At 38.5% G+C, this 144,179-nt stretch overlaps 2 protein-coding genes across 4 annotated transcripts; one reads left to right on the top strand and one right to left on the bottom strand.

Moving 5' to 3' along the window:
- The first annotated feature begins 33,165 nt into the window (after positions 1-33,165).
- On the top strand, positions 33,166-76,121 carry PFKP (phosphofructokinase, platelet). Of its 3 annotated transcripts, XM_064703944.1 has the most exons (23): positions 33,252-33,487; positions 41,180-41,253; positions 48,108-48,185; positions 50,397-50,586; positions 53,063-53,228; positions 53,860-53,904; positions 53,999-54,107; positions 54,586-54,681; positions 55,430-55,522; positions 55,847-55,972; positions 56,559-56,623; positions 57,320-57,389; positions 59,681-59,827; positions 60,752-60,822; positions 61,273-61,360; positions 62,303-62,455; positions 67,514-67,666; positions 71,234-71,398; positions 72,850-72,911; positions 73,403-73,514; positions 74,282-74,381; positions 75,005-75,110; positions 75,588-76,121. In XM_064703944.1, the coding sequence occupies exons 1-23, from the start codon at positions 33,403-33,405 to the stop codon at positions 75,736-75,738; spliced, it is 2,505 nt and encodes an 834-aa protein (XP_064560014.1). In that variant the 5' UTR covers positions 33,252-33,402; the 3' UTR covers positions 75,739-76,121. The 3 variants fall into 3 exon arrangements, with proteins under 3 accessions (XP_064560013.1, XP_064560014.1, XP_064560012.1); XM_064703943.1 differs by lacking the exon at positions 67,514-67,666 and having other exon boundaries at positions 33,166-33,487; XM_064703942.1 differs by lacking the exon at positions 62,303-62,455.
- A 622-nt stretch (positions 76,122-76,743) lies between these two features.
- PITRM1 (pitrilysin metallopeptidase 1) lies at positions 76,744-104,301 on the bottom strand. The gene is made up of 27 exons (XM_064703941.1): positions 104,151-104,301; positions 103,857-103,959; positions 102,922-103,028; positions 102,235-102,386; positions 101,683-101,797; positions 101,466-101,562; positions 100,938-101,098; positions 99,505-99,631; positions 98,728-98,816; positions 98,078-98,206; positions 96,035-96,148; positions 95,532-95,628; positions 91,538-91,672; positions 89,458-89,596; positions 87,930-88,046; positions 86,709-86,841; positions 85,894-86,014; positions 85,072-85,148; positions 84,613-84,778; positions 84,389-84,489; positions 83,308-83,428; positions 82,469-82,540; positions 81,339-81,451; positions 80,767-80,892; positions 79,385-79,530; positions 77,719-77,821; positions 76,744-77,213 (listed from the first exon to the last, which is right to left on the bottom strand). The coding sequence occupies exons 1-27, from the start codon at positions 104,186-104,188 to the stop codon at positions 77,120-77,122; spliced, it is 3,093 nt and encodes a 1,030-aa protein (XP_064560011.1). The 5' UTR covers positions 104,189-104,301; the 3' UTR covers positions 76,744-77,119.
- Between the last annotated feature and the right edge of the window lie 39,878 nt (positions 104,302-144,179).

A 144,179-nucleotide genomic window follows, 5' to 3' on the forward strand; every position in this document is an offset into this window, starting at 1 on the left:
ACACTGATCCAAGGATTATGGAATCATTTAATTTGGAAAAGACACACACAACCAGTCACTGATCCAGCACATTACCTGCTTCCTGACCCCCTGCCTGGTGGCTGCGTAGCAGCAGCCTTTGCTGGAGTCAGTGCTTCCAGTGCTATTTTTAATGACCCAAACAATGCAAGTGAATATACTCACAGCAGGTTTGTAGAGAATATCAAAGTGGAGGGAAGGGCCAGTACACTGGAAGGTGACAGAATTCCATTCAGATGAATTCCAAAGGTTTAGACTGATATCAAGCTTAACAAAAGGAAATGGAAAGTCTGTTTCAGACATCTTTTATGGAAAATCCTTTCCTTAAGATTTTTCCTCCTGAGAAGCTGAGAGACCTCAAGAACAAAATGTAAACATTGATTATATGCTGCTGTGGAATGCAACAGGTAGACCTTTGATTGGTCTATGTTAGTTGTTTCTAAATAACGGCCAATCACAGCCCAGCTGGCTCAGACAGAGAGTCCAAGACAAAGCCTTTTTTATCATTCTTTCCTATTCTATTCTAAGCTAACCTTCTGATGAAATCCTTTCTTCTATTCTTTTAGTATAGTTTTAATGTAATATATATCATAAAATAATAAATCAAGCCTTCTGAAACATGGAGTCAGATCCACCTCTCTTCTCTCAACCCCTGTGAACACTGTCACAGAAACTCCTTGTACTTGGGGTGGAATAACCACACTCAACTGCCCATGCTGAGTGCTAGCAGCTAGAAAGGAGTTGTGCAAAACACACCTGTGGTCCTGTGGGGCATGAAAATGAGTCAAAACTTTCTCCTTCCAGTGGAAAACATCCTGGCCTCTATTAGTAAGGGCTGGCAAGCAGGGCCAATGAAATAATTATTCCCTTCCATTCGGCACTTGTGAGAAGTCACCTGGAGTTCTGTGTCCAGCACAATAAAGGATACTGCAATACCAAAGCAAGTTCAGCACAAGGTTCACCCAGAGGATTAGGGGGCTGGAGCACAAGATGAGTAGAGGCTGAGAGAGCTGGCTTGTAAACCTGAAAAAATGAAAATCTAAAGAGAGGTCTAGAGCTGCTTAAAGAGAAAGTACAGAGAAGAGAGACTCAGACTCATCCAAGAGGTGCAAGAGATAAAACTGCCAAAGGACACATATGGCAATAAAGGAAACTCTGACTAGTAAGGAAAAAGCATTCACAATGACAATAAGCAAAATAATGTCCAGAGAGAATCTATCTCTTCACACTGGACATACTAAAATCTCAGCTGGACTCACCCCTGTGAAACCTGCCCTAAGTCTGGCCCCACTTTGAGCAGGGAGTTGGGCCAGAAAACCTGCAGAGGTCTTTTCTCATCTATTTTATTAAGAAGACAGATTCCTCAATATGCAAATTTATTCCATCATTCTACAATGAGGTGACTTATTCTAAGTCCCTCTTTCTTCATGGCCGACCATTATATGGTAGGCTACCTATCATTACAAATATGTAATTATATAACTGCTATCTTGTAGATGGCTAGTATTACATGAAATAAATCCAACCTTTACTATTTTTTATCCAGGAAATTTCTCATTAAAAAAAATACCCTACACAATTAGTACTTGGTTATTTAACACAGAGAACAATCATTAATTTAAACCAGAAATTTTTGAGAAAAACAAACTAAACTTTATATGAGAAAACTGAGGATTAAGAAAATGAAATAGAAATAATTCCATAGAAATCTATTTTCTTGTATAATAATTCCATTTCAGATATTCAAATACATAGGCCAGTAAAAATCACAAAGCTACACTCCTTAGTTTATATATCAGAAATTACAAGTATACTACAGAACCACTCAATGATTTCTTTAAACACCTAAGCTTTTGAATAGATCCATTATGAGTTGGCTTTGCCAAAAAGCCTCAAAGATTTGTCAGCTGAGATAGATCAAAGAAAATGATGCAGATCTATTTGAGAATAATAGATTTATTTCAAGTGTTCAGGTGATTATTTTTTAGCGACTACATAAGATACTTTAAGCAGACTGATATAATTAATATATTAGTGAGGTTGGATCCTAGCCCAAAGCTACAGTTTTAGTTGTTAGACATCTAAGCCTGAGCTAATCATTGCAGATTCCGTTTATATTGATAAACAACTCGAAATTTCTAGACAATTACTCTGAGAGAGTGTCTAAGTGCCAATAAATCACATTCTGGAGTTGCCTATTTATTTCCATTGATTGTTAAAAAACCCAGATGACTAACTCAGAGTAAAGGCATATTGATGTTTTGGGTCAGGAGTGTTTCCAAGGCAAATATCAGATCATGAATGGGGGCACTGCTTTCATCTGCAACCAGAAGATGCATTCCAGGATCCCAACTGAGTACTTCTACTGAGACTAGAGTTAATCACAAATAACCACTACAAAACTCAGGTAGTTTATCAGAACTCCACTCCTCAGAATCAACTGTTTGGTTTCTACAGATTCATTCCTATTCCTTGCATAATTTTCTAATGATTACAGAGTGCATAACCAAAATTTAGACCTGTATGTTTAACAAAGACTAATTTCATTTTAGGTACCCAGTCACTAAAAACTCATTCATGTTAAAGACTACTCATTTATGCCACCATGAGGTTACAGCTCATGAGGTTACTTACCATGAGGTTACAGTTTTAGAACAAGGTGTCACTGAAGCTCTCAATTGGTATTGTGATTTAGAAGTCTTCACTTATTGACTTTTTTGTTTATTTAAAAGAAGAACAATGACATAAAAAGTTTGATTGGTAAATATTTAAATCTTCACATGGCCTTCTACTGACATTTGGAAGGTGCCCATGAATGTCATGTTAATGTGAGGTTTAGGAGACAGTTTCTTCCCTGAGGGCCCTTGGGATAGGAGCACTTTTTGGATTTTTTCCTCTCAATAATTCTTAGTTGTCTCATCACCTGTTTTACAATGAATTTGAAAATATAACCCTCCTATGATAGACAGTGCAGAAATCTATGATCTTCTCTAGCTCCCTATGTTCTTCTGTGAGATTGTGTCTTGTAGGCATGGTAATAAACTCAATGAACTATCTGCCGTGTGATTAAGCCTCACTTTGGGAAGAACAAGTCAATCAGATCTACCAGACTTGAAACAGTTTCAAAAGTCACAGACTACTGCTGTACAAGATGAATTTGAATGGTGAGTAAAATGATCAAATTAAAAAAAATAGATTTCTATTGGAAATCTCACTGACAAATCACTAGGAAAAGATGGGGCATAACTCACTGGTAATAGACTTAATAATTTCTTTCCAGATTATTTTGTTGTATGTTTATATTTAATTATTTCCTATATTTTTTGCTGTTGTTTCACTCATTATTTCCAAGGTTTGTTTGTAGTGTTCCTTTTACCCTTACTGTATCAAATTTGTACAATAAAACAAAATAACTCCTCTTAACAAAGATGTATCAAGTTTTGCCAGGCAACATTATCATTTTAGCATGGCATGACAGAATTAAAACATGTAACTTTTCTTACTTTTAGAATCTAGTGGCAAGTATAGGCAGCAATGGTACTAGACACTGCAAGAGCTTTTCTGTCAAACTACACAGGCCAGTGAGATGGCTGTGCAAAATTCTGTGCCTTCCACTGAAGTAAACCCCAAATGACTTACATTTTCAACTCAGTTATATACCAGGAATATGAAGAGTAGCCATCAATTCCGACTTGCCAGATCTCCCAATCCACAAGTGACAGACACATCAGTCCTACATGAAAGGTGGCTTTTTGGAAGGCAGCCTTGAAATCAGGTTTGAGATGATCAGTAGAAGTTATGAGTACTTTGTAAAGTCACTCCTTGACACTATTCAAAATATATTCCCTGGGGTCTTGAATCCCTCACAAACAAAATGAGGCAGCTGGCCTAAGGCTTACAAGGCTTTTCCCAGGATACGAAGCCCAGTGCTACTTACTGAACTTAGCATATAGCAAGGAAATGGAAAATTAGTAGGAATTTTAGACATTAGAAGGAATTTCTTCATAGAAAAGGTAACTACACATTGGAATAAACTGCCCAGGGAAGTGGTGAAGTCACCATCACTGGAAGGATTTAAGGAAAGACTGGACATGGCAATCAGTGCCATGGTCTGGTTGACATGGTGGTGTTGGGTCATGGGTTGGACTTGATGAGCTCAGAGATCTTCTCCAGCCTGGTTGATTCTGTGAAATGGGCAGGAGCACACTAGAAGGAAAGGAAAGTAAATGTGTCAGACTTTTTCCAAATGTAGAGTCATGAAGTGTGGAGAAGCATGAAATTCCCCAAGTCTCACTGTTGCGCCATCATCAGAGATGCTCCATTTATTGCCAGGAAACCCATTAATGAAATTCTGTGAATCCAAAAACAAAAAAAACCCCACAACTCAACCTGGAACTGCAGGAATGTACTGTACAAACAAACAATAGTCCATTTCATCAAGTGGAACTATAAAACAAAACAAAAACTGAGTTGGCCAATAAAAAGATTCTGCAAATTATTGTAAAGAGAAATGTTTAACTTATGGGAAGGGTGGAGATTATTTTCCAGCTGCTGGTCAGAGTAAAGTGAAACAATTCAGTGCTACTCTGACCAAGAAAAGTGAAAGCTAGGAATTGAACATTCTGATTTTGCACAATAAAAAATTAGATTTGTTAGGCAACTGGAACAACCTAAACCATAAGAAATTTGATTTTTTTCTATACAAAATTTTTCAGCTACATACATATAGGAAGATTGCATACAAGTATTTGTGTCACACTACTGGCATTGCTTTCAAAGCCCATGGTAAAAAGAACCAAGTATTCATTACAGACATAAGTTTTTCCAATCAAAAATAAGTGTTTAAAAAAGAATAACCTTTCAAGTTCATTTACTGGTTTTCTTTTATCAACAATCAACTTAACAATCTTTAACGTCTCCTTTACCTCTGCAGTTAAAAAAAAGCCAGTCACTGTAAAAGTTAGGTTTAAAAAATTTCAACAACTGTTGTTTTCAGATCTTGTGGCAAATTACTTATTTTTTCTATATAGTATAGTAAATCAACATGGAAAATATTATTTTTATGTATGGATAAATATCCATATATATACATTGATTTAGAATATCTTGCAATTATATGTTCACCATTTAAAATATCTTCCTGAGTTCTGATAACAGCAAGAATGAAAATAAACATATCACATTTTATTTTGGATTATGAGATGGGTAAATCTGTAACTTTATGCTGTGAAATATTCTAGGGTTTTAGGAAAATTGCATCTTTTGGTAACTATGAATCGCAAAGCTGTAAAAACACTTAATAATTAAATGTTATTTCAAATAACTCTTCTAAAAAACATGAAAAAAAAGTGCTAGAAATTTAAATTCATTGAAAGCACTATTCAGAAATACGTTTCATATTTTTCTGGTTGCATGAAAATCCAGATACAACTTTAGAAGACCAAACTTTAAAAAATGCCTATGCCATGATGATGCATTTTCCTATAATATCCTGCTTTAAAAAAAAAAAAAGACTGTAATTGTTACTGCAAGTCAGGACAGAGCTTCTCATGACTGACAAATCTAGAAGATTGAGTGGCTTGTACAAATCTTATAAATGTCCATTTCTGGGAACTGAAAATGAACTGGCTTCATTCTCCCCACATATATTACCTGTTCTTCCCATTCATTTTGCACTGAAGTTAAGCTTTCCTAAAGCAAATTGCAGACTGCTTACCACATGTAGTAATTAAAAAAACTACCTTCTATAATTTTGCCGCTTAAAAATGATTAAAACCATTAATGTTTATGAAAATTCTCATTAATTTAATTTAGTCTTTTTATGTTATCAGTAGATGGAGTTAGTCCAAAACCATGTTATCAACAATTCCAAAACTACTGTGATCCTCTTAGCACAGTGTGACAAATCTGTTTTATTATAGAAATGTATCTGCCTTGTGTACATCACTCCTTAATTTAAGCATACCTGCACAAGTGCCATAAGCCCAAAATATTTTATTACAAATGAGGCTGAGGCTGGCAGCACCTGGTTTATGAGGTTGCCCTTTATTAAGCAGAGGAGAGTTTTGACATTAGGTCTCCTACATCAGGTTGCAAGTTTATTTGCCTGGCTTCACATAAATGTGGGTGACTTGCTATGAATTATTAAAGAAATGAGTAATCCAAAGTTTTCCCAAAAGCCAGAATGAAGGTGCTTAGTCTCTGGAGACTTCCTATTACACCGTACAGCAGCATCTGTTTTTTACCACCCACTCAGCTACTTTATCAAAGCTACAGATACGAATGGAAAATTGAAGCCAAAGTCACTGTAGCAGAAACCATCTCAGATGTTTCCATAGTCATCTGTTATGTTTTTATAGATTTAAAAATCCTCATTTCAGGAGTGGTACTTCATAAACAAGGACATTAAATTGTCACTGGAAAAAATCTTTTCATTTTGGATAGTATTATCCATTCTTCATTGTTTTCCCCCTTTCTTTTTTAATCCTGAAGCTTTTCCATGCAGTAATTAATAATAAAAAAATGCTATTGAAAGGCTGAAAGTTATATTCTATATATATTTATATATATATATATATATATATATATATATTTCTAATTTCATTGACTTTGTAAATGTCAGAAGTTTTTAATGACATTTTCTTCAGGTAGTTGGTGGAATCTGGTGAATAAAGGCATTTATTCAAGATGGAGGTTAATGCATACTGGCCAGCTATTACAGTGCACATTACATATATGGAGAGAAGGGAAAAGAGAAGTAGCTATAACATTAGGCAGTAATGTCTGCTCTATAAAAAGAATTACTTTGGAACAAGTCCAAAAGGGATTGAATTAATATTGGACTACATAATATGGTTTTGTTCAAGATGCTTGAATTTATCAGAACTTCAGCTCTTTAAATTCATTTATTCAAGCCATGCAACATTCTTCCCCTGCACACTACTGAGCCTGACCAACATCTATCTCACATTTAAGCACAGCACAGATCCTGTGTCTGAACCCTCAAGGGAGACAGTCTGGCAGTTTAACACAAAATGACTCAAATCTACTTTAGTGGGAAGGCAAAATGGATCAGCTCGAGAGAGAAGTCAATGAAGTTTAGTTTTAAGGCATATCTGGGGAAGAGCAGCAGTGCCTCTTCCTCTCTGTGTAACAAATGAAACACATATTGCACTGGAAGGCTGTGCAGCTCTCACACTGCCTGCACTGCCTCAGCAGGCAGTCTGGGCAGGCACAAGATTTAACTCAAATGTTAACACCAGTAGGATGACTATTATATTCAGCTCAAGTTGGTGCAGCCTTCCTTAAATCTCCAGGTTATAATTTATCCACCTATGTTTCTGACTGGTTTTATCCTACACTGTAAAGCAAAATATTTGGGGTTTTTTTGCAAAAAAGATTGACCTTGTATTCAATCACAGACTGATAGAACAGCTGACATTGGAAGGGAATCTCTGGACATCACCTGGTCTGCTGCCCATGGCCTGGAACACCACACATGGCAGCAGATACTACCCATGGCAAGGACAAGGAGCAAATTCCCTTTTTAGCTCAGTCTCTCACTGTATCTGGTGCTCCAGATCTCTTTTACAGCAGCTGACTTTTCCAAGTACACTTTCCAGAACCTTTGTGCCTAGCTCAGGAGCCCAGAGTCCACATTAGGAAATATGTAAAGATAAAGAATATGATGAGGCTTAAGAAGAATCTAGAGAGTTGAAAATTGGTAGAGTTTGGCCATAATTAGGTTTCCATTTTGTTGTGCTCTTTTTTCTGTTATTGGCTTTTCTACTTCTTCATTAATTCTTTCCCAAAACAGGAATTTAATCTGCCAATCAAAAATTATACATTTTTCTTGCAAGAATATAATGAGTTTCCATCCTTTTTATACTTATTACATCACCACAGGTTTTTGTGCATTGTTTCATAAATATACTTCTGTGTTAAAAGCATAAATGACTGCTTTTAATTTATGCTTTTAACACAGAAGTACATTTTTTTTTTTTAATTGCAATGACCTTTAAGTGAGTGAGAAATCCTATTGAATTTAATTAGAATTACACAGTGAATTTTGAGGTTTTCCATTTCAAATGTTGAATAAAAAACTGTCACACTTTAGGGAGCAGCTGGACTATGTAGCTAATTAACAGACTGTCCATAAACATTTTTGTATTATTTTCTGATAGAATTGAGCTAATTAATAAAAATTAAATGCTATCAAGGCCTATTTTTATTCCCCCAGAAACAAGGTAAATTCAGAGAAAGTTATCCAAACAAAGGATAACCTTTAAAAGGGTAATGCAAAGTTAAAAGATGTGTGGCAATGATTTTGAAAATAATTGATGATTGTTTATGTCATAATTATTTAAAGTATGATTTTCAGAGACTGGATGATCAGTACTTCCAGAAAGCCAGGCCTTTTGACAGTGCCTTGGTCTGGATGCCAAAAAAATGACATCTATAATGCTTCATATGACAATATTGGTGAAAGAGATTATATAAACCACAAAGCACTTCCAAACATGAGCTCAGGAATATCTGACACAGAGCTCAGTCATTGCATGAAAAATTGTACACAGAAAAAAATGAATGAGAATTTTAAAACAGATGCATAAACCTCAGGAATAGAAAGCAGGGATTATTAAATCCTATGGAAGGAAATGATAGCAAAAGTACTAAGGATTAATAGTTTTCAAATGAGTTCAGGCCTTACCACAATGTTTAAGCAATCTGATCATTTGCACAATTATTTTAATTAGGCGGTGAAGTGGTTGTGAGAACTGGAAATGAGGCAGCTCCTGAAATTTTCTAGCTTTCAAATTAGAATTCAATCTGGCTGAGTTAAAACTTTCTAAAGAATGTTTACACAAGCTCACAAAAGTGTGGAGAAAAATATGCAGGAACTTCTAAAATCACCAAATCCAGCTTCCAGCTCTGGCACACACTGGATTTCATTATATTTTCATCAATTTATAAAGGTCATATGTTAATGCAAAATACAATTTATCACTACTCCAATTAGAAAATTGTTCCAGAATCCAAGAGGTTTTAAAATTCCAATTAAATATTGGTTTGTTTGAAATGGTCCCTGTTGACTAGAGTGTCTCTCAAAACAGCAGTGAATGTACTCTGGAGGGCCTTGCCCTAGTGAAATCAAGAAGCCACCAAATACAAAGGCACAAGATCTCTCTAGGGATGTGTTGTCATGGCTGTCACTCTCTCCAGCCTACTCCTGCCACTCAGTTATGCCACACAGTCAGAGTTTCAGTATTCAAGCAATACTTTCCTTTCAAAGCAAATTAAACATTGGTATGCAATCACAATTTAATCACATTTGCCTTTTTTTCTAAAATGTAGCGAAATGTGGTGAAACAAGACAATACTGACAGTCACGTAAAATCTTCCTAAAACATCATAATCATAAATTCAGGTTATTAAATCACCATTGGTCTTCTACATTCACCCTTTGGACTCTTGTATGCCTCATGTCCTAATAGTCGTAATTGATAACTCCATAATAATCAATAATATAATACAATCAATAGTCATAACTGATAACTTCACTTTCACTGAAGTTAAAAAGTGACACAATTTAATAGAGTTTTTTTGTATTTTATTTTTTTAAGCAACCTGAATTTCTTATCCATGAAGCTCAGGTTCCTGAAGCAGCGACGAAATACTAGTATTCTCTCCCCTTCCTGGTAAATACTTTAGTTTTAGCATTTGTCATTCTAAGTTATGATGAATTTGAAAGAGCACTTCCTTGTGAAGACTAAAAATGGAAATGAATATTGTGAACATGGTTTAGCTCATGCTGCAGCCTTCTCCACTAGGAATGGTAGGAATGATTACAGGCTGATATGACAGGAGAGATGTGATTATGGTAGGAAAGATATGATTATCATAGGAAAGAGTCTGTCCATGCTCACGTTGTTGAGTCTCCAGAGACTTTGCTGTTCCTGGCTCTGCCACTGACACAGGCTCTCACTTAGGCTTTTCTGTTTTACTCTTTAATAATATTTAGGTTGCTTTCTGCAGACAGAAAGCCTTTTCTTAAATTTCCCAATGGACACTCTTCTAGAGATAAGAATTAAAGTAATAAAGTAAAAGTGATTGCACAAAGGTCACCAAAATACAAAGTCTGAATGTCCAGATCTACCAAGTTCCATTTTGGTGCCTTAAAGACAATTTATAACCTATATCTTTATGAGGCCTAACAGAAGTTAATAATTTCCTCACTATCAATCTTCTTGAACTAGTGAAAGCAAATTTTTTTCTTGAGAGCTATGATGCTATCATTTCAGTTCAAGCCTTTACTTTGAAATTCCAAGTGGTAAAGTCGGATGCTTAATTCCCAAACTTGGGTTCCTTTATCTGAAGAGCAGGAAATTGCCTTCTTTCAGATGTCACTTTCACTTTCTGCAGTCACGTTTCAAACAGCAAGGTGTGCCTTTTCAAAAAAGCTAAAAAAACCAAAAAGGGTGGGGCAGAGTAGGAACAGCCCTCCCACACACATTAATCCCAAACAGAATGGGATCTCCTGGCAGAAGGAATTTCTATAGTTCCGTAGTGAAACTGACACTACTCCATTATCTCGTTTTTAAATAATGAGCCATTGTTTCCTCTGTCAAACCAGCAGAAAAAGGCCAGAACACAATAAAGACTTTGGTTCTTATGATCAATAAATTTACTGTGAATTATTTTTCATAATTTAATTTTTTCAAAAGTCTTTTGTTTGTTTGCAAATGTTTTAAAGAGAAACATAGCAGAGCAAAATTTTACCACATCACTGCTGAGAACCTTATAAGAGGAAAACCACAATACAGGAACAAAATATTAAAGTAAAAAAGCTAAAGGTATTTCAGGTGCCAGTCTCTGTCACTAATGGTGTTGCAGTGCACAAAAGAAAATGATATTATCCTGAAATGTGAAGCCTAATGTTGAAAGCCAAGGTGGGTGGAAAAAATGAAGTGGCTAATTTTCACAGACATTTGTCAGTCATCTTTCAGGCCAAGAAAAGAAGTCTATCATTTTAACAACACACAAGAAGCATTTATGCTGTTAAGATATTCTAATTTTAAAGATAAATGCATTTTTTTAAAAATCTGTTACTGAAAGATTTGTAGGTTCAAATAAGGTTATTTACATCACTACAAATTTTATTGTTTCCTCTTTTCATTTTTTCTGATTTTTTCTTCAAGAGAATATATTTGCATCCTGACATTAACAGATGATTGCAGACCCTCACAAAGGTGAACTGGAAGCTCACAATATGGTCATTTCATCAGTCATCTGAGAAAGGGCCTCTACTAGCACACACAACATATAAAGATAAACCCTTTGAAAGCTGATGTGTTTTAGCTGCAGTCTCACCACACTCCCCTGAATACACTCACCAAAGCAATCAAACCCAATTTTACTGGAGGTACAATAAAATTATGAAAAGAACAGTTGTGATTTTGTCACAAGATACTACACAATAATCCAAGGCTACAAAAGAATCCCTAAGATTCAGGTCCACATCTGCAGCACCAGGGTAGTCAGGGGGCTCACACTGAAAGGTGTGATCACATTGAAGTGGCAAACAAGTCTGAAAATGTTCCAGGCTCCAGCACTGATGCCCACTTTGCCCTGGTCTCTATTCAATCCTGATGTGGCAGTATGCTAAGATAGGACAATCCTCAATTTTACCCTTCCCTAGTGGCTGCAGATATCTTATCGTAAATATTCAAGTCCCGTATCCAGAATCTACTGCTGAAAAGGTGTTCATGTGACAGCTCCAAGACAAAATAAAATGAGGCATGTTTTACCACACACATATAGTTATTCTCAGACAAGTGGCAGAAGTTGCCCTTAATTCCAGCTGTTAGGTTCATTACAGTTCCTGATGATTCATGAATGGCACATAGAGAATTGACATCCACTAGAATTATTAAAATAAAATTATTGAAGGTGGGCAGATATTCTGTAAAGGGGAAAACTGACAAAATACTACAGATGAAAGTTACAAATATAATCTTTATGTAATTTTCAGAAGCTGGATGTTAAATACCTAAGGACTTTTAAAATTACAAGCAAATCCACCCAGAGAGAGCTTCAAAAACCTGGTGCTTCAAAAACCCTTTCTGTGAGCAAGTGATGCAGTGCTTAATATTTGGCCAAACTATCACAGAGAAGCTTCAGGCAGTAAGATGAAGGAGCTCAGATAGGTATGAAATAACAAGAACAATACAGTTGGATGTACAGCAGGCCTGCTTTGAGTTTTATATGGGATTTAAAACTCCCAGGGAGAAAATGTAATGAAATTTTATTGTTCTTACTATTATTCTTGTTCATACTACTACCACTACCACTACATTTTCTGATTTTGTAAGTGTTAGTTCTCCTGGAAGTTAATTCCCTTCAATACCACAGACCTTCAATAAAATAAAAATTTCTGCAGATTACTTCATAGTACTTGGTGCATCTTCTGGAATTACATGTCTATATATACAGATATGTGATATGTAATATGTGTGTGCATATGAGTATTCTGAAATAAATATAATAGTTATAGAACTATAAACTAAGAAGTTCACACAGGAAGAGTGCAGTTAAGCTTTTTTAATGTTCAATTACTACAAGTAAGCACAAACCACATGGAGTAAGTTATATGAAATTCTACATTCATACTGTAAATAGAGAAGACAATACTGTTCATATAAAAGAACAGTATTTTAACACCTGCATGTGAATATTTACAAACTATTAGTAATAAAGTTATTTTAAAATCAAGTAAGATAAAAATGAACATTTTGTTCTACAGACTTCAGGGTTTTTTTCTGTTTAAATAAAACCTTCAAAACATGCCACCCACATACAGGCTTTCTGTTGCCTGGAAATCAACATACCTGAAAGGATGGAATACTGAAAGAAGATAGTTTCACTCTGCATCATCTACTGAGAGTAGGTGGTCAGAAATTAATAGAGGTGGAACACTATTTAAAAGGGACTCAGCTGGCACAATGGTACCCCAGGAGCCCTACAGAAGTGCACAACCAGGAGCTGAGTATTATCCACAAGGTAGGCTTCTTTAATTCTATTACAGCTTTTTCTAGATGAGATTTATTCACTCATTTAATTTCTTCTTTTTTACTTTACTATTGTAATGCAAAATGAGTTTATGAAAAAAGTCAAATTAAAATACAACCTAATATCTAGAAGAAACTGCTCTAAATCATGTTATGAATTAGAGGTAGAAGAGTTACAGGTTAATATGAATAACAGCAAACCACTGGAAAACTGGAAAAACTCATTTTAAATTCATTAAGTAGTACGAAATAGTTTATATTTAGTAAAATTTGCTACAGTAAATAATGCCAGTTTTCTAGATACAGTATGCATTTATGAAAATAAGTATTTCAAAAAAACAGAAATGAATTTTAAAAAACTCCACATATGCAACCCCTAACATATTGCATAAATATAATTATATGTAATATATATAATTATAAACAAATATATATAGTTTTATATATATATAATTTATATATGCATATATATATATATATATATAGTATATATTGTGTCTTTTAAAAAGGGTTTCTTCGTACATTTTTTTCTATTTATTCATTGGATAAATGTATTTACCTTTCAAATGTCCCACCATAAGAGCTGAACTTGTTAAGTCTATCACAGAACATCTGTAAATACAGAGCACAGTGAACAAGCAGGAACTAACAATCACCTACACTTTTGTTACTCAAAACTGCAAAACCTTCCTGATTTTATTAAGCCTCCTGTCTTCTTCTCCTAGTTCAAGAAGTAGACAATGTATTGCCCTGGGAGCTGCCTCTTCCTCTTAAGTGCCTGCCTTATTGCTACATCCCTTGGTAATCCCCAGCGTAGCAGCCACCAGTGCTTCCAAAGTGTGCCGTGGAATGAGGTTTTACAGAAGATTGAGCAACTGGTAAGTCAAAGAGAAAAACACTGGCACAATTGATAGATGTCATTTTCCATCTTTCTTCAGTTTAGGTGTAAGGAATTCTCAGATGTGGAACTGCCAGATTACGATTTTTTTCCCCACATAATTAAGAAGTTATAAGCCAGATGTTCCTTCTCTCCAAAACCAAAAATCTTAAATTTAGGTTTTAATTCACACTCATCCTGTTGAATATATGACATTTGTGTGCCTTCCCAAAAAGAGTGCAGAGTCATCTGGAAATCCTTCTAATTGGCCTCAGCTGAAACTGTAACTCCATAATGTACTTTACCACAACACAATCTCGCTGAAAGAAAAAGACATCCACAGTCACAAAGTTTTTGGTACAAATACTCTAGGTGGCTGGTTTTGAAATCATCTGTATGGAAAGTTTCCTTACCCACTTTGGCTTCTTTGGTGGCCTGCCCTTTCCTCAACTCTGTACATAAAGACATCCCTGAAAAATTTGAAAAAAGTTGAAACAAGCAGCTATTCTTCCCATTTCAGACAGCCTTGGGAAGCAAATGAATCTTCTTCGAACTCATGAGATATAATGTCAGTGTTGTCAGTTTTACACTTCATTGTAAAGAAACCAACTGAGAAGTGACTTCTATGAATTTTTTACATACTAAACCTGGTTTAGCACGTGCTTATAGTTTCTTCGTTATGTTTTCTTTAAGAACAAAAGAGGCTTTTCCCTGGAGTGTGAGGAAGTGAGCAATGAAGATTTGTGTTTCCCTGAGCAGATGCTGAAGGCAGTAAGTAGAAAAGCATGCGTACTTGACATCATCTTGCTGTAGTAGCTCTACCTCACAGAGCCTTTGCACCTTGTCAAGAGACTTCTACACTAGAATTGTGCCATGTTGCATTACAGGCTTAAATGATAACTCTGACTGTTGGCTTTTCAGCCTAAATTATTTCCTGAAGAGGCTATTTATGGAAATCATTGTTTTCCTCCTTCTCCTACTCTTTAAGTCACAATGCCACTTTTACAAGGAAAGGGTTAGGTTTTTCTTGTTAGTCCTGCTGTTTAAAGGGGGAAAATTAGTTGGAATCAGTCTGGTAGAATAGAAACCACCAGAACAGCATGCTGGCATCAGTTTCAGTCAGAAGCAGATCCCATAAAGGCAGTGCAGGGGTAATTCCATGTACTACTCAGCACAACATCACTTCATGTGCACAGCTCGCTTTGCATCCAGATCTTCAGTGCCACAAAATAAGATACTGGCTGAGAATGTGGCACTGCACCCCAGCAATTCATTCTGCATGTTTCCAGCTCATTTCTTCAATGGATACTCTAAAATGCACCCAGGGAACAGAAGGACAAAGGATGCAATATTGGCCTCTCCTGTATTTCATCTTCTTCAAGGTAGAGGGAGCTGCCCCTCATCAGACAGGGACTGTGCTTGGGAGGAAAGCCCTGCACACTCTTGGGCCTGAATTCAAAAGATCTGCTTCTTCCTTTTGGCCTTTTATTGACTATTGCTTATGCATTGTAAATATAAAGGTATATAAATGCAGCCCAAAAATGCAAGATGGATTAATTTTACAAAATAGGGCTCCTCCTTATTAAAGCAACTTGAATTGAAGCAACTCATGAATTGCAATTGCAAGTTGGACATACAATTCCCGATTTTCAAATAAATGCCATCTTTGCAATGCATGTTACTAGCTAGAATTTTTGTACTGAAAAATTTAGAAAAGCACAGGAAAGCGGTGAAAATTGTTTCACAACTTATGATAATTGGATTCAGGTAGTTGAAAAATTAACTGATGTTTTAGTGCAGATTTTAGAAACTGAATTTGTTTATATTTTTTTGTCATCACAGGTAAAATATGATAATGCAGCCATTGTTCATATATTGCATGAAATTGCTGAGTTTTTCAACAGTGCAGACACTCCTTTTCAACATAAGGACATTTTTCTAAGAGAAATGTATGAGACTCATGCTCAGCTCAAGACATGTGTAAGTACAATTTATTCATTTATATGGCATGATATTCAAGTCATATTCATGGTGAAGGAAACTGACAATATGTATGCTGAAAATGCAATAGAAAACTTAAAATACTATGTTTTTAAATATTGATACTTAAATCTTATGTCTGAAAGTAAAAAGATAGGCATCTTTCAACTCTTTTACTGCCCTGTATGATACAGGCAATTTTAAGTTCACACATTTTATTTATGGGCTTATCTAAAGATGTGATGCTAAAAACCAGTATTTCACTTTCTTCTCCTTAAAGACTGCACTAGTTCTAAACAGAATTACCTACTATTTTAAATAATATCAGTTTCATGTGTTTTTCTTCAAGTATGTATGACTTCTGACGAGCCAAGCTAGCATAAAAAATTTCATGCAAATTGTAGGCAAAAAATCTTAGGTCTGCATTCAGCCTATTTCAGCTGAGTGAACTACTTTAACATATGTGCAAATAGTTAACTCAGTTGGGGTCAGCTTAAGAACTATTTACAGAGGACAAAGCCTCAGATTTACTGTAGCTTCCCTTGAACTAATGCCTGTGCCAGGCACCAGATTTGCAGGAGAACAAAACTGGGCATGCAAAGAGTGGTGCAGGGGAGGGAACCCCTGCTCAGCTCTACAGGGCAGGGAGCTTCCCATGGCTGGACACTGGCCTGGGCAGGAGCACTGACCTCCAAACCCACTCTGCTGCTCCTGCCAGGCCAGACCCCAGGACTAAGTGTGCCCAGCCATGGACAATAACCACTGCTTAATACATATATATACACACATACACATCAATAGTTATTTTGTGCTACTGATCGAACATAATCACCTCTGTACATCTGTAACACTGAATGTCAGTGACCACTGGTTACTCTGTAATGTTTCCTTCAGACAGCACACACTGACAGGACCAGTATTGCTACAAAACAAAAAGATGCCTAGACCCTTGCCTTCCCTTGAACATTGGTATATTTATTTTCTGATCTCTCTGCAGACACAGTATGTGCTGCACTACCTCTAGTATTAACCCGTTCAGCAGGCTTGCATATGGCAGCAGAATTACAGCGCTCTCAGTTGATAACCATGTCCATCAGAGGGCACTGTTTGAACTTTTATGTACTAGTCATTGTTCAAAATAACATCTCTTCTCTTCTTCTCTTCTCTTCTCTTCTCTTCTCTTCTCTTCTCTTCTCTTCTCTTCTCTTCTCTTCTCTTCTCTTCTCTTCTCTTCTCTTCTCTTCTCTTCTCTTCTCTTCTCTTCTCTTCTCTTCTCTTCTCTTCTCTTCTCTTCTCTTCTCTTCTCTTCTCTTCTCTTCTCTTCTCTTCCCTTCCCTTCCCTTCCCTTCCCTTCCCTTCCCTTCCCTTCCCTTCCCTTCCCTTCCCTTCCCTTCCCTTCCCTTCCCTTCCCTTCCCTTCCCTCCCCTTCCCTTCCCTTCCCTTCCCTTCCCTTCCCCTCCCTTCCCTTCCCTTCCCTTCCCTTCCCTTCCCTTCCCTTCCCTTCCCTTCCCTTCCCTTCCCTTCCCTTCCCTTCCCTCAGCTGAAGCCCAGACGTAACATTAGCCATGAATCTCTGGTAAAAGACTGTTTCAAGAAAATGGAGGAATTTGTGGCCAGGGTAAGTTTCTTTGGCTGTTTCTTCCTGCCCTGTTTTAATTTAAGGAAGTCTAAAGATAAAAAGCAGCTTCTTGTGCAAGAAGTACCACGGCTGATCAAAGCTGCACTTACCTGTGAAACTGTGCCACTCTTCCATGAACTATGGATTTTCACTCACTGAAAATTTTCTGGTCCACACTCATGTCAAGGCCAATGCCATCATGGGCTTTTAAAAAACATTTCATTTTAATTCAGCACCAAAACCCTTGGCAATCTGTCCCTATTTAGAAAAACTTTGCCTCATATTGGTCAGGATTAGCCATGTTTCTGTTGGTGGAAAAGAAATGGTCACCATATATATTAAAGAACATTTATACTTTAGATAGACTTCCTAAAAACAATATTTTTTTAAAAATTTCTTTTAAATAATTATATGCTTCTTCTCAACTCACATTTTGCTTGCCATAATATTGGATGTAATTTTTTTACAAACCAGTTAATGGACACTTCTTAATAACCTTTTTTTTCACAGTCAAATGACCACTGTGTTTGGCAAGAGATCCATGCACATTCCAGAGAGATACTCCAAAGAATTGAAAACTACTCTTTCAGGAGAAGAGCAAAGCATTAGCAAAGTCAGCTCCCATCACATACTTCAAGGATCTTCTATCAAGTCAAGATGTAAAAATTAAAGGAAGAAGCAAATACACTGTATGCCTTTAAGACTATAAACAGATTAACTTATTTTTGTCAAGATATTTTTCTACAGTAATATAAAAACTTAAGACTTAATAAAAAGGATGCAAAAAACCCCTGTGTGAATATATTTGTATTTATTTGTTTTATAAAAACAAAGGTGATATTTTTCATAAAATAGGTATCATAGATAAGGCCCTCCAAAACTGTTTTCAGGCTAAAAAGTCAGCAGATCAGTTACCCTGTTTGATTTCACATCCATCAAGCTATGGAAATACAAGCCTCTGACAGCCTAATGCTTTTCCAATGCACATCTCACATTTGCACTCTTGCACTTTTACCACTGCAGTCACAAGGTTCCCTAACCATCCATGTGTGAAAAGATCAACCTCTTTCCACAACACTGTGCTGCCAGTGGTGTGGAACAGCCATTCAGAAATTCTGGGATTGCAATTTGGTCTTCCAGATGCAAATTTTATACATGTACAGATAGTTTAAGAAACAAACACAACAAAACAAACAAACAAACAAACAAATCTCCATGTTCTGTTGTAAAGACTAGGCAGCTCAACAGCAAAATACCTTTAAATGCTCACATGGTATCTAATAGGCACTGGCAGCACTGCACACTGGCACATTTTTCCAAACAGCTCACTGATTATTTCAGAGCCTGTAGAAGAAGATAACATCTATGAAACTGACAGTTTTGAAGGAGAGAAGGGAGGGGTACAGTGAATGAACAGTGTTTCATAATATCTTTTAGCAGTGTAATACACCTTATTCCTGTGGTTCCTGATTTCTAGGCACTAGTTTTCAAGCTGTCTCTTCAGAAAAACAAAGATGGTAAAACAAATCAGGAGACTGCAAAAGATTCTAATATTTACTCTTAACTTAGATTGCATGAAGATGAAAAGAGTAAAAATATTTGTAATATTCTATGTGAGTCATTTTCTTACCATTTCTAGACATTGGTTGGTTGGTTTTAATTCTGGTTCGAGTCTTTACAGGCAGCCTAGCACCTCACTTCAGAGTGACTTTCCCAAAGTCACAAGATCCCTTCATCTCTCCTTTCAAAAGTGGCTTCAGAAAAAAACCCCAAACTTTTATCTTTTACAAAGAAATATAAGAGTAATCAGTTAATCAGTATTAACCCTTTTGGACCATCACTTTGTCACCAAGTTTAACACAAAACTCAGTTGTGTTCTTTCAGGACATATTCATCATACTGCCCTGTTCATGCATCATCTGAATTGGAAAGTGTTCACTCAGCTGAGACTTGATCAGTGTGCAGACACTGTTTCAGCTGGAAAAAATAACCCCCTGAAGTCACACAGAAATCAGTACATAAATCCATATTCTTCAATGAATAAATTCCACTAAGCAAAATAATACATTAAAATAATGAAAAGACTTTCCACATCTTTGAACTGAGGGAGTGCTTTGTATTCATTACTTTCCAAGGCAGATATTATTACATATTAGTGTTATTTTTATTTAGATTTGGCCTTTCCATCATAAATGGTAAAGTGTGTAAGCATTTTATATATACTTATAGCATTGAATGTTTAAAAAGAAAAATATAGTAATAATAATAATAATAAAGCCTTACTGTCACTTTCTAATATGTTCCCTTGATTACAGTTCAATTTAAAACATACACATATTTATTCTAGAACATGTAGACATTTGCACACTGAGTTTGGGTACAATTATTATTCTAATACATATGTTTGAACATGTATTTTAATACTGGTCATAACCTGTTTTAATCAGATTGGAAAGTACAAAAAGCATTTAAATTATTTAATGCAGAAAGTATAAGGAGACAAAAACAACTTGGGCAAAATAAAGGAGTGAAGAGATGCACTGGGCTTTCAAGTTTCAGATAATGAAGCATTTGATGAATGCATCATTTTTACAATATATATCTCAATCTTCTACCATACAGGAAGACTGATTAGTATTAGGACATTTTAGGCATCTAGCAGTGACACTGGGCATTTCAAACAGTCAAGGACAGACACTTTAGTTTCTGATGGAAAAGTTAGCAATTTCTAACTTTGTTTGTCTTCAATGAATAAACCAACCTGTGCTCCCTTCATAGTAACACATTTTTCTGTTTATTCACGTATTTGCAGGCAATTTAGAGCAATATACGAAACTAAAACATCTGTTATATTCTGTCAGGGGACATCAATCACAAGTCATGGCCACAATCCACTCTGTGTGCCAGGCAGTGACAGAAAGTTTAGACCAGCAGGTATAAATATATAAAAAATTTTATATATATATATATACATATATATACATATATATATATTACATATATATATATACATATATATACATATATATATGTATATATTCTCAGGAAAACTCTCTACAGCACAGGGTAGTCCAAAAATACCTGAGCTAACTTTAAAACACTTGGCCATAGCATGATCAAAACACAGGCTAGAGATCAGTACCTCACTTAGGCTCTGAAGAGCAGAATAACAACAATCTTGGTTTTATACAACAAAAATTTAACATGACTCAAAAAATACCAACGCATAACTAACTATTCATGAGGGGTTTATTCAAATTTTTATTTTCCTTGGCAAACAGCATTAGAATTGCTAAAGGTTTTTATGCTTTGGGGAAAAAATAGAAAGAAGCTATTTAGCATCTTCTAAAACACTAATTTTGCAGTGAGAGAGAAAAGAAAAGGCTGGAGGAAAAAGATTTTTAAAAGGAAGAGAAATAAAAATATGAAAGAATTATCTTGTTTAACAGCCTACACTTTTTCTTGGAAAGCTGTAGATAGAGGATTAAATATATGTTATCTTATTAAGCATATGTTTATGAAGTATTTCAACATGAAAGTATTTCAGAATATAAATAAAGCAAGCAGACTGTACACATTATGAAACATCATCTTTGGAATAGACTAAATTTATTCTTTTTTCTTCCATTTGAAGTCATTAGCATGCAAAAATTTAAAACTACTCTTTTCTAGTACTTTTTTCTAGTACTTATGTCCAGAAAATATAATTTTATCTGCCTAGAGGAATTTGTAATATCAAAATTTAAGCATAGCTTACTTTACCTGTTGAGTATTCACACTCAAAATTTCATCTTAAAAGCATCTTTGTGAAACCTTATTCCTCAGTAGCAGCTTTGATAATTACAAGAAGTGTGTATATCCTCAGATGTAGCAAGCACAATCTTTTAAGTAAAGAACATATTAAAAGTATAATACTGGAAATTGACTAGCAATACTATATTATATAAAACATCATTTTTACTGAGACCAGATTAATGAGTCTTCAATTCCAACCTATGAAAGAGATGAGAGTGGTCACTCTTTCCAGCATACGTTCAGATCTGTGATAACTTTGAAAGTTTTCACCCTGTATTCTTATTTCCATAGGCTTTTCCCAATATCATGTGATGTAAGTTGATTTTAAACTCTTCCCTAGTCTGTGTTGGATAACCAGCATCATTAAAAGTCTAAAAGTACCCTTGTTATAGTCTGAACTGATGCATTTAATGAAGCACATGGCACAGTTTGGTTTGTCACTCAGATTCAGCGTGAACATTTTAGTGTAGCTGATATAGTAAGAGCTCCTAGCTGCCTTTGACCCAGCTATCTCTCAAGAAATGCACCTGGTGGCATACAGGAACGGCAAAAATAGCAGGAGCAAGTTTAAATGGACATATTTATGCTATTAGCATGTGACAACAAAAATATACACTAGTTATTTGATGTTTGGAGTTTTGATCCACTCCCTTTGCACAGAGGCATCTCAAGAGGGACAAGGAAGAGCAGCATGAGGCAAAAAGGCACAAATGGGAAAATTCTGCTTACTGCTGATTTTACTCAGCTATAGCAACTGAGCTCTTTAGGTGACAACAGTTGCTCAGTTTTTAACATCAACTCACAGCTGAAAACAAGAAGAAAAAAGTGCCACAAACCAGCTTCTAGACCTTAATGAGAATACATGGCTTTCAGTTTAATCTGAGCTAACCACAGCATTGGAAGAAAGCAGCCTCTCATTGCCTTTTTATGCGATCTTCACTCAGACATAGCAGAGGAAAAAACCTTGCTACAGCACAGCCTGTTACAGACTGGGGGAGTATTAGTAGCTAATAAGTGAAAAATAGCTGCTCTGAATTACACTCCAGAGAACTCTTCTTCGTTCCTGATCATAACAGAGAGCTTCCATTTAGCTTAAGTTTGTATGAGTCAGTCCACACTGCATATCAAAACACTAATAGCTTATGGTGCTTTGATGAAGGGATAATTTTATATTGTTTTGTTGGACTTTGTTAACAGCACACTCTTCACGTGAAAGTCTTATTGCTGTAATCATCCTAAGTCTAATTTGCTTTAGATAATTTTGAAATGCTTAGAGAAAAATGGTAAGGATTTTATAGCAACCATGTTGCTCTTTACAAGTTACTTTTAATACTTGATCCACTGTCATACTACAACATTATTAAATTCCACTTCTTGAAACCACTCAAGTCCAGTACAATTTAATAGTCCCATTTTCTCTAGCTAGCTTGGAATACCAAAATGTTTTTTCTAATGGGAACTGTTCACAGACAACGCTCTTTCTGACAAACAGAACAGCAGTTCTTCAATAAAGAAGCTTTATAGCTAAAGCTCTTTCCTTTCCATGTTTTTATATTCTCACTCCATCCTTTTTCCTTCTTCACTTGCATTTTCCCTGAATATACCACAACTGCACATCAGAAAAACCTAGCAAAGTCTAGCTGAGTTACCAAGTTGTTTTCCAAGTAAGACTTTTCTTGCAGCACGGAGTCCTGAAAATAATTCCATCATCAACAATCTGAGTTCATAAGACAGTCTCACCAGAAATACAGAATTTACCTGGAACCCCAGCTTCCCCTCTAGAAGGGCAGGTCTAGCACAGAGGAACATGTCTAGCCTTTGTCCAGCTCAGCAGATTCACAATTCTTTCTAACTCTTGAAACTTCAGTGGACACATGGCTCCAACGTCTCACCTGTAAACTTGCATAGGGGGCACTTCAAAAACCATCCAGATGTAAAATCCTGTGCAACATTTTCTAGGAGGACCCTGCTTGAGCAGACAGGTTGGACCAGATAACCTTCCAGCTTTAGCCATTCTGCAATATGTGAATTTCCTCTCTTTTGTCACAGAACTGTTTATGTTGCTAGCTAGAGTGAACTATTGCTCCTGTTAATGAGAATGAACATTCTGCTCCTGCTATTTAAACACTGTCCATCTTTTTGTTTTGTGGATAACTTCTGCCTCTTAAGAAATATAGATAATACAGGTAAAATTGCTAGTGAATATTAAACATTACAGATGAAAATACTATTGCCATATGGTACTCTCTTATATCTGAATTTTTTATTCCTGGTCAAAGAAATTTTCTTATTAAACTCTCATGTCCTGAAAGATATAACCAGATGCAATGTTCATTTTTAAGTACAATATCTACATGGTAAAATTATTTAAAGCTAATTTGGAAACTACGTCAAATTGTTACCCATGTTATCTCATAAGGTTTAACTTTGAAAGCCTAACCCAAAGCAGAGGGGAAACTGTTCTGCAAACCTGATGATGTGAACTAATTACAAGGCTGAAAAGGTTGTAAAACTGAATCAGCTCCCCGATAAAGGAACAGAGTACAAATCTCCCATTTGCCCTCCCCGTGTGATCCGTGTGCTGGATCCGTGCTCAGCAGCCTCTCCCTCCCACACTGCACCTTTCCTCCTGAGGATGGTTATTGCTGTTTTTCCATGTGTTTGCTGACTGACACTGCTTGAAGGTGCCATGGAAGTGATTGCTGCTCCAGACTTGGCTGCGTGCTGCCAGACCTACTCCATAAGTCATATTCACTTTCATTTTCAGTGCTGGCCTAAGACTGTAGCAAAATCCCCTCCTTTAATGACATCATCTACAGCAGCAGGCACTGTGGCCTCTTCTCAGGGTGTATGGCTGTTGGGAAATTGTGGCCCTAACACCTGCAAAGAAAATGCCTGTAATTTCAGTAATTTTGGTCTCTTCATGCTTCTAACAACTCTCTTACCTGCACAAGGAGGTACCCCTTGGGTCTGAATCTGTCAGCTATAAAATGTTTCCTCTTTTCTCATTAATCACAATCCTGCACTGACTCATGCTGTTCACCCACACAACTGCACAGTAAGAATTTCCTCACAGGAGCCCAAATTTCTAAAACTACACTGGTTCTTTCTTAAACAAAATTATTTTCAGGCCAGCTGCAACTTGCTTGGCAGTGGAAACACGTGTGTATGCCCCACCTGATGCTTTTAGCCTGTAACTGACATTCTTCCCTTCCATGGAAGATGCTATACCATATTCCAAAGTATATCCTACACTGGGACACAGGAGAGGAGATAATTCAAATACACCTTCTGATCCCCTGGATGAGAAAGGTTGAAGAGAGCTACACCAAAACACTTGTGAATGCAATGGGAGACCTGTGCCAACCTTCCTCCAGCTCTGAGATTCTAAAGGCAAGATGCTGTGTGAGGCATTTGGCCTCAGCAGCAAATGGGTCACTCAAGGTCAAAGAAACACTGCCTTCCTGGAAGGGAAATGAGCAGCCTAAGAAAATTGACTGTAAACATTAAACATTAAATGTGCTCCATCTATGCCTGATCCAAACAATCACCATTCAATTTACTCACAATATGCCGTCTATTTTCACATAATGATCCTAATGGTAGTACTCAAATGTATTTTGAAAGGACTTTGGTCACTTACAAAAACAATCAAATAAATCAATTTTTCTTCATTTAAATTCTAAGGGGATTCAAGGAACTATTATGAGAGTAAGGAAAAAAAAAACCAAAAAGGCAATAAACCAGATATTTAATATGTTTGCATTTGGATATTTAATATATTTGAGCACTGGCTCAAACTCTTAAATTCTTCAATTCTATGCTACACAGAAGTTTACAGCATTATTAATTATGTAAATAAAAGCAAACCCAATCTCCTTTGGACTTTTTACTCAGCTCTGTTCCATAGTTTAAATATGCCATTTAATTTCTCAGTTATACCTGTAAACTATTTCTAAACTGTGGGTTCTGGCATAAGCAATATGTTTGGGCTGGTTTTTGGGTTTTTTATTGTGCTTGACTTTTGTTCCAGAGGGGAGGGAGGGGGTTGTGCTACAGAATCTGAGATTAGACTTTTTCCGGTGTTGTTCTGTGCGAGGGATGCATACAAATGCATTTTCCAAGGAATTCAATATTAAATACATCTTTGCTAACTTATTAAATTTCAGAGACAAGGAGAAATGAGATGTTATTAATTCCCCTCACAGGAAGAAAACAGATCACATTGCATAAGGCATCCAGACTGGCTTCTTGCAAATGAAAATGGCTCTGCCAGTTATTACAGGCTATATTTTTAATTCTGGAAGGAAAACATTACACTTTTTTCATCCTCTGTTATGATATTGAATCAATGCCATAAAAATATTTAGAAGCAAGAGTATGATAATTGTAGCAGTTAACTACTATACTAAAACTAACAATGGGAGGGAAAAAACCTGTTATTCTTATCTTCAATTTAAGAAGAAAGGAGGAAAGAGGTGGGAAAAAAGTGGAAAGTAGTGAAAGCAAGGAGAAAAAGAAAATGGATTATAAGAAAATACCTTAAAGGAAGGAAAGGAAGGCAAAGACTGCTCTTGAAATGCTAATTATTTGGATGGAATACCTTACTTCATTGCAATCTCCAAGTACTTGTAATGTATCTCAGAACCTACTGGCTGCTAACACACGTGTAATGATGATCCCACTCTCAGCTCTGGTACCAAAATTGTTTTTCTAGTCTCTTCAGTCCTGCAAACACAACTCTGGCACGGTACTGCCCAGAGAGTTTTCGAAAGAGACAAAAATCTCCTGTACACTCTGGAACACATTCCATTTAGAGCAGTTATGCTCTCCCTCCACCTCACTGCCCCCCAGATCAATGTCTCCATTAGGCTTAGGCAATTCCTCTTTAATTTGAAGACACCATGCTGAACAAGAGCCTTTGGAGGACCAGGGTCACAGCACGTACAATAAAATCTGCAGTCATGTCTCTGTCCATCTGAGCAGTCTGTCACTAAAGGCTGCCTGAGGTCTCCACAGCCACCTAAGTTATTTTAAGCATTGCTGGAGCTGCCATTTTCAGGCAAGGCACAAAACTGCAAAGAAAACATGCACAATCTCTATTGCAAAGAGTGAAATCTATCCTCAAAGGGAAAGTAAACCAACAAGAAATATATCTCAAATCCATCATTTAACAGCACAAATAAAAGCAATATAAATTCTTACACTTCAGCAAAAGCATTTGGTAAGTAGGAAGTTGAGGATTTACACTGCAATGGACAACAAGGTCTTCTATTTAACTCTCATGTATTACAAAACATAAAGATTGCAAACTATAAGCCACAATCAGTTTATTTTTAAATAAACTAAAATTCTCCAGTATTACAAGAACTGTTGAATATTTGGGAGAACTGCTGCACAAACAAGTATTTGGGAGGACTGCATTCTTAATTCATCATATCAGTAACCATGTATATGTAACATTTATAATACTTCAACTCTATTGCCATGATAACTCTGTAAAATTCTATTCTTTGTGGAAGGGAACAACCATTGTGATGCTTGTAAAATATCAGAGATTACATTTAGGAATGAAGTTACACTAACCAATCAAATTAATGAGATCAGATCATTACTAATGGTAGCATTTTTTGAAATATAGTTATGAGTACGTAATTTTAAGTAGAAAAACATTCCTGTGATTTTTTGGTTGTTTTTGTCTTAGACATAAAAATGATTCCCAATGTCATAGAAAAGGGGAAGAGATTACTGTCTCCTTGAGCAGGCCTAAATTGCACAAATCATCTACATTCTTTATCTTTCCTAGTTCTTTCAGACTTTTCCCCTTGCAGGTATTTCCATCAATCCTGCTAAGGGAAGGAGCAGAGAAAGCTTCAAGCCAAATTATCCATTTGGCCCCAATCCACATAAGCACTTAGTTGATGTGTTCTGTATTCGTGTCTTTTCAGAAACAAGTGTCTAAACATTATTCTAACCAAACTCTGTCAAGGAATATGCTATAACAAATCTTCAGATAACTCCTTAATGTAATACTCCATAATGCACACATATATATATATATATATATAGTCTAACACTTCAGTACATGACTAGGAAGCCATGCTCAATGAGATAAGTCTTGTCCAGGTACATTGAAGCCTTCCTCCACAATCTGCCCACCAATCAGGAGGACAATTTCTGGATGGGGACACTCCAACCCTCCTGGTGAAGCTGTTTCAAGGATTCAGTAATTCAGAAGTACTGTACAAAAGGATAATACCACCTATAATAAATTAGGGCATTCATCTAAAAGAAAGTTCTGCATTTTAGACAATGTTCTAAGGTTACTGTTCACATTTTTACACTGACCATCAAACTAAACAAACATATTCTGAGATTTATCCCATGAATAGTAAGAATTCTCCTTGGTATCTCAAATCCTTTCACACTACTTAAGAGAAAGCTGCAGAACTATCACATTCTGAGGACACATGAGTAGTCCATATCCTTTTAATGCAGACTATGAACATGTATACACGGCCCTACCCATTTCCCAATATATACCTTTTGTGGCTCATACTACAGCAAGTTTGCAAATTAACCGGTCGTGCCAAATGATGGCTCACTGTGGAAATTTTCTAGGAAAGGCTTTCATTTTCTTCACTTCCAAACCTGGAGAAATAGCTTAGTCAATTGTATGATTGATTAATTGACTGATTAGCACAGTTTCCTTGCATTGAAGTGTTCAGCAGGTTTTTTTCCCGTTTCTGAGGATTTTTTAAACCTCTGAGTAATTATAGTACATGCATGACTAGCATGGCTCAATTTTTCCAAAAAGAGTGTATCTTACACCATGTATCTTTCACAGTAACACAGATTCTCTTTGGTCTGCAATAATTTTGGGTGGTATTTAGCTCAGTTGTGAATTTTCCTACCCAATAAAACACAAAGAATAATGCACTTTTCAATTAGGAAGTGGACTCCAGGTCACATCAAACCACAGAAAGATGAGGTTTTAGGGGTTTAGAACTTGGTTGGGTTTTTTTTCAATAATCAAAGTTTGAAAGTTAGATAACCTAGACATATATAGCATGTTGTTTGATGGTAGCATTAAGCAGTAAATTTAGGAGCCGGCAGCAGGAGGAAGGAAAAACAGTGACACATAATGAACCTGTTGGGCACAAATTAAAAATGTGTATGTGTCATTTTAGAAATCATACATGAATTTACCAGAGAACAAATAATATCAAGGCTAAAGACCATACTGACATATTTTCCATATAACTACTTATAGAACATTTTCCATAAAACCCTGGAGGCTTTAAAACTACTATAAGCTGAACAATAGCTTTTGGTTTTAAAGCTATGTAACAACATTCCCATTCAGAATGTTTTGGCTAGGAATTAATTTGCTACTGATTTATCATGTTCTACATTTAGATTCCAAGATAAAAACAGAGTGGAAGAAATTACTTCTACAAAGTACTGTTCAATCATTGTCTTTTATATTTTAATTAAGAACAGTTATAATTAAGTAAACATAGGAATTAAATTTGTGCTTTTCATTTACAGAAGGCCAGATTAAAGTACCATTAAAAACTCTTGTACTTTTATTTCAGTGGGAATTTATTCAATGCCTTAAATTTGTACCTAATCTTTCAACTGAAGAATCAGTTACAGCAAATTCAAAGCAACAGCCATTTGATATTCAAGAAAAGGTTGTAGCTCATGTTCAATACATGATTTTTCTTCATGATGAATATATGGTGATGTTTTGTCGTTCCTCACTGAGAACAATAAAAATCCTCTATAGTTGACATGTTAGACCAGGAAATATTGTTGTATGGGAAGTAGGGGAGTATTATGAAAAAAACCAGTCAGTTCTCTTAAAGAAATCACTGTCACCATCTGCTCGGAAATGATATCTAAATGACTTATTAGTTCCTTCTTTTCATGCTTATCTGTGCATTCCATGACTAGCCTGCATAATTTCAAAATGCCAGAATTTCTGTAAATTCTTCCATCTCATTTTCTGTTCTCTGCCTAGTTTTTAATAATACTAAAAGGTTGAATATGCAGAATTTATTTGTCTTTATGTTTCCAAAGTGTCATGAAAGAAAGACAGCTGAGCAGAAGAAACTCCTCCAAGAACCTCAGACAAACTTGGAAGTGTGGTCTCAGATGCCAGAAAATCCACACCCAAGAAAGGTCTAGCTGTAGAAAACTGTTTCAGCTGGCTGGAAATCCATTCATTCAGTTCTGGTATCCATGCTGTAATCTGATTCTCTTTGGGCATAACTTGCTCTTCCCAGGTGAACCTGATTTCAGTGGAAGATGCTGTGCTGGATGTGGTACTGGGTGCACCTGCGGTATCACACCCAGAAGATGATCTGCTGTACAGTTTAAAGCAGCACCTGTAATGATGCTGGTGTAGCAAGGGCAGGTGATGTAGCAAGCCAATGTTAAAGGGTCAATCAGGATTTTTTAGGTCAATGGTAAGATTCAAAGATGGGCGGATATGCCTGACCGACATGGCACAGGGAACAAACAGGAAATGTGAAAAGGATGCACCAGACCACCTGCAATGGTATCAGAGAACAGTCAGACTCACCTGCCCTCTCTGTTCCAGGTAAACTGGTCCCATTTAGTATTACAGTAACAGGACAATTATAGCAGCTAATGTAGTGTGCAAATGACCTGCTGAGGCTTTATTCAGATACACAGTTTATCTGAAAAGAGCCTATTCTCTCAGTGTCAGTATGATTTATACATGTGTACCTAGCTGCATTAACAATATCCCACAAGGCTAACACTCTTTCCTCCAACAATCTTCAACACTTAAGCCAGGCAGTCACTCACTCTTAAGATTATAGACAATTGTATTGCTGGAAGATATTTAAGTGTATCAAGACAGCCTCAGGAACAAACAGTTCCAAATCCATTCCTCTCCTCCCACCTCTAAAAACCCAACACAGCCAAAACACAATTCTTCCCCGACAGCTCTGTTGAAGAACAAGGAGTAGCTATAATAAATGATGAAAATATTGGCAGATTCCTTGTTACACAAGGGAGAAAAAAATAATCACTTACAAGTTTAAGTGTACAATAGAGCAATTGAAGAAAAAAATACTTTCAGAAAATAGGAGCTCCTTAGCATCGAGGTTGTATTGGGAAGCAACAGGGACACATCTACTTCCAGACAAAGTGAATGCTTTAGCTACAGTGAATAGCCATTTTTAATAGATCCGCCAAGCAAACACAAGCAACAAGAAGTTGTTGTCTTTGTCAAAGTGGTCCTGAGATGACAATGGTCCTTCGTCCATGGTGCTAAAATAGTCATAATAGTTTCTACAATAGAGCAATAGATCTTCTTGGGTTTACAGGTTTTGGATCAAGCCCTGAATCACTCTGTTGAAGATTGCAATGCAAGTTCTTTTCCATTACTATCTGTATGGCAGATGACCTTTGTCAAGTGGGCAGTTTGCTTTATCTCTCTCTTTGAGTGACCACATTCACACCTCCCTCGGGAGGGGACATTGCTGATAGCAGACTATTGAATGTCACTGCATGACTGATAAGAACTATAACATCCCATTGGGAGATGCTCTGCCCACAGGGAGGAGCCAAGCATTCCTACCCAGACACAATCCAGAGGTTTTTGAGACACCAGCACGGCTTTTTCTCCACTGGATTCTCCAGAGGAACAGCAGCTGCCTCTCCTTCCACTGGATCTTCAGAGGAAGAATACATCCTTCTCTACAGATCCCCATTGCTCCAACAGAAACACACCTGACACTTCAGGAGGGCTGAGCCACATTTCCAATTGGACTGACCCATGGGGTGTTCAGGTTGGGTTCTGACTCCGTCAGTGTTGTTCTAGTGTACTGCATTGTTTATTTTATCTTTTTTTTATTTTCCCTATTAAAGAATTGTTATTTCCTGCACCCATATTTTTGCCTGAGAGCCCCTTAATTTAAAATTTATAGCAATTCGGAGGGGTGGGGAGGGTTTACATTCTCCATTTCAGAGGAGGCTCCTGCCTTCCTTAGCAGACTCCTGTCTTTCCAAACCAAGACACACTCAAAGACTTTAATTCAGCTTTTGCAGAGCTATTCTCAAATAAAATAATGTGATTTCAAATCAAACCAAAATCTTTTGAACACAGCATGATTTAAGGATTCTATAACAGAAGTTCACTACCATTATAATCTGTGACTCAGGACTTCAGATTCAGGAAAGAATATAGCAAATTCCCTACAGAGATATTAATGTTCATGGTATGCAATCTATTTGTCAATGAATCCTTTCTGTTTGTCAGATCACACTCATTACAGTCTCAGCGTAGATTTGCAAACTATAAAAAGTGTGGGCTGCCCACACGCTAGGTATAAGTATCCATTTTCAGGTATGGCTTCAAACACTTATCTATGAGTAATTTTGACTGAGCTACTCAAATGACTGTACTTCCACATGTGCCTGTGTGAAAGCTGACAGGATGAGCATGTGTATTTTTTACGATGTGAGTTGTCTGTGATGTGATGAAGACATTGAATAAAACCAGTAATTAACACAGCAATTAAAATATAAAACTCGAGTCAGCATTTTGATGCTGCTCCTGACTCTCTCCCTGACTTGCTTTATTATTTCGTGCAAGTAAGCTGGCCGATTTCGCAAATACTTTTACTTATGCAAAGTACCACAAACAACTGTATAGAGGGTAATACAGCTTTATTTGCTTAAATTACCAAAACTCGGCGCTATTAATGTTTCTGTGACTACGAACGCTGCTATAATCAAGAGAATTACCCTGCCAGCGTGGGGTTACAATACAGGGAGTTTAAGAGCGCACTTAAGTAGTAGTACTTAGCACTAACCACTCCCCAGGCAAAAGCATCAGGGCATAAGAGGAGAACGAAAAGAAAGGCAGGAAGATTGCGATTCCCACCCAGAACAATTCCTCCCAGCTGCTTTGCCTCTGTTGCTCTCTGACTCAAACTCTGTCTCAGCCGCCAATACTCACAGAATTCCTGTTCCTACCGGCGCCTGAACGCCCACTGCGGGCTGAGGAGCCTCAGCGGGAGCACACACCTGAGGAGCATGAGAGGCCAGAGGAGCAGAGCTCGGGGCCTCAGGGTGTCCCTGCCCGCCCCCGGGACACGGACCCTGCCAGACGCGGCCAGGAGCCGTCTGTCTGTCCGTCTGTCCCGCATTCCCAGCGGGAATGAGCCGCGCTCTCCGCTCCCTGCCAGAGCCTTCCGAGCAGCAGCCGGGCAGGCCAGCGAGCCCGAGCCGCCCGGAGGCATCTGGCTGCGAGGAACCGACACGCTGGAAGCGGATTCCCCCCTCGAGCCTCCCGCAGAGCCGTGAGGGCGGCGGGAAGCCAGCGGAGAGCCTCCGCTGAAGGGGTTGCCCAGGGGAGCCGCAGGCGCGACGGAGACACGCGGCGTTCCTCAGCCGCTACTGCGGGGAGGATGAGCCAGCTCTAGCCAACACAACTCCCTCCCCCGCGCTGCCGCCGTGCCAAGGCGCCAGCCATGTTCCCGCATCACCCCCACCTCGGGCGCCGGGAAGGAGCGGGGGAAGGGGAAGGAGGGCGGGGAGGCGGTGCCGGGACTCCCGCCCCGCTGGGGCCGCCCCCGCCCACCTGCCCGCGCCCCCGCCCCGCCCGCCGCGCTCGCGGCGCCAGCTCTGCCGCTGATTGGCCGCGCCGCCCGTCCGTCAGCGCCGCTCCCGCAGGGCTGAGGGGGCGGGGCCGCGCCGCGCTGTCAGCGGCGCGCGGGGAGGGCGCGGCGGCGGGGCAGAGCGGGGGGCGGCGGGTGAGAGGAGCTTAAGAGCTGCTGCTCGGCTCGCTTTTTTTCCCGGGCTTTTGCACACAGTCTCGCCCCTTCCCTCAGGTTTTCTGCAGAGATTTACGTGCCGGTGACCACACACCCACACCGGGCTGCTTGGGCTCTTTTCCCGCAGAGGCCGAACGCTCGGTCCAGCGGAGCGGGGGCAGACCCCGGCGGCCAGGGGCTCCCTCAGCGACCGCGCTCCGCCTCGCCCGCCGGTGCCGCTCCCGCAGCGCCATGGATCACCAGCCCAAGTTCTTCGAGAACCTCTCGGGCGCCGGGAAGGCCATCGCGGTGCTGACCAGCGGCGGCGATGCCCAAGGTAACGGCTCGCACCGTTTGCTCCGGAAGCACGGGGAGGACGAGGGGAAGGAGAACGCGGGGGAGCTGCGGGCACGGTGGGGAGTGGGGCAGCAGGAGGAGAGGGCGAGGAGCCCCTGGAGGGCGGTGTGAGGGGCAGGAAGGAAGGGCCTCCCCGGCTGGCCGGGCGCCCATGCGGGAGGCCGGGGAAACAGCGTGGGCTGCTCCAGGGCTGGTGTCGGCGAGCCACGGTGCGGCACATGGAGGGAGTGGAGAGAGGGCTCTGGGAGCGGCTCACACGGGATTGCAGTGGTGCTCGGGTTCCTCTTTCCGTGCTGGCCTTCGACCCGGCTTTCCTACTAAGCGCATTTAAAAGATAAATCATTTTTGCACGGCTTGGGCTCTTAAGGTTCAAACATCCCTTCCTCCCTTCTCATCCCTTTTTCCTCTCTCCCTCCCTCTCCACGTTTCCTCTGCCCCAGGCTGGGCAAGGGAGAGGGTAGAAACGCTGCTGCAGTAACTTTTACTACCGAGCTGTCTGGTTCCCTGGGGAGATGGTGGGGTGAGGAGGGATGGCTGATGCGAGCGGGGGAGGAGGAGGTCGTGCTGCCCTGCACGGCGGGTGGGAGGCTTGGCTGCGCTGCTGGGGCTCTGCCAGCCCTCGCCTCATCTGCTTTTCGCTTCGTTTTGGCACCAGCAACACGTTTATGTTCCTACCCGTGGTTTAGAACGCTCAGATGGTGGTTTACTTTCCCACCCCGTAGGAGTATGTTAGAAACGTGTCTCGCCTTCTTAAATCTCTTCAGTGTAGAGGAAGTCGTAGCTACTACAGGACAGGGCGAACAAAAGACCTGCAGACATTAAGAGGGATGGCAAAGAAAAGAGGCTCGATCACAATATACCTAGTCAAGAATCCATTTTTTTTTACTCTTTAGTTTTCCCTTTCCTACCTATCCTTTCCAACTCAGCATATTCTGTGATTCTATGGTAATAGTTTGAAGTTTCAGTTAATTAAGATTTCAAACACGCAATGCTCCGTGCTGTTTGAGAGGACTCGTGCTCTGCTTATACGAGGAGAGTTGCTAAAAGCAATTATCATTGATTGAGCACCTTCTCTTAATTTACAGTTGCTTTACTTTTTTTTTTTCGCCGGGACTGTCTCGAGAGTACTTTCGCTTAAAGAAGCAGCGGCACTCGTTCGCGTTTGTGAAGAGGATGGGGGGTGGGAGCCTCTCCTTTCGTTCTGCCTGAGCTCGGTGGGTTAGGGACCGCTCTCTCCCCGCATTTTACACGGGGAGGTGCCGGGACGAGCCCGCAGCCTCCCCTCTCCCCTTCCCCGGGTTTCCCGGTGCATGCGGTGGTGGCTTGCATGGACCAGTGTCTCCCTCCCTCCTTCCCTCCCTCCCTCCGCCGGTGTGTACGTGATCCGCTGCGAGTCGCTGCAGATTCCGCCTCTTTGCGTCATCTGGGCTGGGAGAAGCATCCTCCCTCCCCCTGCCCGCAGGAATAACGGGGAGCCCCCGGGTTTACCTAGGATTAGCCGAAACTCTAATCGGGATGAAAGGGATTTGTTGCCATCGAGGAGGAAAATGTTGCAGTTCTGGATGGAAAAAACAAATCGATGCGGTCAAATGGCTTCTCTTACCCCTCGGTGGGGCTACACTTGTTCAAGTTTCATCCAGTTTGCCCTCAGTGCCATCAGTTCCACTGCTATATGATTCTAGGAGGAACCGAGAATCTGAGCATCCCTGTGTTAATGGTCTGGGGGCCAAATTGCCATTTTCATTTAAAAGTGTGGCAGGGCACTGCCTGAAGCAGCAGCAGCGTGCTCAGCAAGAGGCTGAGCCCTGCAACTTGCTTCCGCGTGGCTGGAGATTATATAATGCAGCAGCAGATGCATCTCCTTTTATAAAGTACTAATCTTCACTGGCCCCTGTGTGAATTAAGGCATTTGAAGGACTTGCAGAATCCACGGGTAACATCGAGACTTTACATCTGGCAGATTGCCACAGAAGCACGGAGAGTTCCAAAGTAACAGCCTATGAAAGTTACTGTCTAAGGACTGGGGTTGTCACAAAGACCAAAAAAAGTAAACTGGATGCCTTCCAAGCTGTTTCACTGGCTGCATTGTTGCCCTAACTTTGAAGAACAAGGAAATAACCTTCCCAGCAATTCAGAACTTGATCATTTCACCTGAATCACACAACACAGCGTGTGTGACCATAACCCTTTACTATCTTGGTAGCAGCAGAGATGTGTAAAATAAGCAGCCTCAAGTCAGTTTGAAGGTTAGGAGTTAACCAAGGGACAGAATGAGTCATGCCCTGTCAAGGTCATTTGCCCTTTGGAGGACAGAGTGTAAATGTGTGAGAGAAGTGAAGTCCCGAAGTACACGGAGAAGGAAGTTGCTGTTACTGCTGTTTGAAAATAATCTGTTCCAGCAAAGTGTAGGTGAGGCAAAGCTGCTGACTCAGAAGTAGGCGAAAAAGTTCCAGTATTAGGAATAAAGTTCCAGTCTTCTGTTTTGTTATAGATTCGTCAGACACTGAAAGTCTTCAAAATATCTGTAATCCAAACTAAACTCACAAACAATTGGGTAGAAAAAACACCTGTTAAACACAAAATCTTTATATGTGCTAGTATTTAGATTGGACTGTAAGTCTGAGCATAGACTAAAATACACGTAAAATTATTTTAAGGTGAAATTAATCCCTTTATTGTTATTTGTACTTCTAATAACTTAAAAGTAGAATTATGTAAATTTCACAAGGCTTTCTATGTAAGTTTTCAGTTAGTTCCCTGCATTGGTGCTACTTCCTTGAAAGTTTCATTTTTCTTTTTAGTTTTTCTACCTGTAGAATTTTAAAGACTATAGAATATGTATGTGTCATACTGGACTTTTTTTCTTTGTGGAGTTAAAGAATTTATCAGTGATTGGTTTCACAGGAAAAAAAAATCTCTCTTTAGTATGCTTATAATATGTATAAGTACTAAACTTGACAGTATCACTTCAGCTAACCAGCTGTTAAATTGTGAGCTAAAAATGGACTTCCCACTGTAATCACAAGTACCTTGAAAGGCAAAAGAAGTTCTGACAATCAATTCTCAATATTTATGGGTTGGTTCAGTTTTTGGAGTATTTCTAAATTGTACTGGTTGCAGCTCAGGAAGGTGGTTTAATAAATGGGGTTTAATAAGTCACACTTCTCACTTTGTTGGATTCTCTGGCCATTGTGCTCCAGGTCATGAAGTGCACTGGCTGACTTTTCTGTGGGTTGGATTTTCCGTGGGTTGCCAGTGGCTGCACAGGCAGCCCTGCCCACCGTAGGTGCCTGACGGTCACGCAGCCTCCCAGGAGCCATTCCGGGAGCGCGGTGGGTACAGGAAGCGTCGTGGGAAGCTGTGACAGAAGGTGATTGTGCACGCCGGGGGAAGGATGTGCTTGTGGCTCTGAGGCTGCTGCCCAGCCAACTGACTCAAGGTCATTGTCTGAACAGGGCCATGTTGTTTTTCAGACAAACTCAAAGATTCAGTGTTGAGGAGGACGGCGTAAGTAAGGGATGTGATGGCCTGGAGTATCATAGCCCATCCTGCTGAAATAAAGAGCTTCCTATCCCTACGTTCAAAGCATTCCAGGCTTCCAAAAACCAAACCAAAGCCAAACCCAAGTTCCAAGGCTTTGTTAGTAGTGTAGATATACAAGTTTTGTCCTGGTGACATAGATTGGAAGAAGAAATCTTGGCACTGAACAGATGAAAAAGCTCAGCTCCTTCAGCAAATACTGTTAAAAAGAACGCTGAAGAAGCCTTTTGGATTCCATTGCTTTGGAATACCACTGACCGTGACTGTGGAAGCAAAGATTTACATATTTCTACTCTTGAAGCATTACAGGCTGAGGATGTATTTAATATAGTAGTGTAAATGTATTGATCTTGTCTGGGTGACAAAATTTCTTTTTCCACCATAAGCTTCTCAGCTAATACAGTAAAATAAATATTTTTTTTTAAAAAAGTCACAAACTAAAACAACGCATGCTCTTCTTATTTCATCCAAATTAGAGTTTATTTGTTAACACTTATGTGATTTGAACATAGTCACAAGGAATTTTTGAATTCTATCCCCCCCAAAAGGCACCTTTTCCAGCTAAGAATAGTGCATGCAAATAGACATGTATATGTGTCCATGGATAAGTACTATCTGTATGTAAAATTAGGGAATGCAGTTATTAATGGATGAGTGTAACTATTTCAATGCATTTAGTGTTTTTGAGAAGCTGCTTCTGTAATTAGTGGATTCAATGGCTGAAACTGGTCTCTTAAGATTTTTATTTTAATTTTTGAGAAGGAGATACATTTGCCATCTGCAATTGTGTATATTTGTGCTATAGAATGTTCTGATCTAATACTCTTGGTGTTCAGGAAAATTGTGTAATGTTTTCTTCATGTATCCAGAATAATTACTGTGATTATATTCAGTAAAATCTGTAATGTAATTAAAAGTAAATCAAACAAATTCAAGTTGTGTTTTTATTGATTTGTTCAGTTCTTGTATTTGACTTCTCTTGATAATTATAGACTCTTACTGACATAACCATTTACATATCTGAATAAAATCTTCCTGTTTGGTAATGTTTAGACATTTTCCTTAGTGATTTTTGCTATATAGTCTTTTAAGTCTGAATCTTTATTCAGGGTAGCACTGAAACATATGTGCTAAGTCATTAAGCCTGCATTAAAGCCAATGTTTATCTTGAAAATTGGTGATACTTAAGTATTTCTTGATGCTTGTCCAAGATGCATAGTTTTGCTTTTGAATGGTTTATGTTACAGTTATTTATTTAGAGGCTTGTCTAGCTGACTAAAGCAAGGCAAACTTGGCTTAAACGCAAACTCATGTAGAACCTCCTCTCTTGTAATGGTGCAAATGCACATGGATCAGGACGTAGGCACAAGAGAGGGGTACTCTTTAAAAGCCTCTGAAATAATGTAAAGATTTCTGCAGTCTTGTTTGTAACCCTGTTATGAAAACCAAGTGCTCCTTTTAAGGACAAGCGAATAAAGATCAAGGACAATAAATTATCAACTTTTAAATTAATTCAAATGTTATGTGAAGCCCTGAAAGTAGCTGCAATTCACTTAATCTTTGCTGAGTCCAAAAGAGCAAAATAAATATTTCCCTTTTTCCTAGGCTTTAATGCAAAAGCCAGTAGTAATTCAGAAACATTTTAAATAATTCTTATATTATTAAAGGAAAATACTGGTTTTACTTGTGGCTTTCTTTTGAAGCTGCTATTTTAATCCTATATGTTTATCAAACTGCATTTATTATTCAGGACTAAATCCACAGTTAACCTGCTAAATCTCTTATAAAGTAATAAGCATGAGTAATAACATTTCATGGTTATTACGGTAATTCACAAATACTTTTGTAAGATTCCACGAATAATGAAATTTATTAAACAGTTCTATGGTGGCTTCATGATTTTTTTTCTTGAATTACTGCAGTTAAGACAGTCAAATTGTAGAAATCTAAAGCTGCAATGTGTTAACTGTGTTTTGTAGATATTGAATTCTAATATCCTTTAGTGCTCAGCCATTCTGAAATGTAAGCCAGGAGCTTGCCACCAGACAACCAAGTCCTTTTTCTCTATAAGGAGATAACATATACAGCATGAAATAACAATAAATGTAGATTGCCTAAACTTCTAAAACTGCAGTGGCAGTACTGGGAAGATGCTGTCTGTGATCTGTGGGGTTACACATTTTTTTCCCCTAGGGTTTTGCCTTTTCACAGAGCAGGCAAATTGTGAATTTTCCTATTTTTCATGCAAGAAACATGGAAAGTGAAAGATATTCACTAAGAAATTATATGGCTGTATTAAGGATTTATATACAAACTTTCCACAGCAAACTAAACGACAACAACCCCCCTCCGAAAAAACCCCAAAAGCCAAAACACAACTGCCAAAAACCTCAGTACCAAGCAGCAACAACAAAAAAGCCTCCCACACAAAATGTGCTTTAATAGAAGCAAGCTGTGGGCTTTGGTGAAAGGAGTACCTTGTGCTGAGTGTTCCTGTTTGTGGAAAATGGCAGTGCTGGGATGAGCTGTCAGTTTGTTAAAATTAAAGGTCTTTGTCTCTCAGGGGTGTTAATTTTGTTATGAAAACTGTTTCACTGAGGAGATAGCTTTGCTCTGTTTGATCTGAGATTTATCATGCTAACTTTCCTTTCATTACAGACTGTCAGATGAGAGTCTCTGTTTTTCTTTGGCATCATCCACTTCTTTGTCTAAAGCTGTGCTTTTAGCTGGCTTGGCATTTGAAAGCTTTTTCCAGCTATGCCACAAGGCCAACTCTGGCTGAAAGAATTCTTGCTACAATTTCCTAAAACAGGACTTAAATGAAAACATTGTTACTTCTGATTTTTATCTTAAGTGTAAGTGACGTCTACATAAACAGCAAAACCAACTTTTTGGTTGTGGCAAACTTAATTTTTTTGCTTCACTTTGAGCAACTTCAGGGACTTTCTGGTGTGCTCATAAGTAATGAATCTTTGAGAAAAAACTCAGCCTGATTAGACAGGTTGACTTTTACAGCTCAATATTTTTTGCAGTAAAGTAGATACTGTAAGATTAGATCTTTGTGACTTGCTGTGATGTTTATATATTCTAGTTACAGGCTTTTTATATCTGCAGAGAGATGAACACTTAACACCTGTGTTGAGCAGCAGAGCTTACCTGCCACTTTGATATTAAATGCAGGCTGTTTTGATATTAAATGCAGCAGATTTGGGGAATTGGTGCCTGGCACTTTGGGTTGTCATCCTTCTTGCATCCATTTTTTACTGATGTGCCAAGACACACAGCATAGCCTAACTATTTCTCTCTTTGTGCTTTGTGTGATCTCTTATGTCTGTTTTGGTGGTATGGAAGCAATTAGTTGATTAGTTCTGGAAAGTTCCTGAATAATGGGTAAGGTAATGCAGTATCTGAAGGAATGAATGATAAGAAAAATTCATTTGGCCTGTGTAGAGGGAGCAGTGGAATTCCACTGTTGCTCAGGAGGTTAAGTGTTGGGACTTAAATGGAAGATTTTCCATGATTATTGTTTGTCAGATGTCTTGTGAGCAGGGAATTCCAATCACAGCTTGCATTTTTGGGACCAAAGTGGTGTTCAGATACTTTTCAGTCAAATGAGTCAATATGGTATTATTTATGTTAATTACATTTGTCTTTTTAAATGAGCATCTGTCCAGGTCAACTTTGGCTCTGCTCCCCACAAAATGCTGTATATACACCTGTGTTATTTTGGAAATCCCAGAAAATCTGTTCAAATATAATTTCTTATCTGAAGAAGCTAATTGTAAATTTTAGCTTGCTGAATGTTTTGCATTTCAGACTGGAAACTAACCAATATTGCAAAATTAATTTACTTCGTTGTTCAGTAGCTGTTTTTGCAGTCAGCAGCAATTTAATCTCTGATTAACACACACACTGGCATTCACATAATTATTGTAACAAAGAATAATTCTGAACCCTTCATACTCATGGGCTGCTTGCACTGTCATTAAGCAAATTTCTGTTTTAATGGATGCTGGTCATTGTCTTTCTTTAGGAATGAATTAATGTTCCCTTTCTTTTCAAGACACAATACTTTTGCTCTGCAGAAAGTGCTGGATGACTTTAACAATGTGATTTTGCTTTTTCTTCCCAGGTATGAATGCTGCTGTGCGGGCAGTAGTGCGCATGGGAATCTATGTAAATGCCAAAGTCTATTTTATTTATGAGGTTAGTTTTGTTTCATTCATTCTGTATTTTGTCTTCTCACTAAACTTGAGTTTTTGTAAAAACACCATGGAGACTAAATAGTATAAATTAAAAAATGTTGTAGGTGTCATTCCTTTTCACTGTGTGTTTTATTTAGTACTTTTTATTTTTATGGAAATTTACCTCTCACAAGGTATATTCTTAAACTATATAATTTAAAAGTAATTTCTTAAATATATGGAATTTTTTGTGTGCTACCAAAGACTTGAAAGCATTGTCACCCTGCAGCGAGCTACATATCTGTGCACTGGTTGGATGTTTGGCCCCACTTATTGTACTCCATAAATATTTTCCTAAACCTGTTTAAACTACTAATTCTTAATCCTTTGACTCCATTTTCCTAGAATATGATAAGGATGTACCCTCACCCTCACTTCACAGTTTGGTTTTGATCAAGAGTACTGTGACACTGGTGCTATGTTGTCTGGCTTATAGGTTGCAACTGAAGAAACTCAACCAACAGACAAAAAAAAAGCCACATCAAAAACTTGACTCTCATTGGTCTGTCCTGACATCAGAATTTTGTGGTTGAAATTTGTAACTGTATATGGAGAAAGATTTTAAATTTCTGTAGCAATTATGCAATAAGAAAAAAAGATGGGACAAGTTTAATGTCAGTACCAAGGTGATGCTCCATGTGTTTATCTTCCTGGTAGACTTTTGCAGTTAGACTTCCTTGTTAAAGGACACTTTGAGTTTTTATGCAATTTTTGTAGATTAAGCACTACAGTAAATAGATACAATAGATAAGTACAATAAATACAGTACAGTCAATAGATTCTGTTCCCACTGGAATTCCTGTACAGCTCATTAGTAGTGTGAGGTTATTACAAATCATAAGAAAAAATTTATATGAGAGAAAGCTTGGTAAGTCCCCAGTAAAGTCTAACTTTAATATAAAATATAAAGTACTAGAATTCATAGAAGTGCTTAGAAAATGCTTGCATTTTAGTTTTGTGCATGGTAAATACGGACCTTATCTTTAAAAAGTAGCTGTTTATCCATTTTTTTCCCTTTTTGCTTATTCCTATAGCTCATTTACTAATGAGATGCAAAGTATATTGAAATGCAAATAAGCAGAGGACTGTGCTCCAAAATTCTTTCCTACTACTGTGCTAGGGCAAGTTGCTCTGAATACTTAGTGTGTGCTAATTACATGGCCAATCTCTGGAATTCCTTCAGTGTTCAGCTGTTGTGCAGGCTCACTGAAATGGGTCAGATACTTCTCTGGAGGGTAGTAAGGAGGGTGTTTTGGGCATCTTTAAGGCCAGAACTTGGATTTGAATTTATTTTTTGATCAAGCTTAAGAATTGCCATATTTTTTCACCTTTTAAACATATTTGGTAACACAGAGTGATAAATTTCAAGAGAACTTTAAATATTTGTTTTTTCTGAACTGGACTTATGAAAATAGCACTATTTAATTTAGGATGTTCCTGTGTTTGGTAGAGTTGGCCAGTGTGAAGTCACAGATAATTCAGAATGAAAAGTGATTGTAAAAGAAGTAGTCAATGTTGGGAATTTGCAGTTTCCCATATGTATTGTCCTTCTCTCTTCAATGTAACAGCAGGGTCTGTGAGGAAATGCACATTTCATTGCAAGTATGGGCTCTGAAAAAGGTCTTGCTTCTAGATTAGTCCATTCAGTTCTGTATTTTGTAAAGTACTGAGCACTAAGCTTTGTTCTTCTCTGACTGGTGATAATTGAAATATGAAGTCAGTTTTCCTTCACAAAGCCCACAAGTACTTCAGAGAAACAGAGTTGCAAGCACTGAAATGAAACAGCTGTTTAATTTTACCCCTTTGAAATGGGAAACAGATGAAGGTGACAAGTGTAATAGAAGGTAAAAGTCTTCTTCTGATACTTGTCATTAATGTTCCCTGTTCTAAGCCTTTGTGGGATGTATAAAGAGGGGTTGTATTTTTGGGTATAGTGTGAGTTATTTAATGCTTTTAATAAAGTATTCCCTCTGAGTTACAGTTTATTGAATGTGACTTGAGTGTGTAAGCAAAGAGGATAGTGTATCTTAAGCCTACCTTTTGAGCGTTTTAACACGTAGGTCAGGATAAAATGATACTTGTATTGAAGCTGCTCTGAAATAATGAAGGAAAAACCTGAAGTGACCATATCCAAAAGAAGAAAAAAAGTATTCTTATTTGGATCCAAAACCAGAGTTAAAGGTCTCAGCCTTTTCAAGCTTACTTTGCTGTAGTCATCATATGCTTTATTTCTCCTGTAGCTGTGTCTGTCAAATGGACTTTTTTTGCACTGCAAAACCATCTGTCTTCTACAGCTGTGGGCAGCACTAGTTCCATATTCTAAGTAAAAAAGTAATTCTGTTTTCCTAGCTCCATTTTTCTTCATCTTGTGATGAGGAATTACTAGGATAAATGAATTAAAATTGGCAATGAATAGGATCTAAGTAATTTTCTAGCCTTTTTAATATTGGTTTTACAAAGCCCTAAGAAAGAAATATTTACATACTGGACTTCATGGCCTATTTGGACTTCAAGTCCCAAAAGGAAAAAAAGAGTAAACTCATGTGAAAATGAAAACTAGAAGATAATTTATATAAAAACTATTATTTGTTGTATATATTTTTTATAGTTTATATAATACCTATGAATTTTTAGCCATAAAATTTAAAAACCCCTTGTGTTTCTTAATTCACTGAAGTTAGCACATTTCATATGTTTGCTATTAATTGCAAATCTATACAGTTCTGCTAGCTTCACAGTTTTGTAATTTTTAATATTTTATTTTAGTCTGTAGTTATCCTTCTTCACTATCACCTCATTATTCCTCAAATCTGCTCCAGTCTGAATTAAAATTTGAATACCCATGGATTAATTTCACTCATGGTATGGGAATCTAGGAGCTGGAAGTATGTGTAGAGTATCAGGCTGTTCTAGGGAGCTAGTTTAATTTTTTTTTTTTCACTAATCAGAAACTATTAAAGTCAGGTTAATTTTTATTTTGTCTTGTTTTTCCTTTTTAATTGAGAATGGGAAGAAAAAATGATGCCTCTCATTTATGGCAGCTCAGTTTTAGAAACCTGAGGTCTTAAATATTTATACAAATAACCTGCCCTTTTTCCAGGGTTGAAGCACATAGTTCCCAGTGGATGTGGGCTCTTGCTACTAAGCTATGGAGCTTTTAGATTCTGCATCTTGGTTAAGAGTCTTTTTCTCCAGAAGCCAGCATTGGGAGTGCAATGGTACGGCAGTCATGGATTCCTGTGAGGCAAACTTCATGTCTTTTCTCTGGGGGTTTGTGCTCTCAGTGGCAATATTATTTTATGTTGTTGAGCAATGGCTAAGAATCCTCAGTGAGTAAATTCACATAACTCTTAAAGCCCCAAATGTCTCACATGTAACACATCAGAAGATGATTGTTCTTTTTCAAAAGCTTTTGTCTTCAGAGTTCAGGCTGGAAGCCATGTTTGCTCCTGCCACACTCTCCTGGAATTGCAGTGTGTGAATGTACCCTGTGAGCATTGGACCCACAGAGATTTCTTCTTCTTCTTCTTTCAATATTTAGGTTTTGGGTACATGAAGGATTAAACATAAAATGGAGCTGATCTTCACACACTGTGTGCAGCATTTTTGACAGTTCATTTTTTCCATTCTTGCTACACAGTTTCTGTCTCAGTACACAAGCACCTGAATTTTTAGGATCTAAGTAAGAATTTACTTTTTTAATATAAATTGACAGATTGCCACCCTCATATTAAGACCTGTAGTCACATCTGCCAGTGATTTTTGGTAAACATACAATTGGAGCAGTGGTAAACCTTCAAACATACATTGTTCAGTCCTCGTCAGTGTTTATCTAACTAAAACAATAAATGGAAATCATCATCATTTATACTCAATTGTAATTAGTAATTCATTTTCTTCCCCAATAGCTTTTTCAGAAAGCTGTTCTAATTCTATAGTTTGTATCTTTTAATGGTGTGGAAAACAATGTGACAGTTCTATCTGCCTTACTCAGAGGCAGCATACACATACTTGGCAGACAACTGAATTAGGAAAAGTTCTTATAACAGTTCAAACAGATCGTGATTCCAAAGGTTCCCTGCCCTTACCTTGTATTGGGAGGAATTGTTAATACATCCCCAGTTCTCACTTGTCTGCACAGATATGAGCTCCTGACTGAAATGCACAAATTCCTTCTATTTCAAAGAAACATGGTGCAGGAATGGGTCATAACTCATCCTTAGCTTAGCTATAAAGTGTTTCATGTCTTACAGACAACTTAATCTACTATTTTATCTCTTTACTTTGTTCTGTGTTTTAGATTTGTTAATCTGAACACTGGGACTTTTATTCCATCAATCTTATTTATGTATAGATTTCTTATATGTAATACTTGTTTGGATGCACTTTTGTTTTTCCTCTTAAGTTAAAATGGAAGGTGAATGACTTGAGCACACAGGTACTGTACATATTTTTGTCAGCTCTCAGTGCAGGTTACTGTAGTCAGTGTTACAAACTGAATCAAGATGCAACATTACACTCTTTACTGCCAGCGGATCTCTTGAGTTATTGTAGCTGTCAATGGAAATAGTTAGAGGAAAAGCTTTCACTCCATTACTGAATGGTATAAGGAACATCCAATTCTATGTTTAAAAAAAATCAAACAAGCAAAGCTGGTGATGAATGAACTTAGTAACTTATTAGCCATCATCAAGCTTAGTTGTATCTACTGCAATGTTTCTTTCTGAGGATCTTTCCACTTTATCTGAGGGAGAATTTTTTAAAGTTGCTATGTAGATTAAGCATTATTCTTTTTCCACTTTGCTCTAATTTTAATAAATTGTGTAAATAATGGCTTAGCTCTTCAAGTCAGTGTGTGTGTGTAAACTAACATAGAAATAATGTGTCCTGTATGTAGGGGCCCACAGGGGAGCTGGGAAGAACGTTCACCAGGAGCTAATGATGGGACAAGGAGTAATGGGGGCAAAGTGAAAGAGTGGGAATGCAGGTTAGCTGTATGGAGGGAATTCTTTACTGTGAGAGTGCTGAGTCACTGAGCAGGTTTCCCAGAGGAGATGTGGATGCCCCAAGCCTGGCAGTGCTCCAGGCCAGGTGGGATGGGGATTGAGCAGCCTGCTCTAGTGGGAGATGTCCCTGCTGATGACTGGGAACTGGAACTTGATGATCTTTTAAGGTTCTGTTCAGCCCACACCATTCTGTGTGTAAACATTAGATACACCTCATACACATGAGAATGTACAAGATATTGAAAAGGTCTGTTGGATGGCAGAAATTAGAGATATAAGTTGTTTTCCATCTGGACATTTTCTGCTCTTGCTTGGTCATATTGTCTCTAAATTATTCAGTCAAGTCTCACTGAGCAGAAACTTTCATGCTTTCCCTTTGAAATCTGTGCTGGAATCCTGAAATGCCTAATTGAGTAACTGGTACTTCTGCTGTGTCCAGGTTATCTTTACATTCTAATTTTCTTGTGCTGGTGAGGACTCAAAGTTTGACATAAAAAATAATATATATTATATGAATACTAAGCCACTTTAGGTTTAGTATGTTTCCAAGTTACTGCTTATTGAGTAAATTCTGCACATAACCTGAATTGTGCCAAATTAAACTTTTTCAGTTTATAATGTCAGTTTTGCTGTTTTCTGAACTTCTTCTTTTTCTAGTTCCTGACTTATTAAAAAAAAAAAAAAACTGCACAGAGGAAAAACTGTTAACTGATTGTTCCTTGGTATGGGGAATATATACACATAATCTAAAAATGGAGACATAAACATTGCCATGGTTATTTTTCTTTAGTAGTTCTTTATTTATTTTCTTTAACATGTTATGATTTTCTCTGTGGACTTAAATAAATGTCAAAAAGTTGAATGATAATTCCAGTTTTATTCTGGTGTCTGTCAGTTAGAGTTTTCTAAACTTAGGACTTTGCTGCTTTTTCTTTTTCTGTTTCTTTTTCTTTTCCTTTTTTTCTTTTTGCTTTTCTTTGTTTTTATTTTAAATCAATGCTCACAATATCACCTAATGGAAAATAATCTGTAATTGCCATCCTGCTAGTATTTTTGTAGAGAGGAAATAGAACAAAGCAAGACAAAACCCTTCAGCTGCTTGCTGGATAGTTTTCCTTGTTCCAGATAAGTGAAGTTCTTCTCATATTACAGCATACAGTGGTTTCAGAAGACCATTTAAGTTAAGATATTAGGAATTTCTTAAATGCATCGCTAAAAATTGAATTTCTTTCCTAATAAATGTCTTTTATTTATTGTGTGACAGCCTTAAAAAAAAAAAAAAAAAAAGAAAAAAGGTTGTGTCATCTGATTTCTTGTTCTTTCATGGAAAATTTGGGTTATTGCTGTTTATCATGTTTTGGTTATTACCAGCACTGTGGGGAAAAATGTACAATGTGTTACAAAGATTTCCTAAGTTCATGGCCCCAGGCTGAGGTTATGTTTTTAAGGAACATATTTTATAATGCATTTCAAGGTTCTTTGTAAATTTTTGAAAATATAGTTGAATATTTATTCTTTAAGAAGAAGCACATTACCATTCTAGTTTTATAGCTGTGTAATCTCTGTAACGTATTACCTTATCTTGATGATGTTTTTGTAGCTGATCCTTTAGGAAGAGGGTTTGTTTTGCTTTTTCCCCCATAAAAGAAGCACTGATACCTTCTTGAATACAGTTTCATTTAAATTGAGTATTTTTTAATTCAATGTTTTTAATTAAAGTTTTATTAAAGTGCACAAAGTGAGTATTACTGTAGTGGAAATTTGATGTAGTTTTTAAAATCAGACTTATGAAATACTTTTCATTTTACAGGGTTACCAGGGAATGGTTGATGGAGGTGATAATATTGTAGAAGTTTCATGGGAAAGTGTTTCGAGTATCCTGCAAGTGGTAAGTGCTAAGGGGTGAGAGTGGGACCCAAAACCTCTTCATTCAAACAGAAGAGCCAAAATTCCAGATCCAGGCACCTGCTGGAGCTGTGTATTTGGACTGGGTGTGATGAGTGGCCAGCACGTGCCTCTTCCAGCAGAGCCTGGTTTCTGCAGTGACACTTGCTGGAGATCTTGGTGTGCTCTTGAATTTGGAGCCCAGAAATAATCTTGAAAACCTTTGTTCCAGATTTGCAATGTCACCTGTGATTACCCTCCTAAAGCCATACTGGCAAGTCTATATTTAGTAGAAAAGACATTATGGGGCCAAAACACGAAACAGCTGTTTTGTAAGGCAATTAATTTCTTACGAAACCCTGTTGTCTTTCTGTGTAAGTGGATTTAGAATTATAGTAAGGGATGTAATTACAGTGCAGTTCTGCAGAGCTCACATACTGCCAGTGACTTGGTACATTTTTGTTCCAACATTCAGCACTGTGGCCATTTGGATCTCCCCAGCTTGTGCTCAGCATGGTAATGTTGTTGCCTCTTCCAGAGCAGGTGCTATGTTTGGCGAAGAGGCCTTACTGCTTGCCAGGCTTTCTGAAAACTACCTCCAGGTGAAGCGTGGGTTTCTTTGGAGTTTTTTGTAAAGTTCATGCGCATAAAACAGTTAGCAGAAACAATTTTTTTTAAACCAATGCCCTGGAGTACTGTGAGGTATTTTGTCCCCTGTGTTTGGTTGTTTTTCTTTACTTCTTTTTTTCCCCCTTGTCTATCTTGCAGAATTTTTAAGTAGAATCATGGAATATATCAAGTTGACAGGGACACATAAGGACCATTGAGTCCTAAAACTAAACAATATGACTAAGAGCATCATCCAGATGAATCTTACAATGACAGGAAAATTGAGTTTTCTTGGCCAGGCCGCACAAGAGCATAGGCAGGAGCAGGATGTAGGCTCCTGTACATGTGTAGGGTAAAAGAAAAACATCTTTCTGAGCTTTATTGCTGGTAATGCAACATACCAACAATGAACCTCAGCATGTATCTTACAGAATAGAATGTGTTGTTTTGATGAGAAAAATTTTACAGCCCATTGTGTATTTGTTTATTCAGAACAAGTAGCACTTTGTTTCAAGTAGTTTCTTTTCCTCTTGCAGCTGTTTTGTTCTAAGTATGAAAATACCTAGTTTTAGAGACATTTTTTAGTTCTGATTTTTTTCAGCGTCTCCATGGGTGCACATCTACCTTTTTGTCTGGAGACAGCTGAATTCTGTTCCACTTTCTTTTTTCTTTCCACTAGCAGCTATGCAACACAGATGGCAAACTGGCCTGAGAGCTGAAACATCTATTGATAGGGTGAATTGTGTCAGTACAGCCACTGCAGATTTGAAGTTCAAATCTAGATGGATGTGACAGATTTACTACTAGTTAAAGTGAAGGGAATGTTTATGTGAAAGGGATGTGATCATCTCCAGATTTGCTTGCAGGAAAAAAAAAATACTACTTTTTACCGTGACAATAAATAAGGAAAAAATTAAACTTCTTAAATGACTGAACAACATAAACATACAAGATGTGTCAATGATATCTGTCCAGCAAGACACCCAGCAGTTTTCAGTGACAGGGCAGTTCAGTTACTTTTAAAAATACCACCATTTCCAAAAGAAGCTTTTAAATTCATATTAATAAATGCAACAGATAATCAGTAAAAAAGAAAATGTAGCTTTAGTCTGGTCTATAAGGAATTAAAGGCATTTATTTCCATAATTCTGTGGAACGACAATGGATGCTAATTTTGAATTTCAGGGATACATTTTTTCTCTTATTGTCTATGTATCTTGTGATATTGGGGCAAAAATACCACACTGAGGCAAATTAATGTAAATTCTTAACTAGTTAATATATCACTTTTAAATGTAAGTAGCAACCTATTTATTTTACTACTGCTAAAATTAATCCGATGTAATTTAACATTTTCCTTCCAGAGTAGCTCTTTATCAGTCATTTTTGAGTGTTTTTTTTGGTTTTTGTGTGTGTGTATATCTGTGTGTGTAGGTATCTGTTTTTGAACATAAATTCCCACAGGTTTGATAATTTGTATATCATTACCTTACCTCACTGTAAAGTTAAAAGATGGAGGTTATGCTACAAAACTCGTCACTAATCTTAGAAATGCACAGTAATATAGTGGATCATTCACTGAACGTGCTGTTCTTGCCCGTGCTAGGGGGGCACGGTGATCGGCAGCGCGCGCTGCAAGTCGTTCCGCACGCGCGAGGGCCGCCTGCAGGCTGCCTGCAACCTGGTGCAGAGGGGCATCACCAACCTGTGCGTGATCGGCGGCGACGGCAGCCTGACCGGCGCCAACCTCTTCCGCGAGGAGTGGAGCGGGCTGCTGGAGGAGCTGGCACAGAAAGGTCAGTGTGCCCGCAGGCCCCTAGGCTCCCCCTCCAGTCTGCAGGGGAGTTATGAACCCTAACTGAAGGTGTGCAGACTGTGTCCACAGGGTGCATCTGAAAAAACAATTATTTGAAAATCAAATACGTCATTCTAGGAAATCGCGTAGTTCTTCAAAAATAGTATCTTTTGGTTTCTGTAGATCCACTCATGTGTATCATAAAGACCCAAAACCAGCCAAATAAGTTACTGGGCAACAATCTGTGTGACTTTTGTCCTCTATTATGAGTAATTTTCAGGATCTGAGCTTCTTAACTTTTGCTTGAAAACCCCTATGCCCTCATATCCAATCTGAAGTGGTAATTCCTTTCCTACAAGTGACACATTTGTATGTTATTGAATTATGATGCTTTCCTTCCTGTGTGTCATTATTTAGGATCAGAACATTAAGAGGCTGTTGATAGAAGTGCAGCCAGCCCAGTAGTTGCCTTTGATAGCATCCAGAAAAATGCACAGGGAAGAGTAAAGACTAAAATAATGCTGTGTTGATGCTATGTGTTACTCATAATGCACAAAATCTCTGATGGGTTCCATCCATTTCTGTCTTCGGAGCTTCCTGAACCAGATGCTGTTAGCAGTCCTTAATGAATTTCTCTTTCTTGAATGTATACAGTCTACTTGAAAGCATACAGAATTTTGCTGAAAACACTGTGTAGCAAGGAGTTCTGCAGCTTCACTGAATAATGAAGATTGTGAAGAATCTTCTTCTGTTTATTTTGATCCTGCTGGCTTCTAGATCATTTGATATCCATAGTTTCTGTGTTAGAGTAAACCATGAATGATCAATCCTGCTTCCTCTCTGCATGCCACTTGAGATTTTACAGCTGTCTTATTTTCCCTTCATCATCTCTTTTTCTAGATGGAAGAATCCTAGTTTGCTTAGTTGTTCCTTATATGTAAGTTCTATATCTTTGATCATCTTTGTTGCCCTTCTCTGAACCTTTTCCAGTTCTACCCTGTTTTGAGGTGGGGAGGACCACAACTGCACCCAGTATTCAAGATGAGGGCAAACCATGGATCTACACAGTAGTATAATGATGTTTGTTTTGTTCTCTACTCTTTTCTTAATATTTTCTAATATTTTGATATTTTTTTTACTGCTATTGAGCATTGAAGCTGATTTATTAATGCAAACAGCATTTTTATATTATGCTGGAAATAGTGTTATTTGTTTGTGATGTTAGGGTACATTTTTTTCATGTGTCTTAGTTTACATTTATCTGCAATGAATTCCATCTGATACTTTACTGCTCACTGTGTCTTGCTAGTCTTCATTTCTTCTCAAACACTCCATATGTTTAGTTCCCAAATAATTCAGTTTGATCAGTAAACTTTGGCACTTTGCTGCTCATTCCCTTTTCCAGGTTATTGCTGAGTGAACAGCGCAGATCCCTGTAGAGCTCCATTGGTTACCTTCCTAAGATACAAGAATTTGTGTTTACCACTGCCTCGTATTTTTGACCCTCTGTTTCACATTATTTACTCTATGAAAAGCCTTCTGTCTTGTACAGTGACTGCTTAGTTTCCTCAAAATCCTTTGGCAAAAGACTTTGTCAATGGCTTTTTAGAAATCTAAGTAGAATATGTCAACCAGATATTAAGTCACATTTGGAACTCTAGAAGAGGTTTGTAATGCATGGTATACATCATAGAAAACATTTTGATTCTTCTTCACAATGTTATATATATCTTCATTGACTTTAGTTATATTTTTTCATTATGGTTTCTGCTGTTTTTCTGTAATGTAGACATAAAGCACACTGATACATAGTACTTGAATCTCATTTTAAAAATTTGGCATTATATTTACTACCATCCCATCCACAGATACTAAGGTAGTTTTAAGTGCTTAAGCATCTTAAGGTGTTTCATCCTTGAGATCCTTTAGAGCTCTTGGATGATGCCACATTTTCATTGCTGTCTTGGGAGACACTGCTAAGACATAGAATAGGAGCTTTTCTGTTCTGTTTGCTTATTAATCATGAAATCAGAGCCTTTCAGTGTTGCAAAAGTGAAGTCTTCAAAAGTTGGATGCTGGTTTCTAACTGTTTATGCCCCTAATCACATCCAGTTTGCATCCTTTTGCTTCTTCATTGCATGTTCTACACTGAAACTACAGTTTGAATGCTACTGTTTTAATTTGAAACCATCAATTTTAAGGTTGGTCACGAAACTTGATAATTATTTGACACTTTGAAATGGACTGAAAAGCTCTTATTTCCTTCCTTACTGTAAGGAGTTCTGTGCAGGATTCTTTTGTTTGGATGTTTGACTGGCTTTTGTTTGTAGTTTTGACTAACCTTGTTGCCTAAAATATCTAAACATAATTTAATGTTTGGATATGTTTAGTTTATAAAAGTAGAGCATCCAAGCAATACATCTAATGTTTTTTTTTTTAGTAGTCTTACAGTTCTTTCTCTGAATACTTCTTTACAGGAAAGATTGATGCAGAGGCTGTTAAGAAATATGCTTACCTTAACATTGTGGGAATGGTTGGATCCATAGACAATGACTTCTGTGGCACTGATATGACCATAGGTACTGACTCAGCTCTGCACAGAATAATTGAAGTTGTGGATGCCATCATGACCACTGCTCAGAGGTATATAGAGACTGATAGCAAATACACACATGCTTATGCTTTTGTTTAAGTTCATTTTAAATAGAGGTTAGGTAGGTGGGGAAATAAAATTTCTTTTTGGCTGCATGTTTCAAATGTCTTGGTTTCTTTTTCTCTTAGTAACTGCTTTTTCATCATTCCTGTCATGGCAGCACTTCAACTATGCAATCACAGAGACTGCATCAGCCTTAGGGGCAGACTTGGTTTCAATGTTTTTAGTCTTTTTCAGACATAGTCTGTTAGAGAAGATCCAGACACACCATGAACAACACAAAAATAGCATCTGTGTTATATAAGCTTTATTTCAGTAAGAATGAAGCAATTAATTTTTTTTTAAATACAGCTGTGCCATTAGAGTTCTTAACTATGGGTCGGCATCATTTACATTTCCAGTAAAGGTTCATATCTTCTCTCATAGTATGTTTTGCAAGAAAGTGAAAATGAATTATGCATTGGAAGATACTTAATTTTAAATATATTATTTAATATGATAATGATTTTGTTTTCTTAATGTTTTTCTGTTTTGCTAAAGAATTCTGAGTTCAGTAATCATAGTAAACACAAGCTATTTCATGATACTAGGTTCAGTTAATTTGTTTTCTTATTTTGACAGCCATCAGAGGACATTTGTTCTGGAGGTTATGGGGAGACACTGTGGGTATGTATTGTCTTCAGCATTTTGTGTCTTTTACAGGTGCAATTATGAAAGAAATCTGAACCATAAAAGTCTAATAATTTGTTCTGTTTTTTAGCTATCTAGCTCTGGTTAGTGCCTTAGCCTGTGGTGCAGATTGGGTGTTTATTCCTGAATACCCACCAGAAGAAGGCTGGGAAGATTCAATGTGTGTTAAGCTTTCAGAGGTAATTTGTCAATGTGTTTGAGATTCCCTCATGTCTTTGTGGATGTTTATTTAAGCAGTGATGAAAAAGTGTGATCAGGACTTTGAGCAAGTCTTTGGTTTTCGTGTCACATAAAGTTCTCTGTGATCTTCAACATTTCTTTTCTTGTACTCTGTGATTGTTTTGAGAAGTCATATGACCTGCCCTGGGAATTATAATAAGCATATTAATAATTATTAATAAGCATAAAATTATATATATATATAAGCAAAATGTGTACATTTCCTCAGCAACTTATGTTAGACATTTTACTTCATCAGTGAAAAGATGTGTATGAAAATAAAAGGCGTGAGAACACATCACGTATGAGTGATCAAATACAAGGAATGTTTCCTGAAATCCTAGAAGCATAATGTATAGCAAATGATTATAAAATTATGTTGTAAATTACTGGTGGGGTTTTTTTAACTACAGGAATATGCTTTTATTTTTATTACAGAACCGTGCACGAAAGAAAAGGCTGAATATTATTATTGTAGCTGAAGGAGCTATTGATTGCCACAACAAACCTATAACATCAGAGAAGGTTAAGGATGTAAGTGTCAACATCCCTATGATACAAGATTTCTGTTCATAAGATGGGGCTTATTGTTAACAATAACATTTCTGTAGAGTAAATCTGTTCCCATTAAGTAGCTTATCACACAATTGTATTTTATCCTTGTGCTTTACCATCTAAAATTCCATAGTCAAATTAAAGGGCAATGTTTTCAGTGGCAATTAATTGGAACCTTTTTTCTTTGTAATGCAACACAGCAGTTCAAAAGCATCTGCTTCATGTGTGCCTTAATTGATAGCTTGAAAGCAGCTCAAACCTATATTTATAATCCTATTTTACTTTGTATGTCTGGTAAAATTTTTAATATTGGTCTGTCTCACAGTGAACTAATACTGTGTGCTTTGGACAAAGTCTTGTCCAAATGGTTGCTTTGCTAAAAATTTCATTGGTGTTTAAGATTAAAAAAAACTTTTAAGCTGCATTTTTATGCCTTTTTTGTTTTTTTAAAGGGCTCATTAAGAAATAAATTGGGAAATAGTCACTGGTGGAAAGCAGCTGTGGTGGAAAGTAGTATGATACTCTGGCTTTACCTGGGATTTACCTGTCCTGTGACTATGAAGTTCTGTTTTCCATTAGCTGTCAGTTTTAGAGATATCTTTGACTTCATTCAGAATTGCAGTTTTGTGAAGTAACATTTAGCATTAAGTGGTGTTAAATGTACATGATGTACATCTATATAAATAATGGTAATGATAAACCCACTGTATTTTGAAATTCTTTGCAGCTCGTGGTTCAGCGGCTTGGTTTTGACACTCGGGTAACCATCCTGGGCCATGTGCAAAGAGGTGGAACCCCTTCAGCTTTTGACAGAATTCTTGTGAGTATTCCCAAATAACTGCTCATGGCACCACACAGGACAACTGCATTTATTTGGATGGGTCTCTATGTGACTAACTTCACAAATCCAACTGTTAACTGTCTGAATAGCTCAAATTTAGAGTAGTGAAGCACTTTGTGTTTAGGAATCTATGCTTAGGGTCAAAATGCAAAGCTTGATCGTCCATACTCATGGGTATAAACAGCCCACAACTTTTTCACCTTACCAAGGAGTGATTTGTGGAGAAATCAGGACCATTTCTGTGATTTGAGGCCTTGTGTATTTCAGTGCTTGCTTGAACACTCCAAGGTTCTGTCCTTGCAGGCGAGTCGTATGGGTGTGGAAGCCGTGCTTGCCCTTTTAGAAGCTACTCCCGATACCCCTGCCTGTGTTGTGTCCCTGTCTGGAAACCAGGCTGTCCGTCTGCCTCTGATGGAGTGTGTGCAGATGGTGAGGCTCTGGCAAAAAGCCAGTTTATGTTATTTATTTACTACAACAGACTACTATGTACAATAACTGCCTGTCCTCATTAGGACATTGATGGAATGTGTACAGCTCTTTCCCATGTTTGGGAATGAATAATGAAGTTCATATATGTTCTCTATGTGTTACTATTCACTATTCATTTGCGAACTATCAAGGAATAACAAATACATAACTTCTTAATGTTTTCTAAAATTTCATCTCAGATCTTCTGTTTTTATTGTTACAACAAATTCTTCAGATGCTTGCATCCATTTACGTGTTATACACAAATCAGGTTTCTTCACTAAAACTGCACAGTTTAAACTGAAAGAAAAAAGTTCACAATAGATACGTTGATTTCTTTGTCCCATTAAAGCTTTAGGTATTTGTTTCTACTTTCTTCTTCTCCTCCACCCTATAATTTATTCTGTGAGAGGTGGTAGCTCATAAATTGAGCAAATGTCAGTATTTCTTTTTTCACTGTGGAAATATATTTAACATATGGAATATATTAAATATTTGAAGTCCTGTATTTTTTAAACATACCGAGTAATCAACTTGTTTTTTCAAGACTCAAGAAGTCCAGAAAGCCATGGATGAGGGAAGATTCCTTGAGGCTGTGAGGCTTCGTGGAAGGTATGGCCAATAGCTTATATCAGTTTATTTGCTGTAGAAACGAATAATTGTTTTGCTGTTATGCTGACACATGACATTTTATTGTAAATATTTTACTAACTGTATAGTTTTATGGGTTTGAGAATGAGAAGAGACAGAAGAGTTGCCTACATAGAATAATTGAAATTCCTACTTGCACCAAAACAAAGCAAACTGTAATTCTCTGCTGTGTCAGACTGGGAGCTGTTCCTGGGCTAACTGGTCACAAAGCAAAAAGCTGCTGTGCTGTATGACCTGACTGGTAGCTGCCATAAGTTTGTTTATTCATGAATTTGAGGCCAGTCCTGTGAGCTTGCTTGTGAGTAGTTGGTAGTTTTCCAGCAGTAATGTTGGAGGAGGTGTTCTTCAGTCCTGTCCGGAGAGTGGTTTCTGTTTCAAGTCATCTGATAATAAAATGCTTTCTCCCCAGTCTAGAAAGCTAATTTATTAACTGCATAGTTGTTTTTTATTTTATGACTCTTATCTTAAAGAATTGAATATTTTTCATTATTATCTCATTTACAATTTTTGCCATGTTTTGCATGTGCATTAACAATGGTGTTAATATTTCATACCAGTTTTTTAATGTTTCTGAAAAATTCAAATATTCCTTTAAAATAACTATGAGTTTAAAATGTTACTATTTTATTTGCTTATCTTATTTGCTCCTTTGTTTAGGAGCTTTGAAAACAACCTTAACACGTACAAATTACTGTCGCACAAAAAGCCAGATGCTGAGCTTCCAAAGGTAAGGGGGTTTGTGAAATGTGCAATGCATGTCTGCTTTGGGATCCATTAATAACTCCCTTCAAACCTCTATTATAGCATAGGTTACAAATTAAATATTATGAAGATACTTGAAGCACAGTAGTTTAATAATAGGCAACATTTTTAAAGTGAAATACAATTGTAACTAGAAAATTGCAGTAAACAGTTTCCCTCTGTTTTGGATGTACAGCTGGTCCCAATTGTTAAAATGTCTGGCCCTAATAGTTACTGTTTTGCCCTCTGTTTCTTACCATGGAGAGAAGGAGGGATGATGTTTAAAATCAAGACTGAAAATATTTCGTTAAAGGAAGGTTCTATATTAAAAGAATTCTAAGCCTTCCCTTTGAAGGGTAAAACCACTCAAGGGTAAGGGTAAATACAGGAATTCATGGGAAGCAGTACTAAGGATAGATCAGCTTTATGTGAAATAAGTCACTCTGCATAATACAGTAATGGACATCTAGTTTCTTTATAGTCCCTAAGATTTCTATAAGAGGAAATTTGGATTTATTTAGGAAGCAGACACTAAATTTTGTGTGCAAACAAATCTTAGAAGGGATTTATTTTTGGTTTTATTAGAAGTTTACTGAATAATTCTGTTAGATCATAGTTGATGAGTATGTCATCTCATCTTGTTAATTCCTCTTTTAATTGTGGTTTGTGACCATTTGTTACCTTATTTGCATAATGATATTGCTGTTATACTTTCTAGAAATCTTTATCCCAAATAAATATTTGAGTAATGATGACTGGTGGTAGCTTCTCAATATTATTAAAGAGCAAAATTGCATTGATAATGCAGTAAGGTCCTAAGACTGATCTTAAAGAGATCAGGGAATTCAGGGTTTTCTAGGTGGATATTTAACATTTTCTTTGGCAGATCAGGTGTTTGGGTGGTGGGTTGTTTGTTTGTTTGTTTTAATACAGCAGTGCAAATCCAGGACTGTTAGCTCTGGGCTTTTGTATTTTTTTTTAGATACTTCTCTTATACCTTCTGTGATAAATGGCATTAGAAGGAAATGTAGGCCATGTGTAATTACTAACTACCCAGATTTGACCATACTAACAGAACCATGTGCCTTCAGTAAAAGAGGTTGAATAGGAATTAAAAAGTAGATGAAATGTGCATGTCACAGGAATTGAGGAAAGAGCTAAGCTGATCGGATCAGGAGAGCCAGCTGAATGCTCTGCTTCAGCAGTGCTTCTGCACACATTATATTTTGCTGTTTGTGTTTACGTTGCATTTTTATACACTCCTTCAACAGTACAAGAACAAAAAAAACCCACCAAAAAAAGCCCACTACATATACTCTGGTTTGTGTCTCTTTTATTGTGTTTTTTTGGAGGGGCTGTTGTTGGTTTGGGGTTTTTTTTTGGGTTTTTTTTTTGTTTGCTTGTTTTGGTTTTTAATCAGATGAGATTCTATGATAGTTACCTAACAACTGTTCTATTTTTTTGTTTTGTTTATTTTTGTTCTCTTCTTACAGAATAAAGCTAAATACCTTCTACTTCTTCTGCAGGACCAAATTGTTATAATTGTCATTCAAAAATATTTTAAAAACTTCCATAATCTGAAAATGTGTGGGGTTGGAAAAGATGCTGAGTGCTTGTGTTCACTAATGTATTGTCAGCTGCTTGAAAAACCTGGCCAATAGCTTTAATTTTAAAACTTGTCTGTTCCTCTCTGCATTGTACTGATGATACACACATAAGTGCTGTGGTGCTAGAGTCTTTTTTCTTTTGCTTTTTTGTTGTCGATGTGTTTGCAAAAAAAATTCCTGCTTTAGTAACATGAAGCTGGTTGAATAAATAACTGTAGCCAGGTTGGGTGGAGCTCTGAGCATCCTGGCCTAGTGAATGGTGTTCCTGGCCATGTCAGGGGATTGGAATGAGATGATCTTTATGATCCTTCCAACCCAAACTCTTTTGTGATTCTATTTTATGTTTCTTGAACCTGGGCTAGAATATAAAAACCTGAATAATTTAACTTGCAAACCAAATGGAATTATGATAAAGTCTTATTTAAGAACTTTTTTTTTTAATTGTTTGTCTCTTTGATATTCTGCAAGTGGGGAAATGTGTCTGCACCTTGCAGTTAACTTCAAATTTTCAACATGTTTAGGGGCTTTGAAATTTTGTTTCCTACATTTTAGTATTTAGCAACTACATATGATGTACCAATTATCTGTGGTGTAGAAATCAAAGTCAAAATCAAATTAACTATGGTGTAGAAATCAAAGTCCTTACTAAATACAATTTTCTATCTTGCAGAGTAATTTCAATGTGGCAGTTTTAAATGTGGGTGCCCCTGCAGCTGGAATGAACGCTGCCGTGAGGGCTGCAGTGAGAGTTGGCATGACTGAAGGGCACAAAATCTTTGCTGTCATTGATGGCTTTGAAGGCTTCGCTAGAGGGAAGGTCAGTGTCACGTGTGTGCGTTACCAAGTGCTAGGTACCCCATCCCACACCACCACCTTTGTTCATGTTCTTGGAAGGTGTGTTCTGTCGTAACTGCTCAGGGAACTGGCTCTCCAAGTGCTTTTATTTCATAAAGATCTCTAAAACCTAGACTGTAACTATTTCTCAACTATTCAAGACTGTAAATTCATTTATGCTGAGTGTTGTTAATCACATGCTGCAGAGCTACAAAATGAGCTCAGATGAATCCTGCCTTTGAGTTTTGGTCAATGTTGAGCATATTGAAGTTTTTTCAGAGTAGCAGAATAATCTCTGATTCTGAACAATGAGCTATTGCACATGTATTCCTTTGCTGTAAGAAACTTTGTAATGGTGCTCATTGAGGGAGGAAGCTTTTCCTTCCTTAGGTAAGTTAGATTCTTCTATTCACCTGTTTTTAAGTGTTATGTATTGGTTGGTGTACTGAAGAGAAACTGAATGTAAGATTACTGATTTCTGTTCTTGGCTGGATGCATAGATCCTAAAACCTACATCAAAGACCTAACTTAGATTTTTTTTGCTTCACATTCAGTAGGAGAGGATAGGTGAAAATAGGATTGAGATATGAAACACAGAGATAGGTTCATCTTGGTCTGGAAGAAGAAAGAACAAATGGAATGGAAAGGACTTGCAGCCTAATGCAAGGCAACAAAGCAGTTAGGGTATCAAGGGGTAACACCAAAAGGGATTGTAATAATTCAAGAGAAATAGAGTTAAGCTCTTGATGCTGTTTTCTTCCTTGGCCTCATTTAGTTTTAGTGATGTCAGTGCCCAGCAACTTTTTCCAACAGCTTTTCATGAAGTAGTACCTGTTGTTTGCTGCAGCTCAAGAGAATTTATTGGATAATCACTGAACAAAACCTCTGTTTTTACTTTTATTCAAAGATTAAGGAAATTTCCTGGGGAGATGTTGGAGGCTGGACTGGTCAAGGAGGATCAATTCTTGGTACAAAACGGTAACATCAATATTTTTGTCAATTGATATGATGAACTGTAGTGATTTATATAGCCACTGTATGATTCCATGCTCTTTTCTTCACACAGAGTGTTTTTAAGTCCTCAATTTTTGTACATTGGGGTTTTTTGAGTTTGTCTTTTGTTCAAATCCTTGTGTTCCAAGGGTATCTTTATAGTATACTGAACCACCTCTTAAGAGTGGGAGTTGGGACGTCAACTTAAAAATTTCCTGGGGTCCTTACACTTTAAAGGATTTCAGACCTGCAGTTTCCTTACACTTGACATGAGTCCTTGTTGTTTGTCTGGAAGAGCTACTTGTATGGATAAATATGTAAAACAAAAACCATTGTGTTGCCTGCTGACTTTATGGTTTCAGCTTAGTAATGAATTCTTAGTGCTTCAGAGTCTGTAAATTGTTTTTATTTTTCTTTTGGTTTAATGATTTTTAGTACTCTTCCTGCAAAATATTTGGAGAAGATTGCTGACCAGATGCGCACTAACAACATTAACGCCCTTATGGTTATTGGTGGATTTGAGGTACACTGAAATATCTAATTATGTCTAAGTAGACTAGAATTCCTAACAAAATTAATAGTTTGGTTTGATTTTTACCCAATCTTCATGTAAGATCCATTTGGTTCTATGTGTATTTGATACATGACATAGATAGTGTTTAGAATCGTGAGTGTTGTCTATCAAAAAAGCTGGCATTCAATACAGTGCCTAGAACTGCTAACAGTTGTGCTAAATGGATAAATGAGATGAGATAGTGTTATAGTTTTTTGTGTTAAAATAAATTAATGACTTCTGCTGTGCAAATTTCAGTCTGTACTGTATCAACACTTGGAACATCTTTGCAGATGTTCTTGACTCTTAGTAGAAATTCCACTATGGTTCCTTATTTAAGCCACTTCTCACACATAGTGCATGTCAAAATCTGTAACGGATCTAGAGAAGTATTTTTTTCCTGTATTTCATGTTTGCTTTTTTCTAAAAAAGCAATTAATTTTGGAAATTTTGATTCAGGAAAGTGTTTTGCCCACTCCTTGCAGAGAAGAATGTGCTCATTGCTTTTTGATAAAGAATGTATCTTCCTTTTTGGTCCAAGCTGTTAGCTATGACCCTAATTCAGGAATATCAAGATTTTTAAATCAGGAGTAACAGTACCTGAAGATTGGGGGACTAGTTTGTTTTGTTGAAAAAAACCAACTTTCTGTGCCTAAATTGTTCATTTTCAAGACAACATATTTATTTATATGTTTATTTATATACAATCTGTTTATTGTTTTCAAATATATGCCTGTTTCTAATACTTTCTTTTTTGTCTGTGTTAGATTTTAGTGATTCCTTAGTGCTCTGACTTGCTGAAGTGTGCTGTGGTAGAAATGGCTCCCCCTGTGGCCCTTCTCATTTTGTCACTCCCAACTCTGCCCTTCCTTTATTCATCCTAATTTTTCACCTGATGCCTGTGCCCAACAGGCTTACCTTGGACTTCTGGAATTGTCAGCAGCTCGGGAGAAATATGACGAATTCTGTGTTCCAATGGTTATGGTTCCTGCAACTGTATCCAACAATGTACCGGGTTCAGATTTCAGCATTGGTGCAGATACTGCTCTGAACACTATAACTGATGTAAGTCTGCTCTGGTGTGCATATACTAACAAAGCAGTTGTTTAAACTTACTTAATTGGCTACTACTGGATATTTTTGTAGACCAGAACTTCAGAAATGTGATCTGGGAAATAATAATTACTTGATATAAACACAGTCATGGCACCACTGTAGAAAAGAGAAAGTCTAGGATCCCAAATGCTTCCATTTAGTTTCTGCTGAAACTACCATGACCTCTGAATTTTTTAAGTGCAAGATGGCATCTCTTGTTGTATAAGAAAGAAAGAAACCTAAAGCTGAGACTTGGATGATCAATTTCAGTGTAGAGGGGAAAAAATCTGTGTTCATAATATAGAGTTGTAGTATACCCAGCTGCAGCACTGAGGAAAGCTGCTCTGTTGAGAAGGAGATTCTTAGTTATGTAACATTTTACTCCTCTAAGACAATACATAAAATCCGTATTTCTCAGTAATAGACATTACATTTATTCTCCTAATAGCAGATTTAATAAAAAGAGTTGAGACATGTGAAGTAATTTTTTAAAAAAATCAAATCCATTAATACAACATAAAGTAAAAATTGAATGTTTAATCTCTTATGAGGAAAAAGCTTCTTCACTTTGAGTGTGATAGAGCAGTGGAGAAAGCTGCCCAGGGAGGTGCTGCAGTCTCCTGTGGAGATAATCCAAACCCTCCTGGATTGTTCCTGTGTCACTTGCTCAGGTGTTCCTGCCTTGGCAGGGGGTTGGGCTGCATGGCCTCCAGAGGTCCCTTCCAACCCCAGCCATTCCTCAGTTAATTTCAGTTCAACAGAAAGCTTAGTCAGTTACACAAAAAGAGTTTCAAGTTGCATTTGAAAATTAAATGACAGTTCTCTTGTCACTTAAAGGTATTTGAAAATTTTAATCATGGTAGCTTTTTAATGTCAAGGATTCTTCAGGTGCCACCAACTTTGAATGCACTACCATTTTTTTCCCACCATTCTAGCATAAATAATTTTAACTTCATCAAAGGAAACCCTTCAGTTAGGAAATATCAGTTTCCTGAAGTATTGCCTTGAACAAGACTGTAAGCTAACTAAAATTCACTGAATTAATTGTTTATTGACAACTTGGGTTGTATATCAAACAACTTGATGTTGTTTCCAGTTCTGGTAAATAAAAATATCTGTCCAAAATGACTGATCATGAGCTAAGGTGAGTAAAATGATTGTGCATAACATCTGCTTTCCCTCTTTTCTTATCTTCATAAACTTTGTTAACCATACTGACTTCTTTTTATAGGTTATTTCATGCAAAGGAGATATGTAGTAGTCAGGCAGTCTGTTGTTGTTGTTTGCTTTTCTATTTAGGTTTCTAGGTGTCATTTGCCTTCATTAGATATAAAGGTGTTTGTATTTTCAATGTGAGAGCTGAAAACTTTTCAAAAGCTTTTATTTTTTTTTGCTAATGGCTTTCTTCTGGTTGTTTTGCATTTAATTTTGCCTAGATTTTTCTCTGCATTGAATATGAAAAGTAATGGCTTTGCAAGATTTATATTCAGTTGAGTAGAAAATTAAATTTGGGGGTTTTCTCTTTTTTTTTGTTTGGCTTGGTTTGCTTTTTTTTTTTTGGAGGGAGCAGACTTTTCAGACTTTTGCATTTGGAAGACATCATTTCAGTTTTTTGCTCTGATTGTTTGAATGTGATTCACAAAACCTCCCAGTGAAAAGTGCATCCTTTCACTCTTGTGCCATGCTCAGATGAGGTGCAGTAGCAACTGTGCCCCTGTTAAATGTGACCAGATAAGCCCAGTACCTGTCATACAATTGACTGTCATAAACCAAAGTAGGAGGTGGACATGAATATCCATTTTATCTGGTTTATAGGTAGGTTTTATTCCTGTTACCACAGTTAGGTCAATAAATGCATCATAGTTTACAGTGGTGTCAGAGCACCAAAAGTGCTCAGTTTTTCAGTGCTGTCTGAACACCAAAGTGGCATCACACTTAGTTTTTCTGTGGTATGGTTCTTACTTGTGTGCTCTTGCCTCCCTCTAGTCAGGTAAGTACAATTGTGCTGGTAATCAGGGATTGTTGCTCTTTGCCATCATTAGACACTTGGCAGTTGTTTTAACTTGTCAAGTGTAAATAGAGACATTGGATGATAAAATGTGTTAAAATTCTGCATTTAAAAAGAAAAACAAAAAACAGACTTAACAGATACATAACTTCTGAATGAGAGATTAGTAAAGAGTGTGCTCCTCACAAAGGCATAAACATTGCTCAATAACTACTTTAGATTCTATAACAGATCATGGGGACCCTTCTGAAATGTTCAATTTTTTCCATTTCTGTTTTAAAATCTTGGCTTCAAATTTGATTTATCTTTTGAAGAGTGTTTTAAATTTATGATAAACTGTATTTTTCACTTCACTTTTCAGAATATTAGAAAAACTGCTAATGAGAACATAAAGTACCTGGGAAAAGCTGGATGTTTCTACCTGAGGTGGATATGCTTAAGGCTGATCTTTATAGGCATAAAAATTTACCCTTGTAGGATTGCAGGATAAGAACATGAGCTTCAAATTTTCTATTACATGAAGCATCACTAAAATAACTACTATAATAAAAATATCTGTATTTTCAAGTATGTTGCTAATTCAATGAAATAAATAGGATATTATTTTAGATGTCAGACCTCAGGAATGTGACAGCCATGAAATGAAAGGTATCAGCTAGATGAGAATAATGGAACCTGAAAAAGGGAGAGACTAAAACTTTCCACTGTGTTTCTTTGACAATCATACCTTTCTTTTCACCAAGGGAAAAGGGGGTACAGATTGATGATTTGGTTTTGTGGGGAAAAAACCACAAAAACATTCCCTGAGGAACAAAGAAAGCTACAGTCAGATGCCTTAAGGCACACATTTCCCATGGAAAACAGACATTACTCTGAGTGAGAAAGCTGAAAATTAGCCAGGCCACTAGCTAACCTGTTCACTTTTCATCTCCTTCAGTCCTGGTAACAGCTGATGAGGAGTAAGGACAGTAGCTCCATTCCCTTCAGTGGGTATTTGTATTTAGATCATCTTAAAACAGTAGTCTTTGCTTGACTGCAGAATTTTTATAAAGCATCCTTGGTTATGTTGGTTATGGCAACAACCTTTTTAGTAACACAAATCCAATAAAAGGGTAGGAAATTATTAAACCATTTTATTAACATAGTGCAGTATCCCTCTATGGCCTTACTGTAGTAATTAAAAAAAATATTAGCATAGCAGTTGCTAAAACCATTGATCACTTATTTACCCTTTATAATTAAGTGACTATATATTAAAAGCATTTTAATGTTTTGCCACAGTGATGCAAAGATGTTGCATATAATCATCTAATGCTCGAGCTTGGTGAAGGTACAGTCATTGGATATGTTGGCTGAATCACTTGCATCAAATAAAATGGCAATATTTAATGCAAGTACAACATATCATAACTGCATCTTAACATATCATAAATGCAGACTAACCAGTTATGTTAGTTATTGCTCTACTTCTCCCTTTGACTTGTTTTTCCAGAAGTCTTAGTATAAAACCTTTTAGAGAAACTCATGTTCTGCAGATCTCCAGGAAGCTGTGTGGTTTTACCAAACTGCTGTTACTTTGTATGTCTTTATTCTTTTAATAGAAATAAAAGTTCAAAGCAGCCTGACTGAGCTGAGTTGGGCCAGGCAATTACTGGAATTTTCTAAGTGAAGTCTCAGCCACTCAAGAAAACCAAATCCCAAATAACCCCTCCTATTTGTTGCTCCTGACTCTAGTTCTTCTGAGCTCTTTGGGTCTGAAACTGCCACCTTTTAGACTGTGTTTCAACCTCAAACTGAAAATATAGCATTGAGCCATTTCATTTGCAAAACAGTGAGAAGAGAAATTTTTTAGAAAGTTGGCTTGTACTTATGCACCTACAGCCATAAATATCCTGTCTTCTCACTGAACAGGATCTGCTCTGTCTAGAACAAAAGCTCTGAAGGAGAACTCTCACAGGTAGGGGATTTACCCATAATTTTCTTCTAAGTTTTTCCTTAAACCAGTCACTGTGCAGATATGCCTGGAGATACCTCAGTAGGTAGCTAATTTTGATCTGCAGTAATTGGCTTCTCTGAACCCATTTGAGAAATCAAGAAAATGAGACTTCTGTGAACATCAGTTTCTGGGAGAAAGAGATGAAAACATCGTGTCCTACGTAATCAGGCTTTCTGGTGGAGAGCCAACATAGGCAGTTTGAAAAATTGCCACACTTCATGAGAGATGCTGATGAGTTTAGATTAGAAATAATTGGAATAATGTAATGTATGTTTACTTAAAACAGCTGCAAAATCTCAACATTTATTTTGACATCCACTAGGAGCACCTAATCCTTTTGACATGATAATATATTTAGTAGAGTTTGGAGTCATTCCAAGGACCTAAAACTGCTTTTCAAAGAATCCTTGAACTATACTTGCAAACTTTATTAACTCATCTATGTGCATATGTTCCTGGATTTTTCTAGGCCTACCTCCAGTCTGTGTTCACAGAGGCAGATGTGTGATGTTGATAGAAACTTTGAAGGCATGGGTGAACTTTTTTTCCTTTCTCTTGGTGGAAATAGATGCGTGTCTTGACTTTCTAGGATAACATAGTTTTTTAAAAAAGTGTCTTTCTTTAAGCATTTTCTTCAAGTTGCAAGGGTTTTACTAGTTAACTTTCTAAGCTCCTTAGCATGTATCAAACTCTGTTCTTTAAGTTCTTTCTTGTGGAATGATTTCCATTCTAGATTTGTGCTATGCTTTCCTGCCCAGCTGCTTCAAACCTCTCTGCACACTTCACCTTCAGTCTGTACTAACTGGTACTAATCCTCTGCTTTTCTTCAAAGAGCATTGTGCCAATGCAACCCCAGTGCACTGTTGTGGTATGTACAGGATATTTCCACCCCCCCCAAATAATCTCACCAATTGTATTTACTTGGGCCAATGGACAGCCACATTTACCATCACATGCCAGGAGTCATTAGCAGAGCAGCCCAAAGCCAAGGAATGTTTCACTCACACTTGTACCACTGCTTCAGGCCTTTGAAAGTTGTGTGCAGCTCTACGAGGCGCGTGACAGCTTTGAGGAGTTTGCAGTTCCTATGTGTGTTGTGCCTGCTACTATTAGCAACAATGTGCCAGGCACAGACTATAGCCTTGGTGCTGACACTGCCTTGAATGCTATTGTGGAGGTAAGAGTGCATATCTTGTAAAAGTTAAGATGATAAAATGCATAAGATGAGGTTACTTAAAGACTTTGAAATGTCTGGTTTTCTCAAATAACTCAGTTACTTGTGTTTTTTAATAGTTAGTACTTCAGTTTTCCAAGACTGATTAAAGATTAACCTTAGAAAAAATATGTTAAATGCTTAATTTTTTGGGTACTATCTTTAGTTCTTCAAGACCCCTGCATTAGCGCTTAAGGTATTTGCTTTTACTGGGAATCAAATATTTTGCTTTCTTCAATTTAATTTTTATCTTAACTTAGGTAAAAGATTACTTAGGTAAAAGAAGAAAGCACATATTTTATAAATAAATGCCTCATTTGTTGGATGAACTATTGACTGAGCTCAGTGCAGTAGAGCATTTTAAGTACATGATTAACACTAAACACATGAATAATCCCATAAACTCCATTAGGCTTAACATACATTAAGTGCATATAAATGCACAGATAGTATAAGCAGTTAAGTGTGTCACTGATGTTCAGCTAAACAATGCAGGGTCAGAACAATCAGTGTTCTAGTTTTAGTCTACCATAGTTTTTTCCTTGGATACAACTGCTTTATGAGCTCTTTCAGTCCTATTTACTCTGCTTAAGACACAGCAAAGGGAACTGAGCTGAGATGTAATGCAAACAAATGAGTAAATCTTACCAGCTCTGAGTTTTTATCAAACCCATCATTAGCAAGCCATATAACTAAGCATGAAGTAATTTGCCAAGGAAGTCAAATCAAGACTACAGGGGGTTGGGAAAAGCAGGTTTGTTTTCCTGCTTTATACAGTGTTCTTACACAATGAGTGAAAAAGCTCCGTAGATAACTGGAAGAGCAGTGGCAGAAAACAGGGTGCCCTGGCCTTTGGGAGCTGCAGTGCAGCGTCCCTGGGCTGAGATGTCCTAAGGTGTCGTGTGGGCTCATCGTGTAACAATGTTCATAGGCAGGACATGGGTACTTCACCACTCCTTCAGCTTTTCCCCCCCTTGTCCTGACATTTATTCAAGTAGCTAAATCTTGTAATTGTGAATTATGCACCTTCACAAGTGGTAACTTTGGAAACACAATGGGGCAACAAATGATTGCATATAGTGCTGCTTCCTCTTATGTAATTTTTTGGGTACTAAGTTAATTACAGTTTGTATACATATCAGTGATGCTTTCTGTAAAACAAAATATGGTTGCATCATTTGAATTTTATTGTCATTAGGATGTTTGGTTAATGCTAATAGCAGAACACTTGATTTGGTGTTTCAAACATTAGGATTTCTCATTAAGCTGGGTCAGTTCATATGAAAGCTCAACTAGCAACAGAATTCCAAAATGAGTCCTCAGACCTTGTTTGTGATGTCTGAAACCTGCATCAGGCATTTGAGGTTTGGCTTTTCCAGCCTGTAGTGTAGTGTATGAATTTATAATTCATTTAAGTCTACCTGTGCCAATTTCATATTTGGGTATTTCTGTCACAGTAATTCTGAGAAAGCAAGAGTAGTAGAAAGGTTGTACTCCATCTCTTGTATGGTCAAGGACAGAAACCCCTCTAAGTAGATTTTAACTGATTAGTCCCATTGGCAATGACTGATTTACCTCCTTGCTTGGTACTTGGAGATTCTCAAAAGGCAGAAAATTCCACTCTCCTGCCAGCAGATGGAAAATCTTTTTAGAAATCTTGGGATTTACAAATACTAGAAGTCTCTCAAAATGGTGGAAATCTCCACATGTATCTTTATTGTCTAAAGACAAGATTGTTTTACAACATAAGTGAAACACATAGTACCAATCCAGTTTCAGGCAGCTCTTTAAAAAATGAGTTAAATTTCTCCTGTGCTAGAGTATTCTGCAAAAATTTTCATGAAACAATGTTTGCACGGAGAAAGTCAAGTGCTTGGTGACACTGTAAAACCCAAGACACAAAAGTAAAAGTGTCATTTTGAAAGACTGACAGAAAGTCAACATAGAGTTTTGTGACAGAGTTTGTTATGGAGATCTTTCTCTGCTTGGGATAACAGAATATCCATATTCTGAATAAATTCATGTGAATGCTGCACTTTTGTGTGTGACCACATAATAGGCATATATGCAAATAAATAAATAAAATATGTATAAATTAAATTACATGTATCTTTTGCTAGCTTGACCTAAATACCTGCATATACTGGTCTTAATCTTTAAATGCATTAAACTCTCTTATATTAGAAGTTCTAGAGTTTTTATATTAAGTTTTCTCATATATCAGGTAATGATTTGTTCTGTGATGTGTTAGGTATGGTTTTAAGGGCCATATTGCTCACAATCAGAAGTAGTATTTTCAGTTAGCTGAATGAAGTTCTGGTGTTAAAAAACCATGAACTAACTACAGTTACTCATTCAAAAAATCAGAAAGTTGGGGGATTTTTTAATGTTACCATAATTCAGGTTGCAAGATGACAACTTTCCAGGTACTTTCATTTCAATTTTTGTTTAACAGAACTGGTATTGGGACACTACATCAGTTTCACAAAATTCTTCCTGTCACAAAGTGTGGTATATGCTATTTATTTATTTGTTTCTAAGACAAAGAAGAAAATAAGGCCTCTTTATTTCTCTGAATTGCTTTCTGAAAGGAAGATACATTTATCAACAACTTTAAAATAACTTCAAATAGTAGAAAAATTCATTCCAGGAGGTGAATTTGTCAAATAGAGTCTTGAGTATTACTAAAACCTAAAGGTGAATAGTAAACTATTTTCTGCATTTTCCTGAGTTACAATTTTTTCCTAAGATTCCTAGGTCTTGCCACACTGGAGATTGCATCTGTCTTTGTTACTTTCCTCTTCTCTTAGGCAGCTCTAAGAAATAACTGGTTTCATGTAAGTAACAGATCTCCAGGTAGAGAACATTCCTTATGCTGGTCCCAGTAAGGTGCAAATGGAGATTCCAGTCTTGTTACAGTAATATGTACCTGTTTGTATAAAACCAAAAAGATTTTAAAACATGCACCAGTAGTGCTTGAATGAACTATATTAATCTGGAAATCATTACTGGAAAGTAATTAGGCAGTACATGCTCAGGACTTAAGAAGTTCAGTATAGATGGGACTGCAGTGAATTTTAATATCAATACTAAGAAGAAGTAAGCTTAAGTAATGAATAGAGTTAAAGAAGAGAAGTTTATTCATCCCACAATTCCTTGAAAAGCTTCATTATATCTACTTGTATCTGTGTTAGAAAACGCAGATACACAACTGGTTAATGCCACTACAAACCAAAATGAACTCTTGTTTCAGTATTTGCAGGAAGCAAGTGTATGTTAAGAATTGCTAGTAGAAAAACATTTTATTTCTACCCTGGTGTTCAATATATGATTTATAAGAAATCCTTTATTGTATAATTATTATAGTTACATGCGCTATGCCATTTCAGAATTCTTTAAAGATTCATTCTTTACAAATGCTTTATTTTTAACTTTTTTGTTACCAGTAGGTGACACAAAGTTGCATGACATACAAAAACGTAAGCAGTGAGGGGTTGTAGTGCATACTCAGGCTGTGGTGTCTCTGAGCAGACGTGTGACCGCATCAAGCAGTCGGCCAGCGGCACCAAGCGCCGCGTGTTCATCATCGAGACCATGGGCGGCTACTGCGGCTACCTGGCCAACATGGGGGCCCTGGCAGCAGGAGCTGATGCTGCTTACATCTTCGAGGAGCAGTTTGATATCAGAGAGCTCCAGGTATTCAGCACCTTTTTTGCTCATTCTTAAGTAGATCTAAAGCTGTTGTACGTGTGCATCGTAATGTGTGTACTTGAAGTAGATGGCTCATGAAAGAAAGAAACAGCTGAGGTTGGGCCTTAAATCTGGCTTGTTACGCCAGTTCCTGTGCCATAACATCATAGAAAGGAGTGTGTGGAGGGATAGAATGTAAGAGAATAGTGCAGAAGGCAGTCTCACACCTGAGGAGTTGCAGCTGTACTAATCACCAGAGATTAGGAACAGGCCTGCCCTTAACAGGCCACAGCAGTGTCCAATAAGAAGATGAGTGCTACAAAAGACTGGGTTAGCTGGTTGAAAAGGGAGCTGCCGTTTGTTAGTTGTACTGTGAGGAGCTGACCATGAGAAATCACTGAGAAGGTTTGGAACTTTTGCAATAAGATGACAACAATTGGTGACCCCAAGTGATTCTGACATGATCCTGTGGTGATTCAGGTAGAGAGAACAGTATGGAGGTGATCCTGTGGTGGTTTGGGAAAAAGGTCTTAAATATTAAGCAATGTGATCCCAAGGTGATTCAGGAAGATGACTGCAGAACTACGAGAAATAAGATGAAAACAGGAGTATAGATACAATTGACAGTGTTGACACCCAAGTTCAGGAAAATGACAAAAATAATTGTATTGGCCATTAAGCACTACTAGATTATTTGTTTCATTTTTAGACTTGTAATTGAAATTCAAATTAAATTAACAGACCCTGGGTAGTTTTAAAATAAAGCCAAAAACAGTAGAGAGCAGTATCTTTTTGTTATGGCAGAGTTGTATTTAAAGGCTGTTCAGGACAAGAACTGACCAGTATGTCAGGTTTATTAGATACTGACTCTGTTACCACAGCTATTCAGAGCATGTCTGGAAGTGTTACTAAAATAAAGCCCTCAGGCTTTAAGGATTACGGATTATGGTGTAGTACATACACAAGCTGATATAGAATTTGTCTGCTGTGAGGACTTTTCACTTCTGAGATGGTTAGTGCTAGCTGCAGTCATGGGCAAACACAAAGCTAAAAGGATAGAAATTTCCTGAGAAGCACAGAGATGTGAAATGAATCAGAATTTATCCCCATGCTGTTGTTGGCAGGACCAGAAGTAAGGGCAGACTGTAAACTTCAGTGGCAATTTGTGTATTTTTATGTATATCAAGCTGGATGCTGTACCGGTATAGCATATAAAAACCTCCTTTGATTTAATAAACTCTGTTACTTCTGATATAGAGGAAGATGTTAGTTTTAACCCAAGATGAATTGCCATACACAGCATGTTATCCTGCATCTCCAAAAATCTTGATAATTTCAATTTGCACATAATGCTTTATGTGGAATATTCAACAGAAGTTCTCAGGAAATGTAGATTCATTAAAGTTGTTTCAGATACAGAGATGTGTATGGATCTTTAAAAATACTTTTGTTTCTAGGCTAATGTGGAACACTTGACTGAAAAAATGAAAACCAGTATCCAGCGTGGTCTAGTGCTGAGGTAAGTAATAGTTGTAATAGATACATCAGATACTGAGCATTCCCAGCCAGGTAGGCTTCTTGGCCACTTGGAATGACACTCCAAGTCTATATTCCTTGATTATTCCTTTAACTTGAGATTTTTAGAAAAGCTGTTGCTCCAAAAGGCAATTCTGGGGCCTGCCTGGAAGTGCAAGTCTAAAACTTCTTTCTATGTAAATATATTTGCTCTGTAATCTACTACTTCATCCTGTTTTCAGTCTGTTTTCTCATTGGGTCTTTTATTCCAGATTCCTTCTTACTAAAGGTAGTGTGTCACACTATGACCTTAACTGTAAAACCCCTAAAAATTATGAGCCTGTTACATAAAAGTGAGTGTATGTGATCAGATGAAAATGTCCCAGCCAGGATTACTGCTATCAAGAAAAGGGAAAAGACTTGTCATTCAGTAGCTGCAAAAACATCCAGTGCTTTAGAGTAAATTTGCTAACTGTTTGGCCTTAATTGTTACAGAAATGAGAATTGCAATGAGAACTACACAACTGATTTCATTTATCAGCTGTATTCTGAAGAAGGAAAAGGAGTGTTTGACTGTCGAAAAAATGTATTGGGCCATATGCAGCAGGTAAATACAAGCCTACAGTTACAGACAGCACTAACTTTGTATGCTCAAGGTATATACACTGCATTATTCAAGCATTGGAAACAAGTCTGACTCAAGATTAAGGAAAAAAAATGTGGATTTTTGTTTGTAGGCAACACAGAAGGATTTGTGTGGATTGGATTTAGCCTCAGGTTTTATTGCAAACCCTTTTTAAAAATCTAGGAAAACTGCATTAGATTCTTTGAGAATTTCATTTTTATTCCTCTTCTGTCTATATTAATAAATAATTCCACTTTTTGTCCTTTATTTAATTGTAAGACCTTCTTCATAAGACAGTTATCTGCCCATCCATAACATCTCTGCCTCTTGAAGAGCAGAGATTTCATTAAGAAAATCTATGCAGATGGGTGTTTTTGTGGAAGAGACAGAAGTGAGCTACTCCTTTGGCCTGTGTTGTCTGCATGGCTTTATCTCATTACACACAGCTGGTCGGTGGGCAAAGGGAGTTCCTGATTTGGCTACACTTATCACTGAACTGGAGAAAAATGCACAGTCCCCTCCATTCTTCTAAGTGAGAAATAGTATTGATTCTGTGGGAATTCCACAGGTGCTGAACACAAATTTTAAACACCTTAGACTGACTAATAGGGTGGGGCTTTTGGTTTGTTTTTCTAAGTGGGGGAAATGGAAATAAGAGGTAGAGCAGGCCGTAAGTAAGCAGAGATAACTGCTGAAACAAACACCAATCCTGCTTTGATAAGCTAACCCAGAATTCAATTTTTGCACAGGGTGGAGCACCATCACCATTTGATAGAAATTTCGGGACAAAAATTTCAGCAAAAGCTATGCAGTGGATCTCCAAAAAACTGAAGGAAACCTACCGGAAAGGTACAGAAACGTTTGCTGCAGTCTCTTGTTACTGTCTTTGATTGTCTGTCAGTGTGTAAGACTCCTCCACTTTGCAAACATATGACAATTTGTTAGTCAACATACTTCTTCCCATCTTGGTGTTTTTTATTATTCAGTAGTGCCTTTCTGTGCTTCTTGCTGTATGAGCATTTCCACTTGAGTGAGGTCAATAATTCAGATAGCTGCTTCATCATCCTCTTAAAATAGCCAGTGTAATGGAAGGTTTTCATGCATGCAGGAATTGATGTTTGTATAGTTACATTTGTTCTTTTTTGTTTCATGCTGCCTTCATGGGAGACAGAAGGAGGTAATATTTAGTCTTTGGGAATTTTTGTAAAGCACTACTTCCTAAAATCTGATCTAAACCTGGATGCTAAAATTCATTTTGTTGTTTAACTGCACTGTTGTTTCATTGCTAATCACTGAAGTTAAGCTAAAAAGATCTAATCCTATTAAAGCACTAATCTGATGTTATATCAATTTATTAAATAATCAGTAGCTTAAATTAGGCTACTGTAAGTTTTTGTTCAGTTTAATTACCGAGAAGTGGTATTTGCTCTTCTACTTGTAAGAAGGATGCTGAATTATTTCATTCTTTTTAGGAAAAGTATTTGCCAATACGGATGACTCAGTTTGTTTGCTGGGAATGCGGAGACGCAACCTTGTTTTCCAACCCGTGGCTGAGCTGAAGAGTGAAACAGACTTTGTGTACGTATGCCCTGCCTGGTGTAAACACCTCACCACAGCCTGCCTTGCCCCACTCCAAGCAAACACTTCCCAACGCCTTCCTGCTTTTGCCTGAGGCTGAATTCTCCCAGATCTACTTGGATTGTTTGCTTCTCTCTTGCTTTTGTGCTTTTCCTTCATCCTCCCTACACCTGAAAGTCTCATGGTGAAGTCCGGAACTGCTGGTGTTGTTAAGTAACCTCCATGTGATTGCCTTTGCCTTAATGCCTAGAATTACTTTACTTCTGTTTCAGTTCACTGGGGCAGCATTTTTGTGCCAAATTTGGTATTATGTTTAACACTGCCAGTAAGACCTGTTCATTTCTTTGAGATTCCGTCCCTGATTCTTCTCATTTGTGTCAGTGTTTTACATCCCCCCATGATGGTCAATGCCTGATTCCATTCCTAAGGAAGGTGTTTGCCTCACGCCATGTATTTCACCTCCTTGTTTCCTCCCAGACACAGGATTCCCAAGGAGCAGTGGTGGCTGAAGCTGCGACCGCTGATGAAGATCCTGGCCAAGTACAAGACCAGCTACGACGTGTCAGACTCAGGCCAGCTGGAACACGTGGCCATGCTCCCAAAGGAAGCTGAGACTGGAGCCATCTAAACACACCACATTTAGATTGTTGTCATAGATGCACATTGTGAGTAACAATGCTTTAGAATCGTTAAAGCTTTGTTTTGTAACATTTAAATTATTGTTCCAGCACTTTATGTGAAACAAGACGTTCAGCTGTCACACAGATTTTGTCCTGTTTGTGTGTTATATTTGAAACAAACCCTTGCATCTAATGGAAAACACCAGTACTGATACTGCCCTTTAACAAGCAAGTGCAACACCGTTCTATGCACTCCGTAAGTTACTCATCTACTGCACTTTGTTTCAGAGTACTTACACCCAAAAATAAGTGTAGATGGCTAGTTCTTGTGTTGAGTTACAGGATGTGCTTAATGTTTCTGAAATGAAATAAAATACTGTTGCAAACATCACATGTGTGTGCACTTGCTTTTAAACAGCTGGGAGAATAATACTTGAAGGATTCTCTATAGACTCCAGTGAAGGAAAAAGAAACTCCCCTTTTCATTCCTCAGCTCTGCAGGAAGTAGTCACACCCCAGAGCAAGTGTTTTTTCATTGCTGCTTCAGGATCAGGCTAGGAGTGGGAATAATTTCCCCTTGTACAGGAAAGATAAAACTAGTTCTTGGGGCTGGGAGTGGGGAAGAACAGCTTTAGCAAGGTGAGATTTATAAGGGTGTAACCTGGCCCTTGCTTCATGTTCCCCTTTTCTCAGAGCTTCTTTAAGATTAACACCCCCAATACTGATCAGAGAGGGTAATGAGGCTGAAAAACAGGCAAAAATGTTTTCTCATGCTAGTTTATGTTAACTGCACCTTGACAACAAAGCAAATACTAAATCATGGCATATCAAAATCTGACTGAATGTTGCCCAAACTGTCAAGCTAAACTGAACTTTATACAAAATAGACTCCCCTGATTGATTAGGGATTTTCCCACTGCACTGCACACTCAGCTTGGTGGAATGTACTGTCACAGACTGCTCACGGTGGAGGTGGCTTATGCAAAGGCAGCTGGAATTACCACACCACAGAATGAAATCTGTCAGTATGAGAGACAGCTCTTTATATACCCAACACAAACATAATTTCAAACAAAACACCATTTAAAACTAGAGTTTTACATATACAAAAATATTTCATTTATATAGTATTCATATGTGACTGGAAGAGTGAGGCTTCAGTAAAAGATTAAGGTCTGTCTTTGCCATGCAGAGCATGTAATTCTTGCTCTCAAATACTGTATGGTTAGAAAATTTTTCACATTGTTATTCTGAGAAGGGGAGCTTCTAACTGGTTTGGTGAACACTGTTAAAAATCAGCAATGAATATTTCAGTTGGACCATAGCACTGCTAAAAGTTACTAAAAACCCCTAATGTTGTAGTGCTGAACACCCAGAGAAAAGCCAAAGTCATCGTTTGACCCATGAGGGATCTTTGGTGATATCTGCATTTTCTGGGCCAAGTACAGCTTGACCACGAGTGCTCTTCCCAGCTGCAAGGTACCTGGAAATAAAAAAAACCAACATAAACAAGTGACAAACTGCTACATTTGGTTAACCACAGCTCTGCTGTGAAAGTTAAAAATACTCCCATCTCAGGAAGAGTGTCCTTTGCCGCATACAACTTGAGTTGTGCCCACTCATCACAACAGTCTCTCCTTAACCCTGTACTTGGCTGTAGTGGAATTCTTACACCTACAGTGGAATTCAGAAGGCACACACAAAATGCTACAAGTGAAGTAGAACCAGCTCATATAGTGCACTCATACTGACTCAGGCAGTCTACCCAGACAGTTCCTAGGCCTTTCAAAAGTAAATCAAACCCAATCTCCCACAAACTCAGAGTGTAGGAGGGAATTACATCTGCTAAACGTGCAATAAACAGGATATAATTAACATATCCTTTTCTAGGTTACAGAAGAAAATAGTGAAAGTATGAAAGAAAATAGTATGAAAGACCAAGGGAAGAAAATCAGTAACTTAAATATGACAACTGAGCAGAGGCTTACTTGTTTGCTACATCAACCAAGTTATCACTGTTGACAGCAAAAAGTTGTTCTCTGTGTGACTGCTTCATTTCATCGGAAATGCCATACAGGAAACGACCCATTCCTAGGGAAAAGAAAACAAAACCACTCACTGCTCTGGTGCACTGGAATCTGTCACAGCACGTGCAGGAACGAGAGCAAACTACAACAGGAATGTGTATTCAAAAGGAATAGGGACTTCCATTAAACCATCATGCTGAGAGAATATCCGACTGAATCAAGCACAGTGAGTTAAAACCAGGGTGAGGTAGTAAGTTTCCTATTTAGGAAAAAAGCAATTCTATTTTGGCAAATGATTTAGTTTGTCAAAAATCTGAATGTAACAGTGGTCCAGGAAACTTAAACATAATTCATTATGAAGAGAGTCAGTTCTAACAACTTTTAAAACAATCTACATTTCATACATTTCATGTTTTAGAACTATTTTATTTCCAATCAGTTGTGATGTATCTGCAATGTGAAGGTTTGCTCACAGTTTTGTACAACACAGAAATCTGCACACAAATGCTTTAATGTTTTGTTGGCGTATTTGCCCACAGCATTTTAATTGCTCCTTGAACAACCAGAGAACTCCAAAATAATCACAGAAAAGCTTTTTGCCAGGCAAATAACCATAGGGAAATAAAGGTAGCTGGAAGGATTTGAGTCAGCTTAGTCCAACCTCCTGCCCAAGGCAGGGCTGACTTCCCAGCCAGGTAAGGTTTTCACATCCATCTGCAGTGCCCAGTGACTCAAGAGCATGAAGGGACAGGCATTCCTTGCACCAGTTCCCAGGCCTCTGGAACAGAGCCCTCCTGTTCAGGGCTCTGTTAAGATCTGTGTTCAAATGCCAAAGAATGTTCATCATCCCTGGCTGACACCAACACCCAACGTGCAGGCACTGCACTCATGTGCACCTCACACCCATTGCTTTTTAACTGCCCAGACCAAAACCAGATCCTGACAGGTAAAAGCTTAATTTGAAGTGATCTTTTAAAAAGTTGGTGCTAATACAAGCACATTTTAAAATAATGCTGCTCTTAACCCTGTAATTCCTTTGTGTACGGGAAGGAAATGTGTTTTAACTGGGAAAGTTTTGGACTCAAATTCAGCTAGAGAACGAGGGAGAGAAGTGAGCACAGCAAAGCTACATGTCAGTAAAAGATACTACCAATGCATCATGAATGTGCAGATCTGCAGAGAAGCTGAAAACACCCTCCACCCCAGCAGACAGACTTCTGTGCTCTAAATTCAGAGAACATATGCACAAAGGGCTAGTGACATTCACAGTCAGTATGCCTGCTTGAGTCAGGAAGGTAATCCCTCAGCTCTTTTTGCATCAGAGGACCAGTATTTCTTTTCATTTGTCTGCATATAAAGCTCTCCAAACCTAAAATAATTTCCTCAATCTACCTCCTTGTGACACAGAGGAGCAGTAACACAAAACTTCAGCAGATCCTGAGTGGATGAGATGTTTCTGAAAAGGAGCAACAGGAACCAGCAGATTCATCTAAACTGCCATTATCTCTCATCTTCCAAACACGAATTTTAGCATCTAACACAGTTTAGCAAACTATTTTCTTCCCCTTAAACCAAAACTAAAAAGCAAATAAACACTGACAGGCCTGGGAGGATGATGAGAATGTACCTTTGTCTGAAGGAGCTATTGGTGCATCCACAGCAGCAAACACTGCTAGTTTAGCTTCATCAATATCTTGCTGGGTGAATTCTCCAGATTTGGCCCATTCGACTGCTTTTTCAAATGTTTTCAAGGTGGCTAATGAATTTGGGTCTCTTAGAAGAAAAAGAAAACACAAAAATCGATTACTTCAGTCTTAAAAAATGAAAAACCAAATTTCCTTTATTCTCACTTCATTCATAATTTACTATGCATCACACATGGGGAAAAACAAATTATAAACTTCATTATAAACTTCATAAACAAAAAGAGTTTCTGGGGTTTGGTTCTGCATTTCTTATCCAGAAGAAAAATATTGTTACAAACCAAGCAGATTTAGAATTTTAGATACAGAGGTACAGAAATTCACCTGCCTAAAAGTAGTTCCAAGGTGTTGCAGAGAGAAGTGGTGTAATAGAAGCAGGTCAGGTAAGCCAGTGCTGTTCACAGTGGGCTCACAAAGCACCACTGCCACTACTGCCCACACCAGGAATATTTATGATATGCCCTATCTTCTCTCAGCTGCTTTTCTTGCCACACCTGTTTTTACTCTCTGTAAAACAGGTGCCACAGGTTAGCTACTACTGGCAAGTTGAGGACTGCTGCCAGGACAAGTCCTACCATGCTGAGACTTCACAGAAAGGCCAGACTGCTCAAAGCTCAGTGAGGAACCCTGACCAAGCACTGTGCCAGCCTGCCTGTGGGCTAGGAAAACAACAGAAGCCAGGACTCCAGCCACACAACACTGCTGGGGGGGATTACAACTATAATATGTCCAGTTGAAATTTCATCAGAAAGTGCCTTGGTAAGCTAAATACAGGGTAACTGTTCTGGACTGGAAAAAGAGAAGAATAGAAAAGAAAGAGCAAGCAGTTCTAGCTTATCACCAGCAATGCCTTCTGCTGAATCTTTGATGATTTCAGCCACTTGTTTTAAGGAAGTTGCATATTTTCAACTCAGGACCTTATGGAAGTCCATTCTACTTCTACCACCATTCTACTTCATGGTCTCAAATTTAGAGTAATCTTAAATTCCTTTTTTTAGGGCCTCCTTAACCCAGAAATAAACAAGTGCAAGCCAGTTATACATAAATCTGAGATAGTAAACACCGAAGTGCAGAGGTGCAGCAGTGGTTGCTACTAGCAGAGATAAAGTAAGCTTTCCCAAGGATACAAACAAGATAAAGCAAGGATGGTTTTATTAGGCAATCTAACTTCATCAGCACTGAATCACTCAATTTCATCCTTTGTATTTCAGTTCTTGAAAGACTGCTACAAGGAAGTCACAAATAAGACAGCAAAATGCAGTCAGTGGTCCCCTCAGCCATCAAGAGGAAAGAAATGCACTGTTACCTGTAGGAGTAGAATGTGAATATTCCATTTTGACTAAGTTTAGCACCTCCACCATAAGCCCCTCCTTTCTCTCTGATTTCTGTATGTAGGAATTTAGCTGTCATCAGCCGTGCCAGAATTCGAAGGCTGAAATGAGAGAAACAGAAGCAGTGAAGATGTGAACTGAGCAACAGTGATGGTCTCAACTGCCTCTAAAGTTCACCCAGATCCCCACCTGCAATGCACTGCTGCTTCAGTTTCAACAGCAATACTCACTATTTAGTAATAGCTGAATAATGTCACATCACTGTAAGAGGGGCACTGAACTTTGTTACATGCAACAGGACCATCAGCTCAGGACATGTCCAAGTAGGTGGGGCTGTTTATTCCAAGGCAGGGAACAGCAGCCCCTCATTACTGAATCCCAGCATTTACAGGGCTGCTCTGGGCCCAGCTGCTTCATAAATATTTTGTGACAAATGCACTGCAAATGATTTTCTATCAACACTCCATTTTCTGCAGTCAGCCCAACGCTTTCATTTTGCTTTGTGCTGTGCAGTGCACTGAGAGCTCCCTGATGTTCTGCTCCCCACCTGGCATAGTCTGCAGCCGTGTACGGAACGGTTCGAATGCATTCCCCGATATAGTTCACTGGGAAGGGAAGTACAAAATGGGTCTTCATCTGGCATGGCTTGAAAGTAGGATCCTAGGAGGAGAACACATTATTGTCACAGCAGCAGAGACAATTTACCCATCTGAGAACTCTCACTTTTTTGAGAACTAGGAAATTCTGCCAAACATGCACACAAATAAATGCTAAAGCTGCCACTTATCCTACCCTGCAACCAGTGAATTTTCCTTGTGCCTGTATCAGCAATCCAGTACAAAGAACTGCCTTGGAAAGCTAAAGGAGAGGGATACCATACATCAGCTACCCATCCTTTGCACTCCTCCCTCAGTTGTGCAGATTCTGAATCACTACCTAGGAGCTTGGATTTAGCCACAGATTTACTTTGACTGAAATGTGTTTGTAACTCTCTACTTGTGTCACACATGTACATGTCACCACATCAAATCCCAACCCATCCATTCTAGACATTGGAAACAGTGCCAGGAACTGTGTACCCACAAAAAAAGTAAGCTATTTATGACAGCAGCTGTAGTATAAACTCCTGCTCAAATATCCCCTGCAACAGACTCGATTCTTCCTTACAACCTCACTTCCAAACTTCCCTTCATGTCCCTGGGCCTTGGCAGAGCTTGCTCCTTTGCCTCTCTGACACATTCATCTGCTTGTATGCACAAGCAGATCATTGCACACCTCCAGTGCCACTATTTCAGAACTCCCCATCCTTTCTTAAATTCAGAAACCCCATTCCCAGACCCTCATACACCTCTGGCTGGGCCAAGCAGAGCAGTGCATTTGCAGCACTGGGCTGAGCCCTCTCTGCCCCTCTCTTCTAAAAGGAGAGTTCAGGGTATGCTCTTCATCCCTGTACCCAAATACAGATCTTCATTTTCACCTAATTTTCCACTAATGCTCTTCTGTGGCAGCATTTAGGGAGGAGACCAAGGAAAAGAAGGGACAATTGGAAGTGATTGAGTTTGATGGTTAGTTATGGAACTGAAGGGCATGAATTATGTTTCAGTGCTTTTGCAACAGTTTAAGATGGACTATTACCATCAGTAACAGCCCAATATTCCTCACCAATAATGTACTTACATTAACTAATTTCCTTGTGATCTGCACACCAGTGCCCATTTCACTTCCCACAGGTTTCGCTTCTGAAGATTTCTACAAGAGAGCCAGTTCTCATATTAAAAGATGATTTAACAATTCAGACCAAGACTACTACAAATGCAACCCCTTCCACTCAAATCTCTCTAAGGCAATTATCAAACCATGTCTTCACAAACATAAGCAAGGTACTTGATTTTATACTCTTTATATTTCCTAAACAAATGCCAAATTATTTTCTTCCAAGGGTCATCTGGCACTGAGAGACACCAAGACCCACATTAAATGAGGCCCATAAAGTTACAAACTATCATTTCACTCATGGGTAAGGAACTGGGAGCTTATTCCAGTTTCATCAGAAATTAAGAGAGATCTGCATAGTGACAGAGCAGATCCTTTGTCAACTCCACTGAATCTAGCATATTTTGTGCCAAATGTCCTGAACACCCTGAAAACAAAACAAACTGACATACAACTGAGGAACTGCACATCATGCCCTATTTGCTTTTGGCCACCATTTCAAGTAAAGCTCAGCTAAAAGTTTTATGCAACAAGGAAAAGAAGAAATTCTTTTTCCACATCCCACACTGAAGCAGTAACCCCAGGGTAAGGCTTAGCAGCTGATCTCCTGCACCTCCATTGTCCACTGTGCTGCAGTGAAGAGACTCCATGGCAAAACAGAGCAGCTGATCACAGAGATGCCTGCCAGATTTCTTCAGACATGGACACAACATCTGACCTCAAACTTTTCTGACTGCATAATGGTACTGACATGATCAAGTCAAGTGTCTTTGATGCCCTAATGACAAATGACATTTTCTCACCTCAATCACATGTGGACGAACAGGTTTTCTCTCTTTTTTACTTCTGGCTATGCCCTTTAGAAATTTCTCTACTTCTTTAGATGCTTCTGGTATCTGCTGAGGTGCTGCATTCACAGAACATCTGTCAAAAATACATATCAAATTTTTAAGTATGGTTTTATGTTTTCAGAGAGTCTTTTATAATTTGTACCACTTTGACTTTCTAAACATTTTCTATTAAATCATCAGAATTTTACGTCAGTGATCTCAGGTAATCATTAACAGAGAGAGAGGCAAAATACTCAATCTAGCACCTGATGTGGAAAAAAAAATTACAATCCAATTGCTGTTCTTTTGCTCATCCTAGAACACTTTCAGACCAAAAGTTGAGCAGTAGCTGTCAAACCACTTCTGTTGCACAAGACAGGACTAGCTCAGTTTTGCAAACAAAAAGGTCTCTGAAGGAAAATAATGCTCTCTGTAGCCTCTCTTTACAGGCAGGCCTAACATGGTTTTGAACACTACAGATATTTACATAACTTCATTTATCATTTCATGCTTTAAAAAACAAAACTTTGCAACTTATGTCAATTCAAACAGATCCATTTTGGGAACTAATGCATCTGACATTAAACTCCTTAATGTGCTCTCTTTACTTTTTTCAATATATACATAAAGCAAGTTTCAGAATATCACTGCTTTCCTTCTAGGAGTGAAACAAAAATCCAAACCAAACTATATTTAACTATTACAAAACAATGCAACAGTACTTGTCCAATGGTCACCTTGAAAGGAAAAACAAAAGGCACATTTTTGACTGTTTCTGTAAAATCACACAGGTCACTTACAAGCTTTGGGTATAACTGTTACCTCCAAAATTTGCTGCAAGTTTCTCAAACCATTTAAAAACTGAACAAAATGAGCTACCATAGCACCATAGCTCCTGCTCTGTCAGCAAGGGGGATGTAAATTAACATTTCTGTAGTTTTTTCACAGACATCCCACTTTATAAAACCCCAGTACACCATGATGAGCACTGAGAAAAGCATATTCACAGGCCATGGCCTCTCTTTAACAAAATTCTCCTTTCTTTTTAGCTCACCTGATGTTGTCACTGTTTAATAAATACTTCTTAATGCGTGGCAGTTTGCGCAGTACTGGTTTAATATCAGGCATTTCTGCTATTCTCTTCATCAACTTCACCTGGGCAGCAAGGGAAGGCAGAAAGACCACAGATTAAATCCACAGGAAGAATTAACACAAACCAGCCTGTAACTCCACAGTCAAGGATTTGGGCCTTGCTGAAGGGCATCATTAACTTCTCACCTGATCCATCCCACTGAACATTTCCTGCAGCTCTCCAGAAGGTGTAAGGTTTTTGCTGGCTCTAATAGAGGCATACAAATGCCCAGAATCTGGAATGCCATTTGACAGCTCCTGGGCAGTCTTCTTAACCAGCACTCTGAAATGTTCTTCCTCCTCGAATCTTGGGCTGAAAAAGAATACAAGCAGGTCTCATGCAAAAGGACACCAATGAAATTTATTTTACTGAATCATTCATCATCCCAAATTCAACAAAGTGCATTTAAACTGTTGGTTGTCCATTTAATTCACTATATAGTCATGCTTTTGATGCAATATGTAAATTTAGAAAGACAGAGATAGAATTATGAAAATAAATCCCAAAGTAAGATCTCTAAGAGAAGAATGGTTGGGGGAAGAGTGAAAAAGAGAATCCCAAAACACATGCAAACCCACAAACAAACAAAACCCAATGTACTGTACTTGTTAAATATTTCACTCCATAAATTCATCATGTCTGGCAGATTTCTATCCAAGCACAGAGATGAAAAGAGCACACCCTGAAGGAAAAAAATAAAACACAAAAAACCCTTCACACAAGACAACCACAGCAATGGCCCAAGAAATGCACAGTAACACTTCATGGATGTGATACAATGATGCCAACCTAATGCTACACATTACAAAATCACTCTAATGCAGGCTGTGCTGCTGAAATGAGCGGAGACTGGAAATGTGATTGCTCTTCTCACAAAGCAAGCCGGGTAATTCCTCAATTTCTTCTTCTCAACACCAAGCAGCAGTTCAGACACAAAATTCTGTGCTTTTTCCCATAAAGTGCAAGTTCTGTTCTGGGGTGCATCCTTCTCCAAGGGAATTCCCTCAATTTAACTCCAGGATCCACACAGAGCAGACCCCCAGGAAATTTGCAAAAATCCCAAGAAATACTGCAGAACTGTTATGCCCAATAGACAGATCTAATAATGCTGCCAAGAGTGACATAACACATTAGCAGCAAACTCTGTGTGTAACACCACACCTTTCTGTTCCCTCCTCTGCTCCCAAAATATTTTGGAACACTCAAAAATATGGTGACAGATGCTAGTGAAGCGCTGCCCTAGACACAACACCCACATCAAGCACTCCCCTTGACACAGAACACTAAATTACTGTAATTATCTAATTTATATCTTACAGGACTTTCACTGCACATTATTCTGACCCTTTGCCTGGAAGCCCTGACTGACCCTTAACTACAGAACTGTCACTGCAAGTGTAACATCTGCAAAGTTGTGATTCATTTACCTGTTCATAGACATCCAGGTGTGAATCATCTGGAATGATATGTGGGCTGACAGACATACCACCTGTTTTCAGTTCTATTTTCTGGGCTTGTTCCCTGTAATCAAGGGCTCCACATCCCATCCTGTGAAAAACAAGAGATTTGTTTCCCTCTTCAGAGTATGCCAAAACCAAAATCCATGTAGCATTAGTAAATCAGTCTGCTTAGGACAATACTTATTTAGCTAAACAATTTGGGGCATTATCAAGAAAACATAATACTTCATATCTTATAAAAGCTTCCTACCAAGCTTTTCAATTAAAGCATCCTGCTAATTTAAAATGCTGTATTAAAAAGCATGCTTTATGTGGAGGCTTGCTACCAACATCCTTAAGAACTATATTTAATAACATAAGTTGTTCACATCAATAAAAACATATTTCTCCCAGCCCAGGTCATTTGTTCTGCTCTGTGCTCCTCTTTCCCCTGTGATGGGGTCATTCTTTCTGTCCCCACATGGCAAAATTGCACCAGTAGTCTATTCAAGCAAAAACTTTAAACTCTGCTAGGCTATTTCTCATTTATAGAAATTTTTCAATCTGTTAAGGGAACACTTGTGTTGACACTGGGCAAAAAGGGAATGCAGAGACTGGTGGAGAAGGGGAAACAATTTCACAACACTGGGGAATAGAGAAGACTTTTTTCTGCAGAAACCAACTTATCAGCCTTTCCCTTTTATAGTACAAACAGATGCTGGAGTTATTAAAGTCAGTATTAGTATTTTGACAAGCTGTATTACAGCCTTTTCCTTCAGCCTCTAGGAAAGCAAAGCTCTCACCTGGTAATGACATTGCAGAAGAGTGGCACGTATGGCTTGAGCTCCTCAGGAAGCGTGTTCAGGCTGGAAACAGCTCGGAAATAAACCACCCCATTGGTTGGCTGAGCACAGTACTGGACAGGGATGTCATCAGCTAGGGAGAATAAAACAAAAGCAAAAATAACCAGCAGCTTCCTACTACAAACACACAAAAGTAAAATGAGTTCCTACAAGAACATCCCATTAAGAATAATTTTCTGTTGGTGTTTCAGAGCCACTTCTTGTTTAAATTTTGCACATTATACTGAAAACTGGACCAAAGGGGTTTTTCTGTTTCTATCCATAGTAAGGTAATGGACACCTGGACAATTTGAAAAGAGAATTCTTCTAACAGAGGTCATATTTTAGAAATAACGATCAAGTAAATAGTAACTTATTCCTGAACAAGTCAAAAATTTTTTCTTTCTTATTTTTGCCATCATCCATTAAAAAAAAATTGAGGAAAGCAGCTTCTTGTACTGTACATTCTTCCTAAACCAGGTCATTAGAATTTTCCCAAAACCAGGTCAATTTTGCATCAAAATTAAACAGTCTTGACACTTGTCAATAATTTTTGAAGAAAAAAGTCTGTTAGAAATATACTAAAGAACAGTATTTACCTGCAAAATTTTGACAGAACTGTAACAAAATTCAGAACTACCAACTCCTAGCAGTCCCTGGGGAAACCACTAAAAGCAGAGAAAAACCTGCACTGAAGTTATGAGGAATTACAGTAACATTTTTTTTCTGTGGATCCTCTATGTTGTATTCTGTAAAAAACAGGCACAGGGAGGGACTGCAGTAAGGAAAGCTTGCTGCCCCAGCTGCCAAGATTCTGCAGCCTGGGTAAGCCTTTGGAAAGTGAGGAGATTGCTCAAGAGCACTGAATGTGCTGGCCAGAGACTGCCCTGAGTGCAGGGCAAGGTGGGAGCACGCCTGCAGCAGGCAGGTGCCAGCAGGAGCCCCTGCCAGCCCTGGGAAGGCCAGGAGGCTGCTCCATGTCCAGGCTGCCCCTCAGAGGGGATGGCTCTGCGGATCCACTGCCATGTCTGCCAGAGGTGCTGGGCTGGAGTGGAGGAAAAGAGCACAACTATGGGCCACAAAGCCAGTCCATGTGCTGGGCAAGGGGCCACAGCTGGCCAGCAGCCAGGGAACAACCCAGCAGTGCTGTTCTTTGGGACATGAGGCAGTGGGGACACCAACCTGTGAGTGCTGTCTCCAGCACAGTGAAGGGGATTTTGGGCTCGATGTCAGACACTTTTAAAGCTGGGAGACAAGAGGCATCCTGAGGTTTGCTTTGAAGAGCAATTAATTCCAAACCTAGTAAGAAGAGCATAGCAAATTGTTATTTTCAGCTTGTAGTGAAAATGCTGTCAAGACCTAAAACCTACTGAGATGATGCAGACCAGAAAAACTCAAGAGTCAAGTCTGGAGTCTTCTAACGGCAATTTTGCAAATATTTTCCTAAAGCAAAATCTGCAGATTATCATATAACAACAGCAAAGAAAACACTCTTGTTAGATTCTCTTTCCAACTCCCTCTTCACAACCTGTTCACAGTAACATGCAATTTAATCTTTAAGTGACACCTGCCAGTCTGTCCTGTCACTCAGCAAGCATCGACCCAGACCTGGCAGATAAGGAGCTTCTTTCTAACCCAATCTGTTCCAGTTCTTACTCAAGTGCTGTCAGAACACTGATGCAGCTAAATTGTTGTGATTACTTTCACATTTCAGACTTTCAGACACTAGCTGGTCACCTCTGAGTACTCTCCAATTTATCTCTGTAAGTAGAAAGCCTCCTCTGATTTCGTGCTTCCCTATCTCCTGTCACACACCAAAGCTTCAGAAGATTAATGCCACAGTTTTGGAGGATTTCTGTGACTAGACACTGCTTTAACAAAATTAAATGATTGCCCACAGTTTTTAAGCATAAGTTATTCTCCAGAATAAGTTAAACCCAGCATTACTTTTATAGTTGGCTTTTTTAACTAGAAAATATAAGAAATAGAATTACAAAATGTAAGTTTTACAGGAGCATGAAGCAGACCTGAGGCTCATAAATAAACAGCTTCAAGATACATGGTATGTAAGTATCTGAAGAGAGGGTGCCAAGAGGATGGAGCCAGGCTCTGCTTGGTGGTGCTGAGCAAAAGGACAGGAGGCAACAGGCACAAACTGATGCACAAAAAAGTTCTAACTGAACATTAGAAAGAACATCTTTATTGTGCAGTGTCCAAGCACAGAACAGATTGCCCACAGAGGGTGTGGAGTCTCCCTCACTGGAGATATTCCAGAACCCCTGGATGCAATGCTGTGCCATGTGCTCTAGGATGTCCCTGCCTGAGCAGGGAGGTTGGCCCAGATGACCAACTGTGGTCCCTTCCAACCTGACCCATTCTGGGATTCTGGGAATTCATCTTCCACTCAGTGCAGGTTAACATGGGAAAGAATATACAGATTGGTATTTTAAAACAATTTCCTTCCTTCTGCCCTAATGAAGACATTGATCATTCTATTTTTGACTGTTAAAACAAATGAAATGTACCAACCATACACTGTAATGTAAGCACTGCTCTGTACAGCCCTGTAACACATACACACAAATTTGCAACGTAAAAACCCCATCCCTTTCAGAGCAAATGCTGCAGAATGCCTGAAAATTTAAAATATTCTACAGAATAACAGCTAAAAAACTGCTATACAAATAAAAATGTGAAAAAGCAAGTTAACCTTTTTCAAAGATTTGTGTTTTTTCCTCTTCAGAAAGCGCATTGACTTTTTTTTCCAGCTTTTCTGCTTCCATTTTAGCTTGTTTATCATGGTAGTCTTCCTCTGGACTCATTGACAGAGTCAATTTGTGTGGATTATCCTGCAGAAATAAACCCCAAAACAAAGCATTAATTCTGAGGGCAACTTCCTTGCCTCAGCTTATTGCTCCATCAGCAGCAGATAAACAGCCTGTGCATCATTTGGCTTGCATGTTATCAAAAGCATCACAACCGCACAGACTGAGCCCTTGGTTTCACACAGAACAAGCTGCTGTGGGGAAGAGGCTGCTCACCACTAGAACAAGCACCAACAGCCTTCTGCTAAGTTTCACTCTGGAGTCAGAATCCCTCAACAGCACACAGTACTCATTAGTTTAATTAAATCCATGTTAAACAACTGTACATAACTCTACATGCTGTAAGTATTATCTGGAGGCTGTAAGATGGGGAAATTCTGTTAAATGCAGGAGGGTTTGAATAAACACCTCTTCCAACCTGCCCAAGCTTGAGTGCACAGAGATCCCAAATGATGTAGGATGTGCAAGCCTTATCCTGCTCAGAAATGCTTTACACATCACTCTCACTGCCACAGAACTGCAGGCATTACGCAAGGGCGATAACTGCTGCTGAATTCTTCTTTGTTTACACCAGACCACAGAATTTTAATATCAAAATTACTCAAGCAGCTTCCATTTTCCATAATAGGAAAGCAAGGCCAACCAAAAGACAGTGACCTCAAAAAATGTCCATTTCAATGTAGGAGTCAAATAGCAACATCTGGCACTGACAGACACCAATAATTTGGGACAATGTAATCAGATTCTGTTTTATGAGTTTATCTCCCCCATGCCTGTGTGCAAAGACTCCAGAAACCTGACTACAGAGTTAAGGAGAGAAATGTGAGATTAACCAGCCATAGTAAAATGGACAGGATTAATAGCATTCTCCCCCTTGCTCCCTGCCTGCCTGCTTTAGTAATTTCCCAGCACAAGGTACAACAATGCATAACTTTATTATGTAAGAACATCCAACTATTCTCATCATTTCCTACCGAAATGTGCCTTTGCCTCAGCCCCTTCAACAGAACTGTACAGTAAAGCACATTCACAAAAACACTGCACCTGTGCTTCTTCCCTATAGAAGCCAAAACTTTAACAGATTCCTACTACCTCCAGACACTAATTAATATTCTTAGAAAAACTGATTTCAACTGATGCTACTGACTCTTGGTTTTTTTTGGAGTATATTAGAATCTGGTTTTACTCCAATCAGGGTAACAGTTACTTTTAATAAATCTGCCTTTCAAAACAAACAAGTTGACTAGGGAAAAAAACCCAAACAAAAATGTACCAAGAAAAGCAAACAAACAAAACAAAGCCAACAAAACAAACAAACCTCACAAAAAAATCCACACCACTTCTGCATTGCTATCACTGTTTTTTTGGTGTTTTTATTTTTCTTCTGGAATTATCTAACTCAGGGCTCCAGAACTATTCAGCATTATAATGCCTTTACTGGATATTTTTTATTTCTGCAAAAACTCCAGAAGAACATATGGAGAGGAAAAGAAGAGAAAGAGCAGAAAGTAATTGGCACTGACAGATTCAGACAGCAGTTCAATGAACATGAGGAACACCAAGACAATCTTACTTGAAACCAAATCCTTTGCAAGGAAAATGAGATACACCTTGCTATGACAATACTAAGGAACACACTAGGTCCAAAATTCTCTGTTCACATCTGAACTTCTCATCAGAAAAAAGATGTGCCCTTCTACAGGAATCACAGTTTGGTAAAACTTTAGCATTTTATCAGTGTTCTATTAATTGTGGTTCCAAATGACAGCCAGATAATTTTTTCCCCTTTGAAATTGTGAAAACTTAAACCATTAAAATTAACATGTTTCATTTGAATATGTTGCTGCTCAAGTCACACCTAGAAACAGGCAACATGGTGATAAAAAATTAGCCTTCAGTTTAACTTTGAAGACAAAACTGTGTTTTAAAAATTAATACAAGATAACTTTCTGTAAGTTTGTCTACCTTGAAGTATGTTTTAACTTTTTCCTGAAGAAACCTGGGATTTTCTTTAAGACACTGCTTGAACTGAGACACTTTATCTGCAATCTTCAGAAGCTCCACTGGATCCCCATCTTGATTCCAGCATGAGGCTATGAACTGAATGGGAAAGAATAATTAGGTAAGCAGGACAATCCATCTGGATTTCTCTAACTGAAAGCATCAGTGTTCCAAAACCACCTTAACACTTATACTTGAATAGCAGACACAGAGTGAGTAATCCTAATGTAGCTGCAGGGGGAAAAACATTGTTCAGATAAAAGTTCTATTCCATCATCACCCATCCCCTGTTCTCTCCATTCTTGCCTCTAATTTCACCATAACAAACCACCATTTTTTAAATTATTACCCTTTTTTTTTTGCATAGCTGTGCACATTTGGAAATATACTGTAACATTATTTAGTCCTCCACATTAAAATTAGTTTTTCAGCTCAAGAAAGAAGGAAAAGAGAAACAGGTGGTAGAGACAAAGTAGTACATGCATACTACAGTTTTGTATCAGCTAGATGAAATGATTTATAGGAATGTGACCCAAACACAAAGTATGCAAATTCGATGAGACTTTGGAGAAAGAAAATACTAAACAATCAGAAATACCCCCAGGATATTTCCTTTATTTTCTAATTTGAGTTTGCTTAAGTTGCTATTGAAAGTTCTCCAAAACAACACAAGTGCAAGATACCAAAAGTTTCTCCATTTCTACTCTGTGTGAATGGGGAAAAACCAAAAACAAGACAAAGTATAAAATCCCTGTCAAATCTACCTTCTCATTTCTCACCTCTTACTTACATGCAGGTTCATAAGCCTTCACCATTTTAAAATAATAAGTATTTTTATCTATTCTGTGTAAATTCCCTAATATGATACAAAGCAGAGTATTATTTTAGAACATGCTTGAGCTAATTCTCCTGGAATAGAAGCAGTCACTCCTTATTTGAGGTCGCTGTGGAGTCATTACAACAGTTCAGTCCTGGTTCTCAGCAGGCAGCCTGAAAGTTTAACCATGTATCTGAGAGCACTGTCCAAGCAGTTTTTGAGCACTGACAGGCTTGGGGACATGACCACTTATTCAGTGTCACAGTTCATCTCTGGCAGCTCAGCTCCACACAGCCACTCACTCTGCCCCTCACAGCAGGACATGAGGGGAGGATCAGAAGGGTGAAAGTGAAGGAACTCATGTGCTGAAATAAATGCAGTTTAACAGTAAAGCAAAAGCTTCGTGTGAGCAGAGCAAGCCAAGAAATTCATTCCCTGCTTTCCAGGGGCAGGCAGATGTTCACCATGCCCAGCACAGCAGGGCTCCATCACATCTACTGCTGGCTTGGGAAGACAAACACCATCACTCCAAACATCCCCTCCTTTCTTCTTCCCTCAGCTCCTACTGCTGAGCAAGGTGTGGTACAACCCGTGGGTCATTTGGGGTTGGCTGTCCCCTGGTGTCCCCTCCCAGCTCCTTGCCCATCAGCAGTCTCCTGGCTGGTGGGGTGAGGGGGACAAGCAGAGCAGGCCCTGACACTGTGCCAACAGTGAGCAATAATGAAAACACCTCTGTGTTAGCAGCACAAACCCAGAACAGCCCCCTCCAGCCACTGGGAGGAGATTTAACTATCCCAGCCACCTGGGAGAGCTTGTTCCAATGTCTGACCACCCTCTTGTGAACAGCTTTTTCCTAATATCAAAACCAATGCCACTTATCTTGACTTTAACAGGGACTTTCAAAGTCCCACACAGCATCCTCCATTGTTAGATTGGAAAGATACGGATTTGATGGATGGACGAGGAATTGGCTGGATGGTGACATGCAAGCAGTTGCACTCCAATAGCCAGCATCCAAAGGGAGATCAGTGACAAGCACTGCTTGTCCCTCAGGACTCTGCAATATTGAACACCTTTATTTATTACACAGTCAGTGGCACTGAGGGCACTCACAGCAGGTTTGCAGATGACACCAAGCTGAGAGGTGTGGTGGACACTGGAGGGAAGGGATGCCATCCAGAGGAACTTGGGGAGTGCACCTACATGAACCTCATGAAGTTCAAACCAGGCCAAGTGCAAGGTCCTGGGGCAATGATCAATAATCAGTACAAGTTTAGTGATTTAAGGTTTGAAAGCAGACCTGTAGAAAAGGGCTTGGGAATACTGGTAGGTGAGAAATTGGAAATGAGCCCACAGTGAGTGCTCCCAGCCCAGTGAGCCAATTGTATCCTGGCATGCACCAGAAGAATCAGGGCCAGCAGGGTGAGGGAGATGATGCTGCCCCTCTACCCCACTGCCATTAGAGCCCACCTGAGGAACTACATCCAGCTCTGGGGCCTGCAGTGCAAGACAGGCATCCACCTGTCAGAGGAGGGCCACAAAAATGATCAAGGTGCTGGAACACCTTTCCTACAAAGACAGGCTGAGAGACTTGAGGGTGTTCAGCCTGGAGAGGGAAAGGGCTTTGAAGAGACCTTACTGTGCACTTTCAGTATATGAAGGGGGCTTATAGAAAGACTTTTTACACATCCTGTACAGACAGGACAAGCAGCAAAGGTTTTAAACTGAAAGGTGGCAGATTTAGATTGGACATAAAGAAGAAATTCTTTACTATGAGGGTTGTGAGACAGTGGAACAGGCTGCTGACAGAAGCTGTGGGCGCTCCATTCCCTGGAAGTGTTTGAGGACATGTCAAAAGTGCTCTGAGTAACTGGATTTGGTGAATGATGGCCCTGGTTATGGCAGGGAGGTTGGACCTGGATGATCTTCAAAGGTCCCTTCCAAAGCAAACCATTCTATGATATTTATGACCACTTTACTTATAACTAGGTCCCTGTAACTAGTCCCTCTTCAAAGCCAACTTCTAAAACATGACTTCAGGGAAACAAACTGAAACATAACTCTCCTCTATGGGAATATTAACACTAAATGCTGCAAGACTGGTCTTTCAAAGCAAGAAATATTCAAGAGCTTTCTTTTCTACAATGAAGGTGTAGCAGTTGAATTGATTTCAAGACTTAAAAATGTTGAGAGATTAAGTTATCTGCATAAATATTTCATCAGATAGAATTACTCACAACATCTGAAGACATGCCAGAAAGTACTGACTATTAAAGTCAGGCATATTTTGCCAGATTTACCATGAAACATGACAGGCACTTAAATATTCACAATTTGCCTATTTGGCTGTATGGCAATCTGATTTGAAACAGCTTTTGTTTGTGCTCACCCATTTACAAATCTCCTGTTAATCCAGGGTTCTGCTTTTTTGCCTAACTGTATATATCTAGGAATGAAACCCTGCTGATGCAAAGAATATACATCACCTGAGAGACACAAAGCAAAAGAGCCACTGAGGAGCTCAAGTTGCTGCAGAGCAGAAAGGAACAGAGGAGATTAAAGAATGAGTGGCTGCAGGAGACCCTGATTTCTACAGTGACTGCAAATGCTGCACCTCACTCATTCCAAATAAAAGATGACTTACAGACTCCTTTCAGACACAACATTCTGCTGAGGAATGGATTTCCTGTAACAGTTTGGTATTAAAATTTGAGGACAAGAATTGCATTACTGTACATTTTCCCTCGTGAATCTAGAAATGAACTTGCAGCAGTACAATCCTGCAGTCCATAGAAAAATACAGTCCTTCTATTTGGCTTTTAGAAAACACACAGGCATCTAGCCAAAACACACAGTTCCCAGAGCCAGTATGATATGGCCCTCACAGAATAACCAGTGCTACTGCAATCAAAGCTGCTATTCAGGCAAAGACAACAGGCTCCCTGCCTGATTAACTCATACACTGGGAAGTCCACAGACAGTCTGACAGCTACTGAAAAGAAAGATGTACACAATATGACAAAGGAAGAGCCCTTAAGTGGAAAGTTTTACATATCAGGAGCTGAAAAAAGGACCCTGTAATTTACAAAGACATAGGTGGTAGATTTTTTGTAACTATTCTTAAAATACACACAGACTTACAGATGTCAGGGCAAGTCCAAAACTCGTAGACTGATGCTTCAACTGTATTTCAATTTTGTGAAGTAGAGCTTCAATCCTATCTTCCTCAAATCCTTCCCTTTGGGAAGAAGTGATAAGAGAAGGAAATCATATCCATTAACACTGATCACTTTAAGTGAAGTTATGAAAATGAATTATTAGATCAATAAAGGAAGCACTACAACATAATATCTTTCACACTGAATTAAAATTGATATGAAATAATGCAATCATGTTGTATCATTTAGAGAAACTGAACTAACATCATTAAACTCCTGAAGGTTACACTGATGAGAACAAACTACAATAAAGGAAGTAGCAGACACAAGTGGTAAGAGTACTGATCAATATTACTTCTACTTTGGGGCCTTTATTGCAATATAACTCAATTTTTAAGGCATGTCATTATATACAATTCTGTATTATTACATGCTTACATATTACATATTAACTAAGAATATTCTGAAAAACATAGCATTACTCACGCAATAACTTCATCGACTGTTCTGTCAATAATCTGTTTCACAGTATCAATGTCTCTTTCAGCAATACCCTGTAGACCCACACTGAAATAAGCTTCCCTTGTTGAGCCATTAAACCTAGAGTAAAACATAACCAACTCAGTCGTAAGTACTAGACATTAAAGCATTAAAGCTGCCAACAGAGGCAAGAGAAGGAAAAAAACACCCATTGTTTCCACATATACAAACCGACAAGATTTAAAACCTAGACAGAAAGTAAAACAATTACCAAAGAGGCAAGAAATGGAACTTAAAAGCATTTATTGTTCAATTTCAGTAGTAGTAGCCACTGTCAAGAAAACCCACAGCATGTGGTTTTAGAAAGGAAAAACAGCTACAGAAGTAAAGCTGGTGTTTTCTGTTCATCTTCCCATTCATCTGCAATATCTTTCAGGTACAGAAGTGTTTTTAAGGTGGAAATTTTAGCTGTGTGTAACAACAAACACATAGATTTTACTTAAGCAGGTGAGTGGAACAGTACTTCTGAAGCAGTATTTGTAAAGTAAGTGGTTAAGGTGAAGCTTTCCATGTTTACTGCAATTGTTATCAACTGTATTAAAAAAACTTATAACAGTAAAGACAATTCTATCCAAGCTGTCAGGCAGGGTTAACCACAAAGCTCATCTTTACAGAGACAAAATGGCACTTGCAGAAATACAGAACACCTAGCAGTTAAAAGCCAACAAACAAAAAGCAACAGGTGCTCATGCACTAGTAAAAACCACTATTACATGTCTAAAAACCACAGAAGGAATTCAGTGACAGGCTCAGGCCCTGGATTCTGCAATAGTCATCTCTGGGCTCAAACTTATGCCTGTAGATTCATCACCACAGTCACTAAGACAAATTAAAGACAGCTCACTGAACAGTTAAACCCTACATCAATCCAGCCAACCTGGAAAAAGACCAGCTGACAAAAAAATACAACATAATCTCCACTTCAGTGTCTAAAGAAGGATTTCTACTGCCATACTCTGGAATATTAAGATGTCTACATGGCACTGGCATGCATGACACAGGACTTGCACAAAGCCAACTACTTCATGTAGAGGCAGGTCAAGCCAGGCAGAGTAAGACACTAAAATTATGGGCAAGCATAACAAGGTTTTCCACTCAAAACACCTGAGAGAGTTACTGGAGAAAAAGGCATGATTTTTGTTATCCTCAAGTCTAAAAATCAGGCAGATGACTCATGCCTGGGAAACACTTCCTTCTTTGTGCTGACAAAAAAGGCAAAATGTGATGAGCAGCTGAGCCCAAGCTCAGTGCAGATAATGCACCCACCCTCAGCCTGCAGCGTGCTCAGGAGATGGACTGGGAGCTGCAGCTGGAGCAAGTGTCAGCTGTAATGCCCTTTTGTAGTGACCCTGAGATTAGCTGAGTTGGTTAGAGCATGGTGCTAATAAGACTTGTGGGTTCAATCCCTGTTTGGGGCCATTTACTTAAGAGTTAGACTTAGTGATCCTTCCAACTAACAATATTCTGTGCAACATCCTTTACTGAGGTGATGGCAAGTTAACAGCACCTGATTGCACAAAGGCACATTTGTGACAAGCCTAACTACTACTAAACCACAGAATTAAAGCAATGTGGTTACAGAGAATAGCTCACAAACATTTGAGAGTAATACTGAAATGTCCAGGATGAAACACCGAGGTAAATTAAGGCACTGAAGGTATTCTGTATTTTATCCATATTTTATCCTATCTATCTAATTTTTTTGGTTCATAAGCTGTAAACAATACAACTTTGATTAAACCAACTTAGCTTCTATCTAAGTACTTTGATGAGACAAAAGTTACATCTGAGAATACTTCACAGTTCATTGTAAGAGGAGAAATTCTTACAATGTTTGATTATTAAAATAAGATTACTCTATTACTCTGGTGCAAATTGCTAGAATAAGAGATGAGTTCTTCCAACTTAGAAGTGCTTTTAGTATTTATATATAGTGCTTAGTATTTATAACACTGCTTATAGTGATGAAATGTGAATTGCAACACTTACCCAACATCAGGAGAAAAATCTGTGCCAACACCAGACTCAATTAAGGCTTTGTAAAAAGGAGAATTCGGCCCATCAACCAACAGTGAAGACAACAGGCTTAGGGTGAACGTTTCAAAAGTGTCTGTAATACTGAAGAAAAACAATTAGTTCTTAAAAACCATATGTGACATCCAGTATCACTGAGTCCATTTCAAAAGAATGAGAAAACAAAGGTAGAGGGAGCAAGGGAGAAATAATTGTCAGCTGTGAAGCCCACATCAGACCGTAGGGAAATAGCAGGGCTCCACATCTTTCACTTGTTATAACTACCAGGAGAGCAATTTAAATTGGGCTGCAAGGGGAGATAAGTTAGCATACAGAAGAGCTGGCACATGGCAGGAAACTGAAAGGAAGACAATGTTTTCAAATGTCTCATCCACTGAACAGTTCTGTAAAGTAACACCTGATTTTTCTTCTGTCTATCCGCTAAAGCAAATTATTCAGCAATTAAACTTTTATTTACTAAAGCAGGACTAAGCTATTTTCCCATGGCATTATTTTCTTTAGAGATGACATTTATCAACAGGGACTGGGGACAAGAAACACACATTCACCTGGCTTTAAGATCTAAAATGAACCTTTTATTCAGAATTTCATCTTGATATACTTACTCTGTCAACAAGTAGCTGACACTGACAGTGGTCTGCTTGGAAGGATCAGCAGCAAAGGAGTCTAAGCCACATGTTACCCTGTGCTCTCTCTATAAAGTACAATAAATGATACACAATAAACTCACAGCAGAAGTTACAAACAAAATGTAACTTGCCCCTTCATAGAATCATCTTTCCAATTATTTAAAATAATTTCACAGATGGTCATGAATAAATTCAAGATCCATGAGCAAACACACAAACACACAGTATGTTGAAAAATTAGTGTAATCTCAATGTTTAAAAGTGTACAATATAGGAGAGGTTGAAGAAAGTCTGGCCATAAATAATATTCTGAGCTACTTTTGAAAGGAATGTTTACACTTCTGGACAAGCCAGGGAGGAAAATGAGGAGGAGGGAGGAAGAGAACATGAAAGTTATTTTTGACACTCATGTTTGGAAGATTAGATACCATTAGAAAGCATATTTTCTGACACTAGGAACCACATTTCTTTCATTAGCCCTAAATGCTTTCCATTAATAAGTACTTCAGTGTTTCAAATGAAAAGGGACTTCAAAATTGGAAATAAGAAAAACAAACAACTGCAGGCAATCATTACATTACTGAAACTCAAAAGTAATTGTAGTTTGTCCCCCATGTAACCAAAAATAAAAATACTTCAGCTCATTTACACAATTCTAAACAAATTAGTAACTCCAGCATGTTAGGTTAATATTTTAACCTGAGGGGGTGAAGGAGTTGGGTTTAGTGTTTTTTGTTTGTTGGTTTTACTTACAGGCTTATCCCAGAGTTTCTGTTTTGGGATGTCAGTATTCGATTCAATTCTTTCAAATTTTGCCAATGCTTCCTCATGTATTTGCTTCAGATGTTGCTCCAGGGGAAAATTACCATAAGTGAAAAATCTGCATTTAAAATAAAATACTGAGATTAAGCACTTTATTTAACATGAAATTTACAGTAGCTACTTGTATTATACTCTGAATTTCATGTGCTTTCCAGTAATTCTGTTACATCTAGAGTGGAAAATAGTTTGGTGGGTCTTCAATCTATACAACATATATAAAATTAACAATCTCTTGATAAAAATCCACATTTCTCAGCTTGTGGGCCACAAAACAACTTATTATTTTCATTATGTTCAAATTTGTTCAGTAGCAGAAATATACAATGTTCCAGAAAAAAAATATTGGTAATTGAATCCAGAAACCCAGGGCTCCCAAGTTTCAGAAGACAAAATTCTTATGGTCGTCACACTTTAAGTATAAAATACAATGATCCATGTCCTAGGTTTTGTCTGTCTATAAAACATGGCTGTGTTCCATGGGTCACTCCACCAAACACATATCCACAGCTGAAAGACTTCCACTGGACCAAATATGAGCATAAGGTTTGCCCCAGGTAAATCTCATCCCCTGACTAAAATCTCAACACCAGTACAACAGAATACTTGGGATGATGAGAAAAATCAACAGATTGTAAAGTCACTGTCACGACACAAGCTGATGTTCCACAAGTGAATTAATCAGAATAACAGACTGGCCACAAAATTAGTACAGGAGAAGGAATTATTTCCCTACAAGCAACTTTCAAGTTGACTTCCAATTTAAATACCTTATTAATACCAAACAAATCGGTACCAGAATCAAACGACTATCCATTATTTAGAACTCACTACAATGATGCAGAAGGAAATGAAATCATTCTTTTTTAACTTCTAACTCAATCTGTTACTTCAAAGAGGACAGGAACCCTTAAATTAATCTCTGCTACTTGCATTTTAACCCCCCAATATATATATATGTGTGTATGTGTATATATATATACATATATATATATATGTATAAAAAATATTATTATACTAATATATATACTAAAATATAATAAGCTAAGTGCTTATTAGTATGCTCCCTTTCCCCCCAGCTCATATGAGTTCAGGCCAATTGATCCCCAAAACACATCTGCATGATCACGCAAAAAGACACACCTGAGAAAATCAGCCACCTTTCCTTCCTGCTTTCAATTCATTCTTCACTGCCCTTTCTAGAAAAAATTCCTTGCCTCCATGCTGTTGTAACTGCTCTAGGGCACAGGTTATCTTTGTTGCTGGCCATGTGGACAGGAACACTGTGCTTCTGGTTTTCTCCTCACAAAAGTACAAAGAAAGCACTAACCCAGTAACCTAGGAAATTAGTCAGCAGTCTCGCATACCTGGAATTGCTTGGATGATAATGTGTGGCATGGAACTGCTTAAGCTGCTCCCATGTAAGGTCAGGAATACACAATGGATCTCCACCAGAAATTACACCATAAGTGTGGTCAGGAAGGATTTTGTTCTGCAGGTGCTGTGCAAATATTCTCTCATTATCTGTCTTAATAGGAAAACACCACATTTCAGTGAAAGCCATCAAAACACATTTAAAAGAGAAAAAGTGCTCAATAATAAGACTTCAGAGCACTAATTACACAACCTCCTCACATGCAGTCCCATGTACTTTAATAAAATGAGCTATGGTTCCATACTAATGTAAGAGAGTATTTTACAATAATATCCATTAACAAACTTTTGACAGGCTAACTTCAAAAACTAAAATCAATGCAACAGTGTTGACTTTACTGAGGCCTTAAATTTTCAAAGGGAGGAATGGGAATCTCTGGTGCAATAATGCCATTGATAACCTACAGCTGAAACTACTTCACCATATGCAAGAACTCAAACCAAACATCCACAAAACTTACAAATGCCCCTTTCATTTCATTAAAAACAACTCCTTTGAAGACTAGAGGTGTCTGAGGATCAGCTGGGTTCTCGTGTTCTAACCTCCAACCTTCTTGCCTATAAAATGAATAACAGAAAATGTTGAGAGTTTGAAGGTTTTGCTGATTTGGGGGCAGAGGGAAGCTTTTTCTTCCTTTTTTTAAATTTAAAGTTTGCATACATCTCAAACTGTCTTACCAGAAATCTAGTTGACGTAGACATGGAAAGAAAGCTGCATCCAGGTACACCGACAGGAGGTTCTGAAAGTCCTTGGGATTTTGTGTTGAAAATGGATAGAGTGTGTAATCACTAGCTGCATAGAAATAAACATAAAAATCATCAGAACTTTAGAAAGTCTGAGACATGTTTTGTCCTTGTTGATTTTTAATTTCTCATCCATATAAATAACTGGAAGAGAAGAAATGTACTAAATGGACTGCATTTTTGCTGAGGAATACACATATTTAACACTGCAGCTATCTTACCACGAAAACTCTCCTTTAGCCATATATCCATATAAATAATTAAATGTATTTTTGGATACTATAAAGCTCCAGCTCTGCTGGGATTTTGTAATGGACAAATGAACGAGACTTATTTGCTGTCTTGCCTTGTAAGCTTTTAAATATCTCAGAACACTCACACCCAATAATAATGGTTCTCCAAAGCCAAATTAGAGAGAGCCAACAGACAGCTCTACTGCAATAAAACCTCATGCACTTTAAGTGGCATTATTTCCTTTGGACTTACCTGTGAATGCATTCATGAAAGTGGACAGTGACCTGTTTAACATTTTAAAGAAGGGGTCTCTGCAGGGATACTTTTGGGAGCCACAGAGCACCGTGTGCTCCAGAATATGAGGGACGCCGGTGCTGTCCATGGGAGTGGTTCGGAACTGGATACTGCAGGAGAGCAGAGAGAGGAATGCAGTCACTGGCAGGAGAAGTGCCCCCACTCCTGCCTGCACCTGTGATTTATGGCAGCACCATCACTGCCTAACAGCTAGCATGGCACACACCAGATGCAGAGTTTGACTTCTTCACACTCCTGAGTGCTCAGCCATCTTTTTCCGAGGGAGCACTGCCTCTGCACTTCTATTTCTGGAGTTAGTACAGAAATTTTCAGCACAAGAGTAAACACATTTATTTTTATCCAAAAGGCTCAAATAAAACAACTTCATGGAAGGTTATGGTTGCACAATCTCTGTCTCTGAAAGTTTTCAAGGCCGGAACTGGACCTGAATTTAACATTGATCGTGTTTTGAGCAGGATCTGAACAACAGACTTCATGATATCCGTTCCAACCTGAAGAATTCAAAGAAGCCTTACAAAGGAAGTACCGTCCTCCCTGTTATCACAGAATAATCCAGCCATTATGCCAGATTACAACTGAAAAAAACGCTAGATTGAATGCGTAGTACCTATAGTAGTGTCTTACCTGAACAGATTATTGGAGTCCTCCCGAGCCACATGTAAATACCTGGCTCCTGTCCCATCGTGACTAAGCTTCACTGCAGTCAGGAACAGCTCAGGAACAGCTGTCACCTGCATTGGAAGAAAACATCTGTATTGAAGTGTGACTTTACTAGGTCAAATAAATCGTGCATGATATAGGAATTACAGTTGGTTGGTCTTATATATAATACTGGCTTACACACCATGAAAAAAAATTTTGCTCCTGTGGTTTGCGGGGAAAAATAATTACGCAAATGGAAAATAAAACTTAAATGGAATTTTTAACCCAATGAAAGTATACTACCACCGAGGAGCCATACTCTTATGGGACAGACAAAAAGTCAATCCAAACTACAAAAAGCAAAGGCATATATTCAAATGTCAGTGGCTGGGAAAGATAGAGAAAAAGCAAGGACCCTGTTATATCACTAGCTGTCACTAGCAATCACTTCTCACAAACAACCTTTACTCTCCACTCCTGCTTTTTTCCTTTGAAAAAGCAGAAAGAAATTCAATGCATTTACATGGTAGCTTTCCAACACAGGTATTAAAAGCATCTTAGCAAATAATGTTATTACTTGAATACGTTTATCAAAACACATTCATACAGCGAAGTCCTGTTACCTGCCAGGACTTTCAGAGGGCCACACCGACTGGTCACATCTGCAGCAGACACATCTGCAGCTCGTAGAGTGCAGTATTTTCTCTAGAATTACCTCTCTATAAGAATATGAATTAATGGCACCTAAAGTATTTGTCGGCAGAGAAGTAACGACAGGGAATTCCTGAATCATTTTTACAACTGACCACCCAAAGCAAGTATTTAACGCGCAGACGCCGGGCCTCACCCAGTGCCTTGTAAGCCCGGGGAAGTTTACGTACACAACCAGAGCAAACGCCGGCGGCGGCGGCGCTCACCTGCTTCACGGTGAAGCCGTGGATCTGCTCGCCCACCCGGTACTGCAGCGCTCTCTCGTTCGCGGCAATGCTCTTCCACCTCCACGCCCTGCGGCTCAGCGACCTGAAATGACAAAAAATTCTCTGTGAACAAACGCGCTCCGGCCGGGGGTGCCGCAGCCGCGACTGACACCGGCCCCGGGGAGCAGGGCCCTGTGCCCGGGCAGGGGCTCGGAGCTCGGCAGCCCTTCGGCTGAGCGCCAGGAGCCGGGGCCGCGCAGGGCCAGGGTCCCTTCCCGCTCCGCGCTCGCTCACCGGCCGCGGCCCAGCAGCCCCCGGTAGCGGCTCCACATGGCTGTGCGGGTCCGGCGGGCCGGGCCAGGCCACACAGCGGAGCACGGCACAGCACAGCGCGAACCGGCGCAGGCGCCGCCGCCCCGCCCGCATTGGCGGCGGCCCCGCAGCTCCGCCCCGCGCCCTGCCCGAGCGGCGGGGCCTGCCCGCCCGGCCGTGGAGCCCTGTTTATCCATGCTCCGCTTGCCCTTCTGGGGAGGGAGGCCTGGGATGGCAGGGGAACCTCTGGGAAATGCCTTTGCGTTGTTCACGAAGTTCTCAGGAAAATCGAAAGCTCCGTTGGTTGTGAAAGGAGCGACCTTTGAGCAGAGTTTATTGCTTGCTTTTCCAAATTAAAGAAAACAGCAAAACAAAACAGCCGAGATCAGTGTGTTCCGAGGGCTGCTCGCTGCTCGCCCACGCCTTGCTGGTGTATCGATATGTTAATGCAGAGACCTGGTGAGGAAAACGGGTAAAGGCAGCAGCAGTGGTGGGCTTAAAGCCGCTTTAATGAAACATTACCGTGTACTGTCGGAACTCAGTACATCCCTCTGGGTGTCCAGAGTTGCCGGGGATCCTGTCAGGGGGCTCGGAGACCCTGGCACGCAGCCCAGAACACTTGTGGGTTTGATTATGACCCATGGAGCAAATTACCAGCTTTGTATGAGGACTTGAAAGTCACAGAAGTTTAAATAGTATAATAATAAAATTATCACAGGGTGAAAAGGTAGATTTTAAGATTTTGTGAATGGGGGTTTTGGGGACGAGATGGAAGGACTTGGGCGTGTTTAGCCTTTCTTCTTCTTGGCTTCATCTTCTGCTGTGATGCTGGCATTTTGGGATTGGTTTAGACTAGAATTTCACTGTCTAACATAGGTGATAGATATTGGAAAATAATTGTAAATATGTTATATGTAGTTTGTAGTGTAAAAAGACAACACCGCCCCGAGGGTGGTCAGAGTGCCGCTGGCTGCTCTGCTGAGCAGACCTCGGCCCGGCAGAAAGAAAATTTTATAGATAAGATTTAATAAACAACTTCAAGATCGAAAAAACTGAAGAGCTTTGACTCGTTCTTTGGATGCACGGGCCAAAACAGAGACTTTGCACATATCTCGGGGCTGCAGTTAACAACTAAACTCCGAGAAATGACCTGCGGCTGTGCCTGTGTGCGCAGAGCCCCTGCAGCCGCACGAAGCCTCTGCACGGCCCAGATAAGCTTGGAAACATCCGTGTCACTGTCGTGGTGGGACCTCACTGCGGCTGCACAGGCTGTCGTGTCCGCTAGGAAAGTCCTTGTACGTGCCTGGGCTTTTATTCCTCTGTTTTGAAAATGAATAGGATTTTGAGATAGTAACTTGAAATTTGATTTCATACTGCGCGTTCATGAGATTGCCCAGAAGGAAAGCACCTATGAAGTATGGCCACCAAATTGCCAATCCCTTGTTCCGGGATATACGAACCTCATTTAGACGTAAAATGCCTGCCTGGTGCCAAATGAGAGTACGTGGGATCTTATATATGTAGTAAAGGGCAGGTCTCACACTTCTTGTCCTCAATTCTTTGTCTATGATGTTAACAACAAAAAAAAAAAAATAATCAAAAAACCAAACAAACAAAACACCAAAAAACCACCAAACAAAACAAAAAACCCCCAACCAAGCAAACAAAGTAATTTAATGTATACTGGGAATTTTTGTGTCCACTGTCTCTTCTTCCTCCTCTTCTCTGGCCGGAATTGCCTGCCTCCAGCTACTGCTGTGATCAGTCACTGTTGAGATTTTATCACCCTCTCGTGACTCTGGATGAACATTAGATTAGCCCTCCTGCCCACACGTTGTCCTCCACACTGGCAACATGGCTCCTTGTTGCTTCAAGACCCTTCATTTTCTCTGGTTGCCTCATTTGTGTTTTCCATGTAATTTGCCCATTTCATCAATTTTTAAATTAAATTAAAAAGCCAATAGCTTGCCATGTTAAAGTCTGGGTGTTGTGCATTAACCTGTATAACCTGTCATCTATCTTAATTCTTACCTTCCTCATTCTTTCTTAAGGTTAGTGAAATGATCTAATACCTCTTGTAAAGCTTAGATCCTGGATACTAGCAAATGCGATTTGTTTGCTACCTGGTTTGATTATACTGGATTTCTTCATTACCTTCTGCCAATTCACTTCCTGTCTTTGTCCTATTTTTATGTATTTGTTTCCGATTAGGTTCAAATAACACCCCTTTTCATAGGACCTGCTTCCAGTATATATTTCTTTTCAGTATATGCTTATGCTTCCAGAAGTTATGTCTAACACTGTGAAGAACCAGTCATGATAGCAGCTTCAACATTTTTTCAAATTAAAATCAGACAATGATGTAAACATATAAAGAATGATGTTCTCAAAATAATGAACATATTTTTAAAGTATTTTTAAGCCTTATGTAGAACTATGAGATTACACTGCATGGTTCAGTTTTCAAATAGTTCTAAATGTTTTCATATGCTTATGGTTTATTATTGGTTGCAACAAGGTCAATTTGTAGCAATTTTTGTATTCAAGGATATACTGTTGTTTCTGTTGACTGTTCAGCTCCTTCATTTTACTAACAGTTTGCTAATCTGACCATAAGCTGCTGTCTCTCTTTACAAATTTCTTGTCATCAATATTTAGTTTTCTTCATGGCTTATAACATTCATCTTAATGGAACATCAGGCTGGCATTCTGCTGCAGACATTTATTTACTTTCAGTTGATGTGTATATTGGAAGGATGATTTTCTGGCTGTCTGTTTTCATATCACTGACATAGCGTTTGACAGGCAACCTTTCACAAACTTCACCAGGCTGAGCAAGCAGAGTTTCAAAATACATCAAACATCATTCCTAAACTTAATCACAAGATGGAAGTCTTTTATATGATCCTTTAGACAACTTTTAAAATATTTTTTCTTTCTTCTGCCATTGTCTCTGATATGCTTTGTACATCAAAGCTTCTGTGAAACAAAACAAACTGGTTACAGTACTATTTTTTTTTCCATTTTCTTGCTGTGTAAGATCTCTGGTGATAATGTAGGAGTAGTACATTATATTCTTTGTAAAATATAGTCATATCATATATATGCAACATGAGTTTTGCATCTTAAGAAAAGAGTAATTCAGAAAAACTGCTAGTATGGGAAAATATAACATATTTAACATTAGTTTTGTTGATTTGTCTTGATAAATGGCATAAAACCATTTTGATTACCATGACCAGATTTTGCTTTCAGTTATTTAGTGACAAATTCTATGTAACTGGAATTGCATCAAATGAGCTTTTCCAATGGTGAGAATGAGATGATAATTTAATTCTCAGTGTTTGAGTAGAGAGATACTTTTGCTTAGTATTGTTTTTCTTCAAAAGATTTTGTTTTCAATCACATGTTTATCTAAGTAGATATTTGATCTAGAAAGTCCCATGCCTACACAAGCTGTTTCTTTCAAAAAAATTCAACATAATCTATTCAGGAATGGAAATACTATTTTGTGTGTACCAAGAAGTTCCATTCTTTATCCTTTGCAGCAGAGGTTAGTCCCTCCCACTTGACAAATTCATCTTATATTCATAAACAATGAGGCCCAAAGTTTGCCAAGTTAAAATATCTGAAAAAGAGAGACACTCTCTGCCTATCAGCCTTTTTCTGAAGGCCATGAGTAAAGGCTTTCTTTGTGAGTGAAGGGGGTTCATGACAATGGTGTTAGCTGGTGGGTTGAGAATGACCTTTTGCATCCCAGATGCCAGCCCTGCTCTGCTCCAATTCCCTGCAATCACCACCCATCACCTTCCTGAGAGAGGTTCTGCTAATAATAAGTCTTTGAGAGGAGAGGAGCATGATCCCAGCTTCAGCTGTACCTTGGGCGTCACAGAACCCTGCTAGTACCCTTTGCTTTTGTACCAATTTTGTTTCTGGAATTTATCATTGAATCATACAACAGTTTGTGTTGGAAGGCACTTCAATGATCATTTAATTCCAACACCCCCTGCCAAGGGTGGACACCTTCCACTATTCCCAAAGCCCCGTCCAACCTAGCCTTGAACACTTCCAACCTGGCCTTGAACACTTCCAGGGATGAGGCTTCCACAGCTGCACTGGGCAACCCACATCAGTGCCTCACCACCCTCAGAGCAAGAAACTTTTTCCTAAAATCTAATCTAAACTTCCCTCTTTCAGTTTATGGCAATTACCCCTTGTCCTATCCCTACATGCCTTTACAAAAAGACCCGTTCTAGATTTCTTGTAGACTCCCTTTAGAAATGTTCATGTCTATCTTTAAGTGTATTTTCTTCGATAACAAAGCCTCAGCAAGCCAAGGATCTTGTGTAACAATTGTCAGGCAACATTCAGTGGGGCACTGAAATCAGTATTTTGCAAAGCCACATGGAGAGGAATCCCATGCCTCAGCACACCTTCTCATTTAACTTGTCTTTATTTTTTTCCGGATAGGTTTGCGAGAGGCAGAGACAGAAGCTGATGGTTGTACTGCTGATGCTTTTCTTCCTTCTTCCTAATTTCACAAGTGTCTCTTTAGCCTGAAATTTAGGATTTGGACTTCCCTAGGGATTGTCTGCCCACTAGCAGCCTCCTTTCTGTAGCATTTGGAAGATTATGAAACAAATATTTGTTAAAGAGAGGAGAACATTCCCCACAAAGATTTTGCAGTAGAAATCAAAATTTAAACAAAGCCCAATGTTTAGGGTGATGTTTTTTGTAGAGTTTATTTCAAGAGATCCCATAAGGTGGAAATAGGCTTTGCACTGGGCTTGGTGACCCCATGCAGGACTGCAGCTGGCACATGCAGATCCTGCTTTGTACTGTCTGTCAGAGAACAGGATACTGCCATTGCTACAGTGCCAGAAGTAGGTTTGTTCCCAAATGATCATTTGAAAGAAGGAAAAAAGGAAACTCGTGCCTTGCTAAAAGCCTGGATAAGGTAGTATATCAGAAGTGCATCTGTGTTTAAGGGTTATTGTAAGCCAACCAGAGTATCTGGTTAGGGTCAAAACAGAAACCTTATTTAATAGTTTACATTTCAAATAATTTTACTACCCTCTTTAAAAATCTCAAAATATAACATTTTGATCACTCCTTCTGCTAATAAATAGTGTGACAGTGAGGAATTCAGGGACAGGAAGGTAAAGAGGAAATAAGGGTTTGGGTCAAGATTGGCAAAAAGTACCTGGTCCTGTAATTTTATGCATACCTATAAGTGAGGGCACATATCAATGTTATTTGCACAAAACAGGATATTATGAAGAAATAAATGAAAAACACTGCTACAGAATATCACAAATGTAGAAGTGGAAGTTTGCTCAACACCTCATTTCTCAGGAGTTAAGCAGAACTTTGTGCATAACTTGAATGCTGCCTCCAAATTGCAATTTAGTGTTGTGCTTAAGCTCTGTACGAGTCACTTGTTAGCAATAGCAGCTGAAGGAATATTGTCCTGCTTGGAAAGACCTTCCTTGGCTGGTTGCTTATAATACCCAGAAATATTCTGTTATGTAGCTTACCTATTCTAACCAGACTTTTCATTTATCCTTTTACAAAAATATTTTGGGAATATCTCCACTTAACATTAGTAATGCCACTTGCTGTAGGGAGGTAACTCTAACATGGATTATCATCAGTTACTTTGAAGTCCATTTTTCTCAACAGAAAATAAACCCAAAAGCCTCACTGATAAGAAATTTCACTGTTGTTGTCACAGACCTGCTCATAAACTATAGTCCACAGCACCAAGAAGAGGATAAACATATTCTCAATACTGCAGAGTGATCTAAATTTTATGAATTTTCTTTTAACCTTTGTTGGCTAACCTTAGTTGGATTATATTTAATTTCTCAACTTCTTTGTTGAACCACAGTGAGACAAGCCAGGGTAGAGATTAATGCTGTGCAGATGTGGTCTCTCACATAACTCTAACAAGGTTCATCAGTCTTGCTCCTGTCACCCTGCTGACAGAGAGCCTTTATTAAGTCCTTAGCAGTGCAGAGACACAAATAGCACAGCTACAGGCCAAAGCAAACTCTTTGTGTGTGGGAATAACAATGTCTGCATAAAGGAGTCGTGGAGTTCATGCTAGAATTTTCATTTTCAAAGGGAGCTCACTGCCTATATCTGCAAAACCACATTCTAGATCCGGTGGAGATGTAATAATGGAAAAAAGTGAAATATTTGCCTGCACTATAAATGAAGCATATATTGAGGACAGATGAGATCTAGTCCATATTTGATGCTGTCCAGAATAGATGGCAAATTTCTCTGCATCTACTTATGTTTCAAATACCACTCTGGAAATAATTTTTTCACATTATCTCTTACCTTTCATTTTGGGAGGAGGAGAACTAAAAGGAGAGAAAAAGTATTTAACCCTTCAATTTCTAACAATTTTTACATATTTAAGTGTCACAGCATAAATTGCAGTCAAGACAGCCATGATACACAGAGTGACACCATACAATTTCAGAAAGCTTCAACCCATACACAGTAACACCTTAGCACTTCAGAAAGCTTTCATGTGTCTGCCCATACAGAGTCACATCAGAAGACTGAAGGTGTAGGCTCTTCTTGTTCTTTATCCCAATCTTTTATCTCTTCCTGTTGGTGCATGGCACCTGTGTGCCTTCCGTTCCTTTGGTGGTTGGTCAGTGTCCCTGGGCACTCCCTGGCTCCTTGCTGTCAGTGCTGCTCCCCTGCTGCTCACAGCTGTGCCCACTGGGGATGGGGCTCAGCCCCACTCCCAATCACCACAAACTGTGTACCTGCACTTAAGTGTCAAAGTTTACAGGGTGTCCCCATGATGAAAAGCATCTTCAATTGCAAAGCCAGAGAGAGAAGATTGTATAAATTAAGGCACTTAGCCCATGGTCTCCTCAGGTTACTATGTGGCCCTACAATATAACTGAGGAGAGGGAATTTTAGTTTAAATTACCTGAAATAGTGAGAGCTGTAATACAGCTTACTGGGGCAGTGCTATTATAATATGAAACTGTTCTTCATCCCTCTTTGTGTGGAAAAAGGGCCTTGAAGGAATCTGAAGTGCAAAGCCCTGGCATTAAGTTAATAGTTGTATAAGGTGATGGCAGCCTAACCCTGTAAAGTCCTGTTCTAGTTGCCTTTTAGAAAAGGTTTTTGAGCAACTTATCTCCATAATTTTACCAGGTTTCATTTCAAGACTAGGTTATTCACTTCAAAAGCCTGAGAGTGAATTAATGTTTATATGATCTGAACCACCAGGGGATGGTATTGCCAGAGTCTGTACTCCAATAGCCAGAGGAGCAATTCCTTACTGATCTTCAGCTTTCCTTATTATATTTGAATGCATAGTGTACTCAGCTGGGTGAACTCAGACATGCTGAAGTAGCAGTGACAGTAAAAATGCCATATTTTCAACTGTGACTACCTAAGGTAACAGAAGTTTGTTATGTAAAGAGACAGGTGCTTGCATAAGTTGTGTACATTACATTGAAGTGAAGACATTCCCCATTGTCTGTCCCCATATTGCAGTACTGTCAAAGCCTCTCATCCCTACTCTGATTTTTCATTTCCTGTGCTAGCAGTGTAAAATCATAGAACCATTTAGTTTGGAAAAGACTTTTAAGATTATCAAGTTCAACCATTACTGTCACATTGCCAAGTCCACCACTAAACCATGTCCCAAAGCAGCACATCTACATGTCTTCTAAATTCCTTCAGGACTGGTGACTCAACCACTTCTCTGTTTCAGTGATTGACAGCCATTTCCATTAAGATATTTTTCTTAATATGCAATCTAAACTCCCCCTGATGCAGCTTAGGGCAATTTCCTCTCATCTCTTGTCACTGGCAGAAGAGGCTGATCCCCACCTGGCTGCACCCTCCTTTCATGGAGCTGTAGGGAGCAATGAGGGCTGCTCTGAGCCTCTTTTTCTCCAGGCTAAGCCCCCCAGGTTCCTCAGCTGCTCCTCACGGAACTTGTGCTGCAGACCCTTCCCCAGCTCCATTCCCTTCTCTGGACACAATCCAGCACCCCAGCTTTTCCTTGTCAGGAGAGGCCCAAAGTGAGCGCAGGGTTTGAGGTGGGGCCTCACCTGTGTGGAGTACAGGGGAGCCATACCTTCCTCAGTCCTGCTGGCCACACAGATTGTGCTGGGTTGGACTGAGGTAGAATTAATTGTCTTCACAGGGGCAGGTATGGGGTTGTATTTTGAGTTTTGCTGAACACAGGGTTGATAATTTAGCGACTTTGAGCAGGGCTCACATTGAGCCAAGGCCTTTCCTGTTTTTCATACAGCCATAGTGGCCTGGTGGCTGAGGGTGCCTAGGAGGGTAGGAGGAGACAGAGCCGGGATAGGTGGCCCCAACTGACCAAAGGGACATTCCAGATCATGTGACATTGTGCCTAGTATATAAAAGGGGAGAAGAAGGAGAAAAGGGGCATGTTTGGAGTGATGGGGTCTTCACAAGTCACCATTATGTGTGATGGGGCCCTGCTCTCCTGGAGATGGCTGAACACCTGCCTGCCATGGGAACCACCAAATTAATTTCTTCTTTTCTTTCCTTTGTTCTTGCTTTCACTGGGTCTTTATCTCAACACACAAGTTTGACCCTCTTGATTTGCTTCCCCATCCCACTAATGGGACAGTGAGGGAGCAGATGTGTGGGGCTTGGTTGTTGGCTGGGATAAAACCACAACACAAACCGTGATGCCATGGGCCATCTTGGCTACCTGAGCACCATGTAGGCCACCTGGGCAATCCCATGCTGAAGCTGATTTGGGGTGATGCATGGGCTGATTGCTCAGCAAACTGAGTATGTAAGGAATAGACTCTTCCTGCTTTTCCCTCATCTGAGCACTCAGCTTTTCTGTTGCTCATCTTGTCTCTTTAATCAAAACATGGAATCTAATATCCCTGGGACTTCTGCTCTCATCAGGTTCCATTGCAATTAGTTGGCAGAGTAGAGGGGAATGCAGTGATGGGCAGGAAAAGCATGAGCTGCATGTCTAATTTTCTTAGCAAACCAAGATGTACAAAGGATATCCAGTTAAAGTAATCAAAACATTCTCCAGTTCACTGACTCTTTCTGAAAAGCAAAACATGTTATATTATAAGTAGTCCTTGGTTTTAGATTTTGTACTGGGTCTTAAACAGCTGTTTAAAATGCAGCACAAAATGCAACTTGACTTACACTTTATTATTGTAAACAAATGCTAAGCAGAAACCATCTGTATCTTCTACTGTTAATGTCTACATGGTGCTGCAGTTGGCCAGCTCTTATAAACACATTGTAGACACAAGACACAATTTCAAGTCTTGTTAAATGTCTTTTTTGTGTCATCATTTTGTGCCATTGAAATTAAACTTTAAAATGTGGGTCATTTTTCTGAAGATTTGGAGTCAAAACACTTCTGAAATGTTGAAGATTGCACATTATTTTTTTTAACTTGCTCAAAACCCTTGTTTTTAGTTAATTCTCAAGTCTCATGGGTCAAACAGTTTTTGCTAACTTACATATGCCATAGTAAGTCATATACTGAAATAAACAGCATTTCATGAAGTACAAAGCAGTGCAATATTGTCCCATGGCTTTTGTTCTTTCTGGTTTTTTCTCCATAGCTGCTGTTACAGTGGCAGCTGACTGGAAGGAGAGCTGCACAAGTACTGCTACAACCAGAATAGCATCCTTCCGACAGAGCTGCAGCTTCTGCAATCCTTGAGTTTCAGGCAGGGTACAGGCATTCCTGTAAGTCTCCTGGGAGCTACACCTACGTGAGGTTGCAGAACTGAGGCAGGGTTTTTATCATGCACCTTTCACTTCTACTTACAGTTTTCAGGACATGTAAGTCTCTCTCCTTTGAATAATCCATAAAGTCTTCAAACAGGCAACATGACCTAATCTGCTGAATGATCTCATGCTTTGTCAGATGTAAAATATTATCCAAAGTGAACGAAATGAGATGATTTGAAGTTTTGAAAAGACGTCTCTGAAATGTATGAACATATTTGTTTCATCTTCCACATGTAACCCAAATACAGAGCCCATTATGATGTACTCCACGCAGTATACAGTTCATTATGTTCAGCAACATGTCTCTCCCTTCGTGTATTAAAGCAAAGTATTCTCTTTCATCTCTGTTCCTGATAAAGACCTGCCACCTTTGCTGCTTAATAATTGAAGGCAACCTACTACAGAAGCTTAGTGTTGGATGACTGCCTGCAACAATAACATGAAAATTGAGTTAGTATTTTTGATGGCTTTAGTAGTTATTAAAACTGAATCCTCTATGTCATGACTCCAGGAATCTTAACTTTGCCACTGACTTACAAAAAGAAGCCCTGACCTTGCTAAGGTTAATGGTGACTTCTGCATCACTATAATCTCTACTTCAGTCACCAAGTCTCTCAGTCTCATTATTTCTCAAAGGATACATGAGTTAAGGTTGCTATTCTTATCTGTTTTATATATAATAGGATTGCATTAATTGATCAGTAGAACTCAGGAACAATATTAATTTATTTGTCAGAAACCTCTGTGTTGACATATATAGGTGAAACTTCTGGAGTTCCAGGAAAGTTGGCACTTTTTACAGAAATGCAAATTTATTTGTATACATTTGAAATTCAAATATATGTTGCTCTTAATCCTTCATTATGACTTTCAAAACAAGGTAATTTTTTGAAACACTTATTTTACATAAATGGATTTCCTACACAAATGGATCTAGTTTAAACACAGACTAAGTCACCTCTATGGTGATTTTATACATTTTGAAAAGTTTGAGGGTTTTTTGTTAGTTTTCTTGGCAACATGAAAAGTAATTCAGCAGTGAATCTTTCCCAAGAGCAGCAAATTCTCTAAAACTTGCTTTTTGCTTATTTTAACCAAAATCATAGGAAAAGCAGTGTTAAAAGAACTTGTAGCTACAGCCTCCTGCATTGTTAAAACAAACAAATGAGGAGCATTTCAGTGTGGATTTCATCCATATGTATGGGGAATGTCGATGTCACACAGCTTTCTATCCCAATGTCACCTCCCATGTCTTTCACAAACAAATGGAGAATGAAGAGGATGTGAAAAAATGCTGATCAAATCAAGGACCACTCTGCAAATAGGGTCAGCACAGCAAGATTTCAGTTACAGGTTTGTCCTTTCATTTTATCAGGAGAAACTGGACTGAACTATGGCTAATGGGGTATGAAGTCACAAACAGAAAAATTCCAGCCTGAAGTTGTGAGGCTATGACAAAAGGGAACTAAAAAGAGATTGGAAGAGTCTAATTAAAAAATGGGCAGCTGAAAATATGGAATCCTTGGAGCCTTCAAATCTTACTGACAATAAAATATATATAACATTTTTCACTTTACCTGTTCTATATACTTCACATTTCTGTGCTTAGCAAGTCAGAAAAAGGCACTCTGTTTCTGGAGCATCAAATATTGTTTTTTAATTTTCCCTAAAAGATGAATAACCAATAAAAATATCAAGGCCAGGCAGCATGTGTCAGTACACTCTGTCTCTAGAGTGACAACTGAGCACAAAAGTGAGCATGATAATAACTTTGACTTATTCAACTCTTAAACATAACTTAGGGTGCAATTGCATCCAGATGAGGCAATGTCTCATACAGTGCTGCTCTGGGCCAAAGCTTTTGCCCTCTTGCAGTTTGTGTGCCATTATTGTGATAAGCTCTTCTATTGTGCTTAACTCAAGCACATACAGTTTGCCATTCAAAACAGAACCAACAGAGCTTTCAATAAATGCAATAATGTGCATCCTGAATGTCAGATACAACATCAACCATTAGAAAAATCACCATACGTGGAAAAACCATTGAATATACATGCCCCCAGGCCTGCTTACAGATACAGTTCTTTCAGTAATTTATCTATTAAAAGTAGAGCTCACCAAATTCACATTTTGCCTTCAGATAACTGTGTTTGGCTAAAATAAACTATTTAACTGTGCTGTGTAATGTATCAAGCACCCATGTATGTTGTACAAGTGCAGACTATTTAAATAAATTAACAAACATGCCAAGAATATTTCCAGTTTGAGACTATAGATTATAGACTATAGATTATAGAATATCAATTATAGATTATAGATTCTGCTCTTTTAATGTTGGCCCCAAACCTTCTTCTAGTACATCAACAATTTCCAGAGGAAGGTTTGATGTAATTAAATTACAAGAAGGACTGCATTTATTTGCAAAACTGAACAGTTATATTTTCTGCTTAACACATTGTTCAAAAATAGAAGATAAAAAGTCAAGCTAGGAATTCAAATACATATTCATTTTCAAAAATAACAATTTTGCACAAATAGGCTTTGAAATAATATCTCATGGGTAAGCTTGTTTTGAGAGAAGATTAATTGGAGAATTACATAATGTTGTTAGTAAGCAATTAAAATTCAACAGAGCCTTAAAATTTACACCTTAGGGAACGCTGGTCAAATTTACACATCTTTCAAAAATAAAAGTACAAACTGCTTCCGAAATGCTATTACATGCCATGCATATTTAAGAGTTTTCTGCTAAATGATCCGTTTAGCATTGCTTAAATTATCTTGGGAATACTGTTTTAGTTTGGTAACTTTGGAACTGTCAAAAAATTATTTGTCCTCCACAACCGAACAGGTTTTGTTACACTCAATCCATTCCTTGGATGACAATTTTGCTTTCTTTACAAATATTAATGGTTCATTTTTTTAAGGAACTGACAGTGGAGAATTTTAGGTTGGTCTGATAGTAGGTGTTGTATTAGTGAAAAGTTACAAAACTCCCCCATCTTCCACACCTTTGGAGACTTTGGAGAAGGTAGAAGGAAACCTAATAGAATGCAAGACAAAGCTGGTGGGTATTTGTACCACACATAGGGTATTTAAAGCTGGCCAGAGAATAGGGAAGGAGAGGAAAGCTGAACTGAGGCTGTGCCATGGGAAAGGAAGATATCAGTTTTAGGTGAGATCGAGGATCATGGCAGACTTAATGTTCCAGAAATGGTATTGGAAAGTGACACATGCTCTGATTTGTTGCAGGAAAGTCACAATTTGCAAGTTTGTAGCTCCAGAAGCTCCTGAATCATCTTACAGGTAGCTTTAGAGTTCAGACTGATAGCTTTAGTGTTCGGTTTTTGCAGTGGGTTTCGTGGTTTAACCTCAGACTGCAACTAAGCCCCACACAGCTGCTCACACACCTTCCCCAGTGGGATAGAAGAGAGAATTGGGAGACTAAAAGTGAGGAAACCCACAGGTTAAGATAAAGACAATTTAATAGCAGGGGGAAAGCTGCATGTGCAAGCAGAGGAAAACAAAGAATTCCTTCCCTGCTTCCCATGTGCAGGCAGGTGTTCAGCCATGCCCAGGAAAGCAGGGTTCCATCATGTGTCGTGGTGATTTGGCATGACAAACTCCACCACTGTGAATGTCCCCCCCACCACCTTCCTCCCACAGCTTTGTACCCTGGTGTCACATGGTGTGGGACATCCCTTGGGTCAGCTGGGATCAGTCCTCTCCAGCTGTCCCCTGTCTCTTGCTCCCCAGCCTCCTTGCGGGTGGGGCGGAGCGAGAAGCAGAAAAGGCTTTGACTGTCAGCGCTGCTCAGCCATAGCTGGAACATCCATGAGTTAGCAACAGTTTCCAGCTCAAATGCAGAGGGAAGAAAATTAACTCTGTCCCAGCCAAAGCCAGCTTGGACAGCTCCCAGGCCTGCACACAGCCCTGCCCTGCCAGCACCCCTGCAGCCCAGGAATTTCCATGTCCTGAGCCTTTCCACACCTGAGCTGCAGTGAAGGATTTGTGAGCCCAAGAGAGCCAGGTTGGTTGTTGGTCACCAAGCCTCTGGAGAATGAGGGCTCTCCCCCTCATATCTTAAAACCTCCTGGATAAAGCATTGAGTTAGTTTTGCAGCATTGCTTCTACCCCAATCTTATTTAAAGCTGATGCCATCACCCTTTTTATGGCAAAGCCGTGGCTTAACCTCCACTTTCTTGTCAGTCACCCTGCTGGTTTTAGCTTCCCTCCTTTTGCTGCTCCAATTGCATTATCGATTGGGCTGCCTCCAGGAGGAGCTTTTGTTTGACACAGTTGGCAGTGAGACAAGCCGAGCACTTAGAGCTCATTAGGTGGGTGGGATTAGACTCTAAAGCTAAAATCTGACACTGCAGCAAAGTGATAAAACTCCTCCAATGCTATTCATAACCTTCTCTGAAAATTGAAGGCAGTTATTGCATATGCAATTTATGATTTGCTGTCTTAAAAGATCTCAGTGGAGATGTGGTTTTGAACTGAAATTATACAAATTTTTTAATATGTGGTCTAGGCTGAATTTTTATTGTTTATCTTTCTAGAAATCTGTCAATGACATGACAGAACTTTGCAATGTGATTATTTTAAGCTGAAACTAGGTTCAAAATCTAGGTTTGCAAATGGAGCAAAAACGTGTATTTTAAAGTGTCATAAAACTGCTGCCATCACTGAAAAAACAAGCTTAAGGTATTCTGTAATAGGATCAAAAACAGATAGTATTTTTCCTAAACAAAGAAAAACAATATCTCCTTTTATACAGCACAGAGAAGATAAGGCCATGGTTGTGTGATACAAAACAACACCGTGTTCGAGATCCCTCTGCCAGCTTAAAGTTGTTTGGTGTGGCTGAAGGGCAGAGCACATTCCCATGCCAGGAATGTCCATGCCCATACTCATCTGAGTTGCAGAAACAGTGTGGTTCTCATTCCATGGCAAAAACATTTTAAGACAAGTTGCAGTGTGACATTGGTACGTTTGTAATGCTTTTAGTTTTGTGGCTGGCCTGTCCATCACTGCACTGCTTGGTGCACACATACCTGGAATTAATGAATACTTGTGAAGAATGGAGCTATGATATAGCATGGAAAGGCCACGAAGAGATGGAACATCCTATGTGCACATTTGGCTCTAAGCAGCATAGAGTAAATAAGAGCCCAGTGTTGAGTGTCCTGAGAGTTACCAGGAGTATTGTTTTATGGTATACTAGCTATTATCACCACTAAATAACATTGTGGAAAACAGTGCATGATCAAAGACAGTATTCATTAATTAACAATTAGTTAACTATCTTCAGCCTTATATTTTCTGTGTGCTGGGTTTTTTATACCAGTTAAAGTTTCTAAACTTAGTTTTGTGAAATAAAATGCAAAGATTGGTATTTAATGAGTATTTCTCTAATGGAGACATGTCCCACTGAGCAGTTTGGGCAGGAATAATCCAGAAGGAAAATAACTGAATTATGAAGAAACAACCTGAAGAGTCGAAGCCAAGACTGCAGAGTCTCTGTAAAACTTCCTGGCTGTTACAGCTCCAAAGGGAACCACAAACAAGAAAAGAGTGGAGACCTTTCAGCTTCAGATGTAAGAAAACAAAGTTAGAGCACTCACTGATCAGTGAATACTGCCCTGTGCAAAACATCATTCTTTAATTAAAACTCTTCCTGTCTGCCAAGGGAGAGGACACCATGCAGTTTTGCTGGCAGCTAACTTTAGCCAATAGATTGTAGCATTCTCTATATACAATATTTTCTTAAAGAACCGGAAGGTTGTGGTTGAAAGGAATGAATGTTTCTGCCCTTTGCACCCTTGAACAGAGGGAAACACTGATTGTCCATGAGGAAACAGCCAGCTCGGTTTTCCCATGGCCACTCAAGCTGTTGCACATCTGCACAGAATTAAAAGTTATAATTTCCAACTAAATAGACATACGTATGTAGACTGTGCATTTATTAGCTGTGGTTGTGTTTAAAGGCCATGATTAAAGATCGCAATCTTCTTGCCTAAAGGACTTCACATGAAAATGAAAGGACAGTTTCTGTCCCCAGACTGGCTGAGGGAAATCCAGTTGGAATATTTCCCCATTATGAACTATGATTAAGCAATGCCATGAAAAATATATAATGAAAACATTCTCCATCATTTTCAATTGCAGTTTTCCAATTAAATCAGAGCATAACCTATTTAACAATTAGCATGCAATGATGTTTGTCCTTACTGGTAAAAAATATCAGTTTGACTTTGCTATGATGAAAGCTTTTACTTTTCAAGGGTTGATGCACTCACGTGTTTGGAAGTAGGCTGATATCATATGTCCAGCTGGAATATACATCCCACTCACTGATGGAATCTAGTGAGGGGTGTTTTCCGTGGGCGAAGTTCACCAGAAAGGAAATGGAAAAGGGGCCAATATCAAAAGGCATTTCGAGCTGCACAGAGAATACTCCATATGTTAGATTCTGAAATCAGCAGGCAGAGTGCTGAATGACACAGGGTGGCAGCACAGATCAACAATACTGCCTTCTGCCCATAGAAAGCATAATAAATCCCCGTGTCCTTGCAGAAATTTGTGGTTTTTATTGGGGCTTTTTGTTCATGGTTTATTGTCACTGTGTGATAGTTTTCCTTAAAAGATTGTTCACCTCAAGTTGGATTAAAGTCAAGGTAATTACTCTGGCTTGTTCTTGTGCTAAATTAAGTCATTACTGGGTAAAGGAACAAGCTCCTAGGGTGGACAAAGTTAGACAATCCAGGTGAAATCCTGGAACATTGTTGAAATCAAATGAGTGGGTTTTTATGGACTTTAATGGGACCTGGATTTCAATGCTAGACTGGGAGTTTCAACAGATCAAAGGAAAGGGCAGTAAGATTCAGGCATTTAAGTCATTTAAGTCACTTAGATTTGAGGACAGTGTTGCAGAGGAGGGATCTAACTTGTTTGAAAATTCTAATCCCAAATCCACATTCAGCCACTTGCTTCACTGACCTGATTCCTAGGAGTTTTTCATGTCTGCACTCCCCATCGTCTGAATGCAAATATGTTGAGAAAATGCGTGATGTTTCCTTTAGGCAGCACTATTCCTGAAATTTCTGTCCTTTAAAGGGTTCAATTTGAAAATTTAATATATTGTTTTAATTTCCATGTATTCCTGTTGTGTAATGATATACAAAAGGCTAAATTAACTTGTAACTTTCAGCAGAACTAAACTTAAGATTTATTTCTCCATGTCTGGGATGCAGAAATTTGCGTTAATTTTTGTACTCTTAACGGCTGCCTTGTCCATCTGGGTTTCTAGCCCACAAAGACATATGCAGCTTCTTAACTTTAAGCATACTAGTTTTGCCATTGCAATCACATGAAATTACTCCCATGTTTTAAGTGCATGTTAGCAGAATCAAGGACCTTAAGTACACTGTGAGGTAGAGATCATTCTCTAAATTCTGTGACTCAGTGGGAAGTAATAAATGTGTAATGCCCTTGCATTTTCCAGCCACAATGTCAGCATTTCTTTAATTTAATCCATTGTATTTATTGTCTCAGGAACAAAAGTCTCATTTATTAGTAAGTTTGAAAAAGAAAAAAAGAAAAGGGTTTTCTTCCATTTGCTTAGTCATTTATTATTCTTTAATGCGCTTTCAGCTCTTGTCCATTGTGAAAAACACTATAGTAACTGGAGATACAATGAAATTATGACATCTCAGGAGAAAAGAGACTGAAATCTGTGCAAATGAGAGAAGAAAGGATTTTAGCCACTGTTCATAACTCTTTTCATTCATTTTGAGTGATATCTACTGAGAAGCTCTGTCTACTAAGCATTATATGAGAAAATAGGTTTTACTTTTTTGTATAGCTAACACTGAAAATAGGTGCTTTTTTCAGATTTGATTTCTTGTCTTTTGAATTAAAAACCAAAACACTTCACCCATCCTTTAAATGCTGCAGTGAAGATAAAGGTCAAGTGCTTTATCTTCATATAAAGATGATTACAATAATCTCCTTACTCATTCCCTTCAAAAAGCTGACTTTTCAGTGCCCTCCATATCTTTCGTGCAGTCCTTTGCTTCTGGACATCCTTGTTTCATTCCCATTTACTGGGTATGAATGCAAGAACACTGCTTTGGTCCAAGTGACTGCACATTGCACCCACTATCATTAGATACAGGGAAGATAATAAATGGAAAAGAAGTTAGCTATAAGAGGGAAGAATTCTCCATGAGTTGAGGCAATCTGTGTCATGTCAAAAAGAGGAAGGACATTTTCATGGCATATATTATGCAGCTCTAAACACTTCCTTGAATATACATTCTGAGCACATAGTCTCTATGATAGAGGTTGTAAGGGGATTTTTAAGTTTTATTCCTCAGGGCTTCATTCTGCAATGTGGTGTTGAAAGGCTGCACCTCCTTCTGAAATCATCAAAGTAGTGGCAAAATGTTAGCTGATTTAAATACTTGTAGATCCATTCAAGTCTTTCTCCTTCTTTCAGTAACAGTTTACCCCAGCAAATATCCTAATCCTTAGAAAAAGGAATTTAACAGTTCCAGAAGCTGTTCATTTGTTACAGGATCAAATCAGCAGGCATCAACAGCTCCATGAAGCATATTCCCAAGAGACAGCTGGGATTTCATACATCTTGGGTATCTGTCAGAATTCTGGTGCTAAGAAAGTAAGCACAATTCAGAGAGGCAGAAAAACCTGAGCAGTAACTACTTTGTTGCCAATATTGAGGTGGCATCTGATATTTGAAGATCTAATCCTGTTATATTATGATACATTCAGATTAGACAGTAAATGAATTTTTAAAATAGCCAAAATGGCTAGGGATAATTGCAACCAAATTGTCCTCAGTACTGTTTAAAGAATCATTAAGATAATAAAGATCATTAAAAAATTGCCCAAAATAGCCCCAGCTATACTGTCTCACCTCCAAGAAAAAGCACCCAAGATGATTCCATCAGCACATCAGAGCACTGAGAATTTCTATGGAGATGTGAGGTGTAATGGATAATCTGACAAATGTAACTATTATGGTTTGAGCACATCACCAAAATAGCTCCCTGCCTTCTGGAAAGTAACAGTACGTTTTAGAATAGCTCAGACTCAATTCATATTGATCCACATAAAGAATAATGACCAACCACACTGTTTCAGTAGAATTAATCCAATCTCTTTCCCTACTTCTCTTGTTGAAGCCTCAAGAGAGAGTTATTGATTTCTTATACTGTTATGCTCATTCACTTACTGTGTGGCAATGACCTACTTTCTGTTTAACACAGCAAACGCAGAACTCTGACTGCACCAACATACAGCATTAGGCTTATGCATATAGGGCTGTGATTGTCAGAGATAAAATCTGACATCCAGTAAGTCTTTGATCTTGAAAGGAAATGGTGCTTATTTGCATCTAAGTGCTTGCAAGCAATTGCAGGTAATCCAAATGGAGAATCAAAGCCAGAGGAGCTTTTTGTGAGTAATTCACATTTTAAAATTCTAGGCAAAAAGCAGCTTGGTTTTGATTTGCTCAGAGAAGCATGGGCACTAAATTTGTTGAAGTTTATAAAAGCAGATCCTTTCCAAGTCCCTGTGACCTTGCCTTTGGCCATTGCAAAATAAATGCTAATTAATGGAGCAAAAAGTTATATTTATTTGTTCCTTGGAAGTCTCTTACTTGAGAAGGATGTAACCTGGAGGGGATGTTGATATTGATTACTATAAAAAGAAAATAGCATGTTTCCTCCCATGTTACAATCTTGCACGTGTACTGGGGAGGATGGAAAGCCAGGTAATGAATGACAGAAAGGTTTGGCTGAAAGGCTTGTGGAGTGCACATCAGCATGCCTCAGGATTGTGGGCAAAGAGCAGTGTGAGAGACACATGGTTTTATGGCAGAAATGCTTTGGTACTGGGCAAAGCTGTCATAATCCTGCATGCTTTGTGCTAAGAAAATTGATTTACTTGAAATGTGGAAACTTGAATGATCCCACTGTCAATTAGTGATGTCCTTCATGTGAATGTAGGAAAAAGGCTCCAAAAATTAAAAAAATAAAATTGGGAGATTTGAAAAGTTGGGTTGAGAGGAACAAAATTTCCACTGCAAAAATTCTCTGTAAATGGAATTTTCATTGGTGATTTTGTTTTATGTTGTTTTGTTTTGTTGGTGTTTTATGTTGGGGTGTTTTTTTGGTTTTGATTTTTGAAGAAAGGCCATTTAAAAAAAATGCAGCATTTTGCTCAGAGGTACTGGGCAATACTTTGTGGCACAAGTAAGACTTTCAGGTTTTGTCTAACTTAGATTCTTCAAAATGAATGCAGGCTGTGGTACATACAAGTTTTGATTGAATTCATATTGTAAGGCAGATTTTCATACTTTTCAGTGAGCATTCCTCCAGTGTCTTCAGAAAATTCCTGGTGAAGCTCGGCATTGCTCAGTCTAGATAAAGTTATCAAGCAAGCTCTAAATGAGTATTTAGGACAGATCTACATGAGAACCTTTAGCCAAAAACAGACTTTAGCTCCTCATCCTGGTGTGCATGTCCTAGTTTTCTGCTGTTATAAGCTTGTGAATCATGGCTACATGGATAATGTATAGATGTATGTGTCAAAAGTTTCTTTATTTTTCTACTGCATTTGTTTCAGAAAAGTAATATTTTCATCTATTCAAAAATAAAGGAACTAGGAGAAATGAAAAAAAAAATATAGTCTAGTGAAAATATATCAACAAAAAATTGTATTTTTTCAATTTCTAGAATCTCTTAAAAATTAATTTTATTTCCTTTAAATTGCTCTCTTTCTTATGTTTAACAAAAATGAAGCCATCTCCTGAAAATGAAAAAAACCTCCATAATAAATGAAAAGCAGTATTGCTACAAGACATTTCCAGTGACAGATCCTTAGATTTACTTTTAATGTGCATATATGACAACTTATTTTTAGAAGTTCAGAGCTGTGCCTCTGTAGCTGCTAGTTGCCCTGTGTTACTTGACAACCAAGTCTTTTACAGTGCATCAAAGAACAGGATCACTAGCCATTTTTCACATGCCAAGTTTCAAATACAATTTTATCTGGTTTTTGAGTGATCTTTCTGGGGGCAAAAGTGCTCCTATCACTTTTCTTTTTTCACAGTTCAGAAACAGCAAGGCTTTTCACCTTCTCATAATTCAAAATACTTTACCAACTTTACTCTTGCTGTAAAAGTTAATTAGCAGCTATTATAACATTCCTTTCACTTTCTGACAAGACATATAGGTGTGTGTATATATACATATATAATTATAGTTTTACATCCTTTCATTCAGTGCATTGCATCATCTGAGCCTGCATGGTAAATGACAATTATTGTCTCTGTGTTTTCTAGCGGTATTAATGTTCAAAGTCACAGCAAACTGTCCTTCATATAAAGAAGTTTAATCCTAGAGTAATTAGGTTCTTCTTTCATCTTCTCTCACAAGACAGAAAAGGGGAAAAAAAAAAAATCCAAACCACTAAAAACATGCAGGCATTGAGTCAGTCTTTCTGTGATGATCTAAGTGAACAAATAGACCACAAACTTTCTGGGACAGTCAGGAGAAATCCTTTCATGTGGGGTGGATCTCAGAAATTCTGTTTGCAAATGTCATGTATGAAATGGATCACGTTGGAAGTCAGGCTTCTCCCCTGCAGCAGCTTCACCAAAATCTGTCTTGGTTTGGAAAGACAGATGTCTGCTAAGGAAGGCAGGAAATGGAAAAATGTAAATCCCCTCCCTCCAAATTGTTCTAAATTCGAAATTAAGGGGCTCTCAGGCAAACATATGGGAGCAGGAATAGCAGTTATTTACTAGGGAAGAAAATAAAAAGATAAAATAAAACAATGCAGTAAACCAAAACAGCACAGACAGAATCAGAACACAACCTGACAGCCTGTGGGTCAGGGTGTGGTTGCAGTCCAATTGGAATTGGGGCTGCAGTCCTCCTGGAGTGTCAGGCGTGGTTCTGTTGGAGCAGGGATCCTTTAGAAAAGTGTAATCTTCCTCTGAAGATCCAGTGGAAAAGGCAGCTTCTCCTCTGTTCACTGGTGCTTTCCAGGTTGATTGAAAACAATCAGCTGGAAGGACCTGCCTACACAGGGAAATGGCACAAGTGGCCCTTGCTAAGATGTGTAATTTCCCTCTTATTATGCTAATTAAAGAAAATTGCCCTGAATAGTACAAAATGATATATCTATATTGGTTCAATTTAACTAGTGTTCCGTAGCTGCAAAGGCAGTCCACAAAAGCAAATAAAAAGATATTCAGGTAGAATTTGTGGAGAGTGTTCAAGCAGCTCTCCAAAAGAAGAGCTGAGGTTTAGTGTTTCCATACTACAGATCCTGCTTTATGCTGTTCATGGGATTTTCTACACTGTTTTTCTGATTTTGTAATATAACACTTGCTGACTCTCCTGATAAATCTGATTCAATGAAGACAGTATTACAAAGTGAAAAATGCTGTCTCCTTTGACAAAGAGAAAGCACATTCTTTTTGGTCAGAATTATGTAATTTCACTTCCAAAGAACAAGAACAAATAAAATAAAAATCTTTTTTAGGTTTGTCCCAGGCTACTGAAGATTCAGTGGGCATCTTTTAAGTTAGCATTAATAAAACTTCAATCTAAACTGCCTTAACTCTGATTTAAAGGGAGGAAAACAAGTTATGCAGCAACTACACTATACAATGTGGAAAATATAATGGTTGTTGTCAGAACCATAGTTTTGTATTCCCTGATTAATTTCCAAACTATCATTGTATCTTTGGGATACACTTTCATGTAATTTCCATTTGTTTTAGGTGACAGAAAGCAGAGCAAAATTTATGATTATAGAAGTGTTCTTATTTATTTTGAGAAAAAAATCATTGTAGAAATAAAACGTAACTTGATTGACTGCAATAATCACAGTTTATATTCCAGCAGCAGCCATGAGAAATCAACCTTTTCTGAATGCTGCTGTAAAACACTATCCTTTTTTCTCTAAATGTGGGAGATCATGAACTTACATAAAAAGGTGTGCAGCACTTTATTGTAGCTCTATGGTGACTTGGTAACTACTAGGGTGCAATTTGTCCATGGATGTGTAAAGTATAGGTGTTAGCTTTGGCAATCATAAAATTTATGGCATTTGTAGGAGGATCCATTTCTTCACACTGTGTTACTGTTTTCCTAGCACTGTGGGCAGGAGCCTAAAAACACACCCACCACCAGCAAATGAGATAGAGTGATGAAATAATGACACTGTCATTGCTGACAGTCCTACAGAAAGTGCCAAGAAAAGTTAAAGTTGGGCCTTAACCTGTGAACTTAAGCCCTTGTGGGAAGTGGGAGGAATCCCAGCAATTCCAGCTTGGGAGCACACCCCGTCACCTACAGCAGCAGAAGGACCCTGCACACTCTTCAACTCTTGGGAAAAGATTCCATTTTGAAATCTCTTAAATCTTAAAACTTCTTCTTCTTGTATGGCCATCATGTCACCCAGTTACAAAGTGGTTTCCTGTTCAAAGAATGAGGTGCAAGGCGTCAATGAATTTCATAACCAGCCCCTGAGAGGTTACACTTTGATTACGTTTTAATTGATAATCAAAGTAGAAAGATTCTGTCCAGTTGCTGGTTTCTGAAATCATTAAAACTCTCACCTCTGGTCAAAACTTATCATCTTCAGCTCATATTTTAAGTTAAATGAATATTTGGAAACCTCATTTAAAGCAAAGTGATAGTAGGCTGAATGAATTAATTTATTTTGTAGCATTGGCAGGAAAAAAAGAAATGGGCAAAGTAAAATAATTCAGCTTTTCTGGCAAGAGATGCATAAAGGAAGACCTGTAGTTTGGCTTTTAAATAATGCATGTAAACTCTACACTGGGGTTCCAGTCAGATCACCTGTTTTTTCAAGTAGCAGAGTTTTTTTAAGGTCTCCACTTTCTCAGAAGTAGTTGGAATTCACACTTTGTTTTCTCTCTGTGCTCTCATTGAAGTTTTATCTGTCTGCACCTTTTTTGGATTTTTTTTAAATTTGTGTTTTGTTGGTTTTTTATTTTATAATGTTTCTTTGGGGTTTTTTTTGTGGCTATACTATCTATGCACCTGACAAGATTTTTTTTTTTTTTCACTTAGAACAGTCCTGTTAGGATTTTTTGAGTAATTTTGCAAATAAATTATCACAATACAAAATGGAAATTCTCCAAGATCCCTCTTCAAGAGCTATAAATTCAGAAAAGATTATATCACGTGCCGCTTCCTGGCTGCGTGACTCTGACACCAAATCGTTTCTATCTTGTGGTTATTTTTTTCTGCACAAATGGCAGCCACTGAGGTGCTGTGTAGCTCTCTTGGAGAGCAAGCTAAGCACTGGGGACAGGTGGAACATGCCCAGTTCTGCAAAGTGAGGGGTTTTGGGTGTGTATTTGGCTGGGGCAGGTCCTGGTCTCTGCACATGGTCACCACCGTAAGGCACAAACAGACCTGGGGATCCAAACCACACCATGAATGTGCAGCATTCCCTGCTACAGACTGGAGGGAATCTGTTAGGAAAAAAAAGGAGATAAATCGTAGTAATACCATTTATCCATTAGCTATCCAGTGATTCTTCTCCTCACATTGCAAATTTTGGCAAAAATCAAACTGCTCTGATGAGAGAAAAAAAATGAAGTGTGTGGGAGCTAAAAGCAAGGCATCACAGATTAGCAAGAGGTTGTTTTGTTGTGACAGGAGTAAATGATCTTAGAGTGACTTCTAGGTAAAATTGTGCAAACTTGCAGATGTTTCTCTTGGAAGAGACCTACCTAATCTCTTACAAAATCTCTTTTTAAGATTTCCTATGTTACATTTCTTGAACTTCATTTGGTGTAAAAACCAGTTCTAATATTACCATGAAGACAAAGAGATATCAAGAGAGACAAACCTGAGCTGTTTAGTGAGATGATAGAAATTTATTATTCACAGCTGCATACACACGATTTTGAGTTCTAACAGCCAGCAATTAGTTTAAACAGTAATACCACCAAGGGAAGCATAACTTAGTTAAAATTTACATTTAAATGAGATCATTTGGAGAAATCAAATGCAGAACAATCTGTTATTTTTATATAACATTTCATAGTAGATTTTCTTAGCAAGGTATTCCTCACAATATAGTTTTATTGCTTGCTGGTTGGAAATTGCTGTGATTCATTTGTATGTGCAGCGTAAAAAAAAGTCTCACTAACCATTTGTTCATTAACAACCTGATGCAGAAAATTATCTCTGTTCAGGAAAGCACATTAACCACGTTTAACTTAACTTTATTTAGCTTGGCCCTGCTGAAAGCTCAGCACGTACTTAAGTGTTTTTCTGAACATGAATTGAAATTCCAAATGCATTTTTTTTTGCTCTGTTCAATCATCTTCTCAACTTACAGAGATAAAAACTGTTTCTGTTATGATGCTTTTTGAATTTGTCAGCTATTTTGAATGCTTGTAACCAGTTAAAAACAATGATATATCATCTTTCACTAAAACTTGGTGGGGACTTTTATGTCAGAGAGGAATCTCTTGAGATTCAATTGTGAATTTTAGAATTAGAACAAAGTGAAAATTGGATCTTCCATATTCTGGGAAGCCCCTTCATTTCAGTCCTTCTTTAAAATCTAAATTTTTGGCCATTATTAGAATTAAAATGATCCACAGAACAAAAATTTTCTAAAGATTACTGACATTCCCAAATGAAAATAGGTTCATTCAGTTTTGTCTTGATGTTAAGCATTAAACTGCATCTTCCAATGAAGGAAGTGTATTTATAAGGTTTCAGGAATCTTTTTTTCCAATTTCCCTGCATAGCTGGACTATCTGTCTGGACTTGTAACATAGAATATATAGGTTTTAAGGACTCTGGAGAGTAACTGTCTTTCCTCTGTTGCAAAACAAAATGTCCAGCTATCAGATTTAGCAGGACCCAGGCAAGGAACAGGGGAAAGCTTTTGGGGCATAGCACTCTGGAAAAACACCTTGCAAGGAGATTGGCAGAGTAGGACCCTTAACCCCGAGCTCCCTGGGGAGCCAGGAGCCCTCCATGCAGCCTGGGGATATGCTGAGGATTCTGCTCTGGGAGCTGATTCCTGGAGTGCCTCTGCCTGAGCTGGCAGGCAGCATGCAAAGGCACTGACAGGAATGTGGCTTGTGGAGTTTGTCAACAAAAATACTGTCAGCCAGGACTCTATATCCTGCTGGAAGGACTGCAGTGTGTGCCTGTATCCATGAGACACCTCTCTGCTGAATAAACTGGGTATGACAGAGTAGACCAGAGCCTGTAATGGATGGCTTCATTATCCATCCTGCACCTAGAATGAGCAAATGTTTCCTAGAGGACAGAGTAAGATGGGTTTGTGACAGAAAGCATTTATATAAAGACTTGATGGGACAGCTAATAATGAAAAACAGTTACATACACAGAATAAGAAGGTCCAGACACAAAGGTAGCTGAATTGAATTTATATTAATAGTGAAGAGTTCTGTGATCTATTAATTATGCAAGAATATACTCTTTCATTTCTTATTTTTATCACTATTATTTCTTATTTTTCTCCCTTTTTTCATCCTCTGACTTACTGCAGCGGTTTTTAATACATCAGTGGCATGGCATTTTCTGACTAAATGCTAAACTGGGCTCCTTGAGCTTTCCTCTCACCACTAGACAATGCTAATAAAACCTCTCTTGAAAAGCATGAGGTAAACCTATTTTGAGATGGGTAATTGGATGGGGATCAAAAAGGCCTGTGCCAGCAAAAAAGTTTAAAAACATAAAAGCGAATGGTCAAGGCCAAAAATGATGTAACTTAATGAAAACTTGGCCATCCTCAAACCCGAAACCCAGACTCATCAGTCATTCCTGATCACTGCTGCAAGCTCCAGTGTAATAAAACAGAGTTTTAAACAGTCTCGTTTTGACATGTTTATGCATTTGTGATGCACTCTTGTCTCTATCTGCAAACGACCCTCTGGCAATGTCAGCAGACAGAGAGACCAGCATGGGACAGCCTTGGAGGCACTCATTTCTAATGGTCAGCTGTGTGCCTGGTCAAGAGGGAGCAGGGCACGAGAGGCAGCCAGCTCCCAAATCCCCTGTTCTGGCCTCGTGCCTTGGTGTTCCCAGCTGCCACTTACAGAAACACTAAAATTCATGGTTAAAAATGTCCCTCTGAGGAATTTTAATAGCTGGCAACTAAGCTCTAAGTGGTATCATTTGTTCAATTGAAAAGTTTCTTTTAATTATCAAGTCAGTTTTCATCGCGACCTCTTAAATGTGTAGTTTCAATGTTTGTTTTCTTTCAATTGGACAGGTCCTTGTGTAAAACCACAGCTTTTCTCTCTTTGCTGTAGGCAGAGTGACAGCTTGTCAGGTTTTATTACAACAGTTGCCAGCAGTTTTCCTTCAGAGTTAGCGGAAACCTGAATGGGAATAACTTCTCAGGCTTTAGCATTTCCTTTGTGCAGCACAGACACAGACCTGTGCAAGCAGGCAGTCAGGCTGGAGTGGGGTGTGATAAATATTTGGCCACCTGACGTGATCAGCTGATAGCAACTGGGCAAACCCACAAGTGTGAAAATGCTGCAGGATGGATGATTCATTCTGGTGTGGGGCAGCAGCCTCCTGGCTTTGTTGGGCTTTGGCTCAGACCCTGAGCTCCCAGCAGATTTTCAGATGTCCCTTCTGCTAAGCATCTGGGTGACTTAAATTAGAGTTAAGTCCTTGCTATGAGGGAATTTTACTGCAGGTTGTTCACATGAAAGAAAAAATTATCTGCAATGGTTACACCAGTAATGGCTCTTTAGAGTCAACATTTCTTCCTTATGTCGTATGTGCAAGGAAAGGCTTTCTGCTTTGTGCTGCTGCTGTCAAGCCCCTTACCAGTGGATCCAAACAGGACTTGAATTTGCATTTGCCATCCCCAAATCTGCAAGCAAGGGACATATCTGCCTGTCTTCAACTTTTCCTGTCCTGAAGTACGTTGATAGAATTGGCTTTGAGAGAAAACTGATCTTTGTAGAAACATATGCTGCTTCCTTGCACACAAACCAGCCTCCCTCACACAAGCAGAAATAGTTGTTCTTATAAGAACTGTGAATGAGGTAAATGTACACTAGATCTGTATTTTCAAGAATTCATAACCATAAAGTTGATGTCATACAAAGGCATATTTGAAACATTGAACTTGATTTCAGTAGCATGGCTATTGTTGTTTGTAAGGAATAAATCAGTCTGCATACCTCCAGAACTGGACTTGAATTTTTCAGTATTCAAAAAAAAAAATTAAAACGGACTCATTCTTAGGGTGTATTTCATTTTGAAGAACTTTCAAAAATGAAAGCATCTTACTGTGAATATTTATAAACCAAAATGAAAATTGTATTTTAACTAGAATGTAGAATTAAATAGAATTAAAATGTATTTTAACTAGAATTCTGTCATATTAATATCTGTTCTAAAACAGTCTGGCAAATAAATTTCAGTTTTGTCAGTGGAGAATGAAAATTGTGCAGCTGCTTGACTCTTAAAAATTGCCAACATTTTGCTTTCTGTTCTATAGAAGAAAGAAAAATTTTCAGGTCTCATTTGGAAATTTTTAGATTTCATATAGTATTGACTTATTATTTTCCTTTCAGCACTCACACTTCTTAGATATTCTATAATAATGGAGTGAAATTCAGCAAGCATTATATTAAACCAGCTGAAACCAGGAAAATCTGTGTCAAGGAGGTGCCTCTGCAGTACAGAAAGGGTTCAGTTTTCCCTGTTCTTTGTTTGCACTTTTTAAGGAATTTGTCCTATCTGCACTGCATGAAAAGATTGTGTTTTTCTTTCCTCAAAGATACAAAGATATTGTACTGCAGATGCTGGATAGATGCTGCTGACTAATCCAGCTGTGCTGACTGTGGTGCAGGTGAACAGAGACGAGAGAAAAGATTTTTCCTTCTCTGGGAAATCATGCCCTGACTTCAGCAGATTCCATAAGCATTGATGCCCAGGTGAAGGTGGGGATGCCCAATGATTCATAAGTGAGCAGGGACAGCAGAAGCCATTGATCTGTCCTTTGGTTTAGGATGGTGAATAAATGCAAATATGGTCTTCACTTGTGTTCTTTAAGGGAGCTTTGCTCCTCCTGAGCTCTCCCAGGGCTGTGTGGAAGAGCCAGGATCGATGCCAGGCTGTGTGCTCACCGTGGTTGCCGAGCTCATTTCTGCTTCAGCAAATAAGAACCTGGTGCACAGACTGACATGGGGCACGCTGCTGAATGGTGATGGGAACAGAGATTAAATCACATGAGATTGTGTTCCTCACTCCTGGTTTTGCCTCTGTCTATTTGAAGTGCAAAATAAACTGGACATGTTCATAAAAAGTTTCAGCAAATGCTTGTTATATCTTGGCTCTTATTTTCTGTGTGTGTTGATCAAATAGAGACAGATGGAATCTGGCGGTGATTTAAGACATTAATGTGGCCACAGATTGTGCTGTAAACCATATTATAATCCATGTTTCATATGGAAGCTGAAATTCTAGACTGAATAACGGTTTTACTGTTCAAATACAGTGCATTCACTGTCATTTATAACATAAAAGGACAACTACAGAGTAAGAAAATAAATAAATATATGGGGTTACTTGTAGGAAAGCAGAATATTTATCTATTTGAGCTTGAAAAGGTGTCCCAGGCTGTGATTTAAGAGGGTAATGATTGCAATAAATCAAATGAAGCAGGGGCCTAGATTAAAGATGAGAAAGCTAACATGGCCAAGATAAATGCATTTGAGTAAAGTTACTTATTTGTGATGATTGCAAGATTGGGTTCTGCAGCTGGTGTAAGACCCATCTTAATTTTCCTGCTAAAAAACAGGTTTATAGGCATCGTGTTACTTGCTCTATAACTCCATGAATCTTGTATTTTAACTAGAATTCTGTCATATTAATGTCTGTTCTATTAAAACAGTCTGGCAAATAAATTTCAGTGTCTGGAACATGCTGAGGTGTATCATGAACTGTCAAAGCTTTGTACCCACAATTCTAATTCAACCATTTAATTGCCTGTGGCCATAGGACTCACAATACCTGGAGGTAAATCAAACATATTGTATGGACATGTGTGTACATTTATATATTTAAATGTCTGTATATGAATAAGTAGGTTTGTACATTTATCTGTATTATTATACATAATAGCAACAAGATTAATTTTCCATATTGAGGCCATTGTCTGAAAGTACTTTGTTGCTAATATTTTCCCTCCTTGGTATCATTGGAGACTTTTTTTTAAAAAAACCCACAAGAACACAAATGTTTATAACTTTATTATTTTGTATGCCTCAGCCATTTTATCTGATGTAAGTATTTTTAAATTATTTCATTTTTAATCTTATTTTATACCATGAATAGAGCAGTGGAGAAACTCATAACAGAAGTTGAAAGCGCAGGGATAAAAAAGATGAATAAGGGAATGTGATAAAAAATGCAAAATAATAAAAAGTATAGAAGAAATAGATCAGGAGCATCTGTTCTCCCTGTCTCATAACACAAGAATATGGGGGCTTTTATGAAATTAAAAGGTGGCAAATTCAAAACAGATAAAAAGAAATATATTGTTGCACAGAGCTGGTAAATATTAAAGCTTCTTAGAAAGAATGCTTTTAAGGCTGAAGACTTAGTAAGATTAAAAGGTACCTGGATGTTTATGTAGTTCCCAGGAATGTCCCCATCAACAACAGTGAATGATAATATAAATTCTGAAAGATTTAATAAGCTTCATGCCACAGGTTTGCTGCAATCTTTATCTGTCCTAGCTCTGGGCTCTGTCTGGCAGGCATTGTGTTTCTTGGTTATGTGATCACCTGCTTCTGGTGATTCCCCGGGAAAGAGCTGCAAGTGAGACTGATGTTCCTATGAGAAAATATGGCCTTTTTGGATGGTACTGATGTTCAAGGAGCTTCCTTGTATTCCTTAGAGGCTCTTACTACAAAAATGTGGTTTTATACAGAGTTATATAAAGAGCTCACTGGCTGAGGCTACAGGCAGGTTCAGAGTCTGAGGTACCCCTGTGCCCATTGTTTGTTCCTCACCACTGAGGAGCCGGGGGTGATGAACCAGAGCTCCCAAGGGCTGAGCCTTCACTCATCCCTCTTCCCAGGGAGGTGATTGTACTTTATCACACCTGACTCATGAGTCTGGGGTGCAGCTGAGATCATGGCGGCTCGTGGGCTGCAGCAGCATGGATTTACTTGGGCATCTTTGAGGGAGAAAGACTGAAATGTAGAGTAATTTGGGGTAAGACATAGAAATATTATGAAATACACAGATTATGGATCATGAATTTTCAAGGATATGAGCCAATTTTAAAAATCCAGCCCCTGTGGATTTCAACTAAATATATATAAATATATATATATATTTTCAAGGAACACAGTTTATAGATTTATAAAATTGTGAACATTTGGAAGTGGGAGGAATTGAGCGGTTGGATTTACAAAGAAGTACAGAGGGATTAGTCAGGTCCTCTTTATTTTAATTAACAGGTGAATTATTTCACTCTCTCCAGAGCACTAAAAACTAGATTACATTTTAAATGGACAGTCTATAGTTAAAATGTCTTAGATGAAATTTTAATCCCAGTCTATATTATTCCAGCCCTGGCAGTGTTCCCTTTGTCTCTGGGCACTTGACTGACTGCTGTGCTTGGGCCTCACATGCTTGGCTCACGTGCAGCAAGTGCCTTGGATGGGATTCATCTGAGTAGATGTAAGCATCTACCTCAGACATGAACAGTCTGGATACTGACAAGCAGAGGTCATGAGGCATAACTCCTCAGAGTCTGCTCCTGCACTCTCTGGCCTTTTTGACAGACAGCTTTGGCAAGGGCTCATTGTCTTCTAACTCTCCACTAGGAAGGAAGAAGCACCATTCCCAAACCATTCATTCATAACTTTTTCTCAGAGCAATGAAATATTTCAAATCATTTTCTTGCCTTATTACTCTGAATTTTCTTTAAGCTTTTTAACAATAGATAGAGAGCTTCGGTAGCTCAGGAATTACTTCAAAGTATGTGTCTTCTTCAAAATTTTGTCTCTCCTTCTTTGTCCCTTCCTTTTTACTTTACTACTTCAAACTTCCATTCCACAATGTTTCACTCACTTTGCTCCAGTGAATTCCTAAGCAGCTCTTACTACCAGTTGTTCATCTTAGCCAAGTCTTCAGACTTGAAATATTGGCACATCCCGGTCTTTAAGCACTGCCTTGTCCCAAAGCGTTTATTATAAACAGATGATAATTAAGATTCATATGATAATTAAGGTTTAATGACCATTCATTATAATCCATGTGCCAGATGCAAATTTACTTCCAGTGGAGTGAAGTCAATATAGAGTGAAGGGAAGCAGTGATGGTAAACAAGCATCACATTTATCATGGCATGGTGAAAAATTCCCAGTATCAAGTTGTACATAGTGAGGTTCTTCAAACAGACAATTGGTCACAGTTCACTTTATAGGTATGGATTAGTTGTCATTTATTACTCCTTTGTTTGACTACCCTGCAAGCAAATGAGTTCAGGTCTGACAGTACATATAGAATAATTATTATTTGAAACCTTTCATCAGTTCTCTGTGTTCATGATTTTTCTCAATCTTTCTTTATCTTCAAAAGCTGTTGGATGTCTACCAAAGAGACACATTTCAAATATTCAACTTGAGAACCTGGCAAAAGCCTTTTTCACTTTTAGCATGACAGTCATCCTACAGAAGGGCATATATCTCACAAATAACAAAATTAGTCTTCAAACATTTCCTTTCTCCCACACTAATATGTGGAATGCTAAGCATATGCAGAATCCTTGCTCAGCCTCTCAGTTCATTTCTTGGTATTTAGGAGAACTTCCCTTAATTATTCAAACAAATTAACTCCTTGTTTAATCATTTCTTGGAGATCAAGTCTCCAGATAGAATTTCAGGGGTGGAGTTTTGATGCCCCAATAGATTATGTCCTTTAAGACTGTGGGGAATTCTGTACCAGAGACAATAAAATAAGCCTATTTCAGTGTACATTTTGTGGAATTTAAATTCAAGAATGATACCCCAAGTGCTAAGAGCGTTTGTCCTACAAATCAAACGAAACTGCTGACTGCAATAAAAAGTGACTGCAGCCTTTGAGAAAATGGGGAAAATCATATGGGACTGAATAGCCTAGCACCAAGGAACATAAAAGAGATGGAAATGTTTGCAAAAAAATAGCATCACGCCTTGTAGAAGGATAAATGTTTACATGGGTGCTGGGTGCTTGCTTAAATCGCTGCTAGAATTCTTTTCCCACAGTGTCCAGAATCAACAACCTGAATTAAGAGAAGAATTTAAAAGGGGCATTTGGGTTCAGAACATATGTCTGGGAAAATTTACCATGTCTACAAAAGCATTTCAAGTAAAATGTTAATACGCATAAGCATAATTCTGTTCTGGTGGATGACCTCTTCATTTTTAATCCTACATGTACTCCTAAATTTAGTTGCAGTCTACTTCCTTACATCTATAGGTGCCCTAAGTTCATATGTACTTAGAAGCAGATTAATTAAATTGTATTTATGATTTTTCTAACATGAAACATTTTCCTATCATAATGAGGTTGAGGGGCTTTGGAATGGAAGAACTCACCTTTTTTTCTGTGACTGAGGAGTTAAGAACATAACTATGACTTTAATAGAATACAAATCTCCAATGAGGGAATGTTCTTAATATAACCATCACATCCCTTCTGATTTACTCCAGTCTGTCTTGTACAGTTCCATTGAAATGAGTTAGTTCCAACTTTCTGTAGTTTTCCTCAGGTATTTTAACAGCAATGGAGTTATTTCTTGCAATAAGACTGTTTCTTGCTCATTAGCATGCAATTGCCATGTTATGAATGATGATAAAAGTACTAAAATAATTATTCCATTTTACAAGCTTAGGTTCATGTTAATGAATATTTTAAAATAGTCAGAGAATGAGATAACATTTGGTTACCATCCAGACACTCTCTTGCCCTTCAGAATATGGCCACAAATTGTACACTGGTCATGAGTCAGAAAAGAAAGGTATTTTTACAGCTAATGTGAAAGGCCGTAATCTTTACACAGTATTTCTTTTTTTTAAGCAATCTTTATCCATTATTTGGTTTGATTTTAAAGGTAAACATATATGTCTGAGTAATAATTGTTAAAAACCCCACAAAGGCATTCCCTTTATTCCTTGTAAGTGGAAGGTGGGCGAGGGTTTAACCTCAGAAGAGCTGACCTAGGGAATGGTGACTTACTGAGCTGTGCAATTGCGCTTATGGAAAAGTTCCAAGTTTGAGGAAATCTGGCAGTAGGACACAGACAGAGTTTTCTGCTGATGATCAAACATGGCAAAGGTTCTGTTGCTTGTAAATTCCAGTCACATTATCTCTTCCTGAAAAATGATGACTTGTTTTGACAGTGTGTCGCTAAATACATGCCTCCTAAATTAGGAGCCTGGGCTCTGGGGGAATGGATACAGGACGGGGGTTTGAGAAATGGTAGAATCCAAACTATCCTCCACTACTGACTTGTTCTGTATCCAGAGGCAAGGTCATCAGCTCTCAGTCTCAATTTCCCCCATGGAAAATGTTCTCTGGTCATCTAAACTAAGCATTTATTATGGATAATTAAAATTGTCTCATTGCAGGGCATTGTTTAAATGTTCTTTTCCTATTCAACATTTTCCTATTCAACATTCAACATGTAATATTTAGTATCAAATATTCATTTACTTCTGGCTTCTTTGAGTTCAAGGAGTCTCAATCTCTGTTTATTTATGTTTTTACATCAAACTAAAGGCATCAATCTTGTGTGTGTGTGTTTGTGTATTTGCATTTGAAATCTTTAACGGCAGGTAAATAGTTAAAGAGCCTGTTGAATGTGTAAAGTGCCCAATGATGATTTGTGATGTATCAGCCTTTCTTGTTGTATGAAATTCTATCTGCTTCTGTATTTTTGAAGGTTTTAGGAGATTACTGGGTTGGATCCTTAGCTGGTTTCAACTGCCATAGCTCCACTGAAGTCAGTGACAGTGTGTTTTAAATCAGACCTGCAGGACCCAAGCATGACAGTGGCCAACTGCATCAAATTGTCATATTTCACATCATTCTGTATCAAAGCTAAATGCAAATGCTGCATTGCATATGATACATTGCTCAGGAGTCAGTCAGATCCAGCCAATTTACAGCAGCAGATTAGCTTGCTCAATTCGTATAACCAAACATCCAGCGCTCACGAAAACCTCCAAGAAATTGAAAAAAATGAACTGTGGGGGACAGTGGAACCACAGAACAGAGGTACAGGCTGGCCCTACATGTGGCTGCAGTGGGGAGACAGGGATGCCTGGGTTTAGCTCTGTTGCTGTCACTGATTTATTGAGTGACCTTGGAAATGTCTTTGTGCCGTAGTGACCATCTGCAGCACCACTTAAATACCTTGCCAGCTTAATTGCTGCTTCTAAAGCATTGTAAGACCCTTTGGTAAAAGACATCATGTCTGTTTAATGTCACACTGTTTTACTTGAAACCCAGAAATGTTCAGAATATGCAATGCTGAATGTAATGCTGTTCAAAACCATATGTCTTATTTCAATAATTCACTGTGAGTACCTAGGGAAAATGCTATGCAATAAAATCCCATGTTAGCCTTCCTTAGATACAGTAATTGTAAATTATCTCAGATGTCTGTAGATTTCAATCCGAGTGCTTGTCTCAAATTCCAGCTGCTTTAGTAATTTATAAATTACAGATCTCATCCAGCTCCCACTGAAATCAAAGGAGGGACCTCCACTGATTTTGCAGGATGCTGAAACTGGCCTAAAAAGAATATTTGAGAACCATAGCCATTAAGAGAAATTCATGCAGCACCACCATGTTATACAAAAGAGAAGAGATGCACAACCAGTTCTGGGATGGTGATACTCAGTTTTTAATGGCAATTAAAAAGCTTTGGTGTAGGTGAACTAAAGAAAGAGTGAAATAAAATTACCTACACTATGTTATCTGAGGTGGACTGGTAATTTTCATATGAAATGATGCATATGATAGTGTAATTCAGCTGGTTATGACAGGAAACCTCCAGGTCTCACTGACTAATTTGTTACAGCAAGTCCATATTAGCATGGATCCAATTTTTTAGTACAAAGAAATTTTTTAGTACAATTTTTAAGTACAAAGAAACTTAGGAAGTTTCTCACAAAGTGGCCCTGTCAATTCTCAGAGAGAAATTCTGCTTTTTACAGTGTGTTTTATTTGTACTTGGGGGCATGTTCCTAATTACAGTTGTGGGAGTAATTTGTAGAGGGTATGCAATTTGAAAAATAGAGCTTTTCTTTCTGCTGACAGAAATATTTGCAAGTGGATGATGGTGTCCTCCAGTGTCTGCTCTGAGGTTCACTTGGTGAATCTCTCTTCCAGGCACTTCACAGAGAGCAATTTTAAATGCCAGAATAAAAGGCATCTTTGCCTCCTGACCCCCCATTAGGCTCTTGTTGCATACTGAAAGAATGAGAGGAAAAGTTTGGCTGTGGCACACACCAAGCTGAAATTTTTGCAAGATGGTGTAATTGGAAGGCTTTTAAATTTATAGCACTGGTCCCTTTGTATCCCCTCATTTTTTCTAGTTTCATTCTTCTGGGAAAATAATATGTTGTGCTTCTCCTTGCTATGGCTGAGCTGCTGCTAGGAGTTCTGTCACATTTACCTAAACAATCACAATAAACACCATTATTAATCACTACATTATAAATCATTTCTAAAACATGAAAAAGTATAATTTGTTTTGTTTGCAATATATTGTCCTTCCTCAGTGGCTGAAATTCTTTGCTGTACAGAAATTTTACCTACCAGACTCCAGAAAACACAGTGACCCAACGCTCTTCTGTTCAGGTCACATCCAAAGGACCTCAGCATAGACTGACAAAGGACAGATAATCCATCATAATAGTGCCTGTCTTTGCCATCCTTAAGGTATAAAAGGGCTCTAAAGGAGGCAAAAGTGGTCTCCAGAGGATACTTTATGAGACCTTGGACACAAACAGTCTTAAAGCCTGGCTGAACACTGGTGCACATTTTAGGGTTTTTCAGGAACATTCTGAACACTGAATAATGCAACACTTCTGTGCCCTTTGGACACCAAGGGAAGCAAATCTGTCTTGTACAAAGAGCTGAGAGGGTTCTTGTACAGCCCCTGCATTGGGTAATGAGAATAAAGCTGCAGTCTGTTCCTGTGCTCTCCCCTTGCCAAAAATTGCACAGATTAATAACAAGAAATATTCAACCAGATTCTTAGACAAAGGAACCTCATGTACCCATTGGCAGCACTGGATCTAGCCAGGTATTGGACAGTCTGGTCCAAAGTACAGTGTCCTTATGTCCTAATTTTGCTGCTGATTATTCCTGTTGCTGATTTATTAAATCAGAGGTTATTTTAGGCAAATCCATCTTGTAATCCAGGATCTGTCAGAAGGCTCCTGTCTGGAAGAAGCAGAGGCTAGAAGTAAGTGCTACTTAAGACTACTTGTAGGAGTAATTTCCTTTTTAATATCATATTATATATCAGGTGCCTGCCATGCATCAGCAATATAAAAGCTGGAGTAATCAAATTTAAAATAGGATGAAAGCAAAGCATGTTACTTAGCTCTGTCACATGCTGTTTCTATACTGTGTACAATGGAAGCAGGCACTGAAAGTAGAAGTACATGACATTAAATTTTATTTAGCATTTGCCTGGAGTGGATTTTCATTTAGCAATGTAGAGAGAGACTCCTACCCATTCATGCATATAGCTCTTATTTACAGTGCTGTGAATGACACAAGTCCCTGTGTAAGAGAACATATTTTTTTCCCAAACATAACTATACAAGTGATGCTTTTGGTTGCTTAGAGATAACAACAGTAACAGATAGTCCCAGACTTTGCCTACTGGCTTTCTTCATCTCGTCTGTGATTTTATTTATTTATTTTTTTAAACAATTGTTTATTTATATTGCAGGCTCTTTTGAATAACCCAGCACATCACGGCAGCAGGGGCTTGAGCTCCCGGGGTTCCGTGGGTGCTGGGCTGGCTGCAGGAGCATTCCACTAGGTGACAGTGTGCTCCTCGGAATCCTCGCCGTGAAGCGATGGGAGGTATTGAACCTTGTTAGGACTGCAATCATCGTTTGAAGAAAAATGTCCCCCAGAATAATCACTAGGAAAACTGCATACAAATTGCATTGTCTTTTCAGGAAAAAAAAAAAAAATCCCCCATGAGTTTAAAATGGGTTAAAAATGGAACTCAAATACATGCAAGTAACGTGATGATTGTTATGTCTCACCTCAAGAGAGCCAAGCATTTAACTGAGGTTACAAACTGAATTAATATAAAAGAATATTAAAGACCTCCCCCTAGCCCCCCCTGCAGTATTTCCTTTTTTTTTTTTTTTTTTAAGTAGGAGATGCTTGAGATCCATGGGGAAGAGTGATGAGGAAAATGCAGAAAATCCTTCCATCTCTCCTGGTGGAAGAAGCAGAGAAGCAGAGAATCAAAGTATGTCTTTATCTTTGGGGGGAGGACTATCAGATGATGTCTACAGAAGAGCTGCACCTGAGTGCTGTGCTACAAAAGGGGTGAGCCAGACTGGAATGTGAGAAGGGTTACTGGGGAGATGCAGGTTCTTGGAGAGTTCCCTTCCATCCAGAGAAATGAGATGTGAAATTAGCCTGTCATTCAGTAGAGTTCTCTGGCCTTCTTCTGCAAATCAGAGGGAAGCTGAGATTCAAAATGAGCAAGCTGATCATGCAAACCCACTTAGGAGGAAGCAGTGTGATGTGCTGGAGGATCAAGGTATAGGAAAATAAAGCACTGTGACTCCAAATCCGGAAGGCATTTTCACACTGACGAGTTGTGGAGATGAGTTGTGCTCTTGCTTTCAGCGAGACCACATGGTGTGTTTCCACTACATGCACTGAAATACCTGACTGAATTAGAGTGAGTGACACAAGTAAGGTAACAGGACTGAGAGGAGTGTGAGATCCTGCAACCTCCTGAAACTCATGGATCCTCTGGAAACTATTCATCACCTGAATGAAACACTTTGTGCCATAAAACAGCCTTTCTTTAAATTAGTCTGCAGGGTGATTTCCTCTAAGGTGACTTAATAACATTACTAACATTTCAAGTCATCCTGTGGCTTCACCAACATCAGCATTTTCTCATCAGTAAATTTAGTCACATCTCTTTATGTTGTTTTTTTTTTTTTTTTCCCTCCCCCCCTTTTGGCTGCTGCTGTGGGTATTCTGGGTATGGATGTGATATTCGGGAAGTTGTGTGTGTGCAGTGTGATTGCTGATATCAAGCGCGCTTCCCAAAAGCACCAGATGCGGTTCTAAATCAAGCTGAGCCTCCAGGCTTTGGGAAGTGCTTGATATCACAGAGCCTCAGGAAGACTGTAAAGATGGATGTTGCCAAATGGCACACATCCAATTAGCTTCCTCTGTGGCATATATAGGAGAATTAGGGGAGACTTGTGGATATGGGAGACTTGTGGATGTGGATTCTTCTATTTTTTTCTTTTTCTTTTTTTGGGGTTTTAAATTTTTTTTTGTACCCAAGATAGTGTACAACAAGCTATATGTTCTGGTTAAGTTATATGCACTGGTAGCCATTGTGCCTCAAATGTCCTACTGTTGACTCTAGGTAATAATGGTGTTACATTCTTAAGAATCAAAGACACAATATAATTAGAAGAGGTATTATTTTGTGTTTAGCAGAGCACTAAATTAATGATATATGGGCATGATTCCACTGGTGCACATCCCTGTTACCATGGCAACAATATTATGTCATGTGAGTCTGTCCTTGGTGTTACTTAGAGCAGCAAGGTTTCAGCAAGCTCCTCATTTATTTCAGAGACCTAAATAGCCGCTTTCTCTGTGTGTGGAATGAAATCGGTTTTATTAAAGCTACAAATGTTATATATTCCATTAATTGCTTCTTTTATGTTATCGTGTTAATTTACTTTACTTACATGGAGCATTAGCATTAACATAAAACAGATAATTAGTGAACTGCAAATGACTAATGCACCCATATTGTGCAAATTCCTCTTTTCATATTCAAAGCACTACCATGTGCTTCAACTTCTTCAACCCCAACCATTAACCTCAA

This window comes from Zonotrichia leucophrys, chromosome 2 (assembly GCF_028769735.1).
Source record: "Zonotrichia leucophrys gambelii isolate GWCS_2022_RI chromosome 2, RI_Zleu_2.0, whole genome shotgun sequence".
In the NCBI taxonomy this organism is placed as follows: Eukaryota; Metazoa; Chordata; class Aves; order Passeriformes; family Passerellidae; genus Zonotrichia; species Zonotrichia leucophrys.

Coding starts and splice junctions, on each gene's coding strand:
- PFKP (XM_064703944.1), top strand. CDS start 33,403: ATGGATCACCAGCCCAAGTTCTTCGAGAACCTCTCGGGCGCCGGGAAG. Junction 50,587..53,062: donor GGAGGAGCTGGCACAGAAAG/GTCAGTGTGCCC, acceptor ACTTCTTTACAG/GAAAGATTGATGCAGAGGCT. Junction 53,229..53,859: donor ATCATGACCACTGCTCAGAG/GTATATAGAGAC, acceptor TTATTTTGACAG/CCATCAGAGGACATTTGTTC.
- PITRM1 (XM_064703941.1), bottom strand. CDS start 104,188: ATGTGGAGCCGCTACCGGGGGCTGCTGGGCCGCGGCCG. Junction 98,817..99,504: donor AGAAACTCTGGGATAAGCCT/GTAAGTAAAACC, acceptor TGTACTTTATAG/AGAGAGCACAGGGTAACATG. Junction 85,149..85,893: donor ACCTGGATGTCTATGAACAG/GTAAATGAATCA, acceptor TTTTTCCTTCAG/GGTGTGCTCTTTTCATCTCT.